The 121,896-nt window shown below is 35.5% G+C and overlaps 1 protein-coding gene and 1 long non-coding RNA gene across 2 annotated transcripts; one reads left to right on the top strand and one right to left on the bottom strand.

Annotated features, from left to right (window-relative positions):
* Positions 1–4,231: 4,231 nt before the first annotated feature.
* SCN7A (sodium voltage-gated channel alpha subunit 7) lies at positions 4,232–92,212 on the bottom strand. The gene is made up of 25 exons (XM_059167122.1): positions 91,796–92,212; positions 72,326–72,561; positions 68,827–68,939; positions 68,385–68,474; positions 66,773–66,901; positions 65,260–65,354; positions 58,084–58,290; positions 54,551–54,620; positions 53,017–53,158; positions 47,908–48,114; positions 38,680–38,782; positions 37,743–37,981; positions 36,230–36,403; positions 34,396–34,752; positions 28,030–28,467; positions 24,902–25,007; positions 22,757–22,911; positions 19,359–19,532; positions 16,733–16,840; positions 14,120–14,398; positions 13,340–13,393; positions 12,413–12,550; positions 10,533–10,637; positions 9,985–10,255; positions 4,232–7,303 (listed from the first exon to the last, which is right to left on the bottom strand). The coding sequence occupies exons 2-25, from the start codon at positions 72,545–72,547 to the stop codon at positions 6,237–6,239; spliced, it is 5,043 nt and encodes a 1,680-aa protein (XP_059023105.1). The 5' UTR covers positions 72,548–72,561; positions 91,796–92,212; the 3' UTR covers positions 4,232–6,236.
* LOC131827139 (uncharacterized) lies at positions 77,164–86,974 on the top strand. The gene is made up of 3 exons (XR_009351902.1): positions 77,164–77,243; positions 85,673–85,812; positions 86,888–86,974. It is a non-coding gene; the product is annotated as an uncharacterized LOC131827139 (long non-coding RNA).
* Positions 92,213–121,896: the final 29,684 nt, after the last annotated feature.

Genomic DNA, 121,896 nt, shown 5'->3' with positions numbered 1-121,896 from the left:
AGTTAAACCTAAATAGAGTGACTACCTGCTAAATGAAAGACTTACATAGGATCTAGTATTTCCCACCATAGTAGACAAATTCCCTGAGTATGATGAAAAAAACCAAAAATCATTCAACATACTAACAACTAAGAAAATCACACCTTGAAGGAAAAAAGACCATTAGCTGACACAATACTGAGATGAATCAGATGTCAAACTTATCTGAAAAATACTTAAAGGTATCCATTTTAACAATGCTTCAACAATTAATTATAAAGTCTCCTGAAACAAAAAACAGAAATTCTCTAAAGAAAAAACCAAATGTATTACTGAATTGGAAAATACAGTAACAGAAATAAAAAACTGAAGAGACAGTCAATAGAATAGAATGAAGATCACAGGAGAAAACCAGTGAACTTGAGTATAGAACAATAGAATTCATCCAATCTGAACAACAGAGACGGAAAAAAAATCAATTGGGAAAACAATGAACAGAGCCTCCGGGACCTACGAGACAATAATAGAAGAGTTATCATTTATGTCAACACAATCCCAGAAGGAAAGCAGAAAAGAGGGGGCTGAAAACTTGTTTGAAGACGTATTGGCTGAAAATGTCCTAAATTTGGTAAAAGACACAAACCTGTAATTCCAAGAAGCTGAGGAAATACTGAGCAGGATAAACACAAAGAAATCCATGCCAAAGATACACCACAGTTAAAATTTTTGAAAAATAAATACAAAAAAATTCGTGAAAGCAACTAGAGGGAAATGAGTATTACCCTCAAGGAAATACCAATTCAAATGATAATGGATCTCAAATCTGAAGTCATAGAAACCAGAAGGAAGTGGTACGATATTTTTCAAGTGCTGAAGTAAAAGAACTGTCAGCTACAAATTCTGTATTCTGTGAATCCTTACTTGAGGAATGAAAGAAATAAAAATATGTTCAGAAAAAAAAAGAGCTAAAAGAATTTATAACTAGCACACATATTCTTTTTTAAAGTTTAGTAATTACATTTTATTTAACCCAATGTATCGAAAATGTTATCATTTCAACACGCAAGTATAAAAATATTAAAGAAAAATAGAATATCTTCTTAAAGATTGGCTAAACAGAATTCTTCAAACAGAAAGGAACTGATAAAAGAAAGTATTGGAGCATCAGGAAGGACAAAGGAATAACGCAAAGAGCAGAAATATGGGTGTGTTTGAAGAACCATTCACTGCCTCATGAGTTTCAAAACCATATTTGATGATTGGAACAAAAATTATATCACCACAGGTACCTAGGTGGCTCAGTCAGTTAAGCATTTGATTCTTGATTTCAGCTCAGATTGTGATCTAAGTGTCATGAAATCAAGCCCTGTGACAGGCTCCATGCTTAGCATGGAGTCTGCTTGAAATTCTCTCCCTCTCTCTCTGCCTGTCCCCCCAACTTATGCAAGTACTCTCTCTCTCTAAATAAATAAGTCTTTTTTAAAAAGTATAGCATCATCTGATTCCCATGACAGTGGTTCTTAAAAATGAGGAAGACAAAAAAATATAAATAATGTGTTTTCCACACTTCACTCAAAGTGGTAAAATGTTGATGCTAGTGAATGGTATAATTCATATATAGATAGAGATTAGTAATACTCAGAATGACTATCAAAGATACACAAGAGATACACTTAAAAGTACTATACATAAATCAAGATGGAATCCTAAAACATGCTCCAGTTTTGTGCAGGAAGGCCAGAAAAGAGAAACAGAGAAATCAGAAATAGAGAGATGAGACCAGAAGAAACAAATAGAAAACAAATAATAAATAGAAACCTTAAGAGCTAACATATTAATAATTATCTTGAATGTAAATGGTCAAAATACATCAATAAAAGTGGATTAAAAAGTGTGACCCAGCTATATACTACTTACAAGAAACTTGCTTCAAATCCAATGACATCTGTCTGTTAAAAGTAAAAGGATGAAAAAAAAGAAGACTGCCCTCACCAATGTGGGCAAGCATCATCCAACTCATTGGGGGCTTGAGTGGAACAAAAAGATGGAGGGAAGGGTAAGTTCTCTTTCTTTGTCCTTGAGCTAGGACATTCATCTTCTCTTGCACTGGACATTGGAGTTCCTTTTTCCTGGGTCTTAAGATTACTTCCAAGTCTTACACAAGTGCCTCTCCCCACATTCTTTGGCCTCCATCTTGTAAGAGACACACCATGACTCCCCTTGTTCTCAGGCCTTAGGATCTGGATTGAATTATACCACTGACTTTCCTGATTCTCCAGCTTGCACATGGTATATTGTCGCATACCTCAGCCTCTGTAATCCTGGGAAACATTTCCTGTAATAGTAAATTTCCTCTTATAAATCTGGATACAGGTATCCCTTGCTTTTCTAAAGTTTGAGTTGCACCAGTTTGCTTTTACATGAGTATCTGTTCTTGCTAACCAAAAGAAATCCAAAGAGGATTTTCACTTTTATGAAAAGAAGAAAGGAAATAACAAATTAAAGGAAAAGTGAAAATAGTGTTTGTTTTGCCATAAGCTGTTATCCAGGCAGCAAGAGTGGCTGCACCAAGTTCCTTCTCTAGAGCTATACTCAGCACCTCAACATCAAACTGCCATACCTTTGAATTGTATTTGTGAGCATCCACACTTTGTTTGAAATATCTTGTGTATCTGTTAGATACGCAAAGATCTAAAAAAGCTCAAAGGTTATTTTTTGGGTTTTGGAATGATAGAGTTTTTTTTTTCCTATATAAATTGGTGGTAATTACTTCTCCACTTTACGTCATTTCAGTTTATAAAAGATTTATAGGAACACTCTACTTTTGGAGAGTGGGGCAAACATGTGTGTTCTATTAGTTTTGCTTCTCTGTAAAACCCTCACTACTACCTTTTTAAGGATAAAGTTGACCTTATTTATAAAGCATGTCCAGGAAGGGATCAGGGTTCTCAAAGTATTCTGCTCTAATTTTCCGTCCAATCTCTGGGGTAGATGTTTTATCCCATCTTTAATTCTTCTTTCTCTTTATAGTCTAGTCTGAAGAACCAAAAGCTCGGAACCAAAAGCTCAGGAGTTCATCTCTGTATGAACTCCTTTTCTTAAAAATGTCTCTGTTGACTATGGTCACCTTCTTCTCTAATTGATAAAATCTTTCTTTATCTTCCATGGTCCACTTTACTAACTTCACCTATAATTTTCAATGTAGAACCCATCTTCTTTCCTGAATACATACTGCAGTTTACACCAATAGTATACAAATGACCAGGTATTATAATTAGCTGTTTTCTCTCAGTAGTCAGCAAGTTCTCTAGTCTCAGCTGTATGTGTGTATGTTTTATGTATGTAAGTATGAATGAGTATGTATACCATTTCTGGGTTTACATCAGTATCTAGCATACAATACCTATTGAATGAAAAACTTCTATTGTTTTATTCCTTGTGTCTTTCTTTTTTCCAAGGGTTGGCTCTACTTTTAAAATTCCCTCCACCAAAAGATAGATTGAGAAAGAGAGAGGGGAAGGGAGAGAGAAAGAGAGAGAGAGAGAGAACTTATCTCTCTTCAACAACTTAATTCATCTTAAACTTTTTCTGCCTTTAACTAGGTCATTTATTCCTAGACAGTATTGTGCATAGGAGTCAAATATTAAGGCTCTGAAATTAGACCTGGTTTGAGGTTCTGGTCTCATTGCTTACAAGTTCTGTGCCATATAGAAGCTCTTAAAACCATTCTAAGTCTATTTTGCTCAGCTATAAAATGAAAATTATCATTTCTTCATGAGTTGTGAATGCTACATTCATGCATGATAAATGCTTGGAGCAAGGAGGGGCATAATAGTCTGCTCAATAAATGGTAGCTATTTTCAATATCTTTAAAACCATTTCAAAGTATATTCATTATATTTATTAAAAGGTATAGAAAGAAATTTTTTAAAGAAGCACAACAATCAATTTAAATTCAGCATTATCCTCCATAAAGCAAATTATAAGTAATACTGAGATATATATCTAAAAACTAATGACTTTGATAGGAGGAGTACTTTGTAAATTTTGTCAGTGTGTAAAGGTCTCTGTTAAGCTTACTACAATTATTTTACAAAAGTTTTTGAATCCAAAGGAAGCACAGTTTTGAATTTTGAGCCTGAATGAGTAAGCTTTAATGTGATTAGGCTCATTTGAAAAAGTTCCTATCATACAAAATACACAAGCTGACTTATTAAAAAAACAAACAGACAAACAAAAAATCAAAGCTTACTGTAGTTAACAGGTTGTATTTATTATTTTCTATAGTTTCTAAAAAGTAGAGTATATTGTAAGACTTTGTTAAAAATAATTCATTACACAGTTTTTGGAAGGTTAGTGGCAAACATGGTTTACAAGTAAAAGATACAATTTTCAAACTAAAATCAGTTAATGATCTTGAATTTACAGAAGCAAGTTAAGGTTAAGTTTAAATATCTGAAGCAGTTTCTACATTAAAGCATTTCTAAGAAATAGAAAACTAAAAAATTTAGATCAAGCACCAGCTGTCACCATGTCACCAAGTTAACACTAGTTCCTCACTAGTCCCCATCACATGATGAAGAACGGGAGGAGAAAGGGAAGGAACACTTATAGAGAGAAACAGAACCCTGAAATTACATTTACTTAAGGGTTCCCCCAAAGGCATCTTGGTCAGGTTAATACATTTCTGAGGGCAGAAACAGGCTATAGAAGTTAAGGCTCAAGATCATGCATTCATAATAAAATACAATTACTGACATTTAGGTGACATTGAATATCATACAACATATTTGAAGTTTTCCATTTAAGTCAACAGTACACATATTTTCTTTCCAAATCCTTTAGGATTTTGTAGGCACATTGAAATCAATCTTCATACAAAGGGAACAAATACCAGAATCTCAAACTACATGGATACAAGTAGCTACATTTTTGTGATTATGTCAAAAACCAACTACTTGTGTCTACCTTTTAAATACATTTTCAATAGTGAAAATTAATATTTATGATTTCAAGTTTTTCAAACACAAAACCTTTTATAGGAGGTATGTGTGATGGATTAAAAACAACAAAAACAAACTTAGAAAGATAAATGAGGAAGTGAAAACTAATTTGTATATACTCATATTACATAACACCACCAATAACAAACTTACACTTCAATCTCCTATTCAGGTTCCTCACAGTTTCAGTGGTCATTTTCTTTCTCCGAGTTATAGAGAACCACAAAGTACAGTGGAAAGTATTTCAAAGTGGACACAGTTTCCCAAGCATCAAGACTCTGTGAAAATCCCTAGACATAATGGCAGCCCTTGACTCTTCTAAATCATATTATGACTTTCATTTACCAGATCATACTACTCAATGTTACATCACTGATAAATGGTAAATATGATAATACAGGAGTCTACTAACAGTTTCTATATCTATCATATTAGTAGATGTATACTTAGAAAAAGTATAAATGTGAAAAAAAATGAGGAAAATGTAGGCAATAATTATAGTTACCTTTATGCTTCTGACTCTCCGAATTCATTCTTTGAAGAGCTAGCTAGAGCGTAGGCAGAACTAGCCAAAGAGATGAAAAACCAGGAATCCAGAAACAATCAAAGAATATAAATTCCCAGTACCAAAAATAAAAGAAAATAAAAACGAAAACCAAGGCTCCGGTCAACCAAACATGGTTTGGATCAGCCCAAGAATATCTGTGGTTGATCTCAAAGGAACTTTCTAGAATAGCCTTTTTCTCTATCCCAGTTGGCATCTGTGTAGGCAAGTTTATGATTTAATGGCCTGTAACACTGTTATTTTTTAACACCATCCCACCTTAAGAAAGTACTTATTGTATTTGCTTATTTGTAACTAAGTCCTACTAATGGTGACTTAAATCCCATAAAGTAGACATAAAATATACAAGGAAGCCCCTTTTGCTACCAATCTCTACTATCACCTCCCAGTCCTCTAGAAGAAGCACACACCATAAAAGCCAGAGAGAGAAAATAAGCATTGGATTATCAAATGGCGATTGTAAGCCATTTTAACTCACTGAAGTGATTTTTAAGGGGTTGTCTTGGTTACACTGGATATACAAAGGTAAAAAGCAAACTTGACATGGAGTCTTATGAACATAAGCTTAACTTCCATGGATTGTAAACAGTTGATAAGTAAACTCTACTTCTCTGATCTTGGTTATTATTTCTGATTCAAACTTCTGACATTTTTAGAACATGAAGAAGATTAAAATGTGGTAAGTGGGATTAGATTTGGCTTTGAATAGTTGACTTTTCCTCAGCTTTGTCAAAATAGGCTTTTTCTGTGGTAGCTTGAACTTCCTTGTCATCATCTATCATATGAATATCTGATGTATTTTTGTCATTTTGCCTCAAGCGGTAACTTTTATAAGCACGTTGAATTATGGTTGCTGAGACTGCCTCTTGTTTTCGTTTCAAAGTAGTAGTAATTGGCTCATATGTGATCTTAAAAGGGTTGGCTAACACAAACCCTGATTCCATCTCTGAAATCATTTTCTCCATCCTCACATCTTTACCCATAACTCGCTTTGTTAAAGCAAGTAAGATGTCAAGGCAATGAATTCTGTCCCCAGCAGCCATGGGAAGATCCATGGCAATGAGCTGCCCCTTGTTTGGTTTTGCCATAAAAAGAGGAGGGTCAAGGGCAGCTGCAAAGTCTGAAAGCCTGCTAGAGTCTATATACTGGGTCCTATCAGGATCAAACCGCTTCCATACCTGGAAGAATTTCCTAAAATCATCTTCACTTAATGTCTTGGCTTTTTTTTTAGAAACAATACTTAAAAATTCCATGACAACAACAATGTACATGTTTACTATGATCAGCCATGATATGAGGATGTAACTGACAAAATAAATAATTCCAACAAAGGGGTTGCCACAATCTCCCCTAACCTGAGTCCCAGGGTTAATTTTATCAGGATCACAGTCAGACCATTTACTGTTGAAAATTGCATTGAGCATCCCATCCCAGCCAGCAAATATTGTAACTTGGAAAAGACAGAGCATACTGCTGCCAAAAGTTTCAAAGTTGGACACATCATTAATTCCAGCTTCCTTTTTAACATAGGCAAAATTGTACATTCCAAAGATGGCGTAGACAAACATGACCAGGAAGATGAGAAGACTGATGTTCAACAATGCTGGTAGAGACAGCATCAAAGGGAGTAGCAGATCATGGAATACCTTTGGTCCTTTCCCAGGACGCAGGATGTGGATAATCCGTGAGAGTCGTATCAGTTCCATAATGGAAGGAGACACGAGGTAGTATCCTACTGTTATAGGCAGAACTAGTTCTTGGTGTGGGAGAAGATAAAACAGGGAATAAAATTATTTAAATGTGATTATATTTAGAGAAATATAAATTGTTTTATTTCATTTATTATTTCAACTATTTATTATTTCAATGACTATTATATCATTTTTTTCTAGATGTTAAGATCATTTTATTAATCCTTCCCAAATAACAGAACATATTGAAAGTGGGGATTACCCAAACACTAACTGTGGCAATTTTCAGGGTATTTACCAAAATTTGGAAGAGAACTATTTGCACATCATCTTAAGAGTACTATAGGTCAAGTATTTCTGGAATCACAAATGGCATGATTCCATAATATAGAACATTAGTCATGTTTTTTTTCTGGTGGTAGTTGTTAAAGAGTTCAATCCAGGCTTTACTGGATATCTAATAAAGGTGTCATGCAAATATGCAGAGATGAACGACTTGACTTTTGTCCTTAAAGATCTTATAATCTAGAGAATAGAAGTAGATATTTAAAGTTATTATCATGCAAGGTAGAAAGACTTAGGTGATCAATATAATTACAAAAGTGTTTGGCATTCCATGATTCACAGATTATAGTTTAATTTATTTATTTCATAAATAGTATTTGGGTCCTCAGCAGTTTTAAATAGAATTAAGTAAATGAGTCCTGGCATAGAACTTTTTTTGTAGCAGTTGTGGTTAGATGAGGGAACTACAGAAGTGAGAGCTACCACTATAAAACAAGGTAAAACAATTACCCTGGAAGTATAGGGCATATGTTCTCTGGAAGTACTGGAGACAATGAGGCTCATTTAGAGTTGAAAAGGTGGGGAGGAGAGAATCCCATGAAGCTTCTAATTGAGATGGTATGTTTGTTGAATCTGGAAGGACCATGTCTCATATTTCCCTTCAATTTGGTCATTGTCGATGACAACATTCTCTCTGACATTCTATCTTACCTATATCTTCATCTCTACTTTGTTAGAGCAAATCTTCTACTCTGACTCAAATTGTCACTTCTCCTCACAATCTTCCAAATTCTTCCATTATGCTAGACATATCCCCATTTAATTGTAGACAATTTTTTCTACATCCTCATCACTACATTTTCTTTACTTCCTTTCTTATCTAAAATCTGACTTTATCTTAAGGATACTATTTCCCTTGTAACATTGTCAACTGCAGACAGCTCTTTCTTCCCACGCCATATTTCCTGGGATTGAAAAATGGAATTACCAAGCATCTTTCATTCTTTCCAATGTGATTTCTAGATACTTTAAGTCAATTTTATAAAGAGAAAAATATTTCTCTCCTGACACATTGTGGATCATGCCACTGAACTATATACTATTGCCTACCATTTCTTGGCTCTATGATCTACTTATTCCTTCTCATTCACACTCATTGGAGACTTATTAGTACTTGTTTCACTGTTGCCCCTTCCACCCCAACATCCACCATCAGCAACTCATTGAAAGGTCAGTTTCTTCTTCTTTGACTTTCTTAACTGCGATAATCTCCATCATTTTACTTTAGTCATATGCAGCTACAGCCACATTCTGGACGCAGGATTCTTCACCTTCTGAGATTTCAAAATCAAACAGCTTTTTCTTTGTGCTTTGCTCTCCTTCGAGATCTCTGATTCAGTAACTCTCACCTTAATCCCAAATGGCTTTTTAATTCCATATTCCTCTATTTTCTTCCTATCAGCCCCTTCCTACTTTTATGTACTTTGCTTTCAAGCTTTTTGTGCTTGTCTATCAATAGGCAGACTGCTTCTACCACCAAATGAATAGGTTGAATTTTCTGGAAGCACAGTGGGCAGATAGTTTGTCCCCATTTTCCCTATTGGTTATGTAGAATATGTTTGACACAGTTAACATTTAAATATTGTCTCTTGTGGAGTTTACATTCTAGTATGTGTCTTATAGGGAGGCAGAAAATAAACTTTTCCCTGCCTAAAACATTTTTATCTTAGATTCTTTACTTGGCTACCCCTGTATCCAATAAGTTTCAGTTTAAATTTTGCTTCCTCCATGCAATTTCCTCTGACCTTTACTTACTTACTGTTAGGTTCCCCTCACTCTTTTGTGCCACTGTATCACCCTGTGCTTTTTCCGTTATCACCTTAATAGCACAACATTATATATGTACTATTTAATCATCTCTATCCCTTACTAGGCTGTCAACTATGTGCATATAGGGATTATGCCTACCTTATTTACTACTGAATTCTTTGCATATAGCATAATGTGTATTCACAAAGGGGATAATCAAATATATTTGTTAAATAAAAGACTGAGGTCCCCAGGGTAAGAGAAAACTGGCGACAGATTCATTAAAGCCTAACACTCTAGTGCTGTGAAAGTTGTAAACAGTTTTAGAGATTAGAGTAAAAAGAATAGGGACTGTGAAAGGTTATATCATGCTAAGACATAAATCTCCTTCTAGAGCCATCCTAGGAAATTCTGTATGTGATACACTGAAAAGGTGACCTCTGAAGTAAAGTGTATGTATTAATTCAACAAGTATTTTGAATATCTTATAACTGTCAAGTGTGTATACATGTATGAATGCAAAAATTCCTACTGGAATAAGGATCCCTTCTCTGTTTGCCTGTTTGCCTTTGTCTGTATCTGAGGACACATTTAGTATAAGAACTTGCCTGAATTATTATTATTATAAAAGAAAATTGACTAAAAATCTTACCTATAACAGAGAAAATGACCACCATAAAATCAAAAATGTTCCATCCAATGGTGAAATAGTTACAGTGGAAAGCAATGAGCTTCAGTACACATTCTCCAGTGTATAGTATGATAAGAACTAAGTTAATCCAGTAGAGAGCAATGTTTATATTTTTACTCTGTTCATCACTTTGTATCATAATAGTTATTGCTTGAAAACAGATAAGAGCCATAATGATGGCATTAAAAACTTCACTTGTTACCAAGTCAAAGACGAATCCTTGGAATTTATTCTGTGGATGAAAAAAAGAAAGGCATAGTGGCCTTATTAATAGCTTATATATACACACATATTGTCTGTAAAATTATAATTTCCCTTCTAGCATAAACAGGAAAATAAGTGAGGGCCCAAGTTTTTACCAAGCTATAATTATAGTGTATGCAGTCAAACAAACAAAAGACCACCCAAACTTTGTTAAGGAACATATTTTTAAATTTTCCAAGAGCATTTGTGAAGAATTTCAAAAACATGTTTTCATTTTTAAAAGAGAATATACAGAAGAAACTTACTCCTGGGCGCCGGATTGTTTTTTGAGACTCCTCACACAACAGCCTTCTCAGTGCACGGGATTGTTTCTTCTGTTTGACTGTTACAAAGATATTTGAGCCTCCCTGGTAAAGAAATGAAAGAACAAGATATTAAAATCACACTGAATCTAAATTTTACCTTATCATTAATAGGCATTTTGGAAAGGTTGGTAATTACTGATTTGATCTTTTACAAAGGGCATAAGGCAATGATCTAAATCACATTTAACTACGTCTGATTTTTTGCACACAAATCCACACTAAACACATGTAGAATATTGGGTAATGACACATATCAATTATGTTCTGATGCACTTTCTTGTAGGCAGTCAACTCTTTTTCAACTTTTCATTCTCCTGAGTCCTATCTCATGTTAAACAGAGAGGAAGAGAAACAGTGGGGGAAAAATGGAAAGGTTTGCTAAGAAAAATTGAATTCCTAAGCTAAAGATAAAATTGGTTTGTACCTTCTAATAGCAGGAATAAACCAGAATTGGTCATTTATGTGTTTTTATAAGTCCATATATTACTTAGTTTTCCAAATAATGCTTATCAGATGATATTTTTATACTATTATGCCAACAGCACCTTGTGTTTACATCTTCATAGCGCCTTCTAGAGCTTATTTATTTTTGTGTTCCTAGTGCTAATTTTAGTATCTTATACAGAATGTATAAAGTGAATAAGAGGTAAATAGTTAATGTGTTCATCTAAAAATTAGGAATTATTACTGCCCTAAGTCAGGACTCAGTCACTTAAATTAGATGAGAGTCATGAATTTGAATTCTAGAAGCAAATCCTAGGATGTTATCCCATTGGGCTGAAGTCTCAAGAAGCTGAAGCATCCATTAGATGCGTAGTTGAACACTGTTCTCCTAATCCCATTTGATTAGCAGAGACTGAGTGGTTTGTTTACCAGAGTCTGCACGTGGCTGAACTTTGATGACATGGCCGAAATAGAATTTCAAAACTAGACTATTCTTTTCTTCGACTTTTTAGAAGGTTTCCCTACACCTCTAGAGAGTAGATGTCTGTGGTTAAAATAAGCAGACTTAAAGGACTTTTGAGACATTTGCATTTGTAGAAGCCCTGAAAGAAATCTTGTTGGAGATGGTGTCAGTTGGATGTTTGCTTCTGTCTCTGAATTGTTTCCTACTCTTTTCAAGCACTCCTATTTGGGTCATATATTTAGGATTCTCTCTATGTCTAGCTGGAAAACCTACTGCACTGACAAAGATGTCTATGTTGGTTATGACTCTGAAGTTGTGAACATATCAGAGAGTAAAAATGTATAGCTTATTTTTCTTGAACTTCTTTACATTTTTGTGCAGACATACCACAATATTACTTGTTTGTCAGCATGTCATTTTTTACAAACATATATATAGAAACACTTGTAACTTTAAGCCTTTAAACTTTCCCATTTACATTTGAATATAGAAAACAATGTAGGGACGCCTGGGTGGCTCAGTTGGTTAAGCAGCTGCCTTCGGCTCAGGTCATGATCCCGGTGTCCTGGGATCGAGTCCCACATCGGGCTCCTTGCTCGGCAGGGAGCCTGCTTCTCCCTCTGCCTCTGCCTGCCATTCTGTCTGCCTGTGCTCGCTCTCTCCCCCTTTCTCTCTCTGACAAATGAATTAAATCTTTAAAAAAAAAAAAAAAACAATGTAAAGATGAACACTTTAACAAAATTTGTCAATATGCAAAAATATCAACTTATTTTTTTTAGTTAAGTACCAAATAAAAATGATACCTAATAAAATACCAAATAAAAATGAATCCCAAACTAATTACTTGAAGGACATTTTTATAAATGTGTGTGATTTTCTCAAGCACTAGTGAACAAAAAATATTTGTACTTATCTTTATTTTATGCGTGTTGAAATTAGCAACAATAACACCAATCAGCATACTCAAAGGAAGAAATAATCCAATAATAATGAAGTTGATAAAGTAACAATACATGTAGATGTTCTCTTCAAAATTAGGTTGCCTATTTACCTAAAAGTTAAGTTAAAAAATAAGCAAAATAAGGTAGGGCATAGCAGATTTCTTAGGGCATAACAGATTTAGGGCATACAGAAAATATTCTCTATGATATTATAATGATAGTTATATGTCATTACACATTTGTCCAAACCCGTATAATGTATAACACCAAGTGAACCCTAAGGTAAACTATGGACTTTGGGTGATTATGATGTGTCGATGTAGGTCCATCCTTGGTGAAAATGTGCCCCATTCTGGTGAATGGCATTGATAATAGGCAATGCATGTGTGGGGACAGTGGGTATATGGGAAATCTCTATACCTCCCTCCCAATTTTGTTGTAAACCTAAAACAGCTCTAAAAAGCAAATCTTTAAAAATAAGAATAAATTAAAATTTTATTGTTATACCAAGTTTTTAAAACATATAATTTATAAAGCAGTTTACAACAAGAAAAACCAACAGTTCTACATGAGGTAATGTTTCCACTTTGTTCTTTGGTGAAGTGGCATTATCGCTTTGTTTACTTGGATTTTAAAGTTTGCTGTATTGGTTTAATAATTGTAATGAAGTCAGATGATCCTTCAAATGGGCCTACTGGGCTTCAACCACTGTGCATAGTCCTGGGAGGATTTCATTTTCAGTGACAGAGTCAATATGAAATGTATTTAATTTCTTTCTAGCATAAGCATTTGATTTTATCATGTTATTTATTCTGTTATTGTTGTTACCCTTTTCTTGAATTGAGAAAATAACTTTGCCTTGAACCTTCACAATGGCTCCAAGATGATATTGTACTTACACCAACAGAATCAACTGCTGAATTCATAATAGTGATCCATCCATTAAACGTTGCCTGTAAAAATGGCATGTTTTTAATTCTTATGGCAAATAAAATGTAAAACTCAATTTGTTATTAATATAGTAAAACTTGATTGGTAAGGCTGACCACATTTCAATATACCATGTAATTGAGACCTTTATAATTTTCATTATTGCATTTATATTGTCTATTAACACGAATTTAAAACCACTTAGCTTCATTGTAGTAGCTTAATTGTAATTGATAATAAAATACTGTAAGATAGTAGAAATAGAAAGAGGTATATAGATAAATTGTAAATAAATACATGCTGCCCAAGTGTCATTTTTACTATACTGCTACACATGTGCTTTTCTATGGGGGAGGTAAGACAAGTAAGAACAATTTATCTCCTCATTTCTGTTAGATGTTGGGTGACTGAGGAGCCATAGCACTAAGTAGGAATAAAACAATAGTACCCTGAGCTGGACCAAAAATTGTGACCCTATTACCTTATCAATGATGACAGAAGTAGAAATAGGTTTCCAGTACCTGCCATCTTCCCTGTCAATTCTACCTTCCTCTGTACTTCCTTCTCCCAGCAGAGCAGTGTCTGTGTTTCCAAACAAGGCTGGTATCGCATGTCCCATATCTACTAATAATTGCTAAAATGTGTTATAACCAATTCTAGTACTCAACCACATTTTGTTCTTTATTTCCACCTATAATATGAATGAGCAAATAAAAACATCTATTTTAAAAAATCAGAAGTGAACTTACCACTTGAAGCAGTGAAAGGAAACCGTTTCCAACATTATCAAAGTTCAGTTTTGCATTCTCCCATGGCATGGATTCATTAAACACAAGGCTTTCGCACTGACTCTTATTCATGACTTCAGATATAGGAAACCTTTCTCCACTTGTTGGGTCAATGCATTCATAGAACTTGCCAGCAAATAAGTGTACTCCCATGATGCTAAAAGCCAGCCAGATCAAAAGGCAGACCAGAAACACATTCAAAGCCGGTAAAGTTGTTGTTATCAAAGCTCTCACAACCACCTGGCGTAAAATAAAAAACAAACAGGTAAAATTCAGGTAAGAAATGTGAAATCACTTTAATTGGAAATACTAAATATTATGTCATATAGAAATAACACAAAAAAAGGCCATCATTAAAAATTCAATAGACCACATGCCAGTATTTGAATAACCTAAATAATAAATTTTAATTAAAAAATAGGCATTAAAAATTCAGATGGTCTCAAAATTTTTGTACTAAAGGAATCACTAAAAGGCAATAGAATTGATTAGCGAAATAATTATTTCACTGATTCAACACATTTATCACTTTCTTGTATAGACAACCAAACCTGTGTGACTATCTGTGTATGTATTACCTAGAAAGTGCATAAAACGAGAAAGAAACAGGCCTACATCTAAGTCTTGGCGATTCTAACTTTTGGAAGGATTAGCCTACAAAGCAGACACTGAAGCGTTGGTAGAAGTAAGAGGAAGACCAAGAGATCACTTATCAGTGAAGTCAAGGCAGGAGGCTATGTCAAGAAACACTGAATGGGCACCTGAAGCCTGCAAAATCAAAAACCACCTCACAGCACCACTCTATGTCCCTGGTGAGTCACTCCAGAGTGAGAAATATGGGAAATAAATCTACCCCCTCAACTCGAGTAACAGTAATAGTCTAGAATCACTGTTTCCATTTGTTCAACTCCCTTCTCTCTTGAATATTACAATCGGAATTTTATTCTTATCACTCCACTGTAGTGGTTATGGCAAATGTAAGCCAGTTCCTATAGCTAACAGAAATTTCCACTCTTTGCTATTTCTTCATCTTTTCCTTAGCATTACACTTTTGACTCCTTTCCTCCCGATCTCATTTCTTTCTCTTTTTTGCATGAGGCACCATCAATTCTCTGTGCTACAGCTCTATCCTTCCTTCTCCCAGCCATTACTAAATCCATATCCTTTTTGCTGTGTTTTCTTGCTGATATTCCTTAGTCTTCTGGCTTTGAATAAATATTTTAACTTTTAACTGTGCTTTCAGTAACACTTCATTTTATTTCTAAAACTAAGCCACAGATCCTTTGTTGGCATTTTAGATATTTTGAGAGGCCCACTGATACCTGTAATGAAAAAAATGCTATGCTTATGAGAAAATACACTTATGTATGAATAAAAGCAATAGATACAGTTGACACAAATATTTCAGTAATGAGAGGACCAAGACTGGAGCTTATTAACTATAGCAGACATTAATTTTGTAATCATGTGACTTCAATGATATATTTTCAGAAATCTTTCAGAATCTTTCAGAACCTCCAGAGGTAAAGATGAAGCTTAAGATCTGAATCTGTAACAGAACAGAATGGAGAGCCCAGAAATAAACCCAGGCTTATATGGTCAATTAATCTATGACAAAAGAGGCAAGAATATACAATGTGAAAAGACAGTCTCCTCAATAATGGTGCTAGGAAAAAGGAGCAGTCACAAGCAGAAGAATGAAACTGGACGCTTTCTTATACCATTAAACATAGATAATTTTCTTATTGGATTTTATCTATATTGACAATGTGGCATTCTGTAATATTAAGCAAATAGGCATGTTAATGATAAGTAATCTTTGTAAATGAAAAATGCAAGAAAACATTGATGTATGATTACGACATGAAAGGTGAAATTAGATTTTTGCTGCTATTTCCACACACACTTGATCACTGTATATTACATAATTACACTATGTGTGGTGGTCATCAACTCTGTTTTCTTCGTTAGGTCAAGCCATAGCAGGTGGATTTCCATCATAGGCCCAAAAGATTGAACATTAGTTGTTTTTTGTGGCTCAACCTATGAGTTTTACTCACAGTGCTCAGAAGAGATTTTAACATGTTGGTGAGGGAGAGAACGCAAGAGTTCGTAGTTTGTTATGTGTGACTTAAAAAAAACTAATTTATTTTAAAATCACTTTTGTTCAGAATAATTATTTAGTGTGTACAATATTCCTATAGCTTTAAACAGGTAGGTGATCAAAGTTTCATTTTCTGTCAGTTATATTTTCAATATTGAGATAATTTTATTAATACTCATAGACATCCGTGTAGGTTAGAATGGTATTACTTTTTGAAACTTAATATTCTCTCCCAACTATTAGGGTTTTTTTAATCTTATTTTTATGATTTTTCATATCTTATGAGCAATAAAGACCTAAAATCTTAATAAATTTCTACTATGCCTTCAATATATTAAAATAGTAGAATGTAAGGCTTTTGCATTAATATTGTTAATGATGCAAATGAGAAGACTATGAAGATTTAATTTATAGAAGTTCAGTAATCGTAAATAAAAATCTACACATTAGCTTAGAAACTTTTTTCTTACCTTCATTCTTTCAAACTGAGATAGAACTCTGAGTGCCCGAAGGAATTTAATGAAAGTAAGTGGTTTGAATTCCTCCCGAGATTTGCCTATTAAGCTCAGACAAAACACCTATATATATTTAAGGAAAAACAGAGTGAATAGGGGGCTTAATTTTTACTTAATTGAAACAATCTGCAAAATAAGCTTTGCATTTATTATAAAAAAGATAAACAGTTCAAACCTTACCAAGAAGTATGCAAAAGATTTAAAGTATATTTCCATATATCTTAACAATGACTTATAGAAATGTATAAGAAAATAGCTTTGTGGTAAAATTATTTAAAAAAACATAAAACAAATATTTTCTGGTAGTAGGAATATATATTATTGAGATAAATAAAAATTTGTGTACTTGACATACATTATGATTAAGGGTGAATATTTATATAAATTTTGAGTTTGAAATTAGATTAAGAATCAGTTTCATGAATCTTTATCATCTAGTAATAGTATACTAGGCATTCATAAAAGCAAAATTTGGAATGTATTTACATATTAATTTATACATAATTATTTAAGATAATAGAATAGGATTTCAGAGAAGAGGCATCAAGGAAGATATGAATATTTTTAGGTCCAAATACAAATTACAAATATGTATAGAAAAGATACTAAGGTGATATTTTAAAGTAAGCATATGCATGAAAATCATTTGGGGTTGGGGCACCTGGGTGGCTTAGTGGGTAAATGTTTGACTCTTGGTTTCAGCTGATGTCATTATCTCAGGGACATGAGGTTGAGCACCATGTCTTGGCCTCCATTCTTGGTGTACAGTCTGCTTGGGATTCTCTCTTTTCTTCTCCCTCTGCTCCTCCCTTTGCTCTCTCTCTCTTTCTCTCTCTCAAATAAGTCAGTAAGTAAATAAATAAATCTTTAAAAAATCAATCAGGATTAATAAATATTAATAGAGATCAAGCAAGATGGTAGAGTTGATTGACTTTTATAGTATCTTCATATTTTCTGTATTTTCAAGACAGCATAAATGAAAAATTTGTTCTTTTTTTTTTTTAAAGATTTTATTTATTTATTTGTCAGAGAGAGAGCGAGCGAGAGTGAGCACAGGCAGAGTGGCAGGCAGAGTCAGAGGGAGAAGCAGGCTCCCTGCAGAGCAAGCGAGAGTGAGCACAGGCAGAGTGGCAGGCAGAGTCAGAGGGAGAAGCAGGCTCCCTGCAGAGCAAGGAGCCGGATGTGGGACTCGATCCCATGACGCTGGGATGATGACCTGAGCTGAAAGCAGCTGCTTAACCAACTGAGCCACCCAGGCGTACCAAATTTGTTCTTTCTTATGCTATACTAAGAGATGGTCTGAAAGTGAGCTTTTAAGTAAGCATATGATTTATGTAAGTGTGGAGGGATGTGGAACAATGACTAGGAAAGAGGAAAATGGGTTGAAAGTATATCGTGATTTTGTTGGAGCAGAAGGTTAATTTGGAATAATTTATTTAGAAGCCAGAGACCAGATATTGTAAATCATCTTCTTTATACAGTGAGAAGCTTCAATCACTGCTTATAGGACAGGAACCATCTGTTCAGTCAACAAAAATTACTGAATACCTATTATGATACATGAATTGTTCTAGGCATTGAGGATAAGAAGAGAACCATATTGGGAAAACAAATTTTCCCTAAAGGAGCTAACCTTTCAGTGGGGAAAGACAAACAATCATAATGAATAAACAATGACTATCAATTAATATATAACATTAACAGGTGCTGTGGAGATGAAGAAAGAGGGAAAGGACAAGGGAACATTGTAGTGGAAGCAGTTTTAAATACAGTAGTGCAGAAGGACCTAACTTCAGCATTTTTATTTGAGTAAGTGGAAGTGAGGTAAGCCAGCCAAAGTTCCAGGTGGAAGGAAAAATAAGTGAAAAGGTACTAAGATGGCAGTTATTCTGGCATACCTAAAGGCCTTTAGGAACATCAGTGCTGATGCAGCAGTCTGTTGACTGGGATGGGGAAATGGAGAGTAGGAGGAGATAAGACTGGACCATGTAGAGACTTGTAGGCTTTGATTGCACAGAGTGTAGCTTTTTACTGGGAGTGAAATGAGGTGCTTGCAAGAAGAAAAGAGACTTGAGCTGGATTTGATTTTACAACAGTAGAATGCACGTAGTTGCTGTGTGGAAAACGGAATGAAGGTGTGCGGTGGCGGAAGCCGGGATCTTGGGTTGAAAAGTGTTGCACTGATCCAAATGTGAACTTTTGGTAGCTTGGATCAGTGTGGTGATGGTGAAGGTTGTGGTAAGTCATCGAATTTTGAATATATGACTTAAAAATTGAACCAATAAAATTTAAATATTTTAGGATACTGATGTGCAATAGGCCTATTCTGTTAGTAGTGGGTTCATGGGTGATTGTTAGAATAATCCAGGAATGAAATGTTGAACTTTTAAAATATTAGGATGAGAAGAAAAGGACAAATGTTAAGCACTACAAATGAAGATACAGGGGATTTTCGTAACTTAAAATATACAGAGAGAGAGAAAAAAAAGGAAGATACAAGTAAATGCAAGAGTTAAGTGAGGATTTGAGTAAAGATGGAAATCAAATAATGAACGTTTAAATTTTTCTTTAAAATACGTACCAGAACAACCATGAAGTCTAGCTTATACCAGCCATTAGTGAAATAGGCTTTAAAACCATATGCCATCCACTTTAGAAGCATTTCCAGAATGAAGATGTAAGTGAAGATCATGTCAGCATATTCTAATAAGATTTTAATAGTCTTTCTCTGGTCAATATAGATATCCTCAAAAGCCTGTGGGTAAAAAAATTTAAGGATTAGTATACATGTAATTTCTTAAAAAATCTTTGGCATAGGGAGGAATGAAATGCCTTCCCTATTAAGCAGATGGTGAGTCAAGTCATAGGTTGTTGTTTTAAGGGCTGGTTCACTTTGCTTGGATTTATTCACATAATCTGTATCATTTTCTGATCCCATGCCCATAGCAGACGTCATTAATTGGTACCAGAACTTCTTCTTATACAGACTGAACTTGGCACCATAGTGATCCAAAAAACTTCTCTTCAGTCAGTTAATCATACTTAATATAAGAGGTGGAACCTTTACTCACATCGGACTGGTTCTGATCTCTAATTCCATGTTGTCAACTCACAGGTACATGCTAGGTGCTAATACAGAAGTAGAGATTTTTTTTTTTAATTTGTCTTCAGATATCCACACTGCTGTTATAAGAAAAGTCATAAAACTTGCACTGCCACAGAAATAATCAGATAAACCAGTGGAAGCACATGAATAGGAAATAAAACGGTAATCATTTCTCCCAAGCTTCTTAGATTTAATAGGTCAACATTAATTTTACTGTGGAGGAATGAAAAGTCTGACAATGTCATTTAAAGCAATTTCATGTTTTTCTTTTAGCACTGAAAAAGGCAAAAAAGTACTAATAATGCCAGGCAGACTTATATCAAAGTGCATTCAAGGTCAAAAAGTAAATAAAGATAAGAATAATCATATACAAATAATGGTGTGATTCTTATAAGTCTAACATTAAATAAAAGTAAATAGGTCAGGGACGCCTGGGTGGCTCGGTTGGTTAAGCAGCTGCCTTTGGCTCTGGTCATGATCCCAGGGTCCAGGGATCGAGTCCCACATCGGGCTCCTTGCTCAGCAGGGAGCCTGCTTCTCCCTCTGCCTCTGCCTGCCTCTCTGTCTGCCTGTGCTCGCTCACTCTCTCTCCCTCTGACTCTGACAAATAAATAAATAAAATCTTAAAAAAAAAAAAAGTAAATAGATCATGATAGTAGAGTTGCAGACTTTCCAATTGAACCAATTATGGAGTGAAAGTGTCTATACAAGCAAATCATAAATATCTAAAATTATTATAAAGGATTTTATTATATGTATTTATTTATTAAATAATATATATATTAAATAATATGAAAATATTAAAAAGTATCCATTAAAAAACCATTAAAAATGGGCAAAACTAAACTATTGGCAGTTGAAGTCCACATACCAGCTACCCGTGTGGAGTGTGGAAGTAATTGTTAGGGGTCAGAGTATGTGGTTCTGGAGTCCTGGTAATGTCTATTCCTCAAGCTAAGCGGCAGTTACACAGGTGCATTCATTTTGTGAAAATTCTTTAGCCTATACACTTAGAATTTCAACACGGTTCTTAGTATCTGTGCTAAATGTCAATACAAAGTTTACTTAAGAAATGTATTCAGTGTAAGGTCTAGTTCCCAGCTGTGACTCTATCTTCTCTGCTCTGTGATTTCACAATTAACTATTGCTGTGTATCCTTCTCTGATCCTCTTTAATCAAATACAAGCAAATAATATACATTCTATTTTTCTTTATTCCTTATGTAAAACCTAGCATACCTCATTCAGTATTCACTAAATAAAACAATTTCAAAATAAATGAGTGACAGTGGGAAACATGAATGTTAATAAACTAACAGATACATTTTATTCTAAATCTTCCTTTTTTCACTTATTACTGTACTTTGCAATATCAGCATGCTTTTGTATTTTTTTTAAAAAATATGTTTATTTATTTTAGAGAGAGTAAGAGATCAGGGGATGGGGCAGAGGGAGAAAATCCTGAAGCAGGCTCCTTGTTGAGCAGGGAGCCTGACCTCAGGCTGGATCTCAAGGCCCTGAGATCATGACCTGAGCTAAAACTGATTTGGTGGCTTAACCGACTGAGTCACCCAGGCACCCCAGTTTTTATATTTTTAAAATAGCTGCATGATATCCCACAGGGAGATTGTACTACAGCACATTTAAACAGTCACTTATTATGGACTGTTTTGCTTTTCAATCTTTTTCTATTACAAAGAATTCTTCAGCGAATAGCCTTGTAAATGCCTTTAATACATGCTCAGATATTTATAGGATAATTTCCCAGAATTAAGGTTGTTGGCTCAATAGGTGAATACATTTTTGGTTCAAAGGTCATTGAAAGTATAGATAGCAATTCTCTTTCCTGATTGAATTGGTACCGAAGTACTAGCACAGTACAACTGTATGTATGTGCATATTACTAAAGTTTATCTCAAAAATAAAACTTTATGGTTTGTCTCCCTCCCAATCTCATCTTGTTTCATTTATTCTTCTTCTACCCCCTTAACCCCCAATGTTGCATCTCCACTTCCTCATATCAGGGAGATCATATGATAGTTGTCTTTCTCCGCTTGACTTATTTCGCTAAGCATGATACCCTCTAGTTTCATCCACGTCATTGCAAATGGCAAGATTTCATTTCTTTTGATGGCTGCATAGTATTCCATTGTGTATATATACCACATCTTCTTTATCCATTCATCTGTTACTCTTAATCTCACAAAACAAACTGAGGGTTACTGGGGAGAGGGGGGTTAGGGGAAGAGGGGTGGGGTTATGGACATTGGGGAGGGTATGTGCTATGGTGAGTGTTGTGAAAAGTGTAAACCTAGCGATTCACATACCTGTACCCCAGGGGTTAAAAATATATTATATGTTTATAAAAAATTAAAAATTAAAAACAAAAAACAAAAACCAAAAAACTTTATTAAAATAAGTATTAGGGGGGCGCCTGGGTGGCTTAGTGGGTTAAGCCGCTGCCTTCAGCTCAGGTCATGATCTCAGGGTCCTGGGATCGAGTCCCGCATTGGGCTCTCTGCTCAGCAGGGAGCCTGCTTCCCTCTTTCTCTCTCTCTGCCTGCCTCTCCATCTACTTGTGATCTCTCTCTGTCAAATAAATAAAGAAAATCTTTAAAAATAAAAAGTATTAGGTATCTAACATTCATTTTTGCCACTGTCATTCACATATTTCAAAACTGTTTTATTTATTTAATATTGAAAGAGGCATATACAGATTTTAAGAAACTGCAACATGTCTTCCAAAAGTAAAATCACAGAATATGAACGTTGTTGTATAATAAGTGTTCTGTGGAAAACTAATCTGGCATGATGACTTCAAGTAGCAGACTTCAAATACATTTTTTCCCAGAAAAGTCTCCCACACTTACTTACCAGAGCACCTGTGCTGAGCAGTGTGACAAGGCCAATGAAACACTTAAAACAACTGTTTTCCACTATCTTGCAGCAGGTTTTCCTTATGTTCTGCCAAATTCTTCCTCTCTTGGATGCTCTACTAAGTTGGCCAGATGAAGATCTTCTTCTATAACCTGTCAAAAATGAAAGTACTAAGAGGAAAAATCTTGAAAAGTCATGAAAAAGCTCACCATATGCTTTAGCAATTGGGTATTTACAGAATCTAATACAGGTGCTCTCTGACTTAGAAACATTTGATTTTTACCCCTGTTTCTGTGACCACTGAAGTCACTGAGGAAAGAAAAGAAAAACTTGTGAGTAGTTTGTGAACAGTAGGAGAAAGGAAATTGTGAAAGGCAGAGGTGACTTAGAACATTCCCAAGTCTTGTGGGACAAAGTCTGAGAACAGAATTTGTCCCCCATCCTACAAAACAAAGCAAAACAAAACACAACCAAACCATCCCCCAACACACACAACATCTACATATCACATTTTGGTATGATGCCTGAAAGTTCACTCTCTGAAGATTTACATGGCATAATAAACACTCTCATTTAAGTACATAGATATTTCTGAAATGTTAATAAGTATAACATTAGTTAAAGTCAGTTAAATAGGGACGCCTGGGTGGCTCAGTTGGTTAAGCGGCTGCCTTCGGCTCAGGTCATGATCCCAGGGTCCTGGGATCGAGTCCCACATTAGGTTCCTTGCTTGGCGGGGAGCCTGCTTCTCCCTCTGCTTCTGCCTGCCTCTCTGTCTGCCTATGCTCACTCGCTCTCTCTCCTTCTGTCTCTGACAAATAAATAAATAAAATTTAAAAAAAAAAGTCAGTTAAATTGATGTCAGGTCTTAGGTGGCATGAGAATAGGGATTCTGATTGAGATTATCTGAGGACCTCCCCTGGATTACAGAGTACTTAGTGGGTAGAGTACATGTGCGTGGGCTGGACTCTGCCTTCTGGTTAAGAGAGTTAGCTAAAAGAAAATCTGAGACTTGAGAAGACAGTGCTTAACAGGTGAGAAAACGAAGAAAGAGAGGTGAGTGAAGTTTAAAGTCAATGCATTTCATTTTAGAATTTTACCTACTGTCAATTTATACATCTTTGGGGGAAAAAACTATCAGAAATGTTTCCTCCTCTGTCTTGAATGATACAAGTCCTAAAAGTTGAGCTACTGAGAGCAAGTTCTTGGTTTGAATACAGAAATTTGAGCACTTAGCAGTTACCATTCTGATGATTTCCAACGTCCAGAACCTGTAATTATCTGTTAATCTTGGTAGGAAACTAATTAGAATTATATGTATGTTACATATCTCATGAGTTAATCAATTGACTGAAGTCATACATTTCTTCATATTCATGTGGGATATAAAAATAGATCACCATTGGGGCGCCTGGGTGGCTCAATGGGTTAAGCCTCTGCCTTCAGCTCAGGCCATGATCTCGGGGTCCTGGGATCGAGCCCTGCATTGGGCTTTCTGCTCGGCAGGGAGCCTGCTTCCCCCTCTCCCTCTGCCTCTCTGCCTACTAGTGATCTCTGTCAAATAAATCAATAAAATCTTTAAAAAAAAATAAATCACCATTACATGATTTGTTTTCCTATGAAAGATACAAGATGTTTTCATATAGATATTTTGAATATTGACAGTATTCCTTGAAGCATAAGTATACACACACATGCACCCATGAATGCACACACATACATGTATAATTATTTATTCTTTTTTACCATCCTGTAAGTTTTATTATTATCCTCAGTTTACATATTAGGAAATGAGCCTGAGAGAGGGCAAGTAAAAGCTTGTCGGTGGTGGGCTGGGATTTGAATTCAGGCTATCTGGTTCCAGAAAGCTCTTAACTACTCTATTAAACTTCCTAGGAACTAAGTTCTCTCCCTCTTTTCCAAATGTTCACTTTTCTATTGAAATTCCCTATAAATTTTATCAGGATTCATACAGGCATGTGTGTGTGTGATGCACACTTGTTTGTGTGTGTGTGTGTGTGTGTGTGTGTTCCTTAACCAAATTATTAAACTCTAAAATTAAAATATATCCCATAGTATTAGGCTAAGAAAAATTTAGTGTAATTTCAATATAACGATCAAAAGAACTTATTTTTTTCTTACCGTTTTTCAGATGCTTTGGCTTCTCGTGTTCATAAACTATTTCTTCTTCTTCAGAGATGGCAATGTCAACTGTACTGCATTCCGATGAGCTAGATTGCTTTACCTTCTGAAAAGTAAAGTCCCACCAAGAAAGCTGTGATTAAAGCTTCTCACTGGAGTTCAAGTTTATTTCATCTTCATAAATAAGAAAAATTGTGTATAGAAAGACTTTTATCAGCTTTAAAGACTTTTTAGGCTAATTTCAGGGCAGACATTAAAATGCATGCTTATCTCTGTGAGCTGAAGTTCTAAAAAATTAATTAAGAATTAATTTAAGCTAAAATAATTAACACTCAGTTCACAACACTGTTCTCCTTAAAGATGTCTAGGATTCTGTATCTCCAGTATCCAAAAGGCTTTGAGTTTCAAAGCTCTCTTGAAGTTACTCACAAGGTTTGTCTATATGCCATTTCTGCTAGATGAGCAGTATCAGGATAAATTACCCCTTGATGCTGAATATGGGTAGACAAGAATGAACTTAGTTTTGTTTGGTAAAATCTAGTACAGATATTCTTGTGTTTACCATCATAGGACAGGACTGATGTGAGGTTATGCTGAGGTGAAATTAGTAAATGGCCCAAAGAATAAGGGTCAGAAATAGACCTGGCAAATTTGTACTAGTGCTATGGAGAGAAGCTATTTGAGGGATTGACATTCTTTTGCACTCTGTTCTTGACTGAAGCTCAACCCTGGATAAGAAAAGATAGCCATGACTTTGTGTATGTGGTAATAATGCATGTGACATGCCTGGCTTTTACTTGAAATCATTTTCTCACAATGCTTTATATTACTTAATTTTAAAATAAATATACAACACCCCATCCTTTAAATGACCCAGATCTTAAATTTAGTAAGGAAGATTATTTTCTAACTAAAAAATAAGATAAATCTAGTAAAACATCTGGAAAAAACACTTATTTCTTAAAAATTAAGGAAAGATCTAAGTAAAGTATACCAAAAGGAAATTTGTAAATATTGTGTCCTACCTATTGGTCTTATCCTCAATAAATGTCAAGGAAATATAATTAGGAAGCTCTGTTTGCCTTAGACTGTACATAGCCAATTGTCAGTAAGACATTTGGTACTCAATTAAAAAAATATACCCATCAGGAATTTACTCCCAAACAAATTGCCTTTATTATATCAATTCTTTATATTTTCTTTATTTCTGATAAAATAAAGGGTATAGCCATGTACTGATTTGAAAGTAAACAATAAATGAACATTATATAATGCTTATGCATTCAATAATTGAAAATTATACACCTTATATTTACGTTATTTTAGAGTTTGTGCATAAACTATTTGATGTGATTTTTCTAAGCGTTTTTAGTATGTATTATTCTAATTTAAAAATAAATCAACTGGGATTCAAAATTATAAATAATTTTATTAGAAGACTACTTAATAGCATGGGAGACTGACCATGCTATACCTCTACATTATGAAAAAAGTTATAAAACCCAATGTAAAGTTTGATGTTATTTTTATAACTATATAAATTTAGTTATGTTGCAACTAAAAAATGGCTGAGAGTTTAAATACCAAAGAAAGAGGCTGTATCTCAGAATTATCAGATCACATGTGATTTTATTTTCTTCAGTTTTTAGTAGATCAGAATCCTAAAGTACTCATGAGTTGCATAAGCTTTGAAGTGTCTAAATTAAATATGTAACTAAATGTATGGTTAACTGAATAAATCTATGAGTAGCTAATCAATCAACAGGACCAAATAATTATGCAGCATAAATTGCAACTCCTGAAATCTCACCATTTACAAATATTTTTAGTGTCATCTTTCCTGTATATGTTCATATCCCAGACTTTCTAATGAGATCGGCAAGAAGTTTCCTGGAGCAACTCAATATGATGTGTGGAGATAAATAGCAATTTTACCCAGAAATAAATGGTAGTCAAAGTTGTAAGTGAAGACACATAAGTGTAGCTGGAGAAGAGTTTTCCCTGTTTTCTAGAAATGGCATTATTTAAAGGAAAATGAACCTAAAAATATTGGGCATGCTAAGGAGTGAAAGTGTTTCTCTAACACAAAGATAGATGCCTTCACTAGGAGCTGGAAGGATTTTGAATAATTATAACTCAACTCCTTTTAGGCCAATTTGAGAAGTTACTGCAGAACAGGTGCCAAGCTAGAAGAAATCCAGGAGACAAGATGGTGCCAGAGATTTTTGGGATGTGGAAAGAGACATTGTCTTCCCTCCCCAGTGCCTGTGAGTGATCTGAGATGGTACAATGCAAGTACCTCTCTACTGAGGTACAAGCTCAGAGAGAAGACAAGATCTCTGTAGATGTAGCTTTCCATTAAATTACACCTCCTACTAAGATATAGTGCTTGCACATGAAGACACTAAGATTGATTCCAGTAGGGTATACATTTTAGAAGCTAAGTTAACAGCAATATCTATGCTTTTTTGAATGTGTTGGGTTTTTTGTTGTCGTTGCTTTTCTGTTTTGTTTTGTTTGTCCCAGAATTGATAAAGCCACCCACTGTTCACAATTCAAGCTGGTGAGTTTTCTTTATTCTTTTAGTCTAGCTCAATTATATATGTTATAGTAAATGTTGCAGAAATAAAGTGATAAGAATCCTAGAATTTTAGCAAGTAGGAAAGTATTTTAGCCCTCCTGTAGTCGAGTCTCACATTTCAAAGATGATAATGCCCAGGAGAGTTTGATTTCTCTGATAATATGCATTGATTTTGAAAACTTAACTTTATTCAATATCTTTACATCATCCTATGCTGCCTGCTTATTAATTTACTGAATTTTGTAATGATATTATCTTGTTTTACGAAGTGTTCACTATAAACTGGGCATTGTTCTATGGACCGTTGAACTATTTTTCTTAGTCTTATCCTCCCTAAGAAATAGATCCAATTTTATCTGAATTTATAGACAAGGAAACTGAACTTTAGACAAGTTAATTAACTTAGTGAAGAGCATACAATCAGGAGCAAAGAGTGCTGTAGCTAGGATTGACTGAGTTCTTCAACTGTAACTTCAACACGAATCCACTCTCTTACCAATAATGCCATAAACCAACAATAAGCAATCAGAATATTCAAACAACTTACCTCTTTGCTGTTCCCATCACCTGACTTGCTTTGAACCTCCTTATTATCCAGATTTTCTATATCAGATTCTCCTGAAGCAATTGGTACAGTTTCTGAGGCACTAGGACTGGGGATAAGTGATTGATTCTCATTTTCAGTCATTGTGTTTTTCTCTGTGCTACTGCTTTTTTCCTTATCCTTGAGGAACTCTTGAGTGTTGCTTAATTCAGAAAGGGTATGGTCAGAAATATTCTCTTTAGCATATACAGCATTTACATGGTCCATTGTCTCCTTTGAAACATTTTGCTTTTTGCATAATATTTTAGAAATCACGTAGTTTATTCTTTTCTGAATCGTCGCCACTGCACGCTGGAGATTTTTTGCTTCCTCGTTCTCTTCAGTAGTTGCAGGGTTGTAGGAACTAAATGAGCTCACCAATGCCAGAAACAGGTAAATTATCTAAATGAGGAAGTAAATAAGGTTGAGGCTATCTCACTTTTTGTTTCCTTCTAAACAATAAACATCTTTTTTTTTTTTTTTTTTTTAAGTTTACCCAAGATTTGCAAACCCAATACAAACTCTAATGCTATTTAGGCTATTCAGTTCTTACAGTGAGTCGATGTGCTAAGACTTTGTATGGCCAGAACTCATCTTAGGGTTACATCATTCTATGACATATCATTTGTTTCTCTTTTATAGATGAAAAAGGCAAGGCTTATAGGTGTCAAATATCTCAGGTCACATAGATTGGACTTGAGTCTGTCTCATTCCAAAGCTTGTTTTCCTTCATTGAGCCAGCCTACCTCTTCCAAGATGAGAAAACAGGCTGCCTCTTCAAGTGGCAGACTATTTCAGCTCAATCCCAGCAAGATGTACAATGACATCTCCATGGGTTCTGCAAACCCACAAGGAGTATCATGGGGAAAGAGCTATTCCTGGTTCTGAAGACTGCATCTAAATTTTCTTGTGACATGCTAGCACAGGCACTGGGTAGGTTAATTAATTCTTTGTAGTAATAAATTTGATTAAATAATAAAGAGGTGAGTGATGGAAGAATTATACCTAACAGTTGTCAGTTATTTAAACTCAAGGAAGTGTATATTTTGACCTTTATTATCACTGAAAGATATGATCAAGCCACACTTAGTTTATAGAGAATCATATTTTTATCTTTGTAATTGTAGGACATAGATAATATTTTTTTTTTTTTTTATAATTTTTTTATTTTTTATAAACATATATTTTTATCCCCAGGGGTACAGGTCTGTGAATCACCAGGTTTACACACTTCACAGCACTCACCAAATCACATACCCTCCCCAATGTCCATAATCCCACCCCCTTCTCCCCAACCCCCTCCCCCCGGCAACCCTCAGTTTGTTTTGTGAGATTAATATTTTTGGAGTTTAGAGTTGGAGATTTATATTGATAATTCTCTTAGACTTATAATAATTTGAATATCTTGTTTGTTATGGAAGTTTATCTGCCTCTTTTTAGATATTTGAGCTTTTTATGATTTAATTTCCATTATGTTTTACATATTGCTTTTTTTTACATATTGCTTTTAATGGGCAAGTTCAAATGACATGAATTATATTTAAGAATATATACATATATATGTGTATGTGTGTGTATACTAATATATATTTAACTTACAGATATGGGAGGGGCTCTATGGCCCTTTTATAAATTACATTATTAGGATTCCTATCATTCTCCAAAGACAATGAGTTCAGGATGCTAAGAGGGCAACACTAAATATAATTTAAGGTTGTTGGTTGTTTCTTTTTCTTCCTTTGGTTATTAAGCATGGCGAGAAATAAGGAAAGGATGTTAGGTGAGAATTTCATGACTATAAACTTCATGTGAGCAGGAACCAAGTTTTCTCTTAAGTAGACAATTAGCACAGTGCTAGGCACAAAATAAGTGATAAATACGTATTTTTTGAAAAAATTAATTATAGAATAAATTAAAGAATAGATTTTGTGACAGGATTTGGACAAGGAAAAATTTTGCTACAATAGTTGTATTTTTAAAAGCTTACAATCTAAGATTTCTTTTATCTTAAAACACATACCACACACACAATACCTACAGATTTACACTTACAGTGAAAATGTTAAAAGGCTAACAACAAAATTCAAAATACTCTGAACTATGGTATAAATAAAAATTTTGCAATACTACAAGATGCTACTGTATTGTTCAAGTGTGCTCTGAATTAAAAATAAAAATCAGAATGTGTAAATTACCAAACTATACCGGATTGACTACTTCTTATTTGAGCATTAATAAAGAAGGAAGGGGGAGACACAAAGATTATATTACATAACTATAGAGTAACTTTGTTCTAGTCACAGTGTTTCTATAAAGAGATTCGAAATATTTTTTGTTTTTGTTTTTGTACTGGAAAACAAAAGATGACATAATGTATATAAAACAAAACATTTAAATGTCTCTCCTGAAATTTGTCCTTCCTTTTACCTCAAGGATGTCTATCTGTTAGGTAAGAATTGAGCAACTCTTATCAAAATAAAGTAGTATGGAAGAGAAGGAAGATTCAATATTTATTTATTATTTTTCAAGTACTTCTTAAGTATTTTGCAAGCATTTTTCAAGTATTTTTAAAGTACAAGTAATTATTTCATTAGCAATCAAGAAATTTAACATATATGGATGTTCTATTTTAGTATTGTTGCAATTGTATCTTAACATATATTTAATCTGGGAAGATGTAAACATGTAGAGCAACATACATATTTATCATCAATTTTTTATTTTTAAAAAACAACTGCATTTTTTTTTTTTTTTTTTTTTTTTTTTATAAACATATATTTTTTATATACATATATTTTTATCCCCAGGTCTGTGAATCACCAGGTTTACACACTTCACAGCACTCACCAAATCACATACCCTCCCCAATGTCCATAATCCCACCCCCTTCTCCCCAACCCCCTCCCCCCGGCAACCCTCAGTTTGTTTTGTGAGATTAAGAGTCACTTATGGTTTGTCTCCCTCCCAATCCCATCTTGTTTCATTTATTCTTCTACCCACTTAAGCCTATTTCTTTTCTTTTTATGTTTCTAGTCCTCAACCAGAGACCACAATTCACTTGGTGGCAACTACTTAACTTGCAAGTGAAAACACTTGGAAAGTTTGCATAACTAAAACTTCTAAATAATGTTTAATTAACAAAATTCTATAGATGGGGGAGTTATTATCTAGAGCTTATAAAAGTAAATATTTATGAATATTTATAGAGTGCTAGCTAATATAATTTAAGTTACAATAACCATTTAAGGATTCTCCAATTAGAGATTGCAGGCTTAAGGAGCCTGAGTAATATGCACAAAGCCATTTAATTAGTAAATGATACAACTGGAATTTGAACCCATGTTTTCTTGGATCTGAACTGTTTTTTTCTACAACTCAACACTACATGTAACTATTTATCTATTTATTTACTTTTTTTTTTAAATTTGACAGACAGAGATTACAAGTAGGCAGAGGCAGGCAGAGAGAGAGAGAGGAGGAGGAGGAAGCAGGCTCCTTGCTGAGCAGAGAGCCCGATGTGGGACTCGATCCCAGGACCCTGAGATCATGACCCGAGCCGAAGGCAGCGGCCTAACCCACTGAGCCACCCAGGCACCCCTACATGTAACTATTTAAAAGTCACTTAAATACTGGCTTTTTATATGATAATGTTTTAAGGTTTCCACTTAAGGCTGAGTCACTGTTGGAATTTTGTTGGGCAAATAAGATAAAGTTAAATTAAAAAATGAGAAACACTTCTTTTTACATGAATTTTGAAGTGAAATTACAATACTATAATGCAACAAGTTGGAAGTACAGGGGGAAAGTTCTGTAGCCTTACAGATTGTTTCCTTGTTTTTTTTCTCCCTTGTATTTACTGTAGTGTTAATATTATCATGATGTCCCACACATGGATGACTGTTGAGGGGAATAAAGTTTAAAAGATTCAGCAAGCCAGGCAATATCATGACCAATCAATCGGAAGTGGAGGCTCTTATAACTCCATTTTACCCTGAAATCCCTCTGCCTATTGACATCAAGTTTCTGATCAGTAGGAATGAGAAAAATAAGAAACAGAGTGGAGTTCAAAAACAAAGAAACAGAAGTACAATTATATAATTGCCTCAGCATTTTTTTTTCTTTGTGAAGTGTGTGTGTTTGGGTGTGTGTATGTATGTATATGTGTTATTTAAGTCAATAGCCATCAACCATGGCCTTTCCTTTTGGGAACAGAAACTTACATTTCATTTGGGAAATCACCCTTATTATCAGTTGATTTGGCTCTGGAATGATGCCAACTCCAGCTCCAGGACAGGATTCTGAGTAGCTTAACATAATAATATGTTAATATATTCTACACTCTGCACAATAAATAATAAATGTATTCCATACCCTGAGCAATAGAGATGGGTTTACAAATAGACATGTGACTCAGAGCTAATAAGATAAGAGGAGAAATTTGCTGTGATTTCCAGGAATGAAACAGGAATTTCTCTTCTATTAAATTTGACACGATATGAATACATGAAGCTTCAGACTGCAGCAGCCATCCTGATAAAACAGAAGCTACTAGCCAGCAAGACAGATGTACAGAAGACAGATGTGCGATATACAAAGATCTGTCTCTAATGACCTTGTTTGCACATATGTGTTATACCACAACTGAAGTGAAATCTATCTCTGACATTTTTAATTAGGCATGCTGGTATGTACGCTGGTTGTGTGTGTGTGTGGTTTTTTTTTTTTTTTTTCCTGCCAGTAAGAATAGGGTTATGTCAGTGGAAAGTGAAAGTGTACCAATAGCTATAGAGGCAGAGGTCATTGAAATATTTTTACAGGTTGAGCCCTGTTCTAGGCTTTGATGACATAAGAGAATAGTCTCAATCCTTTCCTTTGTGGAGCTTAGTTTAATAAGGAAGGTTGAGACAAGTAAATCAACAATTAAACATAATGACAGCAGTGATAAGTGGACAGGAGTTATAACCAAGGGGAAATAGAAGCAATGAGGAAGGGCACCAATAGATCCAATGGAGTATAATGTGATTTTTTTTTCAGTCTTGGAGAATCTATTTGATCTCTATGATTTTATAAATAAAAACCAAATGGTGAATCCTTATTTTTCCTTCCCGTAAGAGCAGTTTTCTTCTATAAACCATTCCGTTTTCTTGGAAGAAGTGAAAGCTACTTATTCAATCTACATAACAACAGTTCAATCACTGGGAATTTAAAAGTGATAGCTTTACTTTTTAGTTAAAGCACAATAGTTTAATAAACCAATGACTTTCAAATTTTGCTGCAATTTAATCAAATGAAACCTTTAAAAAAATCCTGATGACCAGCCTATGTCCACAAAACAATAAAATCAAAATCTCTGGGAATGGATCTGGGGCATTCTATCGTTCTGTTAATTCTCCAGCTTATTCCAATGTACAGCCAAGTTTGACAACCAGTGTTACATTTGAGTGCTTCTTAAAATTTAATGTGCATATAAAAATCTGGGGTTATTGTTAAAATGTAGATTCTACTTCCATAGGTCTGGGATGAGGTCTAAAAGTCTGCATTGATAACTACCTCCCACATGATGCCAATGCTACTTGAGTAGCAAGGTTATACAGCAGTGTTATCCAACAGAAATATGATGCATGTCACCTATGCAACTTTCTAGTAGTCACGTTAAGAGCATAAATAAAAACAGGTGAAATTAATTTTACTAACATTTTATTTAACTAAATACATTAAAAAAAACATGGAGGACAAGGGGGTGTTAGAGAGAAGGGAGTTGTGGTAAATTGGAAGGGGAGGTGAATCACGAGAGACTATGGACTCTGAAAAACAATCTGAAGGTTTTGAAGTGGCGGGGGGGGGTGGGAGGTTGGGGTACCAGGTGGTGGGTATTACAGAGGGCACGGATTGCACAGAGCACTGGGTGTGGTGAAAAAATAATGAATACTGTTTTTCTGAAAATAACTAAATTGAAAAAATTAAAAAAAAATTAGCACAAACACTGTCATGAACCTTAGCTTCAAGTTTAAAGTATGATTTAATTGTTAAAACTTCCATTGTACTAAATAAATCAGTAAATATGAAAAAAGAGTCATCATTTAAAAATTCATTCAATATAAAAATTACTAATAAAATAATTTACACTCTTTTTTGAGGTTAAGACTTCAAATCCAGTGCATATTTCCACTTGTAGCACATCTCAGATTGAACCACTGTATTTTAAGTGACCAACAATCACATGTGGCTAGAGGTCACCATATCAGACAACACAGTTAACAGACATCATGAAAATACCAGACTACATTACATCAGTTTTTCAAGAAAAATTTAAAAGCATGGATTACTTACCAATAAGTTTCCAATTAAAATGACCATCATGTAAAAAGAAATACAACTGAATTGGCCAGCTATCTTAAAGCAATCCCATAAAGTCTCTATCCACTCTCCACAGAGAATCCGGAACACATTCAGGTAGGAGTGGAAGAAGTCATGCATGTGCCAACGTGGGAGACGACAGTCTTTGTCTATGTTGCAGACGCATGCTTCATAACTCATACCAAACAGCTTCAGGCCAACCACAGCAGAAAAGAATGCAAATGTGAACAACAGCAGGACCAAGTCTTTCAAGGCCACCAAGGAGATACTAAGAATCTGCATCAGAATCTTAAACGTTGGCCAGTATTTTGCCAACTTGAAAATTCTCAACTAATACAGCAATGCCAGAAACAACAAAAATAAGAAACAACAAAAAACTTGGTCACTATTTATTATGATGTACATTTAAGATTTTTATCAGCATTATACACTACATATGTAGTCTTTAATGTAATACTCAGTTTTAAGATTGTTAATACTAACCACTGAAAATTCATTTTATACAATTCTTAATATATCATATATATTCTGTATTTTTTACACTAGATCCATACATATCTTCTTCTGTTGATCTGTCAATTTCCATTCGCTATTATGTGATTATAATTACTCTAGTTTTTATGTTTTAATATCTCGTAGGGCAACTATCTATCCTTTGTTTCGCTTTTCACAACACAGGAAATTCTCCCACATTCTGACATATAGATGATATTGAAAAAAGTCTGTTAGGTCCCATTAAATTCCACTGAAGTTTCTATTATGTATTTTCCTTTAAAGTAACATATCAGAAACCAAACACAGCAGTCTGTTCAGTTTAGTCTGGATATTTCTCTTGTTTTCACTAGATTTCTATTGAAACAGGATAGGATTACCTTAAAATTTTAGCCACCATATTACAGTGAACTTAGTCATCTAAAGCTGAAACATCTCCTTTTATATATGTTATACCTTCCCCAACTTTTTTTAGTATATAGTTGTCTTTCTGGACTCAAAAGTTGGGTTTCACATTTATCCATGTAAAACTGAATCATTTATATTCAATCCACACCAGCCTTTCAGATACCTTGATACTATCTCTTATTATCTTTTTTTAGTATTTACCAGTCTTGTTTCATCCATAAATTTGACAGGTACATCTCACATATGTTTATCTTACTGACGAGAAAAATGTACAGATGAGGACATAAGGCAGTGTTCTGAAGTATTTAGATAAGATCAAATCTACTTAATTGTACTTGATTCCTGCTACATTCCTGCAACTTCTTACGAGAATATATTACTGATCAAGTATGTAACATTCCCATATATATTCTTCTAATAACATTATTTTCTTGGGTAGTTTTCTGATTCTTACTACTACCCTACATTACAGGCATATATACCAATTCTGACTTAAAGACTTTCGTAATAACATTTCCCTGGCCTTTCTGGTTTTTTATAACGTTTTCTAACTCTACATTTAGAAATACTCACCTCATTCAAATTCCTTAGTTATACACTGGCATTCTGCTTCTGGGACTCCACATTATCCTGCTCCTCACAACTGACCAGTAACTCTGGTCCTGCTTCCTAAAACTATACCTCAAATTTGCTACATATGTAGCTTATTTCCTTTGAGGTTTTGGTCAAATGACAGGAAAATGTTTATTCTTCCTGGGGCACCTTCTAAGCTCTTTACATAAAAATTAATTCATTTATTATTTCAAATACCCCAGTGGGATAAGTGTTCCTATTCTTCCTGTGTTGTGTCTGAGGAGGCTGAGATAAATTTTCATAAAATAAAATGGAAATCTTGGATCCTACTTACCACCCTGAATGTTCGAAAAAGAGCCACTCCATGAATATTTGCTAGATAAAGTTCTGCTAAACCATGGAACACAATCAGGCTATCAAAAATGTTCCAACCTACTTGAAAATATCCATATGGATGCATTGCAATGATTTTCAAAATCATTTCTGCTGTGAAAATTCCAATAAAAATCTAAACAGAAACAAAACACACAGATGAGAATATGCTTCCAATTACAATATCAAAACCTCATACACAAAAAGTATAACTTTTCACTGCCACATTCTTCACAGTTCCTCTCTCAAGAGCTGATTAGTTTTGGAGTCTATATTATTATAAGGATAGACTCAAACATTTTTAATTTAACAGTCTAATGTCAAACACTGTATACAGAATCTTCAAATATTTACAAAAACTGTCTTGAAAGACAACAAAAGAATATTTAAAGATGAAAATCTTTTCATTTTGAATGGTTCTTTTGGGGATAAGGAATACATGATAAGATATTTAATTTTTTAAACTGTGAAAGAATTTAAAAAGTGCATATGGGGGCGCCTGGGTGGCTCAGTGGGTTAAAGCCTCTGCCTTCAGCTCGGGTCATGGCCCCAGGGTCCTGGGATCGAGCCCCACGTCGGGCTCTCTGCTCTGCAGAGAGCCTGCTTTCTCCTCTCTCTCTATCTGCTTCTCTGCCTGCCTCTCTGCCTACTTGTGATCTTTGTCTGTCAAATAAATAAATAAAATCTTTTAAAAAAAAAAGTGCATATGTGAACCAAGGGGAAAAAAAAGTAAACCTGTAAACACTGTCTCTTGAAAACTATACTGGTAGAAATGACTAAATTGTTGTATTGGTTCCAAGTAAATATATAATTCAAAATGGGTAGCATTTTAGCCATTTATACTAATACCAAGCAACAAACAACCACCAATATAAAAGCAAAGAAAATTGAACATTGTATATGTTCTTGGACGCGACTTGTTTTTAAACTCACAGAAATCTGTTTTGCTTTTTGCTTTGTATCGATTAAAAAAAGGATAAGTTCCCATCAAGCCAAAGACTAGAGGCTAGAGCAGACAGGGCAGGTGCAGTTGTAGTCAGGATTTAGAGTTCAGGTGTCAGTGAGGAGTTCGCATTTGTTATTTCACCTCTTCTCAGCTCTGTTTTATGAAGCTATGGCTATATATATATATATATATATACCATATATATATATGGTATATACCAGGATATGTTTGGGAAGGGAGAAGAAATAAATAATATTTCCATTTAATCTAACTGTCAAGCAACTGACTAGAATCTCAAACTTAAATGGCAGAATTTTAAGCTTCAGCTACAAACTTATTCAATGAGAAGAACACCTACAAAGCAGGGCCGGGGATGATCAGTTGTGGAAGTATGAACACAATACTTCATCTACTATGCATATAATGCATTTGCAACACACTGGAATTATAAAATAAAATAAAATAATGGGGTAATGATAACTAAAGAAAAGCTGAAGTCATAAATGAAAATAAGGTACAAGAGCCTTACCAGGTTTCCAATGCTAAGAACATTGTTGGTTTCTTCACTCATCGGATAACATTCTAAGGCCAAAAAACATATGTTTAGAATTATGCATATGGTAAGGACAAGATCAGTGAATGGGTCCATTATAATCATATGGATAAACTCTTTCCATTTTAACCAACAGGGAGAACAATTCCAGATCAAGAAAGTTTTAGCAAATCTCTGCCAACACAATGGGCATCTCTTCCTGGATTTTTCAGATTCTGAAATAAAGAAATAAAAAAGTTAAACACTAGCAAATTGTTTAAGTTCTAACTAATAAAATATTTTGACTTTTGCATGCAAAGAGATGTTTAGACTAGACTTCTGATCTGGAATTAACAAATAAAAATATTCTGTACTAATAAAAAGCAGAGCAAAGCAAATTTCCTTTATTTTGTTCATGCTTGCTGAGTTAGACAAATGAAATGTGATAAACTGTGTATTAGAAAGTTTCTAATTGGAGTTTCTTTCAAGAAAACAAAGAGTTTCTATAGGAGTTTCTTTCAAGAAAACAAATATGGAATAAAGTTGAGTATTATGATTTAGAATTTCTAGATTTTTATGCTTTACAAAAGCATAAATATCTTTTAATATTGTCCATGACAATGAATTACTGGTTATATATCGAAAAATATCTTAACATATGATTGTTATATTATCCAACCTCTGTTTTAAGTTATAAGTTAATACTTTGTTGCTTTCAATGTTAAAGAAAATTTCTTAGTACTCTTTGGTGAGTGATAAGAATGTCTAAAATACCAATGTTTAAAATACTATGTGTATGGATTGCTCATTTTAATATTCTTATGTTATTCCTTAAATTTTTGTTATCATCTGCAATTCTAAAGAAGTTACAGGATTACTTTAAAAGTGAGTCTTATCAATAGTACCTTTCAGAGTGTCTATTTTTTTACTTTACCTTCCTCATGTCTGATAGCAGCAGTAGCATCATCCAACATATTCAAAGAAGTAATCACAGAAGTTGGTGATCTTTTCTTCATTTCTATTTGTGTGGTCTTGGTCTAAAAAAAAATCAGATGAGTCCAGTGCTGGCTTCTGCCTTTGTAGATATAAGACTAAAACTATAAGAAAGTTTATAACCTTCTTTAAAATGCTGATTCTTATTTCCAGAAATCTTTTTGGGTTTCATCATGTGCTAGTCTTTACACTATAGGCAATATTAAACTGACGTAGTACTTTTTGGTAATGAATGTGTATTATCCTGCAACTCAAAAAAATCATTTCACACAATGAGATCAACTATAAAAGTAGGAAATCAGAGAATACTGTTTTTATTACTCGTATTTGCACTTGATCTTAGCCAAAAGGCTGAAAAGCGATTCATTATTCATATTTGATAAACCATTCAACGTATACTTTAGGATCACTGCAAAATATCCCGTTGGCAAACATACTACTGAATAGTAGTATTTCTCAAACACCTTACATTTTTCCTTGAAGGTATTTTATAACTTTGAAAACTCTTGATAAAATAAAAATTATTTTTTGCAGAAATGTCTGTTCATGTCTTCTGCCCATTTCTTGATTGGATTATTTGTTCTTTGGGTGTTGAGTTTGCTAAGTTCTTTATAGATTCTGGACACTAGTCCTTTATCTGATATGTCGTTTGCAAATATCTTCTCCCATTCTGTCAGTTGTCTTTTGATTTTGTTAACTGTTTCCTTTGCTGTGCAAAAGCTTTTGATCTTGATGAAATCCCAGTAGTTCATTTTTTCCCTTGCTTCCCTTGCCTTTTGCGTTGTTCCTAGGAAGATGTTGCTGCGGCAGAGGTCGAAGAGGTTGCTGCCCGTGTTCTCCTCAAGGATTTTGATGGATTCCTTTCGTACATTGAGGTCCTTCATCCATTTTGAGTCTATTTTTGTGTGTGGTGTAAGGAAATGGTCCAATTTCATTTTTCTGCATGTGGCTGTCCAATTTTCCCAGCACCATTTATTGAAAAGGCTGTCTTTTTTCCATTGGACATTCTTTCCTGCTTTGTCGAAGATTAGTTGACCATAGAGTTGAGGGTCTATTTCTGGGCTCTCTATTCTGTTCCATTGATCTATGTGTCTGTTTTTGTGCCAGTACCATGCTGTCTTGATGATGACAGCTTTGTAATAGAGCTTGAAGTCCGGAATTGTGATGCCACCAACGTTGGCTTTCTTTTTCAATATCCCTTTGGCTATTCGAGGTCTTTTCTGGTTCCATATAAATTTTAGAATTATTTGTTCCATTTCTTTGAAAAAGATGGATGGTACTTTGATAGGAATTGCATTAAATGTGTAGATTGCTTTAGGTAGCATAGACATTTTCACAATATTTATTCTTCCAATCCAGGAGCATGGAACATTTTTCCATTTCTTTGTGTCTTCCTCAATTTCTTTCATGAGTACTTTATAGTTTTCTGAGTATAGATTCTGTGTCTCTTTGGTTAGGTTTATTCCTAGGTATCTTATGGTTTTGGATGCAATTGTAAATGGGATTGACTCCTTAATATCTCTTTCTTCTGTCTTGCTGTTGGTGTAGAGAAATGCAACTGATTTCTGTGCATTGATTTTATATCCTGACACTTTACTGAATTCCTGTATAAGTTCTAGCAGTTTTGGAGTGGAGTCTTTTGGGTTTTCCACATATAGTATCATATCATCTGCGAAGAGTGATAATTTGACTTCTTCTTTGCCGATTTGGATGCCTTTAATTTCCTTTTGTTGTCTGATTGCTGAGGCTAGGACCTCTAGTACGATGTTGAATAGCAGTGGTGATAATGGACATCCCTGCCGTGTTCCTGACCTTAGCGGAAAAGCTTTCAGTTTTTCTCCATTGAGACATCCAGATGGCGAACAGACACATGAAAAAGTGCTCCATATCACTCGGCATCAGGGAAATACAAATCAAAACCACAATGAGATATCACCTCACACCAGTCAGAATGGCTAAAATCAACAAGTCAGGAAATGACAGATGCTGGCGAGGATGCGGAGAAAGGGGAACCCTCCTACACTGTTGGTGGGAATGCAAGCTGGTGCAGCCACTCTGGAAAACAGCATGGAGGTTCCTCAAAATGTTGAAAATAGAACTGCCCTATGACCCAGCAATTGCACTATTGGGTATTTACCCTAAAGATACAAATGTAGTGATCCAAAGGGACACATGCACCCGAATGTTTATAGCAGCAATGTCCACAATAGCCAAACTATGGAAAGAACCTAGATGTCCATCAACAGATGAATGGATCAAGAAGATGTGGTATATATACACAATGGAATACTATGCAGCCATCAAAAGAAATGAAATCTTGCCATTTGCAACAACGTGGATGGAACTAGAGCGTATCATGCTTAGCGAAATAAGTCAAGCAGAGAAAGACAACTATCATATGATCTCCCTGATATGAGGAAGTGGTGATGCAACATGGAGGCTTAAATGGGTAGAAGAATAAAAGAAACAAGATGGGATTGGGAGGGAGACAAACCATAAGTGACTCTTAATCTCACAAAACAAACTGAGGGTTGCCGGGGGGAGGGGGTTGGGGAGAAGGGGGTGGGATTATGGACATTGGGGAGGGTATGTGATTTGGTGAGTGCTGTGAAGTGTGTAAACCTGGTGATTCACAGACCTGGGGATAAAAATATATGTTTATAAAAAATATATGTTTATAAAAAATAAAAAATTAAAAAAAAAAAATAAATAAAAATTATTTGGGGCACCTGGGTGGCTCAGTGGGTTAAGCCTCTGCCTTCAGCTCAGGTCATGATCTCAGGGTTCTGGGATCGAGTCCCGCATCGAGCTCTCTGCTCGGCAGAGAGCCTGCTTCCTCCTCTCTCTCTCTCTGCTTGCCTCTCTGCCTACTTGTGATCTCTCTCTGTCAAATAAATAAAATCTTTTTTAAAAATAGTTGGCTCTGTGGTAATTAAATAAACTTGAATAGTATCAGGTAAAAGAATCAATAAAAGAATGGATTTAAAAGAGTTGTTTTGGCTAGAACATATCTGAAAATTCCACAAGGGAATCACTTCTTTTTGTCTTGTCACTTGAGTTAGTGGTTTTAAGATACTCTATTTTACCGATGTGGTTACACAGAGTTCAAAAGAAGCCTTGCTCTGGAAACATATTCCTAGGGTTTGATGTAGATGTCTCAACTTGTATACCATCATAGTTATCACAAATAGAGATCAGGTGTTTCTAGTGACCAAGAATATAATTTATATTTGAATTTAAACTCTACGAAACTGACAATGGTGGGACACCTGGGTGGTTCAGTCAGTTAAGTGTCCAACTCTTGATTTCGGCTCAGGTCATGATCTCAGGGTTGTAAGATCAAGCCCTTCACTGGGCTCTGCACTGGGTGTGAAGCTTACTTAAGATTCCCTCTCTGCCTCTAGATTCCCTCTGTCCCACCCCCAGAAGGACCCCACACTCATTTCTAGAGACAGAAATCTATGTGTGTGTGTGCATGCACGCGGGGAAACACAAAAGAAAAAAACCTGACAATGGGTAGATTATATTACACCACAGAGTTTCCAACAGTGTTTATATTTGACACAAAGGTTAACTTGGTAACATGATACCAAGTTAAATAGGTATTGGTAAACATTTACCTTGGTAAATAGGTGTAGCTAAATAGGTGAAATAAAGAGTAAATAAATTTGAATAGGCCAGGCTGCTCTAGAATGGAGGTAAGTGGGATGGGGGTGCTGCTTCACTAACACTGAAAGAATCAGTGGTCGGATCTCAATGATAACTGATACCCAGCACAACGTAGTTGGCAGGTTCTGCTCTAGTCTTCCTGAAGTAGCATAACAGAGATCAAGAAATCATCATATTTATCTCATTCAGTATCAGTCAGGTTTCCTCTAATTTCATACATACTAGAGTCAGAGGAGGTAAAAACCAACTCTACCATATACTGATTCCACCATGAAAATGACAGATTCTTCAGGTCTACTGATCTCTGTTCCCTCATTACTAATTTTTTTTTTCTGAAAAAGTAAGCTAAAAACTCAGGATGTGAGGTTAATTTATTTACCTTAACTAAACTTACTCCAGAAACTATTTTTTAACTGACTTAAAAGGTTTCATAAAATGTAAGTTATAGAATGGTGACTAACATAATAAAAAATAAGTTATAATTTATACAGTTTCAAATTTCCATGAGTCAAAAACCAAGAGAAGCATAATTGTTCTGTTATTAAAGTCTAACAGGGATTTCCCAGGTTTAACTTCATGAAGATGATACTTTGTGGTATACTGAATACCTTCCACTAGTCCTTCCATTAGGATAAAGGAATTGCTTCTCCTAGAGATGTTTCTGATAGTGACAATGTCTGATGGAATCACCCCAAGAAGGAATTTAGTCAAGATAATCATCTGTGTGAAGTAGGTACAGTGAGGAAAGTAACTATGTTATTGTTGATGTGGTCATGTTTAATCTCTACTTGTTTAGCTTGAACTGTGGATATATTTTAGAATCTAAAGTGAATAAACTACATATTGGTTTAGTAATATAGTTACCTAAATGGAGCTCTTAAAAATATTGAATGAACGCCCACAAGTTGGCCAACTACTAAGGACAGAACCATTATATAATGCAAATTAAGTAGATCCTGACTCAGTAATCTGTTTGGAAGTTTAAGAGCTAATAAGGGCATATCTAAAGTTAAAATTAGACTGGAAAAAGCACCTAAAATTCCTGTTCTCACAACTGGTTTAAATTTTCTCTAGAAAGGAGGCATGAATAAGAAAGAATCCAGCCATATTTCTAGCATTTAGCAGTGAACACCTGATATACTCATCTTAGACTCACATTTGCTCTCTCTACTGCAGCTACACTGGCCTTTTTTTTAATCCTGACTCACTCTGTTCCTTCCCCTTACACGTCATGCTCTCATTCTTTAGAACTTGGTTCAAGCATCAGTTCCTCAGAAAACCCTGTTATTACTCAGGGAAATCCTTTATATAGTCTCCTAAAACATCATGTTTCTCACTTTTATAGCACTTGCTACGGTTTCATTTATTTATGAAGAGAATAATACAGTGAATCAACAGGTACCTAATATCTAGCCTTAAAATTTAATAATAGTATACTCTTCACTTCTCATGTATTACTCACCCCACTTTATTCAAAATATTTCAGGAAAAATATGTTGGACATCATATAATTCTTAGAATAAACTTTGTAAGACACAATCACAATATTAAGATCACTATCAGAAAATTAGTAATTCCTTAATATTATCCAATACTTACACCATGCTCTGTTTCCTTTCATTGCTCAGAAACTTTCTATTATAGTTTATTTGTTCCAATCAAATACAAAAAAGATCCCCATATTGCATTTTTTTCATAGGCCTACTGATTATCTTGTGGCTTTATTTTTTCTATTGTGATTTACTTGTTGATGATAATGGATCACTTACAACTGTAGAATTTTCCACATTCTTGATTTGATATATTATGTCCTTTTAGTGTAATTTAATATGTTCTTTTCTCTTCTTTTTTTTTTAAAGATTTCATTTATTCATTTGACAGACAGAGATCACAAGTAGGCAGAGAAGCAAGCAGAGAGAGAGGAAGGGAAGCAGGCTCCCCGCTGAGCAGAGAGCCCGACATGGGGCTCTATCCCAGGACCCTGAGATCATGACCTGGGCCGAAGGCTGAGGCTTTAACCCACTGAGCCACCTAGGCGCCCCTGTGTTCTTTTATTACAGTCTCTAGAAAAAGACAGATCTAGAGGCTTACTAGGCTTAGCTCAGATTATGGCAAGAATATATTGTATGTGGTGTTTTATGTCTCCCAACCCATAACTTCAGGAAACACATAATGTCTGGTAGTCAGAGAGGTACAATCTTATGTGTATGATAATTTTATGGTCTATCTCCCCATTAGACCATTACCTATAGATAGATGCTATATTTGTATTTATTAACATTTTAAAATCTCCAAAGCTTAGTATAATGCCTAGCATATAGTAGATTGTCAATAATGTTTTATTTAATTAGATAGATGAGCTATAAGGATATCATTTTAGATGGGAAAATGTTTTTAAAAATATTTATATTCTTACAGTTGTGTATATCTGATTCTCTTCTTGAGGTTTGGACAGCAACTGGCAATTTTTTTTTTAAGATTTTATTTATTTGACAGAGAGAGAAGGAAACCACAAGTAGGCAGAGAGGCAGGCAGACAGAGGAGGAACCAGGCTCCCCACTGAGCAGAGAGCCAGGATGCAGGGTTCAATCCCAGGATCCAGAAATCATCACCTGAGCCGAAGGCAGAGGCTTAACCCATAAGCCAACCAGGTGCCCCATGACTGGCAATTCTTAAGAAAGTTTCATCTGCCAACTGTGCAATTGATGGAATAATATAGTTTCAGCATTGAGCCTCCAGGAAAATAAAGTGGCAAAAAATGAAGTAAAGTGTTGAGAAATCAGACACCAATAAATACAGGTCAAACTTTCCAACAGAACTCTTCAATGAAGATAAAATTTGAAGATCATGAAGATGCTTATCATATGTGTGGAACATAGTTGACACTCAATAAACATTATATACTATTATTGCTATTATTGTTATTATTATTTTAATTGCCCCGAAAGGGGGGATAGTGTCAAAGACTTAAGAGTTTTATGTTGATGGAGTATAATCCATTAGGGTACTGCTGTGCTTTCTTGTGTTTCCTATAATTAGCAATTAACATTTTTTTTCAGTTGCTCAGTATACTCTAAGCATTGCCAACTGCTTTACAAGAATTTTTGTCATTTGAATCTCGCATCAACATGAGACAGATACTATAATTATATACATCTTGCAGACAAAGAAGTTGAAGTTCAGAAAAGTTAACAGACTTGGCAAATACCATACATCTATTAAGTGGCTAAAACAGACTGGAATCTATATTTATCTGACTACAAACTGTGCTTTTAGCCAATATGATCTACTGCTTTCCTACAAGGTGAGAATATGAAGCATCTAAGTAATCTCCCAGTAATTCCAACATAAGAATTAGAATCTGATTAGTCTTAAATCAAATCAGTCATCTATAGGGTCCTCAGTATGTTCCATTTTAAATTCCCTTTCCAGCATTTTCTTATGTATACATAAAAAAGGAAAAGAAAGTAAATTTTGTGAAAATGACCTTCGCTTTTACTTCCTAAAAAAGTTTTTCCTGACAAAATGTTCTAGTGTTCTTCCAGGAAAAGAAATCCTTTACAATTGAAAGATTTTAATTAAAACCAGAAAGGCTTCATGTGACCCAAACCAGCCAAATGAATGGAGATATTAAGAAATTGGGAAATAATACAAGTTCTTCCTAAGCAGAGTTAATAGGGCATCTCATCTTGGCATAAGAGAAGTATTGTGCTCTTGGATACATTTGTGTGTAGTCCTTGACATTTGAAAAACCACTTCAAAACAAATTACACATTTGAATACCATTCAGACCATAATCATTCAATCAGAAGAACCCCACACTCATTTCTAGAGACAGAAATCTTTTGTAATCTTTTCTGTGACTTCCTCATGGATGATATAATGGCTACACTCAATAGCTTCTTTTTATACATGTTTTCTTCATACTGTCTATAATCGCTTCTTGTTTCAGTGGTATGCATGTTATGAACCATGTAGACACAGTATCTATCAATAACTTGAATCTGGTATGATCTTACATTCTGTTCTTCAGTTCCCACATTTTTAGTAGAACTACTTTTCTAGAGCATCTTTATTGATGATGACTTAATAGTTTTATATAGAGAGAAGTTAACATTTTACCCCCTTTTGACCCAGAAGTTACCTTTGATATTAATAAATCTCTTAGCCAGCCTTATTACGCATTCCACTTAGTGCCAGAGTGTATCTTAGCTCTTAACTTTTCCTCATCTCTTTTTACCCTCTTCATATGACAGGGTGTTAGTAAAGCTCTTTTCTATCCTTTGTCTGCTCCCTGAATCTGCCCTTTTGCCATCAAGTTGTTTCTTTTTTTTCCAGTGTAGACAACCTTTATAAGCAGGTGTTGAGAGTGTAAAATCGTAACAAATCTAAAAGAATGGAAAAGGAGGCAGGGTATGACACCTCCTCCCAAGTGAAGTCCTGTAACTAAGCCACTCCAGTCAAGGAGAATTCAACTTGACCATGGCCACTTCAGGCCCAGAGCTCTCCAAAGACCAAGCTCCCAGGCAAAAGGGTCCTTACAATGCAGGGGAAGGGAGCAACACCTGGAAGAGGCAAGGAATGTATCCTACCCCAGGCCACTTGACTCCTGCCCACCATATACCTCAACAGCTCCAGCTAGGGGTGTTAGGAAACTAAGCTAAACCTCTTCCTCCCCAGTGGAGAAAGAAGTCTGAGATTGAATATAAGAAAGCTACTTGTGGTTGCTTTCCTGGGTCCTCTTCTCTTAGTACACTTACGGCAGAATTTTGATTTTTTAAAGATAATCTCTACAATTTCTTTAATGTTACTTCTGTCAATACTTTTAGATTCATAGACTGAATCTTTTGCTATAGAGCTAAAAATCTGAAATAAACTCAAAAGCCACATTAAATAATTGAAAATTAGAGTTAAACTTTATTAAGTTTTACTATCATGGATTTGGTTATTCCATGGATAAAATAATTCTTTATATCAAGATGTATAGAGCATTTCCTCCTGAAAGAGCTAGAAAGCCAGTGAGTACATTTGTTTGCTCTTTTCACAATTTCAGTACTGTATTTTTTATCTATGCTTTTAGTACTTCATGATTTCTAAATTATGGAAGACAGCATCACTTTTGAGTTGAATACTGAAATTTTCCAGTTAATTCTGATGAACTATCAGAAGCAAGTTTGAATTAATAAACTAAACCTGCATTCAGAGAAGTCAAGTTTGAAAAATAATATATCCATCATTTATCAGCAGTAGTAATATACGTTTTGGAACAAAAATGTATCTGTCTTAAAGAAATATTTAAAGCTCTTGGTCACTCTTGCCATGGTGCACTGAAGAAACAATGTTTTGTAGCAAAAGTGAGCCCACTTATCAAGATCACTGGTAATATTTTTACCATGTACAACACACAGTATTGAGCACCATTAGAAAGCAATATACTCCAAGATCTTGAGGAAATAGCTCAAATTCTTTGATTCTATGAAGCATTAAGAAAAATTCATACCTCAACTGCTTTGTCTCCTTCTTGATGTTCTTTTGAAGTCTGCTGAAATTTTGGCTCAATCTTCTTAGCTTTTTCAGCAGCTTTCTGCTTTTCTTCTTCATAGGACATAGCAAGTATGCCCAAGAACAAACTTGCTATGTAAAAAGCAAACCAAAAGCTTATCACAACAAAAAATATCATGTAGACCTTCCCAGAAGCATAAAGGATCTAAGAAGAGTTAGAAAACAAGACAAAAGAGGAAAATGTTATTTGTCTTCCTATAATCTCCTATTTTAAAATGAAAAAATCACATTTTGTTAATGAAAATAATTTAGTTGTATGTGGAATGTAATCACAGGACAGTTTTACTGGCTCTACTTGGAGAAATAAGAGAAAAGCCCTTCAATTATATATATATATATATATATATATATATATATATATAAGGTACAAAATGCATAGTACAAAATCAAAGAATTTAGTAATTGAATTAAATTAGAGTGAGCATCTGGCTTTTAGGTCTTCACTAACAAAGAAACATATTGGAAGGGAAGAATTGTCATTTCTCAATTAAGAAAGCTGGACAGTCTAAAGTAAAGACTTTCCTTTACAGTAGAATCTTTAAATATATGAAGCTTAATAAAAGTCAGAGAACGAACGTTTAGAGATTAGTTTCATCTTCTCATTATTCTATGAAAACATCATAACAAGAGACAAGCTTAGATCTATTCAAAGAGGTGGGAAACAAAAATTTTTCTATATCAGAATATCTGCTTTGGTGAAGAACATTTAGATTTGTCTAAATCTAATGGTGAAGAACATTTAGACAAATCACATGAGAAGGTCATATAATTCACTTATTAAAGTTATTTATGGATAGAAAAAAACCAAAGATTTTAGATTTCAAAACTAAGCATTGACTAGCTTTTATTTCATAATAATTACCTAAGATAGATGAGAGAATTTAAAATTTTAAAAATTATAAGTAATTGATACAGTCCACTATGTAAGTAATTCAGACCACTGATTTATTATCGTTGACTATAAGTATATAAACAAAATCCAAAAAAACCCAGATGAGGTTAGTCTTAATTTTTATGCATCCACTTGAATCAATAGATAAGTATTATTTACAGAAAATATTATATTGATACAACAAAGTTAAAAATGTTTTACAGTTTAATAAGTTCTAACATTCAATCAAAAATAATTTATTAACCTATAGTATATTTATCATTATAAGCATTTTTAATAAACCTTATTTCTTAGAAGAGTCACCTATTTAGGATTTGGTTAAATAATTTTCCCACAGAACTAGCTATCATCTACAGTAGTAGATTCAAGAGTTAGTAATGAACACCATGGGATACACTGCAGGCCATGCACATTAATAAATACTTTGCTTAGGATGCCTGGGTGGCTCAGTGGGTTAAGCCTCTGCCTTCAGCTGAGGTCATGATCTCAGTGTCCTGGGATTGAGCCCCCCATAGGGCTCTCTGCTCAGCGGGGAGCCTGCTTCCCCCTCTCTCTCTGCCTGCCTCTCTGCCTATTTGTGATCTCTCTGTCAAGTGAATAAATAAAATCTTTAAAAATAAATAAATACTTTGCTTATTGTATCATTAATTCTGTGTAGTACCTTTATCTGGTATTTACTATTTCCAATATGCAGAAGAAAGATGAAAATTAGGCAAAATGACATGTCAAAACTCTCACAGCTTTGGAGAAAGGCCTGAATCCAAAAATTTTGCTCTTTCCAGTATATGAAACTGACTGGAGGATAAAAGTATACACTTTTATTATGATGGAAAAGTATATACATTCTAGTTCTAGTATACTTTAGTTTGAAATTGGGATAATTATGGCACTCAAAGCCTAGGAGTGTTACGAAAAGCAAATGAAATAGTGCACGTGAAGATGCATTTAGCCTCTGGCAAATATGCAGTGAAGGTTAACTATTGTTAGAAATAACATTTTGCTTATGTCCATTAGGACTGACACTTTGTTTTGTTCATTTCTGTACCCTCGGTGTATCAAAGAGTGCTTGGATCAAATAAATATTTGTTCAATGAATAGAGAATTGTATTCTCTAAAACATAAACTACACTCTTTGGGAATAATTGCTGAATTTCCCTAGCCATGGTCAGTTCAGTGTGGGGCAATGCTGAGAGCACAAATCCAGTCCAAATCAAAGAAAACCATCTCTACACACTAGTTAATGACAAGAGTGCAATACTGATGAAAGTCCCATGTGGACTCCACCAGGGCACTCCCACACTGATGTTTCATTTCACTAGCAGTGGGAAAGGATTTCCTTTAAACCAATTCTAACAAGAAAATTAGCTAATGTACTTTGAGGGCTGTAACCCAAAAAACAGAAAACATTATATAAAGTGATACGATCTATAAATACTCACATTTTTGCTTATTAAAATTTCATGAAGCATTTCTATGTGTTTGATACTGAGGATAGAACAATTAAATTGAGATAAAAAGAACTCTTCTCAGGTAGCATATCTACTAGTGGGAGAAACTACTGAACAAGCAATTAAAGTAACCACAATCAGGGAGGCCTGGGGGCTCAGTCCATTAGGCATCTGACTCTTGATTTCAGCTCAGGTGATGATCTCAGGCTTGAGCCCTCAAGGTTCAAGCCCCATGTGGACCTCCATGCTGGGTATGGAGACTGCTTAGGATTCTCTCTCTCTCTCTCTGTCCCTCCCCTTGTCCTCTCATGTACATGTGTGCATCCACTCACTCTCTCTCTCTCTCAAAAATAAACAAACAAATAACCACAATTAGAGGCAGTTGTACAGTTACATGGTATTTTGTTGTAGGACTTGTCTAGCTATGAAAGGAGAGTTTGGGGAAAAGCTCAAGATTTCTTCTGGGTTTAAGGTATGAATTTGAGGTATGAGACTGAAGGTAGAATGAAACTTGAATTTAGGCTGAGGGTACAACATACATTGAAACAAGAAATTATGGGGAAAACTCACTTAGGAAACAGAAAGCCTCTTCTATACTCAAATAAAGCAGAATATATACTGGAATATTATTAGAAAATACATCTGGAGAAGTATGCAGAAACTAGATCTTTTTTTTTTTTTTAAGATTTTATTTATTTATTTGACAGAGATCACAAGTAGGCAGAGAGAGGCAGGCAGAGAGAGAGGGGTAAGCAGGCTCCCCGCAGAGCAGAGAGCCCGATTCAGGGCTCGATCCCAGAACCCTAGGATCATGACCTGAGCCAAAGGCAGAGGCTTTAACCCACTGAGCCACCCAGGTGCCCCCAGAAACTAGATTTTAAAGAGCACTATAGACCATCCATTTGGACTTTGAACTTCATCCTATGGGAATGCAGAACTTCTGAAGGATTTTTAGAAGTAGGATAATGTGATAAGATGATTTTAGAAATAAGAAGCGCCTAGTGTTGTGGAAGAGATACTGATACTTGTCAAAGTTTGGAAAATAACAATATAAATAAATATTCATGTTACAAAATCAGAAAAATATACTTTGCAATTTAAAAAGTCATTTTAAGGGGCGCCTGGGTGGCTCAGTGGATTAAGCCACTGCCTTCGGCTCAGGTCATGATCTCAGGGTCCTGGGATCGAGTCCTGCATCGGGCTCTCTGCTCAGCAGGGAGTCTGCTTCCTCCTCTCTCTCTGCCTGCCTCTCTGCCTACTTGTGATCTCTCTCTGTCAAATAAATAAATAAAATCTTTAAAAAAAAAGATAAAAAGTCATTTTAATATTTTCATGTATTTCTTTTATAGAAGTATAATTGTACTATTTACTTTACTTGACTTTTATTTAATAACATAACATGAACATTTGTGCTAAAAGTCCAAGCATTATTAATGGCCTATAGAGGTTATTACACACACACACACACCCCTCATAATTTATCTATCCAATCATAAAAAGTATGGAATGTATGTATATGTTTTAAAAAAAAAGAGAGTGTTCTCCTTCAACTATACATACTTTGAAAATTTAAAGTAATTTATTTTATCTAATATACTTTAATATTAACTATGTTGTTAAACTAACGTTGCATATTTCACTGTGATGAAAATTCTCTTAGAAAAACGAAGTCACCATTCTAATGTGTATTTTAACTTTCTAAGAAAATATGGCACATAAATCATCAGTTACAAAGAGAGGCTCTCAGAATTTGGATTTCAAGTCTCAGAACAGCAAGCCTTCTGTTATAATCAGAGCAGGATTAAATATTAAAGGGGAATGAGAAGCAATAGAAGAATTGAAGTGAAATACGCATTGTAGACATTAAATAAAAAATTTCTTGGGGTGCCTGGGTGGCTCAGTGGGTTAAAATCTCTGCCTTCGGCTCAGGTCATGGTCTCAGGGTACTGGCATCAAGCCCCGCATCAGGCTCTCTGCTCAGCAGGGAGCCTGCTTCCTCCTCTCTCTCTCCCTGCTTCTCTGCGTACTTGTCATCTCTGTCTCTCAAACAAGTAAAATCCTTAAAAAAAAATTTAAAAAGTAAAAAAAATTTCTTAATACATGTTAATCTCATAGGTTAAAAATTTTTTTAAAGATTTTATTTATTTATTTGTCAGAGAGAGAGAGAGCGAACTCAGGCAGACATAGTGGGACAGAGGCAGAGGGAAAAGCAGGCTCTTTGCTGAGCAAGGAGCTCAATGTGGGACTCCATCTCAGGACACTGGGATCATGACCTGAGCTGAAGGCAGCCGCTTAACCAACTGAGCCACCGAGGCGTCCCAGGTTCAAATTTTTTGACTGAAGAGGCAGTACTTACCAATGTTCTTTACTCAGTTAATATCAAATGTGTGATATTATACAGCAGGGCAGTGATCTCTAGAAGATACATGTGTTGTAACTTTGGAGAGGTTACCCAACCACTCTGATCTTAGCAGATACCGATAGGTCTTGCAGGATTGTTTCAAAGATTAAATATGATATACATAAAGGCACAGACTTGGGCACAGAGTTAGCATACAGTTTGACTTTCAGTAATTCTGACTCTCTTTTCTTCTGTCCTCAAATTCTTCTCCCCATAGAAATTTAATAAATCGGGGTACATCTTACCATTATTTTAGAAGGTAGGGACATGATATCATTTTTTGTGCCATGTAGATTCTGTTCTTACCTGATGATAAAGTGCTTCAGGGTAATCCTGCGTCATTAACCGAAACAGGGCAAGTAAGGCCCAGCCAAAAGTGTCAAAATTTGTGAAGCCATAATCAGGATTTGTGCCAGCTTTCACACACACATATCCTTCAGGACATTGACTAAAGAAGACAAAGAGAAGAGAAACTGCTTACTCTTAAGTGACTTTTAGATTACAGGCCAAATCATAAATACAGAATATCCACCTATGAATAATAAAGAGTTCTTTCTTCCACAGGGAACAGTCTAAACAAAGCCCAGTGAAAAAGCTGCAAATGAGGTAGATTTTAAGTTAATACAAGTGAACAGTGTTAATTAATCTAAAAGGAAAAGGGGTATCACCAATGGTTTTTTGCCAAGCCTTGTTGAAGTTTTCTTTGCTATCAGCATCAAGGTGAAAGCATACATAATGGGAATAACCGTCATAAAACAAAGCTTCAGTCATTGAGGGTTTAATTTTCAAATGTCTCACCTTAAGCCCTTGGGTCCCATTATTTAAGGGTGCAAAAACACTTCCACATTGATAAATTATAATCAGCATTTGCACAATGGTAGAAAGATCAGATTAAAGATTTATCTTACTTCCTTTGATGGAGTCTTCATACTTTATTTTCTGGGGGCTTGAATATTATGATTCGTTATTATAGTTGTGGCCACATAAATCATGCTTCCCTCCATCCATACCCTGTGTAGTTTCCTCCAGTGTTATTCTGGCTTTGGCCATGTGACTTGTTTTGGACTTTTAATAGTTAACAAATGTGATGCAAAGAGAGGTTTAAAATGTATTTGTGCTGGGCAGCGTTGAGCAAGTGACAAAATGTCTAAATCACGTGAATATATAAACTACATAATTCATGCTCCTTTATCCCCATATGACTTTTGTTAATCTGAGCCCTAGAGCCTAAGAAATGATATGGGCACCATATCATTTCCAGCTGATGGAAGTGACATAAGGAATTACAGGAAAGTGCTAGTACTGCCGAGAAGCACTATATTTCTACTTTCCTTTCTCTTCATTTATGACAGTAAAACTTGTATTATCATATCATTGAATAGTTATTTATAAATACTATTTATAAGAGCAATAAACTTTTTATTAATGTAAATTTTGTCATAAAATATATACAAGACATAAAATAAATGAAATAACAGCATATATTTCCTATTTCTTCTCTTCAAAGGCTTTTGGACCAAGAAAAGATTATATCATCTCTCTTGATAATTCCCACTAGCTCTGGGGTACACAGAAAACAAAAAATCAGATCCTTATTTAAGTCCCAGCCTTGCCATTTATTCACTTCATGACCTTGAATAAATCATTTAAGTAGTCTGTTTACTGCTTTTTCCTGTAAAATCAGGGTAATAGTATTCCGTGTTGTATATTTCTCAGCATGGTTTTAATGACAAAATGAGATAATGTAATCAAATGATAAACATCAGCCAAAGCATTAATCATTGAATAAATACTATGGATCTATGAAACTGACTAATACAAGAACATTAACACCTCTTACCCAGCATCTGTTCTGTTGCCACAAAGGAGAGCATATCTTTCTCCTTCCAAATAATAAAAGTTTTCTGTTTCTGCAAAATAGGAAATTACATTCTGTTATCTAATTTTGAGTGAAGAGCATATCTGATATCCATTTAGATCTGCATAGAATATGAACATCTCTCTCTATACTGAAAAGGTAGGAATATATAGCCCACCCTTTCTTATCTACAAGATTGTCCTAACATGTGATGCACAGACCAAAAGATGTCTGGCAATCTACCTACTACACTGCCCCAAAAGAAACAAAACCCAGCATAAAAAGAGGAGAATCACTTTCAAAACTAGAGTTCTGGGAAGCAAATATTAACCAGTCAGTTATGACCAGAACCCTGAAGAAAAATTCCCAAGACCAAAGTGAAAGCTGAGACCTTTTCTTCCAGGCTTTATTCCTAATGATCTTCCTTAACATGAGACCATATTTCTGTCTCTGCATTTAAATACCATTCTCTTCCCATGTTGAAGCTTATTTTTCTATATTGAGCATCCAGTGCCAGTTACTCACCTTGGTGTCATTTAATCTAACCATAATCCCAACTAATCTGAATCATAGCCCATAGAATTTATTCAGGTATCCTTATCTGCTGTCATTCAATATGTAAATGGTGTATTTACAGATATGAACTACCAGGGTTGGGAACATACATGCTTAGAAGTATTGATTTTAGGTTCTGAATTCAAATCACAGCTCCAACACATGAGATCAGTCCTGAATGTATGTGTGTATATATAAAATTATATATATATACATATGTACACACACAAAACTGAATTACTATAATGCCAAATGATGTCACTTTAACTTTACCTAAAATAATGTTAGAAGTTTTTTTTTTAAGATTTTATTTATTTATTTGACAGACAGAGATCACAAATAGGCAGAGAGGCAGGCAGAGAGAGAGGGAGAAGCAGGCTCCCCTTGGAGCAGAGAGCCCGATGTGAGGCTCAATCCCAGGACTCTGGGATCATGACCTGAGTGGAAGGCAGAGGCTTTAACCCACTGAGCCACTCAGGTGCCCCTAGAAGAAGTTTTAAATCATAGTTAGGAACCACTGGTCAAGCCTTTTAAATAGCAGTCAAAATCCAAATGAAATTCAACATTAGTAGTTGAGGACTGTCCCAAATATTGTTCTAAAATAAAAGGACTTTGACATGGCAATTAGGTTAAATAAAATTTTATAAATATAATATTTTCAGCAAGTCCTAACATGTTTTTAGACGAAATGGAATGACTAGAATTGGACAAATTTTAAAGCTGTAAACTTAAAAAAAGTGATTTCTTTATAATATAACTTACTCTTTAAGATGAAAAGAACCTGGATTTTTTTTCCAGCAATAACTATTGGTATTCACTATATTGAAGTATTTCATTATTGTGAAGTAGTAAAAATTGTTTATTTTTTATATAATTTGTATATTTTTTGTTGTAACTAAAGAAACCAAAGAGTATGTCAAGAGTATTTCAATTGGAATCTAAGATTTAACATCCATTTTTCTGTTGCCCTCACCACTAGAATGAAGACCATGAGATAGACACACATAATAACGAAATATTTCACATACTCATATACCAATAATTTTGTATTACTTGCAGCATAATGATATTATGGGGTAAAAATAAGGAGTAAAATTCATTAAGATTTGTTTTGGAACTTATATATCCAAATACAAATAAAATTAATGTAGGGGATTACATAAGACTTAACAACAATTTACTTTTATTAGTTTAAAAATATGCTTTTATATTTTTCTAAACCCTTTCAGAAAGACCTGATAATTTTAATATGAGTGAAAAATGCAGTAAGAGAGTATAACCTGGTGGAGAAGGAATGGATTTGAAAGCCAGATTGGGATGGTTAGAATCCTAGTTTTATCACTGAGTTGTTGTTGTTCCACTGGAACATTCACTGAATTTCTCTGAACTTCCATTTTTTCTGTTTGTAAGCAGGCTCATTCACTTTTCTGCAGGGTTATGGTGAAGATATGTGATCAGACATATGTGTTACTTATATATATAGGAGCAAAGCAATATTTATTCTGGCATTGTTAGTATTTTCCTGAAGTATGTTTATTATTTACCAAAAGATAACTCAAAACATTTAAAATGAGCAGCAGTAACTGAAATCCAACAATAGTGAGAATTTCTATAATGTAGTCTATTTTTTATTTACAGGGTCATTTTAAAATTTCTAATGAGTAGACTTAAATTTATATTTTAAATAAACAACTTTATTGAAGAAAGGTAGTATTATGAGGATTTTATTTTGATAAAACTGCAAATAAGACTCTGGTTAGGGGCGCCTGGGTGGCTCAGTGGTTAAAGCCTTGCCTTCGGCTCGGGTCATGATCCCAGTGTCCTGGGATCAAGCCTCACATCGGGCTCTCTGTTCAGCAGGGAGCCTGCCTCCTCCTCTCTCTCTGCCTGCCTCTCTGCCTACTTGTGATCTATCTGTAAAAAAAATTCACAGACCTGAACCCCTGGGGATAAAAATATATGTTTATAAAAAATAAAAAAATATATTAAAAAATAAAATTAAAAAAAAAGACTGGTTATATTTATTTTTTAAGGGATAAAATTTGCAAAACTTAACAATTTCAAACTTGGGTCTTCCTCACTGAACTATCTGAAGATTGGAACTTTGAATTGCAATTCTGATAAATGAAACTGATCCAAATCAGCACAGGTTTCCTCCGCCATCCAAAGTAGCACATTCCTAATGAAACCTTTTGTGAAGGGAAAGGCATAAGGCAAAGAAGTAATTACCATTAGTTTTTTTTTTTTAAGATTTTATTTATTTATTTGACAGAGAGAAATCAAAAGTAGATGGTGAGGCAGGCAGAGAGAGAGGGGGAAGCAGGCTCCCTGCTGAGCAGAGAGCCCGATGCGGGACTCGATCCCAGGACCCTGAGATCATAACCTGAGCCAAAGGCAGTGGCTTAACCCACTGAGCCACCCAGGCGCTCCTACCATTAGTTTATAGGGAAAAATTTGTGGGCATTCCAAGGCCCCAAATATAACCTCTCTTCAGCTTTTCTGATACATTAGGACACATCTTGCTAATAGACACACAAAATAAATTGAGACAAAGCACAGGTTTGTCTCAATTCAAAGCTATGTTAGCTTGATGCTGGGAGGCTGCGCGGGGTTCCAGTGGAAGGCTCTCTGGTGGTGCTGTTCTCCCTGTGGGGATGCAGGCTACCTTTATAATGGCTTGCTGCAAAGCAAACCCTAAATGCTATTTTTACTTTTAGTGTTTTTCGTAAAAGCAAAAATCATCTTCAGATTTCCTTTGGTTACTGAAAACAAGTACTCATGCAGGTCTTTGGTAAAAGCTAAGTGGCAACATGTGAACTTTCAAAAAGCATGTGAACTTGAGCATAGTTAGAGCATTTGCAAGTTCGTTCCGAAGTTGAGTGTTCAACACTGCTGTGAAGTCTGCTCCGTTGCAGAGAAAAATTTTAACTTTTTTGACATAGATGGCAAGTGATTCTTACCTCGCATATAATATGGATTTTCAGTTCTGTTGTGCAGGGTTGAAGTTTCGTTTTCTTGGGGCCATCGCAAACACTTATGCTTCAGGTTGCCCATGAAGAGCCCCATCCCAATTAAAGAAAATACAGTCAGAAAAAACAGAGTTAGGGAAATGACCCCAGTAAGTTTCTTCAAGCGGTGGATGAGGATCCCTGTGAAAGACTTCAGACCTAAAAAGAAAAAAAGTTTGTTTTTGATAAAGTAAAATATCTTAGTAAAGCAGCTGTTAGCACAATTCCTCCATGGTAAATGCATACTCGGCTGAAATCAACAGCTTGTGTTTCCTAATCTAAATCATCCATTATCTACATCTAATAAGTAAAATGAATAAAAAATAAATAAAAATATGAACTTTAAGGTTTCTATATTATTGCTGGCTTATTACACTTGTTAAAATAATCCAGGCACAAATTTTAAAATTAATTATTTGTTTTTCTTTGCTATAAAGAACAAGACTTTTGGTTACTGCTTTTCATACCAACCACCACCGTATATAAGCATAAGTATAGAGTTATAAATCAAAATAGGTTGCAAATGTTGTTGAAACAAGAAATAGTTTGAAATAGCAGTATTTTAGGGGCGCCTGGGTGGCTCAGTGGGTTAAGGCCTCTGCCTTCGGCTCAGGTCATGATCCCAGGATCCTGGGATCGAGCCCTGCATCGGGCTCTCTGCTCAGCAGGGAGTCTGCTTCCTCCTCTCTCTCTCTGCCTGCCTCTCTACCTACTTGTGATCTCTGTCTGTCAAATAAATAAATAAAATCTTTAAAAAAAAAAAAGAAAGAAATAGCAGTATTTTATACTATTCTTTCACTAACTTTTTAAGAATTCAATTTTTGGAGCTGATTAAACAAAACATGTACAAATTTGAATTACGAATGAGAATAACACACAACTGTGGTATCTGCAGACTGTATTTACATTAGAACATTTACTAATTGAGAATTCAGCCTTAAAGCTGTCTTTTTACTTCAGGAACTAATTTTTCTATTTATTAAATAAAACTTGCTCAAGAAATCCTCATGCACTGCTGGTGAAAATGTAAATTGGTGCAGCTACTGTAGAACACAGGATGGAGGTTCCTCAAAAAATTAAAAATAGAATTACCATAAAATGCAGTAATTACACTCTTGGGTATTTATCCAAAGAAGAGATTTATCCAAAAAGATATATGCACTCCTATGTTAATTGCAGCATTTTTTACAACAGCCAATATACGGAAGCACCCTAAGTGTCCACTCACAGATGAATGAATAAAGAAATGTCATTTACATATGTAATAGGATATAATTCATACATAAAAAAGAACAAAGTTTTGCCATTTGCGACAACATGGATGGATCTAGAGTATATTGTGCTAAGTGAAGTAAGTCAGACAGGCAAAGACAAATGCCATATGATTTCATTTATATGTAGGATGTAAAAAGTAAACCAATGAACAAAAAGATCATAAACAGCATCATAAATAAAGAACAAATTGGTGGTTGCCAGAGCAGAGTCATGGACAGAATGAGTGAAGGACAGTGAAAGGTACAGACTTCCAGTACTGGAAAGAATAAGTCATGGGATGAAAGGTACAGCATGGGGGATAGTCAGTGGTATTGTAAGAGCACTGCATGTTGATAGTGTTAGTTACACTTGTGAGCATGGCAAAACAGACAGACAGGTAGAATCACCTAAAATTAATGTAACATTGGGTGTCCATGGCAATTCAATGTTTTTTAAAAGCTCAATTCTGGAAACATAAAAAAAAAGAAACAAACAACAAAAATAATGTAAATAATGTAACTTCATCAGTAAAACTAGTATTAACCTTTCTTCCTTCCTTCTCTTTCTTCCCTTGCTCTTCTTATTTGTTGGTCTGTTTATATTTAGGATCCTAATAACTGTTCAGCTTAACAGTGGATAAGAATGTACTAATGCTGTGATTCTGTCAATATTACTATGCTTCTGTTTTAGTATCTTTAAAATGTGGCTAATAATACCCGCTTCATATATTATTGTGAGAACTGAAAATCTTTTTTTTTTTTTTTTTAAGTTTTTAAGTGTGTTGGGTCCAAACTTACAATCCTGAGATCAAGACCTGAGGTGAATCAAGAGGCAGATGCTTGACTGACTGAGCCACCTAGATGCCCTGAGAATCTATTTTTCAGTGACCTCCTCAGAAGATTGGCTTTTTTGAGTACATTAAAATAAGGTTGAAATAAAGCTATTCCTGTGGTTAAAGAAATGTGATATCTAGATAAATATATAATTTTAATTGCTATCATATGAAAATACTTGTTTATAGCTTATTTTGCCACTCGGAGTTATACTATTTATTTTATTTTGTTATATCCAAGTCTTTTTTAAAAATATTACATTAAAAATAGAATTTCTGTATCATATTATATGTATTGATACATTTATGTTCAATTTGTTTTTAAGAGATGTTGAACCAATATATAAACTAAAGATATAAATACATAGTCAAGCCTTCATTAAAACTGGGATATTTAGGGCGCCTGGGTGGCTCAGTGGGTTAAGCCGCTGCCTTCGGCTCAGGTCATGATCTCGGGGTCCTGGGATCGAGTCCCGCATTGGGCTCTCTGCTCAGCAGGGAGCCTGCTTCCCTCTCTCTCTCTCTGCCTGCCTCTCCATCTACTTGTGATTTCTCTCTGCCAAATAAATAAATAAAATCTTAAAAAAAAAAACTGGGATATTTAAAAAACTTTGTTGCCAATTTATTAGAAGAAAAATGGGATCACTTTACTTTGTAGTTTCTATGATTATTATAATGAACTTCAAAACATGTATATTTTATATGTACTTGTCATTTGGCAACTGCCATGAGTTCTTCTATATTTTTTTTAATTGAAGTATACTTAACACACAGTGTTATATTAGTTTTAGTTCTCTGTAAATTTTTGTCTATTGAAAAGTTTTTTCACAATGTTTTGCTAGAATTATTATTTTTAAAGATTTATTTATTTATGTGAGAGAAGCAGAGAGAGTGTGTGTGTAAACTGCTGGGGAGGAGCAGGGGACAGGGAGAGAATCTCAAGCAGACTCCCCACTGAGCTTGGAGCCAGATGCATGTGGGGCTCCATCTCACGTTCATGAGATCATGACCTGGGCTGAAATTAAGAGTTGGATGCTTAAAAGACTGAGCCACCCAGCTACCCCTGTTGGAATTATTTTAGAACAATTCTTAAATAAAAATATATGCATGTGAAAATGTGATATATGTACACACACATATATATAGACACACATACACACATAACCAAGCTCCCATTCTTTTTATTTTTAAGCTTTCATTTTGCTTTAGTTTAGGTATATCTTTTGTGGAGTTTGATTTACTTAAGATTTAATATTAAAGTTATACATCTTGACAGAAAAATTTAATCCAATTGTATTTATTTTCATAAACTGCCTTTATTTTTGGATATGACTTTACCATTTTGTTTTTTGATTTATATATTTCCCTATGTGTCTTATCTTTTAAAAATAAACTTTACTTTTTCTCCTTTTTTCTCTAGTATTTAAGGTAAAACATATTTTGAGAAACTGTATCAAACTTAAGTTCTTATTGGAACAAACTTGTACCCTCTATAGCAAAAATAAAACTTTATGTACTATAGTTTCACAATGTAAGATAAAGAAATAACCACATTTACTTTCTCACATCTCTCTATTCCCCCTTCTCAGTTTTTGTTAATATAATTTAGTACTTCTGACCAAGTAAAGGGCTCAATTTGTGTATTTTCCATTACATATTATTTTTCATGATTTACAGGAAAGGTTAACATTCAAATCCTTACAATGGCTTGTCAGGAAACACAAATTTATGCAAAAGGGGAGCAGAGGAGACCTGGATGAATATGCCTGATTTAAAGGAGTAGCTGTTCCTCAACTACAGCTGGTAGTTATCATGCAAGAATGCGGGGTGGCTCAGTGGGTTAAAGCCTCTGCCTTTGGCTCTGGTCATGATCTCAGGGTCCTGGGATCAAGCCCCACATTGGGCTCTCTGCTCAGCAGGGAGCCTGCTTCCTCCTCTCTCTCTCTGCCTGCCTCTCTGCCTACTTGTAATCACTGTCTGTCAAATAAATAAATAAAATCTTAATAAATAAATTAAAAAATCTAAAAAAAAAAAAAGAATGCTGGTGGGTAGATGTGAGAATTCATCCAAATTAATTTAGATTTTAATGTTAAAAATCACTAGTTTTCTAAAACAATTTTGTTATCTATTTCAAAGTTTTCTGAAACACAAAACATGTTTCTAGTTTAGGAATGTCTGTTATTAATTTGGGTTGTAATATTTGCATTCTGTTTTGCATACTATCAGTAATTTGGAATTCATTCTGTGTTGAAATGATTTCAGAGTTCACTATGATTAGTTCTGATATTAAATCTTCCCATTGTTGAGTATTTTTTTTCATACCAGTTGTTCAGGAAAGATACATACATAAAACTTCAGAACTCTTGCTTGGCTGTGAATATCTTCCTATCAGCTTCACATCTGGATGACAGACAGGTATAGAACACTAGTGTCATAATCTTCCTGCCTATACCTTGCCCAAGCTCAAATTTCACTGCCTATTCATTTTCAGTATTATCAAAAGGTCTAAAAATAACCTTTTCATAGGTAATTTTTCATTGCCTTTTCATAGGATTTTTATAATATACTTATTTTTTAAGGCTTCAATTAAAAAAATGTTATAATATATCTAAGTGTACCTTTTAGTTTTTTTGTCTACTATAAAATGAACCTTCTCCATTTGTGACAAAAATTTCAAGTTAAAGTTTTTAAAAAAATGTTCTAGTGTATTTTTGAATGATTTATCTTTTTTTTTTTTTTTTTTTAAAGATTTTATTTATTTATTCGACAGAGAGAGAGATCACAAGCAGGCAGAGAGAGAGAGAGAGGAGGAAGCAGGCTCCCCGCTGAGCAGAGAGCCCGATGTGGGACTCGATCCCAGGACCCTGAGATCATGACCTGAGCCGAAGGCAGCGGCTTAACCCACTGAGCCACCCAGGCGCCCGAATGATTTATCTTTTACATTTATTCTGGTCTCTTTTTTGGGGTCACCAACTATCCATAAGGTGGAACTTAGTTTTCTCTTTTTCGATAACCCATCCATTTTTGTTCTATTGAATTAATATAGAATTTCTCTAGTTTCTCCTTACACAACTGGTTTTATTTTACTATGCCAAAATACTAAAGAGATAGTACCATATTTTAATGCATCTATTACCATAAAATACTCACCAAAGTTAATATACATTTTTAAAAGATTTATTTATTTATTTTTGTTTTAGAAAGAGAAAGAGAGAGAGCAGCAGGGGGAGGGGCAGAGGGAGAGGGAGAAGCTCAAATAGACTCCCCGCAGAGCACGGAGCTCATGATCCTCAGATCCTTAGATCATCCTGAGCTAAAACCAAGAGTCAGATGCTTAACTGACCACATCACACAGTTGTCCTGGGTATTAGCACTTTTTTTTGCCTAATAAGTACTTTTGTCTATTTTATTATATCATTTTCATCTTTTGCTTGAGTCCAGGTTTTCTTCACAAAAGGAGCACCTGGGTAGCTCAATCAGTTAAGCATGGACTCTTGGCTTCTGCTCAGGTCAAGATCTCACGGTTATGATCTCAGTGTCGTGGGATGAAGCCCCATGTGGAGATCAGTGCAGTCTGCATGAGATTCTTTCCCACTTTGATTCTCCCCCAACTTGTGCCTTCTCATAAATAAATAAGTAAGTAAGTAAATAAATAAATAAAATCTTGAAGGGACTACAAAAAGGATAACTTCTTATGCTTGCTCCTATTCCTTAGGACATATTTTTTTAAAGAAAAAAGAGGATTACTTTTATTTTCTTAAGTAGCATGTTTCTCTTTTGGTATTGCAAAATACTTTCATATGCTCTATATTGCTGGTATTTCTGTTGATTATTTTCTCCCTTGGAAAAAGAGAAATTTCTATCAGCCTGTGTGTTTCTAAGTCTGCTAAGATATGTTGTTCTTGTATTAATTTAGATTCACCTGATTTCTTCTATAATCTTTACCTCTGAGCCTAAGATGAAGACACAGTTGATGCAATTTTATGTTCTAGTAATTTGTGGAGAGTAGTAAGGGAGGTAGAACTGTGGGAATTCCTATCACTGCCACCTTCTTCACTGGGTTTCTTCACTTAAGCTTCATTGAAGCTGCCAATCCATTTTTGTTAAACAGCTTTATCGAGCTATAATTCATAAATCATACAATTCACACATTTAATGTGTACAGTTCAGTGTTTTAATATATCCACGGGGCTATGTATCATCCATCACCACACTCCCTAATTTTTTTACTGTTTTGCCCAATCTAGACTCCAAGTGTACAGCATGCATATATCTGGCCGTCTTCGTGGTATTCCAATGGACAAAAATCATCTGTAGATCTCATTTTTGGTATTATCACACTTGTCTCTGGGTTTATTGGCCCACCTATTTCATACTGCTGACTTAGCAGCTAAAACACTAATGGAGTTGTTTCATACTGGATTGTTTTCATTCATTCTTAACACAAATTAAAAGCTGTTGATGGGCTTCTCTAGGATATCTTCAGGAACGGGAGCTGTAAATTAGCATCTTCCATCAATGTGTTCACAGCTCTACCTTATTTAGCAGAACCTCCTTTAACTCTGTGGCATGTGAATGCAACCTATCCAAGGACTCAGAGCAAAATGGAATTTATCTTATTTTATATTACTTTGTTCATTTCAACTGGTTTTTAGATACAGTGAGGAATAAAAGGCATATTAGCTACCTGTCTAGATTGCTATCTCTCTCAGAAGTCTAAGGACAATTTTGTAAGTTTATATTTAAGAGGCAAGGATAAATAAGAAAAAATAGAAAATAAGATACTTTGGTTAATTTCTTTATTTTATCATTAAGAATTGAATCCATCTCGAATAAATAACAGTCAAATGTGATTTTTTTTTTTTTTTTTTTTGCTTTCCTGGAGTGACTGACATAAACTTACAGATCAGATAATTCACTGACTTCAAAGATGAAACACTGTTCAATTTAGTATTTCTCCAAGCAGTTAACAGGCGAGTTCAAAAGAATACAGGGTAGAACATAAATAAAAATGAAGACAAGAACTAAATACCATTTCTTACCTTGGTTTAGGGGAATAATTTTCAAAATTCTCAAATTTCTTGAAATACTAAATATTATAGTATTTGAGCCGAGAAGTAAATATCTTGTTATGTGCCTGTGGGATTAAATTAGAATTATTTGAAGTCATACTAAGTCTAGACTGCTTATCACTAACTTTTTATACTATTTAAAACTTATTTTTAAAACCACATATCCAAACGTTTCCCTTGCTCTCATTGTTCCATTTCACAAATAGTTGCTTTATTGATTAGAAGACAAAGATTGCTACAGTGTAAGGTAGCTAGGTAAATATTAACCCACAAACAAATTATGACTGTTTATAAAAGCTTGACACTGTGATTAGTCATCATTCTATACCAAATACCCTATATTATGTTCATAAATATTTTGTTATCTAATCAGTGAAGAGGTAGTTAAAAATTGGAAAAATCCATAGTTTTTTAAGCAATGAGATTAAGTACTTAAGTTTCTTCTGATGATCATGATGAAGATGATCATGATGGGGTTGACGATGGTGAAGATAGCAGAAGGCAGGGAGTAGAGTGGTTAAGGGCACAGACTGTAGCCAGAATGCTTATCTACAAATCCATGCTCCCAAGTTACTAGCTGTGTGACATGGAAAAATTACTGATTCCTTCTTGCCTCAGTTTCTTCAAATTAAAGTGGGGATAATGATTCCTAATGCTGAGGCTTTTTGTGGTGATTAAACAACTCATAGATGTAAAGAGCATGGCTTAGCACCTGACACATGGGGTTATGTAATAACTGTGTTAGCTAAGTATTAGCTACCAGCAAAGGCAACAGCATGATAATGGTAGTAATCAGTAGTAGTGATAATAATTTCAATGATATTAGCTACTATTTTTTATTGCTTACCACAGGGCAGACACTGATTATGTGCTTTATGAAGATTATTTGTTGTTTTAAAAATCAACCCCAAACCTAAAAATGGAATATCATTTTAAATTCTATTTAACAGGAGTTTGGAGCTAGTGATCATTTCCTTAGCCATAGAACAGAGTACACCAAATAGAAACATTGAAAAAATACTCACGTAAATCATTAGAATTTAATGAAACATTCTTGAAAACGTGTGTCTGGATGTGTATGAATGTGTGTGTAAGATATTCTGTTATCTAGTGTTTACTGGTCTTAAATAATGTAGCTAAACAAAATGTAGGTTGGAGATAAAATCAAACATATTCAGATCTTCTTGTAAGTGTCCAAGAGACTTTCTTAGCACTGAAAATCATCACTTAAAATTCTAAAATTTAACCTCTGTTGTTTTGCCTCAGATAGAAAACAGATAATATCCAATTCCTTTCATTTTTATTGCACATTCTGAGGGCTAGTTCAGTTGGAGCTGCCTGAGAGTCATTATGGCTATGATTATGAAATATTCTTTGTTTGCAGAATTTTTACAAGGAGAAAACTTTGTAAATGCTGATGTTTCTTTATGAAAAGCTTACTTAACAAGGTATTAAGATGTTTGCAATTTGAAGAAATACTCACTCAAACAAAGTTACACTGAAATCGAGCCAGTTCCATGGATCACCAAAGAAATAAAAAGGTTCTGCCCAGATGCCTCTTGCAATGAGTTTTACAAGTATTTCAAATGTGTAAATTCCAAGCAAAATATTCCTGCAGACAGTTTTTCATATAAACGTTAAAAGTGAGAATAATGCATTGCCAACTCTGAAATAATATGTCTATGGTTATTATTTGGCAACCAACCAGTCAACCAACCAATCTACCAACCAATTAGAAAAAACAAACAAACAAACAAACAAACAAAGAAAAGAAACTATGCTCCTTGAACCACAAGGTAGGGCTTTTAGGGTGGGCTATGTCTTTCAGCATTAACCATAAAATTTAACTATCAATTTTTTTTTTCAACAAGCCCTAGCTAGAGTCATTGTCTTTACATATATTTTGGTAAATAATGAAAATATAAAATATCAAATTTATTCTGCATTTGAAGTCACACAATAATTTACTGAATTATAAAAGTATGAAAGAACTAATTTTATTATGTGTATATGTAAGAATTTTTGTAATGAATCAGTTTTATATTCACCTTCCAAAATTAACTAGTTTTAAGAATGAATTAAAGCTTAAGAGGTAGCATCAAGAAAGGCTTCTTCTTGGGGAGGCTGGGTGGTGGCTCAACTGGTTAAGCGTCTGCCTTTGGCTCAGGTCATTTTCCCAGGATCCTGGGATGGAGCCCCACCTCTGGCTGCTCAGTGGAAGAATCTACTCCCCTTTCCTCTGCCCCTAACCACTGCTCATGCTCACCTCTCTCTCAAATACATAAATAAAATAAAATAAAGAAAAAAAGAAAGGCTTCTTCTCTAGAAATTTTAATGGGCCTTTCCACTATTTTGGTCTAATATCCAAACTATTCACATCCCTCTAGAAAGAGAGAAGAAATAGAACAGAAGGAAAGCAATAGAAATAACTTTCTTAGAATGGAAAAGAATAAATGTTACTTGAGTTTAAAGCAAATCCAAATAATATATTAATCATTACTAATTAACTTTATACTAAAACCTCATATAGACACAAACATTTAGCTAAATAATCAAACTTTTATATTAGTTGACTTAATATGTTGGGAAATAGCAGATTTTTTTTTAAGATTTTATTTACTTATTTGACAGAGAGAAAGAGATCACAAATAGGCAGAGAGGCAGGCGAGGTGGGGGGGGGGGGGGAAGCAGGCTCCCTGCTGAGCAGACAGTCCCATGCAGGGCTCAATCCCTGGGACTCTGGGATCATGACCTGAGCCAAAGGCAGAGGCTTTAAACCACTGAGCCACCCAGGCGCCCCGGGAAATAGCAGCATTTAAAGTCCAACTAAGAATAAATGAAAGGGCAGAAAAACATTAAAATTTATTAACTGATACATATGTGATTTATTTTTACTTGGAAAACCCATAAACTGTGTTATATGTAGAAATATATTATGAAGAATGAGTTTTTATTACAAGGAATATTACATATTAAATATAAATAATAAGTTATAAAATGTTAAATATGTAGTATGTAAAGTATTATAATGCAACATGTTAAATATAATATAAAATCATACATGAAATAATGTATAATAAAATTATATGACTTACTGTATTGCTGGGCCCCATTTTGGCATCTCAGTCATGGACATAAATATGCAGTCAATCAGGACACTAATTAAAATGAATAGTCGGAAAAAGGTAAGTTACAGTCAAGGAATAATGGATAAAATAATATTGGAAATATATGTTTCTTTAACATGTTTATATGTATATACATGAGATAAAATAGCTCTTTAAATATCAAAAAGAATACTATTCATATTGAAAAACAAGGAGGATTAAGATTTGTTAATATTTATTACTGCTGAATGTACTAGAAAATAAATTATAAATGTATTTTCAAATATGGAACACTTGGTGCAGTTGTAATCCAGATTCCAATATGACCTAAAATGAGATAAGATTCAAAAGAGAAAAACACTGCAGCAATATTTTAATAGAATAGTCACATTTGATACTGCTACAGTTTAAAGACAACAGAAAAGGATATGGATGCACCAAAATCTTAATAGTTGTTCTTCTAGCTGAATTGAAAGGAGAAAGTGTACACCACGTGGCACTGAATCTGAAGATTGTCCTACTTTTATTTAATACCATGAAAGTCTATAAAATGAAAAAAAATCAAGTAAAATTACAACTAGGAACTATAAACTCATCCATTATGCAAATTATGCCAATGATCATTTCAACTGAATTTTAGCTGTTACACTTTTCTTATATTTTGATATTGTTTTACAGACTAAATCAAGTATAAAGATTTCTTCTTTTAAACATTTTCATTGATATTTAGGATTACATAACTTTTTTTTCCCCCAATGTTCTGCCTAACAAAGCCATTTGCCACATTCCAATCTTCAAGTCTTCCTGCAGAACAAATGTAATAGGAAGAAATCTATATCCTAATGGTTCATGAAGATGCATTTAAAGAGACCCAAATTTAGTGAATATAAAAAGTTACTTTTATTTCAAAGCAAAAATGTGTGTGATTACAACAGTAAAAATGACCCCATTCACTAAGATATTTTACTAATCACTAGTAATTATCTAAGGTATAAAACCACATTTATATGTTATCATTGACATAAACATCCCTAAAAGAGAAAGTTACATCATGTAAAACTAATATATTGGGATACAGAAGCATTAAATCCAAAACTAATAAAAGATCAGAAATATCCTAAAAATGAATTATACATGTACATGTGTACATATGTATATGTGTGTATCTATAATATAATATAGAAATTAAAAAGTGTCAGGGCACCTGGGTGGCTCAGTGGGTTAAGCCTCTGCCTTTAGCTCAGGTCATGATCTCAGTGTACTGGGATTGAGCCCTGCATTGGGACTTCCCCCCCCCGTCTCTGTGCCTGCCTCTCTGCCTATTTGTGATCCCTCTATCTCTCTCAAGTAAATAAATAAAATCTTAAAAAGAAAAAAGAAATTAAAATGTATCTACCTATGTATGTATGTGTGTATACATCATATATATACTTTTACCATATATACATATCCATTTGGAGAATTCATTTATGATGGTGTGAGTAAAAATATATTATACATGATATTATGCCCATTATAATATAACACTGTATAATATATAGTATACAATGTAATATGATACAATACAGTATACTAAATGATATATGTATAAGTATAATCTATTATATACTTAAGTATTATATTGTACGTGAAATATAATTATATATTAGAGGTATCTATGGTGACTGTATACTGACATTTATATTTTTGTCTATATATATAAATATATTAGTGAAAACAATTATATATCCATTGATAATTTTTGAAAACATCTTCTAAATGGAAACCAACTGTGTTATGATTCTCACTAAAACACTTTTCCAATATACAGTCTGTGGACATTTTGGCATGTATTTTAGTTATTTTCCCTCTTTCCATTTCAAATGCAAAAATAAAATAAAAGTGTTCCCCAAAATCTGATTATTTAAAATGTGCTTTCTGTTATTTCCCTGAAGAATATCAATATTCTTACAAGAGGTAATATATATGTGGGGCACCAGTGTGGTGCAGTTGGTTAAGCATCTGACTCTTGATTTTGGTTCAGGTCCTGATCTCAGGGTTGGGAGATTGAGCCCAGGGTCAGGCTCTGCACTCAGCATGGAGTCTGCTTAAGACTCTCTCTGCTCCTCCCCTCCCCCACGCTCTTTCACTCTCCCTCACTCTCTGAAATAAAATAATAAATCTTAAAAAAAAAAGAGGTAATATATGTGCAATCAACTAGCCTATGTTTTTGTGAAGAAATAAGTGATTCCAGACATAACAATTTTCCAGTTAATGTTTAAGTGCTGAAATTATTTAATTTTAGGACTATTTGTTGGTATACCACCCTTAACAGAAGAAACTGAATATAATTCACATTTTTAATACTTTGTATCATCATTAATATTAATACTTCTTATACAAACTAACCTTACAATTTTTGGCATGTTTCATTTTTCAGAATCCTTGGTTTTGTCTTCAATAACAAACTTAGATTTGCCTACCATATCTGTAAACACTACAAAGAACGCAGAACTCTGCTAGATTAGAGTTACTTCTGAGGTTATTATGCTAAGTCAACTATTAGGACTTAAACACAGCAAAAGTGAAAGCAGAGATAATTGAGATGACAACATACATTTTCACTAAAATATTCTGAAGATTTTACAAGTGTTTTACAGCTAATGTTACATAATGCCCATGGAAGCTACAAGAGATACTGGAGTCTTTGTTAATAAATACATTTACAATGCCAATACTTTTCCATCATGCAAAATATTTGAAAGAGTTGTGTTTATGCAAAATCATCACTTTGTCTTCCGTCCAGAGACTTTGGTTCAATTCCATTTTGCCCATTTGGTAATATTACGAATATCAAATTACATTTGTCCACAACAGAGCTAATCTTCATATCTCCCAAGCTTATTCTTTTTTAGAATTATTTCAATTTTATAAGTAGCACCACCATTATTCCAGGTTAGAAATTTTTGGATTATTAGTCTGTCTTCAAATCCTGTTGTTTCTTCTCAGGTTTGTTACATTTTTCCCTCCTCCAAGACCCTCCTATAATCAGGTCTCTTGACTTCAGGTCTAGATTACTCTCTTTCTTATACCATCTTTCTGACCCTAGATTTTCTATGCAATAGTAATTTAGAAGTCTTAGATTAAACTTACTTAAACATTGCATTCATCACATCAATCCTTTGGCCATCACATTAAATCCATGTTGGCATCTTCACTTCCTCATTCTTTCATTTCTCACACTTGCAATAGGGGTCGAGTTCTATCACACCCTGTCTCTTCTCTGTTCCAACTAATATCAAGATCTTCCCTTTGCACTGTTAAAATGTGAAGTGTTCTCCAAGCTGTAATTCAAATTCTATTTTCTCAAGGAAGACTCTTCCAGCTTTGTCAACCCACACAGATCTCTGGTTTTACTAAGCATAATTATTCTTATTTTCATCATTTTTGTGCTTGTTTTAGAATTGTTCAAATATTTAGTTTGCTCCTCAAGTCATTCTCAGGATAAGATAGGATGTGAATGTATGAATTAATAAAAATGGTAAATAAAATATAGGAATATAGGTTGGCTTATTTTCTCAACTACTGAATAAGCTCATTCAGTTGAACATTTAAAATTATTGTACATATTATAAAAATTTTATATTACAGTTCTTTTAAAATCAGTAACCTTAAGCAGCCAGTCAACATACTCCCACAAAACAAGTCATTTATGTTAAGGCATCACAGTATAGCCTATTAAAAGTAGAGTAACTTCCAACAAACTAACCTAACAGGAAAGCCATCAGATTTGATAAAAATCCCAAATATTTGTGAAATTTCTTATCCATTTTTTTTACTACTTAAAATAACTTTGATTTACTTTTCATTCTTTTTTAATCATATCTCAATTATACTTTTCGTACTTCTGAAATAAATAATGAAAATGTAGTCAGTCAATAAAGCCTTACATTTTTATTCTTATAGTATGGATCCACATCTTCCAAGGGCTCCAACACCATTCTTGGAGAGAGATTCCCATAAACAAATGGAAGCTCTTTTCCAACTTCCAAGTCAGTGTTTGGCTTTAAATCTCTTTGGTCCTCACTGTGCTTTTTAGCAATATGCTGTTTCATAAGTTCAAGAGATTCTCTGGTGAAGGGGACAAGGCCCTTTTGTTCTGGGGAAGTCATTTCCAATTTTGTACCTGCAAGAAATGTATTTTCTTTAGTTCTATATAAAATTTGGGTATATAAAGAAAAATTTTAAATTGCAAATGGTTAGGATATGATTGAAAGAGTGCAGCAAACTGAATATACATATTCAAAGAAAATTCCTGAATTTTGTAGATATGAGTTGTTAAACTAGATTTTATTATACTTGATATTATACTTATTTGTAAGTTCATTGAAATCTTCTTTTTCAGTTTCTTCCTCATAATAAAAGAGTTCTAAACTTCTAGAGATTTTTGGAGAACAAAACCCAATTATTTCTTTCTCAGCTGTATTTAACCGTTAACTAAACTTTTGTTCCTTAAACTCATTTTTCATTGGCTTTGGGTCCCATTCTTCTGTAGCTCCTCTTATAGTTCTGATTATTTCCCTCACTCAGTACTTTCTCCTGAATTTTAACTTCTATCCTTGAAAATCTGCCTTTCCTTTTTGTTATATTCATGTTTTTCATGAATACATAGGCAAACACTGAATTTACCGTACATGGATATCTACAAGTACATTTCCCGAAACACTCTCTTCCTCTCAATTATTTGTGTGGCAATCATACCAATAATGCAATTTTTAACAAATAAAAACAAAATTCATTGTTTTCCTGAATGACCAAAATTACTCTTTAACCTTTTAACCATAGTAAAAACAAACACACACAAATACACAAATTTAATACCTTGAAAATTATTTGTGAAATTTGTGTCATCAATTCCTCAGAACAAAATAATTTTCTTACAATTATTTTCAACTATGTATTTAAATACTATCCATTGTTTATATATCTATGTGAAGGTAGACATCTTTTAAAATTTTATTTATTTATTTGACAGACAGAGATCACAAGTAGACGGAGAGGCAGGCAAAGAGAGAGAGGAAGAAGCAGGCTCCCCGCTGAGCAGAGAGGCCGATGTGGGGCTCGATCCCAGGACCCTAAAAACATGACCTGAGCTGAAGGCAGAGGCTTTAACCCACTGAGCCACCCAGGTGCCCCAAGATAGACATCTTTATAATTCTATATCTGGATTGCGTTAGTAGTCCCTACAGGTTTCTCTCAGTTCTAAATCTTTGCCTATTTCAAGTCATCCTAAAAGCCACTGAAGTTAGTTTTTATTAAATATAATTTCATGCATCAATTTCCCATTCATGAACTTTGTTTTATTCTCTCACATAAAGATATTTTTTTGCTGATTTTCTCCATCCTATTTCCTGTTGAACACATCTCACATATCATACTTTATTGAGGGGAGTCAAAATGCTTTGAATTAGTACAATTTATAAATACAAGGTACAGATAACTGATGTTTGCTCTTACATATAAAATCTTCCTTTAAAATATTTAATGAGGTTTCAAAATTGTATTCCTTAGATGGAATTCCTTGAATACATATTAAATAGTTTCTTAACAACTCATGGTTATAGACTAGTATAAACAAAAATAGTCATGAACCTTGGAATTAAATAGACCTACATGCAAATCCTAAATTCTATTTTAATGTTCTCAATGGTCTCAGTAAAATTACTTAATGTTCTTGAACCTGTTAGTCATAAAATTAGGATTCCTTCTCATGTTAAAGAAGAATAAAGTATAATAATATAGTGAAAATGTCTAGTACAGTGATTGGCACACAATAGATGGAAAGTAAATATGAATTTTCAATTATGCAAGATTTTATACCTTAGGATAATGGGCTAAATCTAATAGAATAATATGAAATAGGAATACATGTAAGGTTTTGAAATTTGAACCAAAACAACCCATCTATACAATGCAATAGGTATGTTTTTGCAGCAGAGAAAACTGCCAAGGGGTTTTACTTAATAATAATTGTAATATAAATCAATACTGGTTTTTTTCTGCCAAAAAACCCTAATAGAACTTCTGTCTGTTTAGAAGGAAGACAGAGGAGACAGCCTTTATTTTGCTGCATTCCATGACCACACCTGAGAAGCCTGTGTGTAAACTGAAGGGTCTTCATATGGGATCAGAATTTTGATTAACCTCAAATCACACCATCTATAGACCAGTTAAAAGAATGGAGGGAGTATATGTTAGTTGAAAGTAGAAAACATTTAAGTGGAACACTGTTGATTCCTAATATCTCAATGATTCTCACAATAGAATAGAAATTAAATTTAAGTATTTTTAATAAAAAGAAAAGATGAACTAGGAACACTGAGATGCAGCAGAATACATTTGGCTTAAAATAATAAAGCACTTTTTAATAGCTGTCAAGACATGGAACAGGTTGATTTGGACATTAATCCTTCCTTGTAAGTAGCAATATGAAAGCACACCCTCCTTGACAGTTGGGTATAATAATTTAAATGGGTCCAAATATTGATTGGTTGCAACCTTATAATTTTAGAACTTTCCAATCTTAAAATCTTTCGATTGAGTTTTCACAGAGTACCACATGACCTAAAAGTCTGGGCTAGCCATTAGCTAAACTGAACCTATGCAACACTGAATTAACAAAACCAAAAGCGTCTTTTTTCTTTTCAAATTACAATAAAGGTACATCTTACATCTTATATTTTTAGGATCCACTATAACAGCTAAAAAATATTATTAAGTTTATATATGTAAAGAATATTGTCCTTAAAAGTAGATACAAAGGGAGGTTCAAACTTACTGCAAAGATGCTGTTATTACTGCAAATATTTTTGAACACTTTCCATAGAAACCTCAAAGTTAAATTTGCAAGCCAGACTTTTTTTTTAAGCTTATTTATTAAAATAATCTCTACACCCAATGTGGGGCTCGAACTCACGACCCCAAGATCAAGAGCCACATGCTCCACTAACTGAGCTAGTCAGGTGCCCCTCCAAGCCAGCCTTCTTATTACATTGTCCAAATATAATATTCTTTTCCTGTTACCACCTCCTAGTTAGCAAAATAATCTTTGATTTCTTAATATGCCACCTACTAGCTACAAGACCTTGATAATGTAGATTGTCATACTTCCCTCATATGTAAACTTTGGAATCCCTTATGTATCTCACAAGGTCATAAATATGAAACCAGACCATATACCAAAATCCTGGGCCATAGTACTGACTTTGCCAGTTCTAATTCTCTCTCCCAATCCAGTCAGTTAACCCTGAAGTCATCTCTAGTAATGATTTTGATGCTGAATGAAACCACTCTGGGTTGTTGACTAGGTGAATGAATGGAGAGTGGGCATTCTCTTCGATGGTATGACAAAGAAAAGCAAGCATTATCAAATGGAACTGGCTTGCATCCGACTTTTAGATGGCTGAGTGCAGACTTTAAATTATTTATCATTACCTCATAATTCAGTGAAAGCATTTCTGTGGGGAATTTATAAAATATGGTCAGGCACTATGCTTTCCAGTGAATGAACTTAATATAATATGAAAGCCTGAAAAATATAGAAAGATTAATAGTTAATCTGTCTATTAGAATGCCTTTCTAAAAATCTGAAGAGCTAAAGTAAGCTTTTGGCAAAAATTGTATCAAAGTCACCTCAGACTCAGCTTCTAACAAGTTCCAGTTGTACTGATAGTTTATATTGTTGATTCGAGTGCAAGCCCCAGTTCGCTTGGACATGGGTTGAAAGGAGCAGCCAGCAGCATCAGTGTGGGGAAAAGAGATGCATTCTTTTGAAAAATATTCTCAAAACAAATTTCAAACATTCAAACATTTGAATCTAGGCCAGTATTTATCATAACAATAATGGCAATTTTAATTATAGTTACAATTACTGAGTGACTATCATTTGAGAGGCACTGAACTAGAGGTGTCTAATTCTATGATCTCATATACTCACATATTATCCCTGTGAGGGAACAGGGATTGATGAGTTTCATGATATCTCCATCACTGTATGCTAACTCACTGAGTTATCACTGAGATGCTAACTCAGGTGTTTCTAAATCTAAATTTAGGTATCTTTAAACTATACCACAAAAGTGTTTATAAACTATAAGTTTTCAGACAAGTGTAAACAATTGCTACCTTAGTATAGCTACCTTAGAGATATCCAAAAACCCTAGGTTTCAGTTTCACTGAATAACTGACAGGTTGATGTCATGTGGAATTGTCTGGAAATTTTCTTTGTTGTAAATGTTGTCAAACTCAAATATTTTGGAAGTTTTTGTAAAATTGAAGGTGAGCTAGCATAGTAGACATTAGTTTGGAGGGGAGGAGGTGTTGCTGCCTAACATGATTTAGAAAATTTGTCATTGTATGAATCATGGTGGGAGTCCTCCCGCAAAAGAAGTGAAAAGGAAAGCTAATGTAGATAACGATTTTCCAGGGTCTCATGAGTCTAAGGAGTGACAACATGACCTTTCCAAGCAAACCAACTGCATCAGCTCAAGATTTCTAATTTTGATTTAATGACACAAAGTAAGAGAGGCAGTGGAGAATCCCTTTTTTTGGCAAGAGAGAAAGAAGCTTCAGCAGAAACTTTCAGCAGTTTTGGGAGCGATAGTAGCAACAGAGGCAGTAGCAGTGGCCAGTGCTATACTTTTGGTGATCTGAGCAGAGCTATTATGATGCTCACTGGACCGCTTCTGCCAGTTGTTGGCTATGATCTTGACTATGACTTAGGACACTGCCTATGCCCCCTCCCCCTATTTTCTTTTGCAGATACCCAGATGGAAAATGCTCCCCCCCCCCATTATTTTCACAATTCAGGTGAGCATTTTCTCTGTTAGTCATTTTTTTTTTAAAGATTTTATTTATTTATTTGACAGAGAGAGATCACAAGTAGGCAGAGAGGCAGGCAGAGAGAGAGAGGAGGAAGCAAGCTCCCTGCTGAGCAGAGAGCCCGATGCGGGACTTGATCCCAGGACCCTGAGATCATGACCTGAGCCGAAGGCAGCGGCTTAACCCACTGAGCCACCCAGGCACCATCTGTTAGTCATTTTAAATAAATTTAGAAATTATTTTCCCTAAAGTTTTTGGAGCATGAAAGAGTGTGCAAATGAATCTGGTTTTTTTAACAAGCATTTTGAAGTTCAATCATTCTCTGCTTTCTAGTTAATGATGATTGTGTGGGTTTTATATAGTTATATTTTTCTTTTTGTCCTGTATTATTTATGGAGTATATTTGTGGAGGTTCAGAATTGGGCAGTGCCCATTATCCTTGTTCCATATACTCCTTTTTAAAAATGTTTTAAAATTATTTTTAACACCTTAATTTTATTTTTTTCAGTGTTCCAAGATTCATAACAACAACAACAACAAAAAAAAAACCTTAGATGTTTGATGATTTAAATGAAAAATAAATTTTAAAAAACGAAACATCCAAGTTATAAAAAGAAAACTTAAATGAACATATTTATAATAATTTAAAAAGGAAGTCCTAATTTAATGAAGCAAACTACTGGCTAGCATTTGAGGAAATAAGCACTCCAATAAACTTTTTTTTCTTTTGGTAGTGTTAATAATACAACTTTTCTGGAAGGAGATCTAGAACTAATTATCTAAATTAAAATGTATATACTTTATCCCAGTAATTTGAGTAACAGAAATTGAGTAATAGAAATTTACTTCATTGGGTGATATCTGGGTGGCTCAGCCAGTTAAGCACCTGCCTTTAGCTCAGGCCATGATCCCCGGGTCCTGGGATCAGTCTCGCATCAGCCTCCTTCCTCAGCAGGGAGTCTGCTTCTCCCTTTGCCTGTTGCTCCCCCCTTCTTGTGCTCTCCCTCTAACAAATAAATAAATAAATAAACAAACGAATAAATAAATAAATAAATAAAGCAGTTCTCTAGAGAGAACTCTAGAGAATGTATTTTGAAAAAGAAGAGAATGTATTTTAAAAAAGAATGTATTTAAAAAAAGAAAATTACCTCATTGGTATACCTCAAACGAATTTCTATTCATGAGACTGCTCAGAGTAGTATTTTGATAGCTAAGAATAAAGCAGTCATGATATCATGATATCAGGTGCGTCTACTAAAATATGTTCATACACACACGCACACACACACATCTGGATCATATGATTGACTGCTATACCATATAAAGTGTATGGAATATGGAAGAAGTATCAGTTTAGATTAGGGAAAGATGAGGTAATGTTTTGTATTTTGGGGGTTTGAGGTGTATCTGAACTATCCAAAATCAAAATGCCTGGGTGGCTCAGTTGGTTAAGCGGCTGCCTTCGGCTCAGGTCATGATCCCAGCGTCCTGGGATCGAGTCCCATATCAGGCTCCTTGCTTGGCGGGGGCCTGCTTCTCCCTCTGCCTCTGCCTGCCAGTCTGTCTGCCTGTGCTTGCTCTCGCTTCTCTCTCTATGAGAAATAAATAAATAAAATATTTTAAAATAAAATTCAGATATTAATTAGGAATTTGGATCTGGAGCTTAATAAAGATAATTAGACCATATATGTATGTGTATATTATTAGACTATATATGTATGTGTATACTATTTTATATATATACATAAATATATGTGTATATATTAATATACATATATATACCAAATATCGTTATATAGTTTTATAGATAGATAAAGAGTTGAAATTTATATATCAAAAAATTATGTGTCCTTGCAAATGTAAAATTTTTTATAGAATTTCTTTATATCTTTATAGAATGATATTAAGGACAGTCCATTGAAAAGCACCTACCTATCATTTAACATTTATGATTTCAAAAAGTTTATAAAGCAAGTGATTTATGTATCACTACTAATAAGTGTTTTACTGTTTTAAATCACATGGATAAAAAATAAATCACAAAACAATTACATGGATAAAAAATAAGAGATATCATTCAAAATACTGAAAGCACTTAAAGAAAAGTGGCATATGTTAGGAAACAATAATAAGATGATTACTGGCTTCTCATCACAAAAATACAGAAACCAGAAGACTGTGTAATAATGTCTTTAAAGTGTTGGAAGAAAAAAAAGGTAAATCTAGAATTCCACATAAAGCAAAAGTATCTTCCAAGAAAAAACACAAAGATATTTTTAGATGTTTTAGCTGGAAATTTAGAGTTTCAAGAAGAAATGATGAGTAAGAGATTTGGTAAATATGTGGAAAAACATAAAAAATATAAAGTATAATTACCCAAAAAAAGGAGACAGCTCAGTTGTCCATGAAGAAAACAGAAAAATAAAAACTGTGGACTGTTATATAATAGAACACAATCCCAGCAATAAAAACAAATGAAGTAATGATAGACAAACATTACACTGAGTGAAAGAAGACTATACGATCCACTTTATATGAAGTGTTAGAACAGACAAACTAATCTCTAGGTGTGGAACAGGAATTGAGTAGGAGGGATGATACAACTTTCTAGGGTGAAAATGATGTTCAACAGCCTATTAGGACTTCAGAGCACAAGGCTATACATGTTGGTGAACACTGGCCAAACGATACACTTCAAGTTTGTACATTTAACTTTTTTTTACCTTTAAAAAGCCCATAAACAGAGTGGCTCAGTCAGTTAAGTGTCCGACTTTTGATTTCAGCTCAGGTCGTGGTTTCAGCCCTGTACTGGGCTCTGCGCTAAACATGAAGCCTGCTTAAAATTCTTAGTTGCCCCCTGCTCCCCAAATAAATAAATAAAAATGAGAAAATAAAAAAGTCTATAAACAAATACTGAATTCTACTTAAATATATGAATTATATTTAGTGTTTATTGTGAGGTCTGATGGTGTTTGCAACTTATTTTGAAAAGCAATATGGAAATATAAAGAGTGGACAGATGGTTTGAGTAGTGCATAGATAGATAAACGATAAGTTAAATATTATAAAATGATAATTGAAGACTCTAGGTTCTGAGTGTATGGGTGTTCATTACACAGGTCTGAAAATTTTTCTGTAAGTTTAAAATATTAATAAAAATTTAATAAAAATTTGGAAAAATGTTTGGTTCTAGAGCTAGATTATCTGGATTCAAACCTGGGCTTTAACACTTTCTAACTATGACCTTAAGCAAAATACTTAACCTCTCCATTCCTCAGTTTCCTCAAACATAAACATGAATAGGAAGTGGGAATAAGAAAGGGAATGTGAGCATTGAAAGAGTTAATAAATATAAAGCACCTAGAACAGTGTCTGCTGGTTACTACACAATAAATACTAGCTTTTACTATTGAATCCTTTAAAGCATGGTATTTTTATGGTTAACCACCTTTTTAATTGAAATTATTGTATTATTTCATGGAATTTATAAAAAGAATAGGCAGTATGTTATTTAATTTCTCTTTTTTTTTTTTTAAGATTTAATTATTTTAGCAGGTGTGGCAGAATCTCAAGTAGACTCTGCACTGAGCACGGAGCTTGATGCAGATGCATCCATGACGCATCCAGAGGCATCTCATGACTCTGAGATCATGACCTGAGCTAAAACCAAGAGTCAGCTGCTTAACTGACTGCTACCCAGGTGTCCCTTATTTAATTTCTTACTGATAAATCAAAGTAATAATATTCAATTATAGTAACTGCAATACTATGACATCCTTCTTTTCTTTAAGATTTTTATTTGTTTGACATAGAGACAGCAAGAGAGGGAACACAAGCAGAGGGAGAGGGAAAAGCAGGCTCCTCACTGAGCAGGGAGTCCAATGACCCAAGGCTGGATCCCAGCACCAAAGGTAGATAGTTAATAACTGAGCCACCCAGGCACCCTGAGGAATACTGAGCAATACTGTGACATCCTTAAATAATTTTTAAAACTCAAAGAGTTCTGCTTCTTACATTTTCTTCTGCTTTACTTATTTATATCTCTTTTATCATCAGACTTCTAGATTTTATTCCTTCTGCTACAAGTTACTTGCTTCTATCTGCTTCTTCTTCTAATAATTGCCTCCAGCAATCTTGGCAGTCCAAGATTTCCAATGGGGGGAAAAATCAACCAAACTTTAAAGTTCTGGCTCTTCTAAAACTTCTCCCTCTTCCTTATCCTAAGTGTTGTTTTCTTATCCTGAGATATAGCTAGAAGGATTGAGATTGATGAAGGTTGACTCTTGGATAAATAAGGCAGAACACACGTCCCTTAAGATTCCTAGATTCCACTAAGCTTTAGAAGAAGCTGATGGTGTTTCTTTATATTATAAGAATAATCTAAAGTATGTCACAGTTATTACCCAGTGACTTAATGTCTTAATGGTATAACTATTTCTATGTAGGTAGACTGACTGGAAGGCAGCTGGCTGGAGAGACTTAACATAACATAAATAGCCATCTAGTCCAGTAAGCATACAAGCTCCAGTCTCCAAAACTGGTTCAGGCTTCATTCCATTTACTGTATAATTCATATTTCTGGATTCTTTGTGTATCTCCATCTTTTCACTCCAGTTAGTGACCACTTTGTTTAATGCCAACTATTTTTCTTGGCCCTGGAATTGTTTACTCTTTCTTGACTTAAATCGCTTTTGATTTTATGGCTCTGATCTTTACATTCTCTGTAATTATGTTCTGCCCAGAGTTCAAGGCTCCTCAATATGTGTGTCTGATCCTTTTTAGCCAAGGCTCCTCAATATGTGTGTTTGATCTAGTCCTGACCCACTTTGGATCTTAGTTCTGGGCTTTTGGTGGCTTCAAATTTTGTTACCTTTTATCCCTCCTTAGTTCCCTTGTCCTAACCCCTCTCAGACCCCTTGGAGCAGATTATTGGGATAGGTTACATTGCAGAAAGAACTATTATTTTTAAATTTTTTAAGTTTTTAAATTTTTTATTTTATTTTTAAATTTTTATTATGATCTTATAATATAATATATAAAATATTATATAATATAATGTACATGACATATAGTTATAATTTTATAATTTTATTATGAATTTTTAAATTATTTTTATTTTTTATTATAAAAATCACATTTTTATTATAGTTCTATAGTTTAACATTTTAATTATAGATATATTTGAAAATTGAGCTTCAATTTTTCTTTAAAAAACTGTTCTCACTGTAAGGGCCTACTTAGCCAGAGCAGGCCATTTTGTTGTTTATGTAGTAAACTTAGATTGACCCTGCCCTGCCCCCCCAGCGGAATTTACTTAGAAACAAGTCTGGGAAACCAGTAAAATATGACTGACCAACCAGCCCCTGATAACAGAGCCCATATACCAGGAGTGTCAGGTCAGAGGGAGGTAACAGGGCCCAGAATACAAGGATGAGTCAAGCCAGGTGGAGACATCCAATCAGGAAAGCACCTCCCTAACCACCCAAGAATGTGGACCCTGCCTTTTAGGCGCCAATTCTGACCAGAGTGATAGGCTAGTTCAAATAGCTACTATAGGGTGAATTGTAATTCAGTTGGCCACCTGTGTGTGGCCAGGCTCAACCACATGCCCTTTACTCTATAAAAGTTAGTCTGTGAGGCTGGGCGGGGCGGCCTCTTTGCAAGAGACGGGCCTGGCCGGTCAGTCTGATTCTCGATGCTTGGTGTGAAATAAAGCTTTGCTTGACCTTCACTTTGTATCAGGCTCACTCCTTTGACCATGGATCCAACACTCACATTTTGATATGTCATTTATTTGTTTATTTATTTATTTATTTATTTATTAGATTTTATTTATTTATTTAACAGACACAGATCACAAGTAGGCAGAGAGGCAGGCAGAGAGAGAGGAAGGAAAGCAGGCTCCCTGCTGAGCAGAGAGCCCAATGTGGGGCTCAATCCCAGGACCCCGGGATCATGACCGGAGCCGAAGGCAGAGACTTTAACCCACTGAGCCACCCAGGTGCCCCTTGATATGTCATTTATGACAGTAAATTTAACCACGGTGTTTGCTTTTGACATAATTTATTTAGCAATCATTGTGGAATATATACTTACTAGGTGCCAAGCACTGTGCCAGACAGAAGTGCTGGAAATATTAATAAAATACAGTCACTGAATTTAAGGACAATGGGAGACAGACTTGTAAGCAAATAAGAACCACGTCATCTTGGTCATCTCTGAAAACTAAGCTTCAAGAGCAACAAAGACTGGAATTAAAGTCATCTCCAAAATGTCAAATTTCCAATAATCAGAACTATTAATGTCTCTCTTCTTGGGAGAGGAGCAGTCTAAGACATTAAGCATCAGAATGACATAGTCAATATACCCAATAGAATTAGAAGTCCATAAGCAGGGTCAGATAGCAAAGTCTCTCTTTTTGTATCAGATTGCAAATTTAGGAAGAAAGGTGAACAGAAGGAAAATTTTGTGGCAGTTGAAACACCACTGTGTTGCAGTTGCATCCACTACTGTGGATGCAGTTGACTGGGAACAGGATCTCAGTGAGGGTCTCCTGCCTCACTAAGGACTTTCACTATACATAAAAGTGATGAAGACAATAGGAAGTGAGGTTGCCAGGAACACAAAAGTAAAGTTGATTCTGTCTTAAATATTCCTACTCGAATCTCCCAAGACAATGAAGGTTTTGATCCCTACCAATCAGTCTGTGAAGGGAGTCTAACCCAGCATTCCAAATCACTTGATGTTCCAAATTTCTCCAGATGTTCTCAAAATTTCTATTGCTTTGTGAAATTGACCTCTGGAATTTCTGAATTATCCCTTGTTACCCCCCAAAAATGAGCAAGTTGTAAAGGAGCCAGGATCTTCCTAGAATTATATTCATAGTGAACTTAATCTGTCAGATCCTTGACCAAAAATTTTTGACCAGAGGCCATGTTAGGGTTCAACAATTGAGAGAAAAGTACCCTTTGTTTCTTCTCAGAGGAATGCAAAGGGCCTCTGTCAGGCAACCAGATTCTACAATTTGCCTTCAATCCTGACGTACTTGATGCAACTGGCTCCTCTGATTTGTAAGACCTGACCCCAGTGTCTGTTTGAAAAAAACCAAACTGGCACTCTCCCTGGAGCTTTTGGGGACATTCACAACAAGCTGACCTCCCTAAGCATCCTCTTAATCTGCACTGACACTGTTAGAGTTCCTTGAACCTTCATTTTTGCCCACCTTTGAGTAGTAGAACTAAACTCAGAGATCCACAGACTGCCTGAAATCTGTGACCAGATAGAAGTGTTCAGAGCCAGTTGTCACATAAAGACAACCATAGACCTCTAGCACCTAGTTTGGCTCTGGCTTAACTTGAGATGGGCACAAGACTTGAACAATGTAGCATAATGTGAGCAGCTGACTAGATGTCAATCCTGGGGCCTCTGATAGTACAGAGAAGGTGAGAGGATGGTGGTACTGATAGCTGTATGGAAAGAAAATCCTCTTCACAGTGGATTTGAATTATACCAGCTCTTGACTGCATGTTAGAAGTCTACTGGTGATAATATTGAAAATCTAGAAAGCAGCAGCCCAAGCCACACAGATAATTTCAGAATATCTTGAGCTTGGGCCTCTTGAGATAAATCTAATGCAGCTTGCTAGACAGATTCTTTTGGCTAATAGCCAGGCTCCATCCATCCTCATTTATAAAGAAAGCAGAGACATCATTACATTTGGGGGAGTTGTTGTTTTTTCTTGTCTGAGCTCCTAACTATAAGAGATAAAGCTATACCAGAATTGCTAAGGCAAATACCTGCTTAGGAACATAACTCCTCCAGATGATTCATGTGTTTTTCACCTCTTTAGGTACTTTTTATGTATTTATTTATTTACTCCTCAGCTCTAAAACAGTCCTCATTCTCTGCGTGTTTATTTGGCAATGATCTTACCAGATGTAGCCATTTTGCCACAGAGGTCCTGCTGCAAAATATCTCTAATGTTTAAAAACAAAGAAATGCAACTGGGACATCTACCTTATCCTATTGCTTCCAGTTCCTTCCAAGATAATGAATCTTTTTCCTTCTACTCTTCCTCTTGTTTCCAGTACATCTAATCTCATATTTAAGTAGCATGGCCAAAAGTCACAGTTTTGGAGGACAGTTTGGATTTATGTCTATTGTTGAGAACTAATTTTTTTTTAAGATTTTATTTATTTATTTGACAGAGAGAGAGATCACAAGTATGCAGAGAGGCAGGTAGAGAGAGGGGGGGAAGCAGACTCCCCACTGAGCAGAGAGCCCGATGCGGGGCTCGATCCCAGGACCCTGAGATCATGACCTAAGGAGAAGGCAGAGGCTTAACCCACTGAGCCACCCTGGTGCCCCAAGAACTAATTATTAATAGCATTCTTCTTCCTTTTCAAAATCATCTTTAGTGGGATGACGAATGACACAGCCATCCAAGCAGAGAACCAATGTTCCATCTCTTTACCTGAGTTCCAAGGGAAGAGACTACGTGGATAGAATTCTGTATCGGCAACTACAGCTGCATCTTCTTAGAGATAATGAAGGACAGGTAAAAAAGATGATTCCAGAAGTCAGTGTTTTTCCTCTCACTCTCCTCCCCTATTCCTCAGTTTGATTCCCAAAGTAGAGCCTGCCAATAATGAAGTCAGGCTGGGAAGACAGAGTCCACACATGTAAGAAATGACTGCCCCAGGGCATGCTCAACTCCTTTACTTTCTTCCCACTTCAGGGAATGGGAACCACACCATCTAATAGCTGTATGGAAAACTCTCTGCTTTCTGGGAAGCTGGAGTTGATCCTAGGATGAGCTAGAGTAGCTTTGTCAAAGAGAATTATGAGATGTTCCACTGTATACCAGATAATATATATTTATTCTCCTAATGTATTTACTAAAAAGATTCATGGTAGCTCACAAGGGTGTAGATCAGATAGTAAGATAACATAAATTATGAAAAATAAAATAAAAATAAAAATAAGACAGTGGATCCACAGAGTCAGGATAATACCCCAAATGTCAATTTCACTTGGATATGGAATAGGAGATGAGGGCAAAAAGACTTCTCACTTAGTTTCGACATGGACAATGCATCAAGCTTATTGTACCAATGACATTCAGATAACTTAAAAAAAAAGTAATGACAGTAATGACAAGGCTGATAAACAAATTAACTTGAGACTGGAAGGTATTACATGCATAAGTGAAGGAGACAGAGTTAATGTGATCATTAAACTGAATCTATAGTGTTGAGAATGTAGGAAGCATACCAGCTTTAGTGAAGTGACCAATTTAGATTGACATTTTTGTTCATTGAGACCACTTAAATGCACTTCCTATATATATTATGGCTTACATTTCATCCTTCCCACATTCTGTGATGACTCACAGCTAAATTCCCTGGTGTAGAGCCTTTTCCTTTAGAGCCCTCTCTCCCCTTTTTTTTTTTTCTCCAGAATTTAGGACTCAAATGATATGAGACGCATTGATTTTTTTTTCTTATGGAGGATACAAAAATAATATCACTGTCTTTTAGGAAGTAGAAAGCTATGAAGAAAGATGACTGAAGCTCATGAAATTTTGACATATATGAATAAGATTAAAATAGTCAATTATTTTTACTGTAAAGTTCTAGAACACATCACTGAAACTCTTCTCAATGGATGCAACCTTGATATGGAAGCAATGGGCACCCTCACACAGTTCAGCTAGAAAGGTAAATAATATCTGTGGGTTTTTTTTTTTTGCATTATTTTTTCTGTTTGGCAATAGTTTCTAAATTAAAGTTGCATGGTACTCATTGGCCCTCAATTAAGTTGTCCTATAAATATTCTTGTTAAAGTTTGAGAAAGTATGTTTGCCAAGATGTTAGTCACACCACACTTTCAGTTCCAAAGACTAGAAATAATCAAATAGTCTACCCTAAGGAACTGATACCATAAATTTCAAAATCTTGCTATCACGGAATGCTATTTAGTAATACTGAAAAATGAGTCATATATGTCTGTGCTCATATGGAAAGATTCCCAAAGTAAATTAGTGAAAACCTAATGTTGAAATTGGGTTGCATTGTTTACCTTTGACTAACGTATTTTATAAGAACTGCATACATAGTGTTAAATATGCTAGTTCATGCATGATGATGCCCCTCTGGAAGGAAGGAAGCATCATGCAGGATGATGCTACATCTATGGAGAGGGATGGAAAAACTGTCAGGGAATTTTGTCACCTTCTGGCTAATATTTCTATACTATTTGAACATAATCTACCATATATTTATATATGACATTTTCATATATTTCATATATTCTGACTTCAGTCAAGTATTCCTAGAATACATCATCCTGCAGAGAAAAATTGTAAGTAAGTAACTTTCTCAAAAACATATGTAGGCATTGCCATTTTGTTTTGATTATATTCTCTAAGAATTATAATCCAGGAATTCTTCTGGATTAAAAAACTAGTAAAACACCCTTGTAAATAAATGAGTACCACCAAAAATCCCAACAGACAAGCCCCAACTGTCCCTTAAATAAAAAGATCTCTTCTGAAAACTGAATTCCTCTGCCAATTTAGCAAACTTAGATTCTAGTAATGGTTCATTAAAATAACCAGTAGCTGAGATCTTTACAAGTATCTTCTTGCCAGGGAGGAGGAGTGCAGGTCATATACATTCAGAGTGGTACATCTTATACTGAAGAGAAGAAATCTGGACAAAAGTATCATGTGACAAAATCTTAGCATCTGGTCTCAAATACACTTACCAGAATTAGCCTATGGAAAGCTCAGTGGATATTTGAAAGCCTCTGAGTGGATGCAAGACAGTAAGTCACTGTGTAGGATGGAGTCTCAGAAGTGAGCCATTATGACCACCAATGCAGGCAGGGAATGCTTCCAGGAACATGAAGGAAAGCTGCCTCAGTTTTAACTAAGCCCACTTGAACTTCTCTATAGCAACCTCATGGTTCACTAGCATGGTTCCCTTATTTCTATGGATACAATAACAACTTCCAAGCTGTGCCTGTCCAGCCCACCAAAACAAGCATATTGGGGCAAAGCCAGAATCTTTACAGAACTAACTGTTCTTGTGACCCTAGTCAGTCAGACCCTTGACCAGAAGAACCTGGCCAGAGTCCATTTAAGAACTCAGGAAGGAGGAATGAATTTTTGCCCCTGCTAGAATAATACAAAGGAGAGATTGTTATACATGTAACTTCTATACCCACCAGCAATCCTGAGGCCTTTTTGCATATCGTTTTAGATAAAATCAGATCTATGGAATACAAAATTCTTTTAAAAATTCCCAAACTGGCACATTTACTGGAATCCTGGAGGCCTCTTAGAACTGGCTACTTGCCTCTGCTTCTGATTACTCTGAAAGAGTTGGTCTGCATTTCCAGGATCTACTCTCACCCCAAAACTACTCTAGTTTTTCAAACATAGAACCAAACTCATAGATATTCAACTCCTTCTCAAATTGGAGAATGACTTTGAAACATGTTAGGGTGAGACTAGATATGGACCAGAGCCAAAGTTATAGCCTGTAATCAGGTGCTTGGACCCTGCAAACTCTGGGAGAACTCAGAGAATTAAAGACTGATGGATCAGTTGCCTCACTCTAGCATCTGAAGTAGAAGGGAAGAAATATTCTACTAAGCCCCATATGTTCAACCAGGTACTGTGGTCCCCAAATCAGAATCCTTTGGTTCTAGTTTAAAACCAAACACTCTGTCCTAATCTCAGACTTTTAAAGTCATAATTTCTCTGGCCAGGGTTGTGGGCGTGGTGTCAGTGAGGGTGCTAGCTTCAGCATTTTGGTTAACCTTTTGTTTGATGTTCATCTAGTCAGTCTGGCACCTGCCTGCCACCACAATGATTGTGGTGTCCACAACTGTACACAGAGTAGTTATCCTCAGCTAGCAATAAGCTGAGTCACTTCAGTCCAGAATACTATGTATATACGAGGGATAACTATTTGCCAGACGAAGGAGGGAATCTCCCACTGGCGTGGAGTACAACTAGAGTAAGTCTGATTTATAAATAACAATGAATGAACAAATCTACGGAAATCATAATCACGGCTGGGCCAAGAGATACAGACCAGCCGAAAACCATCCCTAGAAGCCCTCAAATGAAAACTTTCTCTTCAGCCTTAAAGGTTTCCTCCTTCAGCATTGCGGAGGTGACGACTTACTTGCCTGGTCTTGTTCAGCTCATACTAAAAGAAGAGAAAGGGGCCAACTCAGGGAAAATGAGATCTGTACAAGTTCATATGATAGTGGATGATTACATTGCCAAAAGCTAGTCAACATGGATGGCACTTGCAGATATCCTCCAATGGCTGACCAAATTGATACTGGTTACTGAAAATAGGAGAACCAGAGTCCCCCAAATGAAGTTTTTATACTAATGCCCCCACCATAAGCTTTCAAGAGAGGGTCGATGATGCTAGGTATAGGGTTTTCAGTTAGTCTCTGAGTAGCCCCATTGTGGTACAGAGATCTAGGACTGAGAAGTATTAGGATACTTCTTCCCTAAGTAAGGTATTGAGCAAAACACTGCTGTTTCATTCCCAGAGTGCTTTAAAGCTATATTCATCTTGCCTGGGCAAAATTAGTGGCAGTGTATATCAGCTACCCTACCAGAGCCTCTCCCACAGGAGGCTATGAGACAGAATGCCCAATTCCTAGGTGTTTGGCTCTACCTTCTGCTCCTTAGTGGAGACATCTAAGTAACAGCAGGTCTTGGGGCCTATGTCATCAGTGGTCTTTAAGTCCCTTTTGTTGAGCCTACATCCAATTTTAGGTTTTTCTACTACTGTTTTCAAACACATCATTGGAAAGAAGGGGTTCACAGTACCTCTTTCTTGAAGCCAGGATTATAATGAATCCCAGCAGTTAAGAGTAGAATATTGTATACATAAACTTTCACTTCTCCTACATAAATTAATGGGCTAAATAAATTTAGCAATATCTAATACACTTAAGGTCCCAAGAAAGTAAGACCATAACTCTAAAATAAAATTTAAAGCTAAAAAGAGGAAGAAGGTAGAGTTTATTTTGAGAATATTCAAAAGTATTTAAATATGAATTGTTAATCATGGCACACAATTTTGTGAAGATGGAGTCTCACAGGTTAGAATATACTTTGTACAGATGCCAAGAGATCGGAACCTAGATTTGAATATATTTTCCTTTAGTGCATTGTACTGAGGCTGTCAAAGCCCCTTTCATTTTTATAGAGATGTAAAATGAGAACTAGAATAGTGAAGTGGATAAAAACATGAAATAATTCCTTATATAAGCAACAGTTACACATGATATTACATTCACAAAACCCTTCATGTAATCTGTGTTATTCAGTTCTTACCAGAATATGTAAGCTTTTGATGTCTTTTACAAATAAGAAGAATAAAGCTTAATCAAAAGTTAAATGACTCATTTTTAAAAAATGAAAAAAAAATATCATTCTAAATCTCAAGTCTTCATTGGACTTTTAGCTCATCATTGATTAGCTAAGTAACCTTAAAAATTACTTATGAGACTTATCTTTTTGATTTGTAAAATTAGTGGCTGGATTTTAGAAACTTTAATTAGAGCTGGAAAATAGCAAGTATGGTGGTGCACAAGGCTCTGTTTATTATAGAGCCCAGATTCCTTCTATTTTGCCATAAACCACTCTACTGAACAATAGTTAGGAAGAAAAGTATCTACAAAATACCACCCAAACTTCTCATTTCAAGAGAATTTTCTGACCAATACCCAAATTTGACTCCATCGTTTCCACTAATAAAGGGAGCATATCAGTGTGTCATTCTACATATTTTTATCATTTGTCTTGCTTTGACCAATATCCTAAGTAATAGAGGCAACATATAACCAGAATCACAATGAATGCCTCATCACTGCTAGAAGAAAACTTCCAGAAGGTATGCAGTTTACAGGCTAAACAAGACAAAAAGAAAAACAAACCTGTTGATCCAAACAGTACCAAAATGCCCAGCCTTTTAAACTGGGCACACCATTTTCCATCATATTTATGCCTCTTTTTTTTTTAATTTTTTAATCTATGTTCCTAATTTTATATCGTTGATTCACATATGAAAAGCACCAATCTTAAAATCACTAAGTTATTTAAAATAAGACACAGGATTCCTTTAAAGTATACTCCATTCTGCGTAAGCTTTTATCCCCTATATTCTATCATTGTGTCATGTAACCTTAAAGTCATTGCCATGCAGGGTTTCCAGAAATTAGAAACTCTACGTTCTGCTCTTAGTGTAAAGCGTCGTGACTTCAGAAGCTTACCTGGTGGGATGAGAAAACTGACCACAGGCACAGTGCAGAGTAAACATCCGCAGACCAATGCTGATTTTGCAGTAGCTCTCTTAATTCAGGTCCAGAATCTTGAATCTACTGCTAAAGACCTTAAGGGTGTGTATGGGGTGGGGCAGGCTGGGGGTGGGTGGGAAAGGCTGGCTGCAGGCGGTGGCTCTCACCATTCTGGGGCTGGGCACACAGCAAGAAAAGACACTTACTTGCAACCACGTGACGGGTCTCCAACAGTACCTGAGGGAACCCTGAGAAGCAGAACTCCCTGGAGCCCTTTTCTCCTCCTGGGCTTCTTTTTCTTCCCAGATCCCTCCGGCCTTCTGAGGAGTTCTGGTTGCTTAGGCGGTGTTGCTAGGCTGGCGTCTGCCCTCACCAGCTGATGCTACAGGCCACGATGGCTCGGCGGTGAATGGGCCCCACTGAATTCCCAGCTAGAAACGCGTCTCTGGGGTGGCTGCCCAGCCACTGACCCAGAGACCACTCCTGGCCAGATGCGCAGTGGAGCCCCGCCTGCCGCCTAGATGTTGTTTCTTGCGTCCTTCCCACTCCACCCTCTCATCTCCCAGCCACTACACCCTCTCCCCCGCCCTCATCCCAAGGCCGGTGCGCGACTTCGCGGTCCAGACCGGGCGGGCGTGGGCGGGTTGATGCAGAGGAGACCCGCAGCCGCCAGTGCTTAGCTCACAACCGCAGCTGCTGCGTCTTACCCACAGCTGTGGGAGTAGGGAGGGGGCTAGACGAGGGGATCCGTGAGGAGGGGGATCTGATGCGAGAGCAAGAAAAGAGGGAGAGAAGAGGAAGGGGGGATTGCAGCTAAGGGTTTTAGAGGGAGCTAAGGGAGAGGAGGGGAGAGGAAGAGAAGAAGGCAGCAAACTCAGGTTTTCACCTCCAGTTGCTTTCTCTCTCCCCTTGCCTAACTGCCCCAGTAGAGCTTGTCAGGGGGCAATTAACAGTCTGCAGCCGTCAGATCTGAACATTGCTTAGGGACGTGGGATATGGCTCTTTAGAAAAGAATGGGTTGGAGCTATTACAACCTCACTCTGGATTTCTCTCCCACTCTGGTGACTTGAGATAAAAAGGCCAAAGGAAAAATCATGCATATTTGGAAATACTGTATGCAACAATCAAGCTTGGGGATGGATGAATCAAGAGGTGCAGGACCTTCTTTCTCAAAGGGGGTTTGGAAACTTTTGCTACACCATAGAACGTTTATTTTATAACCCTATCTTGTTTGGAAATGGTGAACTAATGAATTGTTGAACACTATATCAAAAAACTAATCATGTACTAAATGTTGGCTAAATGAACATAACAATTAAAAGAAAAAAGAAAAAAAAAAGATTTCCACAACACACCAAGAAAAAATAACTTAAAAATGAGGAAAAGGGAAAAGAAATCATGTATATTTATTAAGAGACGCTAAGTGTATATTCCAAGGCATGAGACACAGAAGGGTAAAATGGAACTAAACTAATACTAGTTCTATGCAAACCATGTCAGGGGCTGCATGTTTCATCCATGATTCACAGAAAAGGCCTTGTTACATGTATTTTATTTGTTTAAGTTATACACTTGTTATGAAAGATTTCAAACATATACAAAAATAAAAAGAAAGTATAACAAACTCCTCTGTACTCATCACTCTGCCTCAGTCATACTGCCTCAGCTATTGCTAATCTTGTTTTATCTATGCTTGCCTTCTCACTTTGGATTAGCTTAAAAGTCCAGGCATCATAATATTTTATCCATAATTTTATCAACATAAGTCTCTGAATAAGTTCTCCAAAAATACAACCCCTTCAATACAACCCAATACCATTAGCTTACCTAAAAATTAACAAGGACTTCATAGTGTCAAAGATCCACTTGATTTCTTTTTAATAAACTATATAGTGGCTAACTGAATGTAATAATAATAAATAAAAACACAATGTGTAAATTATTATCTTCTCTTTCCCACACTTTTTGATGGTATTACAAGTGAATGTTCTAACGCATAGAACTTTCTTTTGGGGCAATCCAACTTATGCATCCCTTTTCGCCCAGGAAAATCTATGCATCTTTCAGTATATTAAAACATAAGAGGGGCACCTGGATGGCTCAGTGTGTTAAGCCTCTGCCTTCGGCTCAGGTCATGATCTTAGGGTCTTGGGATCCAGCTGCACATCGGGCTCTCTGCTCAGCTGGAAGCCTGCTTCCCTCTCTCTCTCTGCCTGCCTCTCTGCCTACTTGTGATCTCTGTCTGTCAAGTGAATAAATAAAATATTTAAAGAAAAAACATAAGAATCATTTCTCCGTCTTTTGGCGAAGAGCAAGTGTAAAAAAAAATATAAACATTTAACAAATTTAATATTAAATATTTTAAAGTTTAAATAATATACTTGACATACACTGCTTTGTTTTTTTTTTAATTTTTATTTTTTTGACATACACTGCTTTGTATAATGTGTAATGAACACAAGATGCTGTGCAAACCAATAATAGAAACAAGAGACAAATAGAAGGGAAACCAATGATGTTGGATTTATCTTCTGAGCTGGGCAATCATTTGTTGTTGCTCTGGAGCAAATATATTGCTAATATGGGAAACAAAGGCAGAAGAAAATTATTAAACTTCTTTACTACTTGTAGCCCATTAATGAGTCCTTAAAACAGGCAGAGTCACATTCCTCTAGAAACACAACTGCCTCAATATTAATACTTTGCTAAGGACAAAAGACAACCCTAGCCTGACCCCCAGAATCCTGTAACTTTAAAATATAAAAATTCCCTTGGAGACTTCATTTACCTCTGCCCTGCGAGATATATGTTGGCAATCATGCCCCAAGCATATGACCCTCCAGTATATATCTGACGGGTCTCATGTTTTATTAGACAGTGATAAATGACATTTTCCCAACAATAGTTAGCCCCCTTAAGGTCCTGAAAACCTTGCTTCCAAAATTCCTTAGAGACTTACGTTATCCCTAACCCCACCCCAACTTGAAAGTATATAATGCAACACTCCTTATGACTCCAGTACAGTTCTTTCTGCCCAAGGGTCCTGTCCCTGTGCTTTAATAAAACCATTTTTTGTACCAAAGATGTCTCAGGAATTCTTTCTTGGCCATCAACTTTGAAACACTAACATTTTTCCTACATCATTGCCACCATTATTTGATATTATTACTAAGTTAATTTGACAAATTTTGACAATCATTATGCTCCTAATAATGAGTTGATGAGATTATTTTGGATTGCTCAGTAGGGGTAAGCTGTTTGTTTTCCACACTTCTGCCTTAAGAATTTTATAATCGTGTTTTCTAAGCTGTGTTTCCCAAGTACATATTTAGAAGGTAGAAGCTCTAAACTTGCAAGTCCTACCTTATCGAGAAAAAACTGCTTTTGATGGGGATGTGGAGAAAGGGGAACTGTTTTACACTTCTGGTGGGAATGCAAGCTAGTGCAGCCACTCTGAAAACAGTTTGGAGTTTCCTCAAAAAGTTAAAAACAGAGCCACCCTCCTGGGCACAGCTACTGCCCAGCAATTGCACTACTAGGCATTTACTCTAAAGATACAAATGTAGTGATCCAAAGGGGCAATTGTACCCCAATATTTATAGCAGCAATGTCCACAATGGCAAAACTATGGAAAGAGCCCAGATGTCCAGTGACAGATGAATGGATAAAGATGAGATATGTGTGTATGTATGTGTGTATGTGTGTGTGTGTGTATGTATATAGGTATATAAGAGGGAATATTACTCAGCCATCAAAATATGAAATCTTGCCATTTGCAATGATGTGGATGGAAATAGAGGGTGTTATGCCAAGTGAAACAAGTCAGTCAGAGAAAGACAATTATACAATCTCACTCATATGTGGAATTTAAGAAACAAAACAGAGATCTTACGGGATGGGAGAGAAAAATAAGACAAAATCAGAGAGGGAGACAAACCATAAGAAAATGGGTTGATGGAGGGAATGGGGGGGGTGGGGTAATGGGGTGATGGGCGTTAAGGAGGAGGGAATGTGATGTAATGACCATTGGGTATTATATGCAGCTGATGAATCACTGAACACTACTCTGAGACTAATAATATACTATATGTTAATTAATCGAACTATATAAAATAAAATAAAATGCTTAAAAAAGAAAAGAAAAACCTACTTCATCACACTTTCACTTGAACTTGATAGGCCCCTAGGGGAATTATTTTCCTTGCAGCCTGCTTAAGTGGGGGCTGTTTAATCTAACCTCAAAGGTGTCAGCATCAGGAGTATAGCTGGGACTCTTGTTTTAATTCTCACTCTATTTCATGACATCCAGATTTGATAAAACCTTAAACAATTCTCCCCAAATGCAAACAAATCAAAACTCCTTTTTTTTTTTTTTTTTTTTGAGATCTGTGTGTCTAGCTGTGTCATCTTTTTTTTCTTCTAGTCTAGCAGTCATCTTTTAACTTTATGGACATTCTTATTTATTAAGGATTTACTTTCAGGTTGGCAGTCTTCTCCTCCATCCAGATTCTTTCTATTATTAATCACTTTCCCATCCATTTGGATATCAACAACATTTGGATGAAACATCTAATAGCCTAGCTTCTGATTTCCTCTCTAATAGAGGATCTCTTTCTCCATTCCACCTCAGCTATAATCCCCATACTGTGAAACTGGCCATAGCTAGCAACTGCTGTTTGTTTGTTTGTTTTAAAGATTTTATTTATTTATTTGACATAGAGAGAGACACACACACTCACACACAGCGAGAGAGGGAACACAAGCAGGAGTGGGAGAAGAAGAAGCAGGCTTTCCTCTGAGCAGAGAGCCCAAAGCAGGGCTAGATCCCAGGACCCAGGGATCACAAACTGAGCCAAAGGCAGTCCCTTAATGACTGAGCCACCCAGAGGCCCGTGCTTTGTTTTTCTCCATAACGATGATCTAGCATGCTAAATGTCAATTGCTTATTTATTTTATGTTTTGTTCTACAGAATGAATACTGCATGACAGTTCTTGTTTATCCACTGCTATGAGGTAGCACTTAGAACACAAGTTGTAATAGAGTCAGTATCCAGTAAATTTGCCAAAGGAATGAGCACCAAGCATGCCCCCAAGGCACTATGGGCTTGCCAGAAAATTGTAGTGATTCACCATAGAAATAGATCATAGACTACACAATATGAATAACATGAGAATTGTTGATCTGCTTTCATTCTGCCTAGCCTCTGGAATGTATATACTTCAATGCTTTTGTAATACATAGGTATGAAAATTTCCCCTGGCTGCAGAATCTTGACATAAAGCACAGGCCTCTCTGAAAGAAAGGGTAAAAACAAGAAAGTTCAATTACATCTATGGGGATTGCCAAGGCACACAAGGAACTAAAGCACTCAGCATCAAAGAGGAAATTCTCTTACCCTTATTCTAGTATAATAAGGAATAGACATGGGCTTGGGTTTGTTGTCAAAATCCAGGCTTAGATATCATTCAGGGTGAATATAATATAAATCATATTGTAGAAAATCATTTGCATGATTTCAATCATTTGAATTTTAAAGTTCTTAAGACTTCATATTTTTTTCTTTTTAGCTAATGCTAGTTAGCTTTCCATGTCATGTGCAATATCCTAGGCAAATACTTAGAATCCATTTTGTCTTAGGTAGGGATGTTAAAACAAAATACTACGAACTTGGTGGTTTCTAAACAATAGAAATGGATTTCTCACAGCTTTGGAGGTTAGAAGTCTGAGATGCGAGTTCCACCATAGTCAGGGTCCAGTGAGAGTCATGTTCTAGGTTTCAGACTATAGGTTTCTGCTTGTATCTTCACATGGTGAAGAGCTGAAGAAGCAAGCCCTCTCATGATTCTTATAAGACCACTAAACCCATTTATGAGGGATCCACTCTGTAATCTGGTCTAATCCTAATCACTTCCCAAAGGCACCATCTCCTATTACCTTCACACTGAGAATCAGGGTGTCAACATATTAATTTGGGTGCAGGTGGGGGAGAGAGTTACAAACAGTCCATCCATAATACGTAATACTTGTTTGTCTTAAGATTTTATTTTTTTAAATAATCTCTACATCCAACATGGGGACTCTAACCCAAACTTACAACACTTAACAAGATTCACATGCTGTACTGACTGGACCAGCCAGGCACCCTTATTATTTCACTTTTTGTCATCCTTACATACCTACATAAAGACAGTACTACAAAGCCAGAATCAGTTCCTTTACCACTATTTTTAAGTGTATAGTATTCTACTTATGATTCTATTTATATGTTTGAGTTCTTTAGAATTGTTCTAAGAAAACTTTGCCATGGTCTTCCACTCTATCCCAGGTTCCAGAACTGTAAGAATCTGGACAACAGGGGCACCTGGGTGGCTCAGTGGGTTAAGCCGCTGCCTTCAGCTCGGGTCATGATCGCAGGGTCCTGGGATCGAGCCCCACATCGGGCTCTCTGCTCAGCAGGGAGCCTGCTTCCTCCTCTCTCTCTGCCTGCTTCTGATCTCTCTTCTGTCAAATAAATAAATAAAATCTTTAAAAAAAAAAAAAAAAAAAAAAAAAAAGAATCTGGACAACAAATAAAGCTATAGAAAGTTGTTTAACAGTGTCAGAGGAACACAATAAATGGCTTGCTTATTAGGGATTCTCAGAAATAAAAGAATAGACCATAGATAGTTAAAGCTGTTTGGGCTCCTCTACTCCCCTTTGTCACTTGACAAATTTGTAAACTAATTTCAATTTCTTAACTGCTTAGATATATATACATACATACCTGGATTACATGTTTTGCTTTCATAATATATATATACACATATGTAATATACATACATATATATACACATATATATTTATACATATACACATATAAACTCATAGCCCTAATTTGACTTTTTCCAAAAATCTTCCAAAGATAGGCACAGTCAATAAAGAATATCAGCAAAAAGCTGTATTAATATTGGCAATCAGAGGTGCCTGGGTGGCTCAGTAGGTTAAGCCTCTGCCTTTGGCTCAGGTCATGATCTCAGGGTACTGGAATTGAGTCCCACCTCCAGTGAGACTGCTTCTCTCTCTCCCTCTGCCCCTCCCCCTCATTCATTCTCTCTTTCTCTGTGTCAAATAAATAAATAAATAAATCTTTAAAAATAAACAAATAAATAAATATTGGAAATCAGCAGAGAAAATGGTAAATATCTCATATGGAAAATACATACTCATATAGTATATGGTAGGTCATTTTGTACCTATACTTTATAGTTTGTCTTGATCCTAAGAATCAGATTACGAAGATCACAGGTAGATCTGAAGTTCCTGTTCAAAATGTTCCTGATCACAGTGCATTCCATTTTGCAATTTTGAATCCAATAGTCATGTATCAAGTAATTCTTAACCCAGTTTAGCAGAAACCCAGAATATTTTCAAGTGGAAAAAATAAAATAGAAAGCAAAGATAATCACAAATTTTTAATTTGTTGTCATTTTCTAGAAATCCCATTATAATTTATGTGCATATATGTGAAATAGTTGAGTATATACATGTCATAAGTAAAAAAGTCAGATTTGACTGCTGTAACAGAAACTTAAAATAACTGTGGCTTAACCATGGCAGAAGTTTCTTTCTCTCAAACCCACTAATCCAGGTATAAGCAGTCCAAAATATCCCCCAATGAGGTTCTTTCAATTTTGTTGCTTTCTTATCTCTAGTGTATTAAACACTCACTCACATAATTCAAGATGGCTCACCAATACACTTGTATTCCAGGCAGTAGAAAAAGGGAATAGAAGAAATGGAATTCATGCCCATTCCACTAAATATTATAATCTAGAAGTTTTATATTACACCTTCTTGGGTTGATAGCCTATTAGCCAGAACTTAACTAGACACAATTGGTTACAAGGAAAGTTAAGGAATGTGATATTCATTCTGATTTCTATTCAGTGAGTCAAAAGTTGAGGTTTCTAATACAGAGAAAGGTAAGAATAAATATTGTGGGCTGACTGGCAACTTCTGCCATGCCCTGTCTCTATCTGCAATTGGCATACTATTTAGACTTCATGTCCCTGCCAAACAGCAAATTAGAAAAAATGGAGACTTCTAATGATTTAAGAACTTACAAAATCACAGCCTAATTTATCAATAAACATTTCTCCCAACCTAAATTACAATTGTCAAGCAAGAAATTCAGGTTGAAGGACTAACTGAATAGCTATAGTAAGAGTCTAGTTTGTTTCCTCAAATGCATTGTTTCATAGTTACATTACATTATTTGTTTCTACCACTTTGTTTTGGTTTGATAAAATGCCAAGTTTAAAACTCCTCTTACAACTTTTCCTTTCCCAAATTTTTTAAGACAAGGAAAAACCAGAAATTGCTAACAGGATCTTCAGTGAAACTATGAGACATTTATAACAGCAAAATGCAATATATGAAATGAAATGCAGATGGAAAAATGAAAATAAATGATTTAGTAAAGTCAAAGTAAGTCCAACCTACTTGCCTATAAAGAGTGATACTGGTGAGAGAAACTAATTCTTTCTGCCGACAGCTAGAAAATCTCAGGAATTGAGGCAACCTGGTTATCATACAACCGGGCAAATTTGGGTGCTGTAAACAGGAGGCTATTTGAAAATTTTCAGGCCATGAGAGATCCAAGCCATTCTGTTAATTGCCCTCTTCCACAACTCATGGTAGCAGTTATGTTCTCAAGGAAATTTGGATTGCAGAGGCTTGAAATCTGGGATACTAAACACAGTGGAGAATGAAGAGAGGTGCTGGACCAGGAAGAGGAACATTAATAAAAGTGTATATTCTCAGTGATAAGATTCTCCTTTTTGCTCCAGGTTCTTTCCCTTAACCAACACCCAGAATTCAAGTAGTTACATTTTATATTTCAGAAAAGAGATTCTAGAATCTTAACTAGAAAATCTGATCTACCCCAGAGGATAGGCCCATTGATTCTGGCATTTTGGTGTCTTCAAGAAAAAAGTTGAGGAATGTCTTTAGCATGGCAGAGAGGAACTGAAACAAATCTATTGAAAGAAGAAATTCTGTGGACTTAGAGACAGAGCAAAGTATAGAAGAAAATTCAAAGACAATATAATTAACATGAGAAATAAGAGCAATAAATCCATGGAACAAGGATAGGATGCCCTATCACACCTTATTTTTTTTAAAGATCTTATTTATTTATTTGACAGAAAGAGAGAGATCACAAGTTGGAACAGAGGCAGGCAGAGGTGGGGGGGGGGGGAAGCAGGCCCTCTGCTGAGCAGAGAGCCCTATGTGGGGCTCAATCCCAGGATCCTGAGACCATGACCTAGAGCTGAAGGCAGAGGCCCAACCCACTGAGCCACCCAGCACCCCAGGATGCCCTATTTTAAAGGAATAATATATGAAAGACCTCCTGGAGTCTATATCTATGGCAGATAATGATGATGATGGTGGTGGTGGTAGTGGTGGTGGTGGTAATATAGAAAGAGCCTGAATAATAAAATTGTGGAAACCATTAAAAATGTGCACAGATATGAAGAGCAGGATATTAAAGATTAAAATCAGAGAATAAATTCCAAAGGTTCAACCTTCAGCTGAAAGGAATTCCAGAAGAGAGCAGAGAGAACAAGTGAGAGCAAATTGTTAAGTAAATAATACAAGCCAATTTCTTAGAATGGGAAAGTCTCCCAAGTGAATGCACCAACAAAAGCCAATCAGTTTAAATGAAAATTGTTCCTTACAAAAGAAAGTTATCATGAAATATTATAATCTTTGATAAAGATATGATTTTAAAACTCCTAGAAAGAAACAAAAAAAAAAAAATGAGTTAAGAGCAAGGGATGGTTAGTGTATTTACTGCCCATATCTTTGTCCAATAAAATTAACCAGGACTCTTTTGAAAAATGGCTGTTTCTAGGACTGGGATAGGAAATAAACAGGATGAATGTGGCACATCTTATAGTGCTAGAAAATAAAGAAATGCTAAAAAAAAAACCCAACAGCAACCCACCTCCCATTAATGGGGCTGTGTCAAGCAAAGGGACTTGGAAGCCAAGTGAAAAAGCTACTAATGACCAAAGCGAGAACAATTTGAGCAACCAAATAAAAAAGTAGTGTTGAATTATAACTCAAAGTATAAAATATCCATGAGTCCATACTGATATAAATAAATGATTGAATAAATTAATAAATGTGGGAGAAGAAACAAATCTCCCATGCAGAAGAATTCTAAATAATTTATGTAGATACACCACATTAAAGGAGAGAGAGAATAACTCCTCATCCCTTAAGTGTGGGCTGGGCATAGTGACTTCCTTCCAATGTGTCAAGTATGAAAACGGGGGAAAAGAATAACTTCAAAGTGTAGAAACCTAACAAACATTACCTCAGCCAGGGGATCAAGGTCAACATCAACAGTCATCATCATGACTGACATCATGTTGACAGTGGGCACTCTTGATATGACCTGAAATGACCTTGATATGCCTAAAATGGCACTTTATGTCTCTCCTCTTTTTCCCAAAAAACATATCCCCAGACTAAGAGAAAAACATCAGGTAAAGTTCAACAGAAGAACAACGTATATTATACCTGACCAGTACTACTTGAAACTGTTAAGAATATCAAAAGAAAAGGGCACCTGGGTGGCTCAGTGAGTTAAGCCTCTGCCTTCAGCTCAGGTCATGATCCCAGGGTCCTGGGATTGAGCCCCACATCAGGCTCTCTGCTCAGCGGGGAGCTTGCTTCCCTCTTTCTCTGCCTACTTGTGATCTCTCTCTCTGTCAAATAAATAAATAAAATCTTAAAAAAAAAAAAAAAAACAAATATCAAAAGAAGGAAGTCTCAGAAATTGCTACATCCAAAAGATTAGGATATGACAACTCCATGTAAATATGGTATGCTAGATGGGATACTGAAACAGAAAAAAAGGACATTATGTTTAAAAAAAACAAAAGAAATCTGAATTATGGGCCTTAGTTAATAATTATGTATCAATATTGGTTCTTTAATCATAACAAATATATCATATAATTTAAAATGCAAATAAGAAGGGAAAATGTGTGGAGAGTAGGGGCAGTAGTATATGGGATCTCTGTTGTCTTCTCAGAAATCTAAAACTGTTGTAAATATGGAAGTATTATTTAGGAAGAAAATATGGTGAGAAACAGTCTTCCAATAATTTCAAAGAATCTAGTCAGAAAATAGGTATTACTTACAAAAGGGAAAAATAGGAACTTTACAGTGGAATATCCTGGCAGAGGCCAACATAATGAAATGATCAAAATTAACATCACCATTTGTAAGACATGTTAACATCATGTTCCTTCTGAGAAGACATCAATACTATTTCTGTGGTATTTTGTCAAATATGCATAAACTCAGGGCACCTGTGTGGCTCAGTGGGTTAAGCCTCTGCCTTCAGCTCAGGTCATGATCTCAGGGTCCTGGGATCAAGCCCTGGGAAAGCCCCCCCCACCCCCACCCCCGCTGAGTTCTCTGGTTCTCTACTCAGCAGGGAGTCTGCTTCCCTCCTCTGTCCCTGCCTGCCTTTCTGACTACTTGTGATTTGTCTTTTTCTGTCAAATAAATAAATACAATCTTTTTTAAAAGTATGCATAAACTCAATTTTATCAGGAGAGCATGTAAGACACCCAAATTGAGGGATAGTCTACAAAATAACCGGTCAGTACTCTTCAAAGGTGTCAAAGTCACTAAAGGCAAAGAAAAACATAATATATGCATTATTGGGCATCTCCTTTTGGCTCAGGTCATGATCTCAGGGACTTGGGATCAAGCCCTTCATCAGGTTCCCTGCTTGTGGGGAGCCTGCTTCTCCCTCAACCTCGGGCCCTCCCACTCTCTCAAATAAGTAAACAAAATCTTTTAAAAAGCCATAAAAAGGTAGTGTAAGTATCATAGACAATGGCAAATAATTTTAATACATTTAGTACATTTGGGAATCTTTTCTTTCTTCCTACTAATCATGCACAATTTATTTTCTGCCAGCATGTCCAAATCCTCATGGCACTTTGCATTAAGTAGTCACAATTACTAGGAATGCCTTTTCATGCCTTGAAGCAGCTTAAATACTGAAGAAGAGAATTATCACTCAGTTAGTTATTGGCATTTATTCAGAGAGCATTTGCACAAAGAGGAAAGCCACAAATTATAGTTTAGTTGCTAAGAGAGATTTTAAAAGTTCTCATCAAGAAATCAAATTGTAACTGTGTGTGGTGATGGGTGTTAAGTAGATTACTATAATTATTTTTCAATGTATACATATAATGAATAATTATGTTATACTCCTAAAACAAGACATGTTATATGTCAATTATATCTCAATTACAAGAAGAAATTATTGCAGTTTGCTTTTATAAGAGGCATATATATTAGCCATCTGTTTTAATTGAACTAGTAAGCACTGACTTAAGGTAACATAGGTATGATGATTAATTTAATAATTTTTTCATTTTAAATACTTATGAGCTAGTACATTATTTCTCAAGGAATTTTCCTCAATATATTTTTCAAAAGTGTGCATATGGTGAGCATTCTGAGCAAATGTGACTGATTGAAAAAGTTTCAAAGTTAAGTTTTTCCTTTAGATGCGTCATATTTTAAATAAGAAAATGCCCTAGTGCCCCCTGCTGTTCAAATTAAGCCTTATATCTACACAGTCCATGTCCCTTCACCATATATCCCCATGTTTTTATTTAGTTTTTTCTTATTGGGAGGTACGGTGTTGTGCAAAATTTTGATTCAGATAGATCTATTTTTATTGCAGCTGTGACTTTAGTGAAATTAATAATTATACATGATATGCTTGACTTGATTCAACTGGTATATTTGAAATTATTCCTGTCTAAAATAAAATTTCAGAGTCTATGTTGGCTCTCCTTATCTCGCTATTCTTCTCCTTCTTTTCCTTACTCCTTTTCTACTCTCTCCTTCTTATTACTCAGTTTATATAGACATTTCCACGCATTTGCAGTGATGCATCTTCACGTAGCTTTCCTTTTTTCCTTCTTGTTCAGATTAATTGGAAGGAACAGCATAGATCATTTGTTATTAGACATTCAGAGCTGACAATGTTCCCTAGATAGCATCTAGTTCAACTCTCTCATTGTAGAATTTAAGATGTATTTCATAAGGGACTTTGAAGATAATAGATGTCAATGATGGAGTGCTAGACATCCTGCCCACTTAGGCCTTTTCATTCTTAATCCCTCAAAGGGAGGCAGAGGGAGTTTTCATTGTTAATTTTCACACAGATATTTGTAGGTTACTTACTATGTGTCAGATATTGTGTTAGCCACAAGGAAGATCCCCTTTTTACGTCCCTCATGAATAATATAGTTTCATAGGGTATACAGCTAAATAAATAGAACTTACAGTACAATGGGATAAGTACATTAAAAGAACAAATAGAAGGTATTGTATAGGGGAATAAAAAAAAAAAACTGTTCTAGATCTAGATGACAATGATCAAAAACACTTCTTGTCAGAAATGATGGCTAGGGACACCTGGGTGGCTCAGTGGGTTAAGCCTCTACCATCAGCCCAGGTCATGATCTCAGGGTCCTGGGATCAAGCCCCGCATCTTGAGCTCTGTGCTCAGCAAGAAGCCTGCTTCCCCCTCTCTCTCTGCCTGCTGCTCTGCCTTCTTGTGATCTCTCTCCCTCTGTCAAATGAATAAATAAAATCTTAAAGAAAAAAAAAAAATGATGGCTAAACTTTGGCCAATGCAGCAATTTTGACAACCTCTTAAAAGTCAGTTTGGTTTTAACAACAAGAAATTTGCCATGAGGTATAAGAGCAAGGAATTTATATTTCTACAGACCATATTTGTTCAGAAATAGGGATTGATATGTAAAGAGGAAAGAAAAACAAAGAACCCACTGATTAAAATGACTGAGCCTCCCCTAACCCAAGCACAGGAAAATGCAAGGAAAGAAGAGAAACAGGTGAGTGGCAAGAAGGACATTAGAAGGTTTTTAAAGTACTTCAGTTAAAAAAAAAATAATAACACTGAAGTGTGTCAGAGAAAGAATCACATTTGAAATTCCAGGTAGAGCAAGATGGCGGAGAAGTAGCAAGCTGAGACTACTTCAGCTAGCCGGAGATCAGCTAGATAGCTTATCTAAAGATTGCAAACACCTGAAAATCCATCGGCAGATCGAAGAGAAGAAGAACAGCAATTCTGGAAACAGAAAAACAACCACTTTCTGAAAGGTAGGACCGGCGGAGAAGTGAATCCAAAGCGACGGGAAGATAGGCCCCGGGGGGAGGGGCCGGCTCCCGGCAAGCAGCGGAGCAACCGTGCACAAAATCAGGACTTTTAAAAGTCTGTTCCGCTGAGGGACATCGCTCCAGAGGCTAAACCGGGGCGAAGCCCACGCGGGGTCAGCGTGGCCTCAGGTCCCGCAGGGTCACAGAAGGACCGGGGGTGTCTGAGTGTCGCAGAGCTTGCGGGTATTGGAACGGGAAAGCCGGCTACAGAGACAGAGCCGACAGTAAGCTCGCAGCTCCGTGTTACCTTGAACCGGTCGCAGGCTCGGTGAGCTCGGAGCGCGGCCGGAGGTCAGGCAGACGGGAGTAACTGGGCGCTGTTCTCTGAGGGCGCACTGAGGAGTGGGGCCCTGGGCTCTCGGCTCCTCCGGGCCGGAGACCAGGAGGCCGCCATTTGTATTCCCGTCCTCCGGAACTCTACAGAAAGCGCTCAGGTAACAAAAGCTCCTGAAAGCAAACCCGAGCGGATTACTCACCCCGGCCCCAGGTAAGGGCGGTGTAATTCCGCCTGGGGCAAAGACACTTGAGAATCACTACATCAGGCCCCTCCCCCAGAAGATCAACAAGAAATCCAGCCGAGACCAAGTTCACCTACCAAGGAGTGCGGTTTCAATACCAAGGAGAGCAGCAGAATTCCAGAGGAGGAGAAAGCCAAACACGGAACTCATGGCTTTTTTCCTGTGATTTTTTTTTAGTCTTGCAGTTAATTTAATTTTTTCTTTTTCATTTTTTTTTTTTCTCGCCTTCGGGTAAAATTTTTTTTTTAACTGTTACCTTTTTCTTTTTTAACGATTTTTTACTAGTTTATCTAATATATATATTTTTTCTTTTTTACATTTTTCTTAGGTGTTTTCTTTTTTTAAAAATTCTTTTCTTTTCTTTTTTTTTCTTTTCTTTTTGTTTTTTTTTTCTTTCTTCCTTTTTGAACCTCTTTTTATCCCCTTTCTCCCCACTCACGATTTTGGATCTCTTCTAATTTGGTTAAAGCATATGTACCTGGGGTTGTTGCCACCCTTTTAGTATTTTACTTTCCCCTTCATATACTCTTATCTGGACAAAATGACAAGACGGAAAAATTCAACACAAAAAAAAGAACAAGAGGCAGTACCGAAGGCTAGGGACCTAATCAATACAGACATTGGTAATATGTCAGATCTAGAGTTCAGAATGACAATTCTCAAGGTTCTAGCCGGGCTCGAAAAAGGCATGGAAGATATTAGAGAAACCCTCTCGAGAGATATAAAAGCCCTTTCTGGAGAAATAAAAGAACTAAAATCTAACCAAGGTGAAATCAAAAAAGCTATTAATGAGGTGCAATCAAAAATGGAGGCTCTAACTGCTAGGATAAATGAGGCAGAAGAAAGAATTAGTGATATAGAAGACCAAATGACAGAGAATAAAGAAGCTGAGCAAAAGAGGGACAAACAGCTACTGGACCACGAGGGGAGAATTCGAGAGATAAGTGACACCATAAGACGAAACAACATTAGAATAATTGGGATTCCAGAAGAAGAAGAAAATGAGAGGGGAGCAGAAGGTATACTGGAGAGAATTATTGGGGAGAATTTCCCCAATATGGCAAAGGGAACGAGCATCAAAATTCAGGAGGTTCAGAGAACGCCCCTCAAAATCAATAAGAATAGGCCCACACCCCGTCACCTAATAGTAAAATTTACAAGTCTCAATGACAAAGAGAAAATCCTGAAAGCAGCCCGGGAAAAGAAGTCTGTAACATACAATGGTAAAAATATTAGATTGGCAGCTGACTTATCCACAGAGACCTGGCAGGCCAGAAAGAGCTGGCATGATATTTTCAGAGCACTAAACGAGAAAAACATGCAGCCAAGAATACTATATCCAGCTAGGCTATCATTGAAAATAGAAGGAGAGATTAAAAGCTTCCAGGACAAACAACAACTGAAAGAATTTGCAAATACCAAACCAGCTCTACAGGAAATATTGAAAGGGGTCCTCTAAGCAAAGAGAGAGCCTACAAGTGGTAGATCAGAAAGGAACAGAGACCATATACAGTAACAGTCACCTTACAGGCAATACAATGGCACTAAATTCATATCTCTCAATACTTACCCTGAATGTGAATGGGCTAAATGCCCCTGTCAAAAGACACAGGGTATCAGAATGGATAAAAAAACAAAACCCATCTATATGTTGCCTCCAAGAAACACATTTTAAGCCCGAAGACACCTCCAGATTTAAAGTGAGGGGGTGGAAAAGAATTTACCATGCTAATGGACATCAGAAGAAAGCAGGAGTGGCAATCCTTATATCAGATCAATTAGATTTTAAGCCAAAGACTATAATAAGAGATGAGGAAGGACACTATATCATACTCAAAGGGTCTGTCCAACAAGAAGATTTAACAATTTTAAATATCTATGCCCCCAATGTGGGAGCAGCCAACTATATAAACCAATTAATAACAAAATCAAAGAAACACATCAACAACAACACAATAATAGTAGGGGACTTTAACACTCCCCTCACTGAAATAGACAGGTCATCCAAGCAAAAGATCAGCAAGGAAATAAAGGCCTTAAACAACACACTGGACCAGATGGACATCACAGATATATTCAGAGCATTTCATCCCAAAGCAACAGAATACACATTCTTCTCTAGTGCACATGGAACATTCTCCAGAATAGATCACATCCTCGGTCCTAAATCAGGACTCAACCGGTATCAAAAGATTGGGATCATTCCCTGCATATTTTCAGACCACAATGCTCTAAAGCTAGAACTCAACCACAAAAGGAAGTTTGGAAAGAACCCAAATACATGGAGACTAAACAGTATCCTTCTAAAGAATGAATGGGTCAACCGGGAAATTAAAGAAGAATTGAAAAAAATCATGGAAACAAATGATAATGAAAATACAACGGTTCAAAATCTGTGGGACACAACAAAGGCAGTCCTGAGAGGAAAATATATAGCGGTACAAGCCTTTCTCAAGAAACAAGAAAGGTCTCAGGTACACAACCTAACCCTATACCTAAAGGAGCTGGAGAAAGAACAAGAAAGAAACCCTAAGCCCAGCAGGAGAAGAGAAATCATAAAGATCAGAGCAGAAATCAATGAAATAGAAACCAAAAAACCAATAGAACAAATCAACGAAACTAGGAGCTGGTTCTTTGAAAGAAATAATAAAATTGATAAACCCCTGGCCCGACTTATGAAATTCCAGGTAGAGAATAGGGAATTTATATAAAACCAGTGCTCAAACTTTATTTTAATAAAATAATTAAAGAATGCAAGGAAATTTTTAACATATTTTGGGGGAGGGAAATTGCAAAAGTGACAATTTATATTGGGATCTAGAAAAAGAACGGTGTAGGGAAGAATTAGTTACAAGATCAAGATCTTGTTTAGGAGAAAAACACTTGTTTTAGAAAATTATATTTTGTATTTTAATGATAATTGAGAATTTGTCTTCTGAGACATCTACAACTGCAGATTTGAAAATTTATACAAATGCTGTAATTGTGACTAAAAGAACCTTCTGTATATAATCAATTGCAATTGCTTTTTGGCTTCCCCCCTTATAGTCATTAGGAATAAATGTCATTATTTGTAATGGCACAAAAAGTAGTCTTGCTGCACTTGCAATGATTTTCAATAGTCCAAGAGCAAGGAAGAAAAACTAAAAATGCATTTAGACAGTGAAGAAATGTAAGAAATATATTACTGCTTAAGCAATTCTGTGAGTTTTGGGGAATTTGAGACTAAGAAGACTATGATTATCTCAGAACTCGCAAGTGCATCTGAAACATAATGTCTTCATTTTACTTAAAATTAGTTGTTTAAAAAACATTTATAGTTGAAAATTTTATTGGTAATATTATATATAATACATTTTTAGCTCAATCTCAAACTTACAGTATTCATTTCATGGGGGGTTAATTATTTATCGAAGTCAGAAACGTAATGGAATATGTGAATAATGCATTATTGCACTCTCCAACAATCTGTTTTTTTGAAAATAGCCCAGATTCTCTTTTTAGTAGGGCTCCTCACTCCTCACCCATTTCCTTCATTCCCCGTCCAACTAAGATCTGGCTTTGAAACTTCAAAGAATCCTAGATTGCTTACTTGGGTCTCAGTTATTTGGGGGGCAATCCAACCTATGTGCCTCTGACATTTAACATGGTTAAACAATAATGCTTGTACTTAGGTAACTCTAAGGTTTCCCAGGGTATAGGGAAGGAACTAGACCATAAATAAATGGACTCCTGACTCCAGAAGAAGGTAGAATACCATTTTTTAAAATTAAAAACATTCCCAATTTGGCAGGTTTGAAAACTAGTTAAAATGATCATTTAGAGTATTCTTAAGGGTGAAATAGATTTATTAAAAGGCAGCACACAGGGGCACCTGGGTGACTCAGTGGGTTAAATCCCCTGTCTTCGGCTCAGGTCATGATCCCAGGGTCCTGGGATTGAGCCCTGCATCTGGCTCTCTGCTCAGCGGGGAGCCTGCTTCTCCCGCGCTCTCTCTCTGCCTGTCTCTCTGCCTACTTGTGATCTCTGTCTGTCAAATAAATAAAATCTTAAAAAAAGAAAAGGCAGCACACAAGGAACGAAGGCACTGAGAATAGGGAGATTTGCCTTGACAATTGTTAGTACAGCCAAGATTCACGGAGCCCAAATTGTATGCTGAGCTAAAGGCTCTTAAGGGAAGAGCCTCACTGCTTATGTAGTGAGTCCAGGTAGACTTTGTACCAGGGTCCATGTTCTTAATCCCTAGCGTATAACCTATTAACTGTTAGACTCTAAGCCAAACATAGTTCCCAAACGTTGGTTTGCATAAAGGTAGCTTAAAGGACTTACTGCAGATATGGACTGAGTCCCTGGATTTACATTATAACTTCAGCCCAGATCACAAGTTTAGAGACCCTAAAGTACTCTGCTATACGGGTTTGGTAGTGATCATGAATATAATAATGGAGTTATTTTCTACACACATGTATTGGTTATTTGTCTTCCAGCAGGTGGAGGAGCCAAGTTCTCCACTCAGTACCCTGCATCTATCCCCTAAGAGTTGCTGCCACACATTGCTGGCCAGCACCAGCCAAACTCTTTCCTAGGGATGCTCTGTTTTCTCCCAAATATTCACTTCTCCTAATGCAACTGTTTTGGCTAAGCATTGGCATCTTCTTAGAGTATTATGCCAAGAGTTAGAAGAACATAATACTCCTCACAGGCCCACTGGGACCGCTGAGGAGAAAGTGTCGAAAAGCAACTTTTTCCAAGCTTTTTACTAAAAGCCATAAGTGACAAGTTAAATTCTAATCCATCTTCTAAACACGATTAAATGGAGATGCTAAAAGGAATGGAAAGATGGGAGCAGTCATCTCTTATGGTAATAACATAATTTCCAGTTTCATCATAACTTGGATATAAAACAGAAATGTTAAAAACCTATAAAACCCATTAGTATATTGGTCATTCTTATGCCTTACTTCTAAGCACTCATTCTCTACTTTTATTCTTTTCTCAATGTATATATAAATTTGTTTTACAGTGAATATTATTTATAACCATATAACCAGGATCTATTTTTAGTCATCACACCAAGTTTTACAATGTCTGAGAAGTACAGAGTAGATGCAAGAGATGTTAACACATCTGATGGAATGCTCTAAGAAGCGTTATAAAAATATGGGACAAAAATATATCTGGGTAAAATTACTGGTATTGGTAAAACTTGCTATTAGCATTTGTCCTATTAAAATATTCTGAATTTCAATGTATGGTTTATTTTTCTATGATACATTACTTGGGGATATTAACCTGGTATGCTCTGGTAGGATGTGTGTTCCACATCTCAAAAATGTGGTAGCTCGGAATTTGCAAAAGCTCAGGGATTTAATCTAACAGTGTTCTTGAGTATCGAACTGAAAACTAGCAAATAATTTTATTCATTAAACATGCAACACTAGAAGTATGGAATATATTTCTAGAGTTTAACAGGCAGACTGAGGTTAAATGAGTGTGTCTGGCACCACTTATTGCTACCAGAGCATCTCAAACTCATTTATGTTTCCTAGACCAATTCTTTGGTCCCAGGTGCTGGGCATCTAATAACTCTATGTGGACCTTGTCCCAATGGTTGAAGTACAACCTCATGCTAAATTTTGTGGTATTTGCTTGTTCTACCACTTCCGAAGCAAAGAAAGTTCCATGCAGCGGCTAGGGGGATTTACATTCCTGATGGGAGCTGATACAGTCAGGTGAAACACCTGGAAGTGGAGGCAAAGTAAACTCCATGAGGAAAACTTTGATGAGGGATACAGGTCCAAAGAGAACCAGAATAAATTTCCTCTCAACTTCCACCTGGCTTATTCCATCTTGCTTCTCTGAAAACATCCAGTGAGACAGAGCAAGAACTCATCCTTGTTACAAAGCTATGCCTGTCCCAGTAAAACACTCCTGTATGTCTATTCTCCCTTCTATAGAAATTAGAACCTAAAGCAAAAGCTATTTTTTTATGCTCCATTGGGGACTGTGGTACCCCAGACCTCAGATCCCATGGTACTTCAATCACCAACAAAAATCAGCTAAATAAGATTTTACTTCACATTCTATTTTTAGGTAATCTTTTCTAAGAAGATGTGGCTGGCTGAGCAGTATTTAATAACACAGTTTTAGTCCTAATGCAAGTTTCAATGGGTACGGGAGTTTATTCTGCTCCCACTGGAGGAAGGTATGGAAAGCCATATGAAGTACATTTCACCAGGGAAGCCTGAGTTAGGGAAACCAGAAATTCACCAATAAGGAGAGTTTTATGCCCCAAACTGTCTGACCAACTCAAGGCTGCCTGAGTATTTCTAGAAGGAGATTTGGAATTGTGGTTGATAGGCATCCCAGTTTAAGACTACAAAGACTTCTGATAGGCAAAGGAAAGGAAAACATAAAAAAAAAAAATGAAGTTGGGAAAATAAAGAAGCAAAAAGGCAAATGATTCAGAATTCAGCTAAGAGAAGGAACCCTGGCTTGGAAAAGAGAGTTTGGAATAAACTGCTCTCCTAATGTCATACTACCTTTACATCCTTGCAGATATAATTTGATAATGACATATTATCCTTTTTATATGTTATATTTGATTTGTTAATATTTTGTTTAGAGATTTTGCATCTACAACTTTGAGAGACATTGGCATATAATTTATCTTTCTAACAGTAACCTCATCAGGTTACTGATCAGTGGTTATGCTGACCTCATAAAATGATTCAAGTAGTTTTTCTATTTTATGAAGGAGATTATGTATATGGCTAAAAAAGTTCACATGTGAAACCATGGTTTTAATGCCATATCCAAGTTCTCAAATAGGTACCAAACTATTCACGTTTTCCATTTCTTCCCATGCCAAATTTGGAAAATTACATTTTTAAGAAATTAGTCTATTTCATTTAAATGTTTAACTTACTGGAATAGAGTTGTCCATTATACTCCCTATTACTTTTGCATACCTGCAAGATACATAACAATATCTCATTTTTAAATTCTTAATATACATAATTTCCTTTGTTCTTAGTCTTTTTATTTTTTCAAATTTTTAAGTCTTTAAAAAACTAAATTTGATTTTGTTGACTTCTCTCATTCATTTATTTTCTATTGTTTGTGCACATTATTATTTATATTCTTCTCTTTCAATTCGGTTTGATTTGTTGATGTTTTCCTAGCTTCTTTAGACTGATTCTTCAATGATTAATGTTTAAGGTTTCTTCATTTCCACAATATGCATTTAAGTCTATACATTTTACTTAGCACTGCTTTATACTCTATAAGTTTCTGTTTGCTTTTCTTATTTTCATTTAGCTCAAAATATTATCTTATTTGACAATTTGTTCAAAGGGTTATTTAGAAGTATGTTATTTAATTGCTAAAGGGTTAGAGATTTCCTTTTTGTTTGTTTTGTTATTTGCCACTAGCTTAATTCCATTGTGGTCAGATAAATATCCTGTATGATTTTTAAACCTTGAACTTTAAGGTCCAAAACCATAAAGAGCTTTATGGTCCAAGAGCATATAGAGCTATTTTCTTAAATATTCCTTGTGGTCTTGGGGGGGGAAGTGTACTCTGTGGTTAATAGGTAGTATGTCAGTTACTTTTGTTAATAATGCTGTTCAAATATTTTATATGCATCCTGATTTTTTGTTGCCTTCTTTTATGAGTTACTGAAAGAAGTTTGGAAAAAATATAATGAGTGTGGGTGTGTGTATTTTTCATATAATTTTGTCAGTATTTGATAATTTTAAAGATTTCGTTTATTTGAGAGAGAGAGAAAATGCACATGCACAAGCAGGGGGAGGGGCAGAGGCCAGGGAGAAGCAGGCTCCCCACTAAGCAGGGAGCCCAATGTGATGTGGGAATCCTTCAATCCCAGGACCCTCGGATCATGACCTAGGCTGGAGGCAGATGCTCAACTGACTGAGCCACCCAGGTGCCCCTGCTCTCTAATTTTAAAGCTAGATTTTGGATATACAAACATATAATATTGTGATAACTTCCCAGTAGGTTCAACCTTTTCTCATTACAAAAATGCCATCTTATTTCTACTGATGCTTCTTGATTTAAAGAATTATTGTTTGATTTTAGTAAAGTTATACATTCTTTCTTTTGATGAATATTGCATGGCATATCCTTTTGTACCCTTTATTTTCCTTCTTTTTTTTTTTTTTCTAAAGATTTATTTATTTTAGAGAAAGAACATGGTGGGGAGAGCAGAAGGAGGAGCAGAGGGAGAGGGACAAGCAGACTCCATGCTGAGTGAGGAGCCCCACATGAGGCCTAATTGCAGGACCCTGAGATCATGACCTGAGTCAAAATCAGGATGCAGACACTTAACTGACTGAGTCACCCAGGAGCCCCTTTCATTTTTTCTTATATTTAAGGTACCTTTATTTTAATTAGAAAATAGCCAGGTTATTTTTATCCAGAGTGAAAAATCTTCATCTCTTAAAGTTATCAGTGGTATATTTGAATCCCCATCTATTATCTTATGCTTTTTTCCAAGTTTTCCCTTCTGTTCTTATTTCCTTTTTCTTCTTTCTTGACTTAACAAGAATTAATCAAATATATTTTTTGCTCTCTCTATGTTCCCTTATATTAACTTCCCTATAAATTGTGTTGCTATTTTGGGAAGAGAAAGGATTAGTTTAGAGATTACACAATGGGTCCTTGATTTATTGAGTGTATCTTTTAGGTTAGTACAAATGGATATATAAATTATGGTACTGCAGTGAATATCATTCTCAATGGGGAAAAAGGGAACTTTTCCATTAAGGTTAGGAACGAGACAGAGATGCCTACTCTCCCCACTGTTGTTCAACATAGTACTAGAAGTCCTAGCCTCAGCAATCAGACAACAAAAAGAAATAAAAGACATTCAAATTGGCAAAGAAGAAGTAAAATTCCCACTCTTCACAGATGACATGATATCTCATGTAGAAAACCCAAAAGACCATCCCCAAATTGCTAGAACTCATACCGGAATTCAGCAACATATACATGTAGGATATAAAATCAATGCACAGAAATCACTTGCATTTCTATACACTAACAATGAGAAGAAAGAGAAATTAAGGAATAGATCCCATTTACAATTGCACCCAAAAACATAAAATACCTAGGAATAAACCTAAGCAAAGAGGTAAACGATCTGGGGCGCCTGGGTGGCTCAGTGGGTTAAAGCCTCTGCCTTTGGCTCAGGTCATGATCCCAGGGTCCTGGGACCGAGGTCCGCATCGGGCTCTCTGCTCGGCGGGGAGCCTGCTTCCCCCTTCTCTCTGCCTGCTTCTCTGTCTATTTGTGATCTCTCTCTCTGTCAAATAAATAATAAAATAAATAAAATCTTAAAAAAAAAAAAGAGGTAAGCGATATGCACTCTAAAAACTACAGAACACTTATGAAAGAAATTGAGGAAAATACACAAAAAAATACACAAAGAAATAGAAAAACATTACATGCTCATGGGTTAGAAGAATAAATATTGTTAAAATGTCTATACTTCCCAGAGCAATCTACACATTCAAAGCAGTCCCTATCAAAATACCACCAACATTTTTCACAGAGCGTGAACAGATAATCCTAAAATTTGTATGGAACCAGAAAAGACCCTGAATAGCCAGAAGAATGTTAAAAGAAATCCAAAGTTGGTGGCATCACAATGCTGGATTTTAAGCTCTATTACAAAGCTGTAATCATCAAGACAGTATGGCACTGGCACAAAAACAGACACATAGACCAATGGAATAGAATAGAGAACTCAGAAATGGACCCTCAACTTTATGGTCAACTAATCTTTGACAAAGCAGGAAAGAATATCCAGTGGAAAAACGACAGTCTCTTCAACAAATGGTATTGGGAAAATTGGACAGCCATGAGGAAGAATGAAACTGAACCATTTTCTTACACAATACACAAAGATAAACTCAAAATAGATGAAAGACCTAAATGTGAGACAGGAATCCATCAACATCCTAGAGAAGAAAATAGGCAGCAACCTCTTTGACCTTGGCTGCAGCAACTTCTTGCTAGACATATTTCCAAAAGCAAGAAAACAAAACCAAAAATGAACTATTGAGACCTCATTAAGACAAAAAGCCTTTGCAAAGCAAAAGAAATGGTCAACAAAACTAAAAGGCAACCTATGGAATGGGAGAAGATATTCTCAAATGACATAAAAGATATAGGGCTAGTATCCAAGATGTCTAAAGAACTTATCAAAATCAACACCCAAAAACTAAATGATCCATTTAAGAAATGGGCAGAAGACATGTACAGACATTTCTCCAAAGAAGATATCCAAATGGCCAACAAACAAGAAAAACATGCTCCATATCACTTGGCATTGTGAAACAGAAATCAAAACCACAATGAATACCACCTCACATGGTCAGAATGGCTAAAATTAATGTCAGGAAACAACAAATGTTGGCGAGGATGCAGAGAAAGGGGAACCCTCTTACACTGTTAGTGGGAAATGCAACCTGGTACTCCCACTCTGGAAAATAGTATGGAGGTTCCTCAAGAAGTTAAAAATAGAGCTACACTATGACCCAGCAATTTTACTACTAAGTATTTACCCAAAGATAAAAATGTAGTTATCCAAAGGGACACGTGCACCCCAGTTTTTATAGCAGCAATGTCTACAATAGCCAAACTGTGAAAGAGCTGTGATATCCATCAACAGATGAGTACATAAAGAAGAGGTGGTGTACATACATACAATGGAATACTAAGCAACCATCAAAGATGATGAATCCTCGCCATTTATATCAAGATGAATGGAACTGGAGGGTATTACGCTGAGCAAAATAAGTCAGTCAGAAAGACAATTATCATATGGTTTCACTCATGTGGAATATAAGAAACAGTATACAGGATCATAGGGGAAAAGAGGGAAAACTGAATGGGAAGAAATCAGAGAGGGAAACAAACCATAGAGACTCTTAACTAAAGGAAACAGAAGGTTGCTAGAGGAGAGGGGGTAGAGGGATGGGGTAATTGGGTGATGGGCATTAAGGAGGTCACTTGATGTGATGAGCTTTGGGTGTTATCACAGCTGATGAATTATTGGACTTTACATCTGAAAGTAATGATATACCGTACGTTGACTAATTGAATTTAAATTAAAAAAATCAAGATAGTGTTTTCTTTTGGGTAAGATGGTAGAGAGACGGATAGAGGGGGTTGGCTATTTTCTTTATTTTCATCTGTGCATTGGTTGCGTGGTCGGTTGTATGTGCTATATCCATGTTATGAAAATTAATTGAGGTGTACACTTATATACGTACTCTTCTATACCTTAAATAAAAATCTAGTTTCAATAATTCTCCTCTGGGCTAACTTCTGTAAGTTTCTCAGACAGGGTGAATCTCTCCTTCTGTGCTCACAACACATCGCTCATTTGTCCTTTTGAATATTCATATAGGTATATTGAAATGTGCCTGTTTACTCAGCAGATTTATAACCAAATCATTCATTTTTCAAGGAGGGCTCTGTGGAACACAAGGGCATGTGTCCCTAAATGATCATAATAATCCATCAAATAACCAACTTTGATTTCAGGAAAAAAAAAAAAAATTGTTTAAGTACTGTTCTCTTAAGCTCTGCCCTAGGCTTGCTGAAGTGATTCTGGGGATAAGGATCACCGAGGGACTTGGGTCTCTTTCTTCAAGAAGCTGAAGCTTACCTGCGTGGCATCTACATTCTTCAGATCTTTCTGTCTCTTTTTTGTTATTCCTAGAATCCTGCCACAGTTCTCCTCCTCTCTTTCTTCATTCTTCACTGACTTTACCAAGTAATCAAGATGCGTGCTAGGGTGGGCTCAAAACAGGATTATTTATTAATTTTTTTGTTTTGTTTTGTTTTAAAGATTTTATTTATTTGTTATAGAGAGAGAGAGAGCGTGCGCACAAGCACAGGCAGACAGAGTGGCAGGCTAGAGGCAGAGGGAGCAGCAGGCTCCCTGCCGAGCAAGGAGCCTGATGTGGGACTTGATGCCAGGACGCTGGGATCATGACCTGAGCCGAAGGCAGGTGCTTAACCAACTGTGCCACCCAGGCGTCCCAAAACAGGTTTATTTTTGAAGAAAGATTCCTCCATGGATTTGTTCAACTTCTTTGATCTTCAACAATACTGGCTCCTTGATTTATTACTCAGAGTAGAAGTTTCTTCTCTTTAAATTCACAGGCAGATTATTTTGTACCTTTCTTATTTAAATAACTGTTATGAATTCTGCATATGATTTCAAGTAACTATGCTACCTCTAATATAATAAGAGCATCTTCTGCTGGAACACTGTCTAACAATACTTGGTCCGACAGACTTTTACACAATTGGCAGCATTTTTGTGCTTCTTTAATGGTTTCTCTCTCTCTTCTATAATAAGAGCTTATTATTCTTTTAAACCAAATTCCTTTTCTCCTCCTCTTTGCACAGAATTACCTATAAATTTCTTCAGTCTCTGGTCAAAAACAATGCTTACTATCTTCAAATTGTATATCAGCAGCCAAGTCTCAAGCCCCAGTTAGCAGGGCAGTACAAAGACTTTAAATTCATCCAGGCATGCCTAATATTGACATCTTTTTCAGCCAAGAAAAGCTCCTAATGTTTTAGAATTGGGTTTCCATGCAGGTTGGGTGAAAATATTGTTTAATTTGAAATTTTACAAAGAAGTCTCCTTGGTTTTCTCTATTTAATAAGAAAAAAATTAACAAAATAAATTAAAAAGAACATTGCACATTGGAAGAACTAATATTGTTAAAATATCCATATTACCCAAAGCAATCTCTAGATTTAATGTGGTCTCTATCAAAATACCAACTATATTTTTCACAGAACCAGAGAAAATGATCACAAAACTTGTGTGGAACCACAAAAACAATCCTGAATAAACAAAGCAATCTTGAGGAAAAAAAAAAAAAAAAGCTGGAGGGATCACAATCCCAGATTTCAAGATATACTACAAAGCTATAGTAATCAAAACAGTATAGCTCTGGCACAAAAACAGATACATAGATCAATAGAACAGAATAGAGAACCCAAAATAAACCCATGCTTGGAACTAGAGGGTATACACTAAGCAAAATATACACTAAGTCAATCAGAGAAAGACAATTATCATATGATCTCACTGAAGACAGAGAACCGTAGGGGAAGGGAGGGAAAAATGAAACAAGATGAAACCAGAGAGGGAAACAAACTATAAGAGGCTCGTACCTCAGAAAACAAACTGAGGGTTGGTGGGTTGGAGGAAGGGATGGGGTGGCTGGGTGATGGACCTTGGGGAGGGTATGTGTTGTAGAGAGCACTGTGAATTTTGTAAGACTGACAAATCACAGACTTATATCCCTGAATCAAATAATAATTATATATTAATTTAAAAATAAAATAAAATAATAAAATAAAATGCAAAATAAACCCATGCTTTTATGGTCAATTAATCAATGACAAGGCAAGAGTAAATGATGGGAAAAAGACAGTCTTTTCAACAAATGGTGCTGGGAAAACTGGACAGCTAAATGCAAAAGGATGAAACTGGACCACTGTCTTAAACAAGGCACAAAAATAAATGCAAAATGGATTAAAGACCTAAATGCAAAACCTGGAACCATAAAATTCCTAGAAGAAGACATAAGGAGTAATCTGTTTGAAATAAAAACATTTTTCTAGATATGTCTCCTGAGGCAAAGGAAACAAAAACCAAACAAAACTATTAGGACTAACCAAAATAAAAAGCTTTGCCTGGCAAAGAAAACCATAAGCAAAACAGACAACCTTTGGAATGGGAGAAGTGTTGACAAGGATGTGGAGAAAAAAGAACCCTCATGCATTGTTGGTAGGAATGGAAATTAGTGCAACCACTATAGAAAACAGTATGATGTTTCCTCAAACAGTTAAAAATAGAATTGCTATATAATCCAATAATTCCACTAGTGGGTATTTATTCAGAGAAAACAAAATGCTAATTAAAAAAGATATATGCAGTCCTATGTTTATTGCAGCGTTAGTTAAAAGAACCCAGATATGAAAGCAACCCAAGTGTCCATTCGTTGATGAATCATAAAGAAAATGTGAGATATGAACACACACACACACACACACACACACACACACACACACACTGAAATATTACTCAGCCATAAAAAAGAATGAAATCTTACCATTTGCCAAAATACGGCTGTATCAAAACGTACACTGCTGAGTGAAAGAAATCAGTAAGAGAAAGACAAATACCATATCATTTCACTCAAATGTAGAATTTAAGAAAAAAAACAAGCGAATAAAGAAAAAAAGAAACAAACAAAATACCAGATTCTTAAATACAGGGAAAAAAAACTGGTGTTTGCCAGAGGGGAGGTGGATGGAGTAATGGGTAAAATAGACAAAGGAAATTAATAGTAAAATTTTTCTTTAAATATTTATTTATTTATTTGACAGAGAGAGCAAGAACACACGCAGAGCGAGTGGAAAGGGAGAAGCAGGCTCCCATTGAGCAGGAAGCCCGATGTGGGGCTCAATCCCAGGACCCTGGGATCCTGACCTGAGCCAAAGGCAGACGCTTAACTACTGAGCCACCCAGGCATCCCACTATAGTACACTTATTTTGATGAGCACTCTAAAATGTACAGAATTGTTGAATCATTATGTGATATACCTGAAACTAAAATAACTCTGTAAAATGAAACATAATTTGCATATCTTTTAACAGTAAATTTCAATATTCATAAATCGTCAGTACTCTTGGCTCATCTCTACGGTGATGATTTTTTTTTTTTTTTTTTTTTTTTTTTTTTACAAAATTGCTTTTTTTTTTTTTTTTTTTTTTTTTTTTTTAAAGATTTTATTTATTTATTTGAGAGAGAGACAGTGAGAGAGAGCATGAACGAGGAGAAGGTCAGAGAGCGAAGCAGACTCCCCATGGAGCTGGGAGCCCGATGCGGGACTCGATCCCGGGACTCCAGGATCATGACCTGAGCCGAAGGCAGTCGTCCAACCAACTGAGCCACCCAGGCGTCCCTCTACGGTGATGATTTTAACTCTATATAAACCCTCTTTAATTTTGAGGACAGATTTCTCAGAGTCAAAAATAAATCCAATGCAGTTTCTAGTCTCTTCCAGTCTTCCCAGGAATGCAGCTGCCATCTATCCAACTAGTTAGTCAAGCTAGAAAATTACAAGTCATCTGTCATACCTTTTCCTTGAACCTCACACTGGTTCTGTCATTCTTAGTGGAACTTGCTGATTCACTCTTAAACAGCTTTTAAAAGCATTTAAATCCATACATAAAGCCATCTGTATGATGTCACTACCCCGTTCTAGCCACTCAGCTCTCCTCAGTATGAATTCAATGGCCTCCCACTGGTCTGTCCACTGGTCTTTTATTCTAAGCAGTCTCTGAAGAAAAATTCTTTCACTATATAGAACTGATTATATCGGGCGCCTAGGTGGCTCAGTGGGTTAAGCCGCTGCCTTCAGCTCAGGTCATGATCTCAGGGTCCTGGGATCGAGT

This window comes from Mustela lutreola, chromosome 3 (genome assembly GCF_030435805.1).
Source record: "Mustela lutreola isolate mMusLut2 chromosome 3, mMusLut2.pri, whole genome shotgun sequence".
Classification (NCBI taxonomy): domain Eukaryota; kingdom Metazoa; phylum Chordata; class Mammalia; order Carnivora; family Mustelidae; genus Mustela; species Mustela lutreola.
The sequence above is the reverse complement of the archived record's forward strand: the minus strand, read 5'-3'. Positions and strand labels throughout refer to the sequence as shown.

Coding starts and splice junctions, on each gene's coding strand:
- SCN7A (XM_059167122.1), bottom strand. CDS start 72,547: ATGACTTCCCCAGAACAAAAGGGCCTTGTCCCCTTCACCAGAGAATCT. Junction 68,940..72,325: donor CATACTATAAGAATAAAAAT/GTAAGGCTTTAT, acceptor TTCATTTTATAG/ACTTTCATGGTATTAAATAA. Junction 10,256..10,532: donor AAACAATCCGGCGCCCAGGA/GTAAGTTTCTTC, acceptor TTTCATCCACAG/AATAAATTCCAAGGATTCGT.